We start from the raw sequence: 143,002 nt of genomic DNA on the forward strand, positions 1-143,002 counted from the left end.
ATGACCGGGGCTTTCATGTGACCAGATCACTGCTCCCTGATGATATAATCTTTTTTACGCCTGCGATCACAATGTAAACAACCGTGTTCGGTATTTGTGGGTGTTTGCTGTATTTTGCCGCAAATACCCTTCAGGTATGGAGAGCCCTCTTCAAACATTGCCAGACGGCGTGTGATGTACTAATATGTCACATGTCGTTAAATGTGGGGTTAAATGTATGTACAGTTATGCTCAGCTTTTGCTGAGATGTAGCAGTCTGTCTACACCAGAAAAAGGGTATAAATTGCACGTAAATTGCTTTGTGCAACATTTACTAAATGTTTTAGATGATTTTTGGGCCATTATCCGACTTGCCTGAAAAAGCGGACAAATTGTGCAACAGGATCATTCTGAGGACACAGAGTTTGAAAACATAGTCCAAGCTATGAAATGGTTTAAATATAAATATATTTATGTGTTAAATAGACCTAGGTCCAGACTTGGTCCAGGTCTAAATCCCATTGAAAATATATGGCTTGACTGTTGCTGTACACAGCAATCTCTAACTAACTGACTTTAGCTATTTTTCAAAGCAGAATGATAAATAATTCTGGCCTCTAAGTGTCTAAAGCTGGTAGAGACCATTGCAGCTAAAGATGTTCATACCAAGTATTGACACAGGGGTGCTGCTGAATACACATGTACAATTTTTTCATTTGCAACTGCGCATATTTTCTTTATAAAACACGGTGCTCAAACATTTAAAAATCTCTTGTAAAAAAAAAAAATGCTGAAAATGTCTTAGAAAAAAATTAAAATAGTTTAAATAAAGTAGTTTAAAAAAAACACAACATCCCTTACTAGACTGTATATGAAAGAGGGTTTCCAGGTCTTTAAAAATAATAAACAAGCAGCTAATACAGGCAATCCCCGGGTTACATACAAGATAGGGTCTGTAGGTTTGTTCTTAAGTTGAATTTGTATGTAAGTCGGAACTGTATATTTTATCATTGTAATCCCAGCGAGAACTTTTTTGGCCTCTTTGACAATTGGATTTTAAAAATGTTGGGTTGTCATAAGAAGCAATATTAACACTAAAGCTTCATTGCAGATACATTAGATAACTGTTATGGCTGTTTATTGTAGCCTAGGACTAAAGTACAATAAATTTCCAATATTCAGAGGTCCGTTTGTAACTAGGGGTCGTATGTAAGTCGAGTGTTCTTAAGTAGGGGACCGCCTGTACTCCTCTCTTTTCCTGCTCCCGTTCACTCATTGCCATCCTCAACACAGCCGTGTGCCTGCTACAGTAGTGGTTGGGACAGCAATGCCCGTCTCTTTAAACAAACAGAGATTTGGCAGTGATGGACCATGCAGCAGGAATGGGGAAAGAAGAGAGTATAAGCTGTTTATTATTTTTTAAGTCCCCACCCCCTAGCAATATAGAAAATATTTTAAATACCCTGGCAACCCCTTTAACCTACTGATACTTTTGGTATTTTAAATTTAAAGGGGTTTGCCCATGAAAGAAAATTCTGAAATTTCAATCCCCTGGTGATGTTTGCACAATAAAGATAATTTTTAAAGAAATTTTTTTTAATGTTCTGCTCCTTCTTTCTCCTGCAGTGAGCAGTCTATCTGAAGTCTTGTATACAGAATATAGATAAAATGGAGTTTAAAGGTTAACTCTTTGCCTAACTAGGAAATATTTCACTTGAAGCTTCAGCTCTGTAAGGTGATATCCAATCTGTAAAGAGTTAAGTGATTAGAGGGTATATCAGGTTCATTTATCTGAACAGTTGTCATTTTAGTTTGGGAATGTAGAAATGTATTTCTTGAAAAAAATTGTGCATTTATGAAGTTTTCTTACACTTAGAGGTCACAAGTGCCACAAGCCCTTATAGCTACACCACTGGTGGTCCTCTTTCTAAAAGAATAGAGCTTTGGGCAAGCATGAATACTGCTGCTCTGTTAATCTCTGTGGGACTACCAAAAATACCAAACATGCTTACATGCACTGTCTTTGGTACAATATTGTGTTGTTATCAGTGTTTCACATAATATTGAGTGTGGTGTTTAATAACCATTGCTCTCATCAGAAAGCAGCTCGTAGCCTTAATCTGCAGGTTATAAAGCGTTTACACCACATTCTTTAAAATATCATTCCGTTTATTAATGCTGTAAAATAAGCCTTGTAAAAATAGTCCAGTTCAGATTTGTATTGAATTTAATTGAAGCTGTAATATTGCAGCTGACATTTTCTTGTGAGAAAAAGGCACCGTCTGCTGGCTGGCACCATGTGATTTAAATCCACTGAAGTGACACTAACGTGACATAAAGGTCACTTGGCTGAGAGTCAAAATCACATATTAAAGGGATTATACACATAAACCCAATTTTAGCCTTTTAAGCACATGTAACCACAGACACTTCCAAAATATTGCACACACTCGATAGATATGCTAATTTCAAGAATTATTAAGAAATATAAATTTTTATAAAGAGTGTTATATAAGGGGTTAAACAGAGCCATGTAGTCAGACACCAAGAGTGGTGAGAATAAACAAATAACCTGAGTCTATGAGACTGACTGTCAAATCTGATGATTATAAAGTCCATTGATGCTCCATTTATGACTGTATGCCTGTTTCTAGGGGGATTTGATGGCGATGTTGTCACAGCCAGTAGTCAGAGTCTCGTTCTCTAATTGGCTAATTCGGGTGCACCGCTTATACAGCACCAGATATGGAAATCATATGTCTCACTAGATCTTTGTTGCCCATGTCACATCTACGAATACATCTGTTTTTATACAGTACGATACCTAAGAAGAGGAAAAGCCGATGATGATTTTGTCTATGACAATATGGGTTTTTTCATAGCACTTTCCATAACTATATGTAAAATACAGGTGACCAGTCCAGCTCTCCAGCACCTAGAAATAAAATCATTGGAGTCTTTGGATAGAGAAGTTACAGAGGAGTGCATAATGGGGAACTCAAATTGTAATGGGTCAAGAAGAGGGCTGACAGAGAATAAACCAGGCATTCTGGGGGTTTGGAAACATGGGGGGGGGGGGGGGGTTAGAGGCTGGTTTGTAGTTAATGGCACAGGGTAGTTCCAGGGAAGGTTATTTCTTTAGTAATTAGCAGTGTGTTTGAGAAAGAGAAGGGTGAAAAGAGAGGTTAAATATTTTAGTTAGAGGAGTAGTGATTGCTGAGGAGAGGGATTGTACATAGATGTGAGGGGAAAGGGTCATTGAAGCAAGCAGCATGTCGGGTGAGAAAGACTTTTTTATTTTTCAATGTAAAGAGCTGTGTGTCAGCTCCAAATGCAGTGAAATTGGTGAAAGCATTTATTTGCACCATATTCTTGTGAGCTTGGTTTTTACGACAAATGTATTCAGCTGTGTGGGGGGGACGGGGACATTTTTTGCAAGATGAGCTGCAGTTTTCTTTGCTACCTTTTTGGGGACTGTATGAGGTTTTAATAAAATTTTTATAGGTTGCAAAGTGGCCCCATTTTCCATTATGGGGCTCAATGCCAGGGATAAGTGTTACTATTTTTTGATGGATCAGACATTTTTGGATACGGGGATATCTAACATGTTTATGATTTTTGCTGTTTCTTTTTATAGCAGCCAAGATGTAGATACCCACATGCAGGCGACAATCAAAGAGTTAACACCCACAATCATGGGCCGAGCCCTCTTCTTATAAGCTAGGTATGTGCCGCGTATTGAAGCAAACACCCACCGGTTGTTAAACCTTTGACTGCTGCTGGCAAAGCAGCATTGCAGTTTATGGTAGAGTTAAAGTACTTTAGGTGGGGGGTCTAAAGAATATTTAAAAAAACAAATTAAAAAAATGTAAAAGTTCAAATCACCCCCCCCCCCTTTCTCTAGAATTGATATAAAATAAAGTCTTAGAGATATATAGAATCAGTTATTCCTGGAGTTGAACTGTAATGAAAAATAGAAACTACAGCCATGTGTGCTAGTTGCTGAAACAACTGCTAGGACATGTTAACTTAATAACAAACCTATAGAACCGATCTTGTACGTAACCCAGGGACTGTCTGTATATTGTTACTGTTTAAAATCACTATTGCTGATATGCTAATATTAAAAATGGATATATAACCTGTGAAAGAGGCAGAATACCTGCTGCAAGATTGTGCCTCATCTCTTTCTGTCGGAGGCATTTAAGAAAAGGAAAAAAGGAACGCTCTCCTAGTGTGATACTGTAATTTTGTGTGTTAACAATAATAAACAATTGTACAAAATGTATGAAACTGATCCTCTCCGTAGTGGAAACGGTTAAATGATCAGACGTGATGAAGGTCCATGTTCTGGACCGAAACACATTAGGGAACATATACTTACCTGTTACTGTCGCGATCCCCGATCCAGATGGTCCAACGAAGATGAAGTCCGGCGCGATTCACCAAGATCGATATCCTTCATGTGTCGCTTCCCCGCTGAGGTCCGCCGGAGTTCAGCTTCTTCTTCCTGGTGCGTGGCTTGCAACACAATTTTGGATTTTAAATCCTGCATGTTGTCTGAATCTGTCAGATCGTCCAAAGACCCGTCCCCCCTATTTGTGAGATGCGCCAAAATCCAATTGCATGCGCCAAAAAACCCTGTTTAATGCGGCGCTAACCTGAAATCGTCGGGAAACCCGACAAAAATGTGCTCCGAGGACACTTAGTAAATGAGCCCCATTGCTTTTAAAAATAAAGAACCCGAGGTATTGTTACTTGTACTGAGAGAAGCATAGAACAATTAACCGTTTCCACTACAGAGAGGATCAGTTCCATTAGTTTTGATCCTAAAAAGGCGAACCTTTGTGGCAGAGATGGTTTATTCTCGATTAAACCAACTATAACTGTAACTGCCTGGGAAATAGAGATAAGCTGATCCCCTGCTTGGACGTTATGCCTGTCTAGCTATCAAGAGTTTACAGGGAATATGTCTTCTGGATTATAGTTCTATTTCTCATGTTAATACTTAAGTACTTCTTTTTTTATGAGAGAATGTATTATACGGCTGCCTATTAACACAGACATTTCAAATGGTATTTGTAAATGTGGATGAGCACATTTTAGAGTGTCCCCATTACAGACCCCCAGCAATTTACTGAACTATGGGCAACAGATCCATTTCCCTGCAGGATGTTCTCAGAAAAACAAGGTATTGCTCACTGTCTGTTTTAGTAAATTATGGCATTTACCATGATATAATAATTCTGGAGCATCTTTCCTCATAATTATTTGGCTGATTTATCACTAGCTTTGAAGTAATTATTATACTTAGACTGATTGGCAAAGAACCTAAACTTAAAGGAGATCTACCACCAGGATGAAGGATTGTAAACCAAATACACTTACATGCTGGTGTGCGACCCTTCTGACCCTTTTAAAATTATGGTTTAATAGAGCCTGGATTTTAATTTGCATAATTATTTGTGCCTTTTATTCTTAAAAGGGCATCAGGAGCTAAAAGAAGAGCAGATCCTACCAGAGGGGGCACATACTAGTATGTCCGTGTGCTTGGTTTATAATAATTGATTCTGGTGGTAGATTTCCTTTAACAAAACGCTGTTACACCTTTTGTAGAATGTAACACACATTAAAAAATTACTCACAAAATAAGTTTTCCTAGCTTTGTGAAACGGAGTTTGTCAATCCAACTGTACAAAATAGTTTCAAAATGCCCAGCCAAAAGTGACATGATATTGCATAAAGAAATGCCTGGTTTTACAATCGAGGGTGTAGTAGGTGTTTGTAGGCTGTAATTTGCAAATCAACATTGGTAATGCTTTATAAAGGTCACCACAGAAAAACTGACCACTTTCCAAGGCACGCCTACCCTCCAAAAAGTCACACAAAACCCCTTAAAAGTTGTGTGTGTACAAGAATTTTACCTTGAAACACTCTGGGCAAATCTATTTTAAGTAAATTTACTACTGGTTGTTGGAGATTCACCTGGTAGTTTTGGTGAACATGATAAATCGAGGGGATTGGAAGAGGGTCAAGTTGAACTCTTGCACCATAGCCTATGAACCTCTTGCTACCTCCCTTAAAGCAACTTTGATGAAAGTTTTACATTTGAAAGGCGCACAGAGTCACTTGTGACTGTTTACATCCAAGGAACTACCAAACAGCACCTCATAGGAGGGGAAAGAATATGTAAAGGATGATCAGACTTATACACCACATAATAAAAGTCTCCCTTTAAACTACAAATGATGATGTTAAAACAAAAAAGTAATACAAAAGAGATTGAAAAGTTTCTGGTATGATGTCTCCATCTAGTGGCAAACTAGTCCCATTGTTTTCGAGGTGGTTATTCATGTGCCCATTCTGTTTCCATGGACGTGCTGACTGTGAGAAAAAAAAAATTGTAGAAGTCACTATTTTTTTCTCACCTACAAACCTTGGACTTCCATAGAAGTCAGTTAGTTGCAAACACTAAAACTGTACCCCAAACAATACAGGGAGGCACTACCCTTAAAACCCCATAAAGCCCATACCTCCACCAGAGTAAGCAAAGCGAAACGTGTCAGGGTTTTGCACATCTCCCACCCAATACTGGACTGTATTTTTATGGTTTTCTACTTGATGTATTTTCTTCACCTGACCTTATCTTGTCTCTATTATTTTTTGAGCTGTATAAACCTTATATTTTGGGTGATTATGGATGCATTGGGCTATGTACAATATATGTTATTGTGGTGTTTTAGGTCTCCTTATCCACAATTTGTATGTATTTTACTACATTGAATAAAGATTCCCATTTTATCTTTGTTTTTATAGATTTTACTTTGTGGGGTATCTGTCTGTTTTGTTTGGTGTAGCATTTAATTGTGTGGGATACCCACACAAAAAAAAAAACTGACAACACTGCATTAGCTTGGTGGTTAAGTATTTTTTTTAAAAGTTTTTATTTTTGCAATTTCTTCAAGAATTTAGTACAAGTACAATAAACAAGAACTAAACAACAAGACCGCCGGCTACATCTCATTTTTCACTACATCATAGTATCATAGTTTATACGGTTGAAAAGAGACACCTGTCCATCAAGTTCAACCAAGGAAGGGAAGGGATTGCATGAGGAAGGGATTTAGGAGAAACAACTCTATATAACATAACCATCAATGTTATTTAGGTGTAAAAAGGCATCTAGGCCCTTCTTGAAGCTCTCTGCCGTCCCTGCTGTGACCAGAGCCTGAGGCAGGCTATTCCACAGGTTGACAGTTCTCATAGTAAACAGCCCTGTCGCCTCTGGTGATTAAACCTTGTTTTCTCCAGACGGAGACAGTGCCCCCTCGTCTTTTGATTTGATTTAATCGGAAACAACTTAACACCATATTTTTTGTACGGACCATTCATATATTTATATAAATTAATCATGTCCCCTAGTAGTCGTCTCTTTCCAGACTAAATAAATCTAGTTGTTTTAATCTTTCCTCATAACTGAGACCCTCCATACCCCTTATCATTTTTGTGGCTCTATGTTGAACCCTCTCCAGCTCCAGGGCATCCTTTTTTTGGACCGGTGCCCAGAACTGGACAGCATATTCCAGGTGAGTAGGAAATGACATCAGGAAGCAATAGTCAGCATATTACAATTTCCATAAATAACATGTGGTATACTGTACAAGCCTCGAGAAAGAAAATCAGAATAATGTAGCCAGTCCACTTGCTGAAACACAAAGTAGCTTTGACGCTTAGACAAGCAGACACACACACACACACATACTAACACACTCATTCTCCTTTGATATAGGAATAAACAAAAACCGGAGAGATTTATGAGGCGGTATGGGGATTCACAGACTATCTGGACCAGATGTGCTCAAATTTCTGGGGGCACTTCCGGTTAACATATACCAAGCAATGAGGAATGACACTGTTGATGAGTAGTATCCAACTTTTCAGGGGGGATCCTGATCCTTCCATGACATCATCATAACTTTACTGGCGTAGTACAGGGTGAACCTACAGAAAATTTTATTGTAGTGGCCATTGATAACATCATTCATAATGCCAAGGAGACATACAGAAGGGGACATTAAGCTTGGGAACTCAAAATGTTGATTAAGGGATTCCAGAACCGCTGACCAGAAAACATGACTCTTAGGGCAGGCCCAGACACAGTGCAGGAAGGATCAAACTTCAGACTGACAGCAGAAACACAAATCATTGGGCATTACCCCCACGCAAAATAATTTTGCAGGTGTGAAATACACTTGGTGGAGAAATTTAGACTGGATCAGGAAGTCCCTTGCACTCACCACAAATGTAAAATAGGACAGCTCAACCTCCCTTCAGTCATCATCCAACAGGTCAGGGGTGTCACGCCTCCAGCATTCAAGGGACTTGACAAACGGTCTGGACTTTTGCTCTTTTAGCAGAGCATTTACCTGGGTGAATGGCTTAGGGAGGTCCAGGGTTCTCATCAGAGTCTCCAGCTTGGAAAATTTCAGGCTGAAGGAACCGAACTGGGCCCAAAAGGCATGGCGTAATTGTGTATAGTGGAAACTAGTAGTAGTAGGTACAGCAGGTCTTTCTCTTTAGTCATTAAAGCCAAGTCGCTTGGCATCTGCGGATAGAAGCTGACCAAAGAACTTCACACCTGCTGCTCCCCACATCAGCCAAGGAGGAAGCGGAAGTGGGAGAGCCAAGGATTGAACCACAGTGGAGTCTTATTCGAGAGAGGGGGGACTGTTCTCTCTCACCAAAATTTAAGCTCTGCACCAGCACACTGCTAAGTACGCAGAGGGAGTGGAACATCAGATGGGGATTTAGATCTGTAGAGCAAATTGGTAAGGGCTTCATAAGAACCCACTAAGGCCCCAGCCAGTGCAGTAGCGGCGTTGCCCCTGTCAATATCTATCCACCATTGGACATATACCATCTGGGCAGACAAGTGATATAAATACAAATCAGGAGTTGCTAACCCCGAGAGTTGGGAGCCTGGAATAGAGCTAAACTAAAGCGCAGGGCACCACCCAGCCAGTAAAAGGACCTGAGAATGCAGACTATGCATTTGAACAAACTCTTGGAAAGTAATATTGGGCAGGCACAGAAATTTGGGAAGGAAGACCATCTTTAAGATGTTTATACGTCTATACAAGGACAAAGGAAGTGTAGACCAGGCATTCAGGCGAGTCTCAATAGCAGTTATCGGGGGCTCAATATTTAACTCTGTGTAGGCCTGAATTCTGCGTGATATCTGGACCCCTAAGTATTTGAAGTTAGACACCACCAGCACCATGATGGGGAGGGTGCCTACTCCTTTGTTCAAGAGGGGAAATATGGCCGATTTGGCTCAATTAACTCAGAGACCCGAGAAACCCCCATAACAGTCAATCAAGGATAAAAGGAATACCAGAGAGGGGCCCACATCCCCAAGATAGACTAGTGTGACATCAGCATACATGGATACTTTTTCTATGATAGTGCCTCTAGTAATGCCTTGAATAGTATGAGAGGGGCAAATCGCCACATCAAGGGGTTCGATGGTGAGTGAGAAGAGGAGAGGTGATAGTGAGAACCCATGTCTAGTGCCCCTGGCCATAGGTAAGGGGGGGGGGGGGGGGGTTGTGTTGAGGTTGGTCCTAACCCTAGCTTTAGGATCATTGTATAGTAGTTTGACAAGTGCTGTGAAACGGGGCCTATACCCATTGTAGACAGGAGGGCCCATATATAGGGCCATTCGACAGAGTCAAAGGCCTTGCAATTATCTAAGGATAGTAGGAACCCAGGATCCGAGGAGCCCTCCATGATGTTCAGGTGCAATCTTTGTACGTTAATGTCAGTTCCCCTTCAAGGCATAAAGCCTGTTTGGTCCAGGTGAACCAAGGACAGCATTACCTTATTGAGTCTTGAGGATAGTATTTTTTCTAATATTTTAATATCAGAATTTAGAAGGGAAATTGGGCAGTATGAATCAGGAAGCAGAAGATCCTCGCCTGGCTTAGGTATAACTACAATGAGGGCCTCTCGCAAGGAGTCAGGGAGGGAGCCACTTTCCAGCGCAGTTTAGGAGACTGGGAACCAAGGTCTCGCAGTTATCCTTATACCATTCACCCCCCAGCCCATCAGGACCAAGTGTCTTACCAGAGGGAAGCGATTGCACAGCCAGTTCCACCTCCTCTGCCGAGATTCCGCCACTGTAAGCCTCCAGAGTGGAAGATTATCAAGGAATTGGGTCATCTCAGTGGAAGAGTTGGACAACCTGGAACTGTAAAGAGAAGAATAGAATTCATGGAACACCACGTTTATGGATTGGGGATCTTTGACCAAGGCTCCACCGCCATCAAGGATGGAAGGAACAGAGGCACAAGGTTGCTCAGCGCATGAGAGATATGCCAGCAGTTTCCCATTTTTATCTCCAAGCTCAAAAATGGATGCTTGCCTGGCTAGTAAGCGCTAACTGGTGTGTTCTTTTTCCACAGCCAGATGGATCCTCTGTGCCTGCGCCCAAGCATTTAATGTGCATTTAATGTCTTTCTATGCCCTGCAACACCTGAGATGAAAGCACCCCTAACTGAAGGCTTGTATGAGTCCCAAACCAGGAGAGGCTCAGGGCGTGCTGAGTGTGTGTCCCAGAACTCACTATGCGCTGCCTTAACTGTACTCTGAACTGCTGGGGATAGGAGCCAAGCTGGGTGCAGGCGCCACAGGCGGGAGTCGCTGGGAAGGCTTACAAGGAGACTGATGAGCAAGGCGGAATGGTCCAATGCGCTGCGGGGGCAGTGTGACGTTTGGTCAACGTGAGGCAACATATCTGAGGAGACAAACGCTAGGTCAATAAGAGAAAAACTTCTGTGTGCAGAGGAACAAAAGATGCATTCTCTCTCATGAGGGTGTTTACTGCGCCCTATGTCAGTTAGGTCCAGAGAAAGGAGCCATTCATTCAGACGGACCAAGGCAATATCTAATCCGCTAGTCTGATCCAAGGAAGGACTGTGGACCGCATTAAAGTCTCCAATGCAGATTACCGGACTTGGAGGCATAGTTGCCAGTTTACCGGATACTAGGTGAAGGGTAGCTGGGTCAAAGGGCGGGGGAACATAAATTGTGAAAGAGAAACCCCACAGGGCACAGTGCAGAACCACATACCGGCCAAAGTGGTCTGGTGCTACCTGTAGGACCTCTATAGGAAGTGCCTTGGTTATAAGTATGGATACTCCACTGGTGTGGACAGAATATGAGGAGTGATATCCTCCGGCCACCCATGCCTGCTTCAGGGAGAGGACAGACGGCCTGATGGGTTTCTTGGATACATACAATGTGGGGGCTTGATTTTGGATGTTTTCAAACAACAAGGCCCACTTAAATTGAGGCCCCTAACATTCCAGCTCATAATTTTGAGGGAAGTCATATTAGTGGAAGGGAAATGGATGCAGGGGAAGGAGATGTGAGCAACCAAACATTCATCCTCTCATACCACAGGGACATAGACAAACAGACAACAAAACACAGACAGATACAACCAGAACAAAAGTAAACAATCCCCTTGGTGGTTAAGTATACATAGACTTTATGGTCAGTTCTGGTAAATGTCATAATAACCAATAATTGACTCCCTATGACAGTGGTGGCAAACCTTTTAGCAGCCGAGTGCCCAAAAAGCAAACCAACCCCCCCCCCCCTTATTTATTGCGAGGTGCCAACCAAAAATTAAAGCAGTAACTTATTGCTCCCTGTTCTTCAACAACTTTCAATCATATTGGCCTCTAAGGACAGCAACACAGTAGAAAGATGGAAAATGTTAGCTTCTTTCTGAAAGCAGCATCTTTTAAGTTGCTTGGAACTGCAGGAAGATTCTTTGAGTCCTGTCTTATGTGCTGGGGCGAAGGCCCGGGTGCCCACAGAAAGGGCTCTAAGTGCCGCCTCTGGCACCAGTGCCATAGGTTCGACACCACTGCCCTATGACATCCTGGCAATGCCATTCAGCTCCATGAAGGTAGTGTTTGTATTTTAGACCATAGCATCTGAGTTGCTGTCACACAATTGCCACATAACACAGTCAACACTCCAATGTATGGAAAGGGCTAAGCAATGTATAATAGAAGAGAGGTCTTTGATTACAACATAAAAGTACAAGCCGATTCAATCTGTTGTGATGCATCAATGTCTATAAAGGTTGGTGTTTCGAAGAGGTTCATAGTACTAAAACTTTCAACTCAGGTCATATTCTGCCATTTCATCTAACAACAATTATACCTCAATTAGGAAGATATACATCTTAAGATGCTCAAAAGTAATTCCTTTGTACAAGGTCAAAGGAAGGAAATGTTTGATGGTTCTAGGAAAGTCAAACATAAAATGCAAGGACATAACTAGCTGATATCTTAAAGAGGATTTCCTACCCAAAATGTACATATGGCCAAATACTCCAAGTTAACACATGTTCCAACAGTATCCATAGTTTGGTAAAGATTAACTTATTAAATTAACATTTCACCATTATAGTGGCTATTTTGCAAATGTTCAAATAAGGACAAAGGCGTATTGTAAATCACAGCTGCTGTATGGACCATGTTTTAACAGCATAATACAGTTGAATGATTACAATCAACCAAAACTGCCAACCCTGTAGCAGATACTTAGTTTTTTATGTTTACTAGCCCAAAAAAAGCAAATTTGTTTTCACATTTTTTACAGTTTAAAACCTTACCTCATGGTTGTAAAAACTTAAAGGTTTCTGATATGCAAACTCAAGCTCCAAATCTTGCTGGACCCAGGAGTGATGTAGCTGAATAAAGAAGGGTGAGAGGGAGCCCTGAGGTGCTCTACTTACACCCCAAAGCACTTCAGTGTCATTTGGCATGGAAGTTGAAGCAAGAAAAATAAAGGTATAGAAAACATATGTGGCCATAGACCTATTTAAAAAGGTTAGTTCAGGTAGGCACATGCTGGGAGAGAAAGAGAGAGGGTAATTCACACCTCCTGCACAATAGATACTTCCCTCTCTCGTGTTCGAGCACCACACCTAACCACGAGTAGAGTGTGGTATCACAACTAAGTGCCATTTCTTTCCATACAACAGAGATGCAATACCTGCACAAACCATGGTCAGGTGCGGCACTGTTTGTGTAAGAAGGAAGTCATGTTTTTCGACCTTAGGAGAACCCCTTTAAAGCTCTGAGGACCAACAGTATATTTGCCAGATTTTGCACATTCATTGATAGATCATAATTATTGCCCGAAATTACCTTTTTTTTTTCTTTCCTTTTTTACATATTATTGCTCCTGTTCCACTTTTAATGTGTGCCTGCGCACCTCGGTAAGGGTTGGTACTCCGATTTCAGGTTTGCACCACTTTCAAGATAAATAGAGCATTCAAAGAATGATGAAATTCAGAAGAAATGTTTTATTTTGTCTCCAATATTCATCAATGTGATATTTCGACCACACTGGCCTTTGTCAAACAATAAAGCCAGGAGAAAACACAATTCCTTGAGTCTTATATTAACGTACCGATTTTCCTGAAGCTTCGTTACATGTCGATTCGAGCGCTCAATGATGTTCCAGACTCCCGATATAAATAGTTAATATGGGATTTTATTGATTAAAATATCACAACGCGTTGTGACGAAGGTCCGAGTACCGGACCGAAACGCGTTGTGATATTTTAATCAATAAAATCCGATATTAACTATTTGTATTGGGAGTCTGGAACATCATTGAGCGCTCGAATCGACGTGTAACGAAGCTTCAGGAAAATCGGTACGTTGAGAAACCTTCCCCGAGTGACCCTGGTACACGGAGGACGGGAAAATTATACACGCTGAGCAGCCAGATATCCGTGACTCAAACCCTATATCGCTGTATACTGATCATCGATCAGGTGAGAGTCCCATTGGACAAAGAATTTTCTTTTGTATTATTGCGTAATGCACTAGGAGAGCGCTCCTTCTGTTTTCTCTCTGTCTCTGCACTATTTACTTTGGAGGAAGTCTGCATACTGTGCATCACTCACTCCAATCCCAGGTTTCTATATATATATTGAGTCTTATATTTAGATCTTGAACGGTTCCATTTAATATTCAAATGTGAACCCTATTTCATGGTGACAGTATTTTATGTTACATGCCATGTACTGCGAAGCGAGAAAAAACCCCAAATGCAGTGAAATTGGTGAAAGAAAACAATTGGCACCATTTTATCTTGCTTGGTTTTTACAGCTTTCACTCTGTGCTCCAAATGGCCTATCTCCTTTATTAGGTACGATCGCAGGTAGCACCCACACGCCGACGATCAAATGTTAACACCCGTTATTGGTGCAAGCACGATCGCGGGTGTTAACTGAAATATGCAGGCGAGTCGTCTCCGAACACCTGCAGCAAACATATGACGTACTATTACGCCACATCAGTCTGGGGTTAATGGACGTGTGATGTTAAGGCGTTAAAAATGGGGAAAAAGGGTTGAAGAGTTCAATCTCCTTAGCAATGCCACCCAGGTATTAAAAGGACCAAAAGTAATTGGACTTTCTTCATTATATAAATTGCATTTGTTATATTTTGCGGTGAAGAAAACCTGCAGTCAAGTATTTTTATGCAGGTGATACAACCATCCTTATGCTGCGAAAACAGAAAAGCCTTTCAAAGAACTTCCTACAATATTAGGAGTGGCAAATCCAGTTTATATCCTGAGAAAGAAAGCATTATTATGAAAGAATGAAATTATTAATGCCTAAAACACTCTTGGAAGACAACGGTGGTGGAAGATCGCAAAATTATCTCCATGGTGAAGAGAAACCACTTCACAATAGTGAACAACACGCCCCAGGATGTAAGTATCAATATCCAAATGTACCATAATGGGAAGACTGCATGTAAAAAAGAATGTAAATACATTGGGTTCACTGCACGGTGAACATTCATAAGCCTCAGAAAGAAAATCACTAGATTGGACTTAACTAAAGAAAAGAAATATACCGTTTATACTCGAGTATAAGCCGAAACCCCTAATTTCAACACAAAAAAACTGGGAAAACCTATTGACTCGAGTATAAGCCGAGGGTGGGAAATGCATTGGTTACAGCCTCCCAGTATATAGTCTGCCCAGCCCCTGTAGCATATAGCCTGCCCAGCCCCTGTAGTAGGAAAAAAATAACACTGTACTCATCTTTCCGACGTCCCCCATAGGTCCTCTTCTGTCTCAGACTGTCCCAGACAGAAGAGGACCTACAGGTGATGTCAGAAAGGTGAGTTTTGACTTTATTTTTTTTAGTTGACTCGAATATAAGCCGAGTTAGTGTTTTTGAGCACAAATTTTGTGTTGAAAAACTAGGCTTATACTCGAGTATATAAGGTATGTATATTTATATATACAGGCAGTGACGTACAAGATAGGTTCTGTAGGTTTGTTCTTAAGTTGAATTTGTATGCAAGTCGGAAGTGTATATTTTATAATTGTAACCCCAGTCAAATATTTTTTGGTCTCTGTGACAACTGGATTATAAAAATGTGGGGATGTCATAAGAACCATGATTAACAATAAAGCTTAATTTCAGACATCTTTGATAACTATTATAGCGGTTTATTGTGTTCCTGGGACTAAAGTACAATAATTTAGCAACATCCAAAGGTCTATTTGTAACTAGGGGTTGTCTGCAAATTCGGATTTTCTTAAGTAGAGGACCGCCTGTACAGGAGAGAAAGGAGAGAAGCAGCTGGATTCAGAGACCTACCATGTGCTCAAATCCAGCAAAACTGATTGGTGAGTACTAATTTATTTCACTGGTTCTCATTTTGGGATGTACACAATTTAATTTTTCAATTAGATTACTTTCTAGTGTGAAAGAATGTGAAAAACAGAGCAATTCTGGTATTGTGCTTTTTTCAAATGACACAAGACATAACATTTTAATTGCTTGTACATTTCCAGATGTAGCTGTACTAAATATGTATTTATTAATTTAGTGTAGTTTTTTTTGTACAGTTGAACTTTTTCTTAAAATATTTTCTTAGAACCCAATATTACAACATTGCTAACTGGGCATCAGCATCATACAAGCCTAAAAAGCTAGAGGATTTGACAATTCATCCACATATTGTTATATTCTAAAAAAAAACATGATGCAGTTTAAGTCATGTACATAGCAGCAACAATCCATTCGTCCAAATAATCTTCCCTTTATTAATATTGAAAATAAAAATTACCATGGCCAGATGACTTTACCCAGCACTCGTCCATATTTATTTCAATTCACATAACCAATACTAATAGATTCAAAGTTGGTTTGGAACAAAAATGTGATTTCCCCGATTCCACATGGAATTGCAAATCTAATTTCAATGTTTTTCAAAAGTTTCTACAGTCCAAATATATCGTCTATATATATGTACACATTCACAAAATAATGATAGGACATGCAAAGTCTTAGACACTGCACGTTCTAGAATGGAGACAATGATGTGCATTTTACTCTTCAACTAAAATGAATGCTCTCACATGAATACACTTTTTGAAAATTCCAATTCCTTGTAAAAAAAAAAAAAAAAAAAAAATTGTGAACACTGGAACAAACGTATACAATTTGCACATGAGTTTTGATGACTTGTGTTGATTCTTAGTTTTGCGTATATGATCAGCAGATCATGACTTTTGCCATAAGGCTCTTTCTAGTAAAGGCACCTTCTATCCCCTTTAATTACTCCTATAGTTGAACTACAACAGATGGCAATGTTTTTTTTTTTCTTGCTTGAGTTTAAATAGCCATTTTATACTTACATTCAGGTTTTAATCAATTAAATGTTACAGTCAGTAAACAAGCATGCCAACTTAAGATGTATGTACATCAATTGAAACAGCTGTAAATTGTATATAGTATGTAACAGCAAAATACTCAATGTCATACCCATACCATTATCTTTGTGTACACTTAGAAGAACTCAATACAAAAAGATTAAAATGCACCCCTCGAGTCATCCCATACTCAACACATTTAATATATGTTTACAATATATATATATATATTTATATATAATATACATAGCTTTTTTTTAGAATTTCCAAATAAATCTTTGTAATTACTTAGTCTAAAAAGAAAGTAAGAAAAAAAAAATGAACAAAAAAAAAGTCAAATACACAAATAATCCACAATTTCAAAGTCTAAGTAAAAAGCCACATATATAGTTCTCTTCTTTGCTTTAAACAAACCTAAGATATTAAAATCATTGTGTTAAATCAGTGGCATCTGCGTTTGCTTTTTTTTCTTAGATTTGCAGCCATTTAAATGTATTTTTGCACAAATACCACTTTTACAAAAGGCTAACAGTTTTCCCAGGCCACTTTAAGAAAGACGTAGCAACAACCAAAGATCAGTGTATAAAGTCCAAGTGAATTATTGTCACCGGGCAACAGATACATTGTATCTGGTTCTGAAAGCATTACATCAATCTCTAAATAGTGCACGGCAGGATGCGGTTGTGGTACATACTGTAATGCAGGGATCCCGTAGGCAACACGTTTATGTAAAGATTTCACCTCTTTTTGAGCAGTGTCTCTTTCATGATCTTTGAGGGCACAATGTATTTATCTATGAAACTATTTAAGATAGAAAAGATTTTTGGAGACCGAATTAAAATAGTGTACTTAAAAAGGATTATAACAAAGTGTGTGTGTCCCAACTAAAGAAATAGAAACAACTATTTTTTATTCCCTGCTTTTGGTACTGCAGCTGAGACCTATTGGAAGGCTTGTCCCAAAATTCTGAAAGAATATCCAAAAGGGTAAAACAAAAGTAGCGTTATCGTGATATACATTGTACACTGAGCTAATGGCTCATGTCAGAATGAAACATATGTGACCACAGTAGCAGTCAACACGTTAACAATGTATCAGACATGAACCCTGGAAACAGGAGAGGCCCTTTGGGAACGGTAAGTATTTTTAAGTAAATTTTCAGAAAATTATTAAAGTCTTGGAAAATCCCTAAAAAGAGGGATCAGCTACAATACCAAATGCAGCCCATGGCAAGCATGATACTTTTTCCCAATCTTAAGCAGACAACACACATTAGATTAGTATACACAGGCATCTCTACCATAATGGGAGAGGTCAAGAGACAGGAAGGGGAATCGGTCAGATGAAAAGAGACAGCCATCTAATGTACATGGGCAGTCTTAGACAACACCTGTAAATGTCTTGGTGTAATCTTTGTCATTTCCACATTACATCATGGTAATGGTTAATGGCAGCAGCACATTTTCATGGTGTTTCTATTTGTTGCACAACTAATAACACACATACAATACAAAAGTGTCATGTGACAGATCCGTACATTTACACCACAAATTCCCAATAATGTGGATGGGGCAATTTATTTCTTATGTGCCTTTGGACACCCAGAGTTAGCAAAAATTATCTTTACATTTACTGCGTTATATTTCACTATAAGTATCATGTTAAAGAAACAAGTTAATGCTACATCTGAAATGAGATCAAATCAATTCATGGGATTCAACGCAAAGCTCCAGGGGAGTCTCTAGAATTGTACATTAAGTCATTATGTTGGGGAGAAGACTTCAATTCTAAGGTTGGCAGCTGGAACGCATTCAACACATTTTAGAAATTTATTTTGGTATTTTACCTAGAAGTACAATCAAAGAACACAATGTAACGGATACTCAATGCAGTTAAAATAGAAATTGTGTTCTTCAGTCTTGCTTTTGCACTGATATCGCTTGTTACTAGCAGCCCAGTGGGTTGGGAAATGCTTCCTTTCTCAGTCGACAGCTTCACTGTGAGAAGGATGCCCAATGAGAACTGGCAAGTAAAAGGTCCGTGGTTTCCATCAAAATACGCTTGCAGGAGCTGCAAGTGAGAAAGGGGAGTGGCAAGTGCTTTCCCGCTGTGTTTCCTATATCGTAGTTATCTGCCATTACACTGGCCTTGTTTAAATTTTTTTACATAGTCCCTTTTCCCACAACCGCAAAATACGCCGGATGTTGGAAACTAGTTTGATCCAGGCCTGCCTGGTCAAATGTGCACTCTTAAAAATAAAATGCTGCTACTGTAGCTCAGAGGTCATTTGAGAGACAAAATCCTGGCTCCGAACACAAGTCAAGTTCACAGCACCCTGAACAAACCATTAGTTTAGAAAACAGCACCCCGCAAAACTAAGCCCACATCATTGTTTTTTCTTATCTTATCCTGATTATTGAACACAAGAGGAAAAGAAGAGTCGTTAAATCAAATCTTCGGTCATTAGTAGAATTGTCTATGGATTCTTCTTGTGGCTGCTTCGGTAAATTAAAAACTACAGGTTAGCATGGTGTCATACAAAAACTTTGGCAAGTGCATCCGCGCCCGCACTGGCTATGTAGCATTTGGATGGGTGGAATGCCACATCGTGAATGGACTCATCTGATTTCTTGCGGTGGGCTGTGAATTCCTGTATGCAGGTCTTGCTTTCTAAGTTCCATAAACGTATTGAACAGTCATGACCTGTAAAAAAATTAAAATAACACATGTTAGGACTTCGTTTCAACCACCCTACCTACCGTCATGCCGCCAAGTCTTACAAACTGTAACTTTTTTTTTTTTTTTTTTTTTATTGTTCCATGTACTCTGTCAGGTCTGCCGATTTTGGCACAATATAACAAATACCTGGAGTGGTAAATCACACAGAACATACACCTGATCTCTGTGTATTCGCTGGAAAGACTTGCATCTGTTCTGCATGTTCAACCTCACCTGACTTTGGCATAATACAGCTGAAGGAAATAACCAGAGACCAAAGATAAGAACTAGCAGTTACCTTCGGGTGTGGTCACACGCACTGTGTTAAAAGCAGTGCTAGTTTACAGGGGCAGGCCCGGGTCCAATCACATATGGGTTTCTATGAAAACGCATGTAATCGGTAATCCCAATCGGGTGTTTTGCTTTGTTTTAAAGGGTTCTGGTTACCCATCGCTTGCATTTCCTTAAAAACGCATAAGCGATCGGGCCGAGGCCCAACCCCGTGAGCAAGCATTGCACAGTGCTAGCGGTTCATATGACTGCTCCCCCATTCTGCGAGGAACCTCTAGTACTATTCAGATGATAGAAATAAAACTCTATTCTTTAAAAAATCCTTAGTTTTGGCATTGCCATCTTTTTAAAATCATCAATAACTATTTTAATTTTTCCACTCACTGAGCTAGTGAAGGGCTTTTTTGTGTGATTTGCTATAATTTGCATAGGTACCCATTTAGGGGTATGACTTTTTGAAAAATTATATTTGGAAACAAGGTGACAAAACCACACAATTTCTAAGCAATTTCTTAAGTTTCTATAGCGCTCGTTGCAATGGTTAAATAATGTATTATCTTTATAGATAGGGGCATTACAAACAAATTCTGGGGGGTTTTAGTAAAACCATGTAGTAAGCTCCAGTGGGGTAAAGTTATAAATGACTGATTTCTTAGGACAGTACCCTAATTGATACAATGCACATAAGATTTGTCTGAATATATACCATTACATATACAATTTTATGTACCATACTAATTTAATGAGCTATTGGATAGTTCCGCAAGTCTGAATCGATGAATACAATACTTACTGCCAGACATCAGATACAATCCATTCGGATCAACAGCTAAACTTGTTACTGCATCTAAATGTGCAACCATTGAATGGATGAGTTTTCCTGTAGGGAAAAATATACTATAGTTAACATACATGGTTAATATTAAAGGGGTATTCCAGGAATAAGCACAATTCCTAATAAAATGGGTCATTAAAGTATAAGTGAATATACTTTAAAATAATGCCCCCTTAGAAGAAAAATGCTGTGGACATAAACTATAATGATGAATTAAAATGCTACTGGCCCCTTAATCAGTCCTTGGATTTTGTCCCTGTGGAGCAGACATAGGATAGAAGACTGCCACTGGTCTACACCACATGTCCTGTATCTGCTTGGGCAGGATGTTTGATAGTAACCATGTTTGGCTATAGTGGGTTGGTTGCAGAACATCTTGTATGCCCAGTGTGGTGGAGAGGTAATGTGCAGTGAATTATATACTCTTCCTCTTCAGTGTGCTGGGCGAGAATACGTTCAAGTGAAAGCACCCTTAAAAGGGGGTTTCCCGTTTTAGCAAATTGTTGTTTTTATGATGAAATGTTACACAATTTTCCCATATATTTTCTGTATCAACTCCTCACAGATCTCAGATTTCTGTCCACTAGTTGTAAAGACAGAAGCTTTCCATAGAATGACAGCAAGCCACACTGGAAATAGTAATAACAGTGGAAACAAAGAGGTGGCCAGAAAGTTAACAATGCAAAGGTGGCCTGCAGCTGAACGATCACTGCCCTGGCCCGCAAGAACTTCTGGAAGTAGCAGTGTGACTATGTTACACATATAATCTGCCACTCTAAGTATGAGCAGGTTACAGGTTGTAGTTATTATGTTCACACACAGCATTGTATCCATCATTTATCATTTATATCAGGTCATTTACAATGTAGCCGATGTCCCCGATAGTCTCAGACTTGGCTGGACTGTAAATGATCCCCATCTTACCCTTACCTGTATTGTTGTCATAAAACTTGATGTGCCGATCTTCATGAGCAGTGATGGTAATTGGGAGCGTCGGATGGCTAATTACTCGGTTTATCTGGCAGCTCGAAGCTACAGGGAACATGTCCAGCACATTAGTCTCCATAGATACACAGCATTTATATCCACTTTTACAAAATCTATTTAGCTTCCAATTAGAAACCTCATTTCCATCACCCTGGATGCTAGGAAGGCACATATGCAGAATAAAATCCAAAGAAAAACACATTTTTGTAATGTGACATGACTAGTATTGTAAATTTCAATAGATCTGCATTTATTGGTTTATAAGGATTGAACATTGAATCACAGGGAAGCCCCAGTCTAAAATTAGCTTTCTTCTGCCCAGTGGATGGTCTTTAAAACCTACGTACACGGCACACTCCGTAAGCAGAAACAGTACATATAGATCCGAAACATATATAGACATAAGTGACATGTGAACCAAGGCTCTACTTGGATCAGGCACACACACAAAGCCTCTACTAGCTACAGGCACACATACACAAATAAAGTATTTAAAGCCACACAATACATACCGGTTTCGATACAAGACTCTAATGTTAAAACCTTTTGCCGTGTTTCCATATTGAAAATGCTTGTGTGCCCACTATCAAAAGATGCAACCATGTGAGCTGGGTCACTGCTTACCAAGTCCACAGAGGAAGGTATTCCTAATTCTAAAGAAAATACAATGGAATTACTTTTCATCTCTAAAGATAGAAGTTTATGGTCAGTGAAAGTTGTCTAATTTTGATCACATTTTATTGCTATATGTGTAATGTGATTGTTGTGTCAGATTTTTCACAGCTCTAAGCTGCCTCTTCATTTTTCAGCATCTTATAGTAACACATGCATGAAAATCTGACCATGCTAGCATTACATCCAAGAGCTGTTTCTGGGAACACTTTCGTGGGCAAATTTCACACATGACTCTCAGCTAGAGTCAGATCAACGGACTGTGCAAACCGCAGACAATCTATCTAATGTAGACTTAATATGAGAAAATAGTTTATGGGCACAGGACCTAAAAGTCATATGTGGCTTCTGGGTAAAACATAACACATATAATTCTCGCTGCTTGTATGTGACGCTATGAATGAGCCTGATTTAACCACTTACCACATCCCTGTGTTCTCATAAGTGTTCCAAGTTTCTGGTTAGATTTGGTTCTTGTGGTGCAGTTACTGTGATATATCACATACAATTACAGTAGTATTTCTCCATTAGGGTGAACAACAATTACACTGCAGTTTGGAATATTCACTAAAAATATTAATTTCTAGGTTATTCTGATATCTTTCAAATCATGATGTTTTACACTTTGCAAAGGATTATGTAGGTTCTATGCTGACCTGTCAGGGAGATTTGGGAAACAAAACCACTCACAGGTCCTTATGGACCAGTGGTTTAGACCAGCCGGAAAAAAAAACAAACTTTATACTCCAGAGAGGAGTCAGATGAGACACATCAGACCCATCTCTTGTGCTCCCCATGCCTGCGCAGTTCTTCAATGAAGCCGAAGCAGAGAACACTACACCTTGGATTCATTGTGCAAGTGCCGTAACAATGGCGCATACTCATTGGAGCCAGGATGTAGTATGTCGGCTTTACTGTGACACTACGTGGGAAGCACTGGAACAAGGTAGGCATCAATGTTTGTTTTTTCACTTTAATAGCCCTGCCATGTTTTGTTGTTAAAGAGGATATGCTAGGGAGATTTGGGACACTAAATAAGTCCATATGGACCCATGAGTGGCTTAGAGTTCCAAATTACTCGATGAAGTCGTGGTGTAGTGCTCTGGCGATTTGGGACACTAAACCACCTGTCCATAAGGACCTGTGGGTGGTTTAGTGTCCCATATTGCCGGACAAACCATCTTTAACAACAAAGCACAGGAACACAGTAAAATTCACTGAATCTGGTTATACTAGATGAAGAATATTATGCAATATAGACATGATACACATAAATCTTAAATGGAATTAAGTGGGAAAAACTATACTAAAAATGCAAACTTTATGCCTGGATTTCACACTGTGCACATATACAAACACAAGAAATACAGAAAATGCAGATTTACCAATTTATTAATAATATGATAATTTTATTACCTTGGTTATCGTTAAATATGGTTAACGCAGGGGCAGCTTCTAATGCATTCCATAGTCTAATGGTGCCATCTGCTGAGGCAGACAACAAACGCTGGTGTGCTGTGCTGTACACCAAGCCCCATATAGAATCCGTATGGCCTTCAAACGCTCCTCGCAGAACTGAAGGATCTATATAGGGAGAGGAGAGAAAGCTTAATGCATGTTGGTATGAAATGTAGTTCTTAAAATATAGCGTACATTTAACATGTCGTGTGCCAATGCAAATCTGGTATTAATCCGCAATTACCACACCAATGAAATGACAAGTGGGAGGTCTCATTACACATTGCATGGTATTCAATACAGTTCAATGGACTGCATTATTTCTATAGGAGTTTTCCCAGGACAAATCAATTTGTGAATCGATTGCTTCAGTGAACTTGGAAGGATCTGGATTGCCATATAGAACTGTCATATAGAAATCACAATTTGCAGAGATATAATATACTAGCACTAGAGGACTGGTTACAATGTCTTATGGTGATCTGCCTTATGGGACATGTAGTATAGAAACCAGGCTCTGTATCATTAACCACTATAGAATAGAAAAACCTTGCCACACAAAGTATTACAGAGGCAACAAAGAACTCACATCGCCTCCATATTGAAATAAAATAAGAGCAGCTTTTGTATAAACCAAAACAAGAGTAAAGCTGTACCTATCCAGCACTGGTTCCCCAGTCTCCCAGGATTTTGTTTATTTTGTTAATATTGGGAAATTACCTAATCTACTGTAGTACTAACTGGCATTTGTCAGTAATTATGTCCCTTTCTACATTAAAATAATGTTCATAATTATTTTGACTGTGAGACACACCTCATTTATATATATTTGACACCAATTAAAAATTCCTTGCTGGTCACACACAATCACAGCAAACATAGTCCTGCTACAACCATTCATTCACTCACATGATCATACACCGTTGTTCTTCATTCCCAGCTCAAGTTCACTGGCCCCATCCCCTGACCAGGATCAAGGATTGTAAACCAAACACACTTACCGTACTTTTTGGACTATAAGACACACTTTTTTCCCCCCAGAAACAGTGGTAGACGGCATCTCAGCCCTCCACTGTTGGAGGGAATGGAGGACAGCACCCCGCTGCTCTCTGCTAGCTAAAGCTGGGAGGAAGCACAGCGCTTTGTAGCGCTTATATATATCGGCGTCCTCAGGGCACCAATATAAATGAGCTTTACGGCAGCACAGCAGCAGTGGAGAGAGAGAGGGAGAGGAGAAATCCCCGCTCGGCTTGTAAGTAGAAGCCGGAGGCTCAGAGTGAAGACAGAAGATGAAGGCTGCCGCACTGTGTCAGCGCTGCTGCAGTGTCTGACCTGTAACTTCTCTCCCAGCACAGGATCAGATAAGTGCCCCCTTCCCCAGCGTCTCTTCTCTAACACTCTTAACCACTTGTTGCCTGGTATGTAGTGGCTGCTGCCTTGTAAATGTGCCTTATTTTATTTTGGCAGCATTTCCTTTTGAAAACTTGTGTACTTGAGTAAAACCCACCCTGTGTACCCCTCCATAGACCCCTTAAATGCTTCTCCCCCACAGACCAGCACACACAGACAGGACCTGTGCCTTTAAGGCATTAGGACGTACATGCACACTATAATGCGTTAAGAATGAATGTAGGGGGCTCACGGCAGCCAAAATCCACCACTGGCAATGATTGTGTGTATTAACCTGGCAGCAGGTAAATTCCACCATTTTGGGTTGGATCGTCGCCCTCTGTGATGTCATTGAGGAGCTACAATCTGTTCCCTTGGCAGTTGTCATTGGGCAGGATCTATAACACTGTGCCGGAGCAAAGTGTTATAGATCAACTTTACAATCACTGTCACCTCCTGTTTCATCCCCCTCAGATTGTAAGCTCTTGTGACCATTGTACAAGAACTGTCACCTCCTGTGTCGTCGTCCTCATAGATTGTAAGCTCTTGTACCAGTGTACAAGCACTGCCACCTCCGGCGTCTCCCCCCTCCTCATAGATTGCAAGCTCTCGTGAGCATTACACGAGCATTGCCACCGCCTTTGTCCTCCTCCTCATAGATTGTAAACTCTTGTGACCATTGTCACGTATACTCATACCTATACAGTCCTGGTAACTCTTGAGACCCCCTGAGTACGTGCCAGTATAAATCTAAAGAGCCGTAATTCTCATCACTAATTCTGCCGCCAACACTAGTTGGCTGCTGCTAGCCAAGCCCTAGCCAATCAGTGTTGGGTCAAAGGAACAACACTCCACCCCCCCCCCCCACCAACCAACCACCAAATGTTCTGTATAGAGCCGAATCTGACAGAACACTTGTGTCGGCACGGGAGTCATCCTTCAGCACCAGGTTCCATAAAATGTCCCCTAATAAAGTCTCCCCATTAATTCTCCCCACACAAAGTATAATATTAAAACTTCACCAAATGTCACACAATGACCCGTAATAAAAGTATCCCCTACACAGTCCTCTTAGGCTACAATCACACAAACGTGTGCCTGCCGTACCGCCGCTTGCCCCTTCCCCTCTCCAAAGAGAAGCACGCGCACATGATTCCCAACTCTTTCTATTTAAAACCCTCACAGAGCCGGCGCGGACACGCTACACAGCGCCCCTGCCGGCTCGCAATCCTAATATTGTAAGTACTAAACCAATACAACTACCACTATCCCTTCTTGGGCCATAATACTAAATCACTTAATCTAAATAACTTTTGCTATTTCAGACCTCTTTATATTCATCGCTGACCATACCACAGGTACATCTATGTCTAAGTTCATTCATAGCAGCATAATCACCAATTTACTAATTATTCTCTCTCCTGCAAACAATACAGTGTATAAGACAGCTTTAGTATCCCTACCATATCCACCTGGGGCAGACCACCTGAAAGAGGACTATAGGGTAGGGGTCCCCCTTTTTATTTATTTATTTATTTATTCTATTTATCAATTTCCACAATCCATCTATTCCTTTATTACCTACTCATCTACTAATTTATTTATTAAGCCATTTACTTATTTATGCTATTAATGCAATTTTATCATACCTATTATACACTTATTCTTTTTGTATATGTTAAAATGTGTGTTTTTTATAAAAATCTTTATAATTATGATGATTTTATGTGGTTCTACCCATATGTGCCTAATTGGCTATTATCTATTATGTATTACTATTTATTGTCACACATCTATTGTTATTATATATCAAAAAATCTTTTGTACTTGTTTTAGAAATTATCTTTTGGACCTGATGAAGGAGGCGTTCCGCTTCCGAAACGCGTAGTCCACTCTGTTTCCGAAATTAAATGTGAAAAATTGAGCAGCGCGGCTACAGCCTGTTTTTTACTTTTCTAAACTACTCGTCCACATCCGCTACAACTACAAGTACTGGATGACAGGTTACCTGCAGCAGCTCTTACCGTCTTACCTCTGTGATTTAGTCATCATCCTATTGGTGTGCCTATAATCCATATAGTCCATATCCGTGGAGGTGGGACTTCTATCACTGAGGCGTCATTATATTATCTCTGTCACCATTGTATATATGTAAATCCATTTGTGTTTTACCCGAATTTTTCCATACCACTTGCGCTGTGTACAAATTTTACTCCCTCTTATACAAAGAGAAACATGGCTGCACTGCACCGCCCAGTTACTTTACTGTTACTCTGTTAAATATTTTAGCACACCATTTGGGGGGGAAAAAATTTCTTATTTTTCCTCCTCTAAAACCTAGGTGCGTCTTATGGTCCAGTGCGTCTTATAGTCCGAAAAATACGGTACACTGGTGAGTGCCCCCTCTGTTAGTATATTCTCTTCTTGTGGCATCTTATGCACAATGTTTTTTTTTTTTAATTAAAAAAAGGCTTTAAAATTATGCAAATTAATCCAAGGCTCGCATAATTGTTAAACTTTTTTGGTAAAAACAAGGGCATGCAAAGCTAAAAGAGCAGAACCTGCCAGTCCAAGCTACAGAAGTCAGCAGACACTTCTAGCCATGCCCACTTCTCAGCATGGCACACTGTATCACGATACAGCAATCTGTCAGTATTTCACGTATGCAAGAAGAATATTCTAATAATTCCTACCTAAAATGATTAGCATTTATCAGAGTTTAACATACCATAAGAATCATATGGATCCACATTAGGGTTTGGGGTATTCCAGCTCTGGATTAACCCATCTGTTCCTCCACTGTAACACTGTTCTCCGTTATTACTCATTACTACACATAGTACTGGGCCCCTGAGAAAAAAAAAAAGGAAAGAGTTTTACTACAGCTTAGTTTCATTTACTTGTCTGCATCAGAAATGCAATACTACATAGCTGTGGGCAGATGTGGTGCTATACATTTCTCATCCTGGAAAACCCAATGAGTCCATAGAAGTTAACTAAGATAAAACAAGGTTAATATGTAATACAGAGTATAGACATAAAACCCAGCAGTGACCGGAGTAGTTCTGTTACCTGTGTGCTCTGAATGTGTATATTGGTTCCACATCAAGAGAAGTGCTCCTAAAATGGAATAAAAAAAGATGAATGACAAACTCCTATTTATGATTGTAACAACAGATAACACAGGAAGACCAGACTATATAAGTAGGATTAATAATGCTTCATACATTTTAGTCTATTGCTGACCAGGGAAGTAACAATATTAATAATCAGCTGGCTCAGAGATAAACATAAGAGAGCCGTAGAGGGGCTGCTGGACCCAATAACCAGCTGCTATGGCAATAAGCCAATTGAAAAAAGTTTTAATCCAATATCTACAGATTTATAGTGAAAACATTAATGTTTAATAAAGGATAAAGTCCCTTTAAAGGGAATCTGTCACCAGACACCCTTTTGAGACCCCCTCAGCATATGTCCAGCCTGACAATAAACAGCAAATCCCCAAACAGCGGTTATAAAAATTCTGGCATTTTTAGGTCCATCGATAACTTCCAGGACTCTGATCCCGTGCTGCCTGACCTCCTGCCTGTCCCGGACTATGATTCTCCTATACAACTTTGTATTTTGCCTCGGCCACCACCGCAGACAAATTAGAACTTGAAAAATCTACTGCCCCAGGTGATAAACCTCAGACGTTATGTTTGCGCGGGTTGAGAGCAGAAAATATAGATATCCTATACATCCTTTTACCAAACGAGAACAGTGGCTTAGTTATTGATACCTGACCCCAATGTCTCAACCTAGCAACATGCTAACTGGGGAAAGATTGATCTATGCAAATCTGTACTAACATTTGGAAATCCTATGCTTACTAAATAACACCTATAGTGAAATAAGATGCGCCGAAGATCAGCATAATCAATGTCTGGAAGCAGTGCACAGGACTTGCTGCTTGTACTATCCATTAACATCCATTAAGACTATTTTAGTCAATTCTATTGACTTTGGAATCAAACCTAAGTGACAATGTACAGCACGCTGTCAGATACCGCCGCCAAATAGAGACGAAGCCTTTAACTTTACTATAAACTGAGGACTACCAGTAATCCATAGCTACTTAAAGTAATGACTGATAATGGATGGAGACATTATAAAGGCAGACAAAGCCCATGTCTAGGCTACGATAAATTAGCCGAATGCGATTTGTGAGACTTGCATCCTATTGTTTAAATGCTTCAGACTTTTGTTTTCTAATCATATGATAGGGCAGGAAAGTTTAATATCAGTAAATGTCAGTTGTCTTATACAAGCCAGTGCCAGCTGCCCCAAAGAGCTATGCCGTTTCTCATCCATTAGTAAAGGTTTACCTGAATATTACAGTGAACTTATTATGTTTGTTGGCCATGTGAATAGTGAATTGCCATGTACCTGGTTTCTGTTTCAGCTGCAAAATCAGTGTCTGGCTGTATATTGACTGAAACATCAGGGCCTGCCAGCACAAGACTCTATAGGAGGTTCCCCTCTGTGAGCCATATCAACCTTCATAAAGTCAGACCTCACCAGACAGGTTTCTACTTCCTGCTATTTTTGTTTAAAGGGACTTTCTATGACAGTGATGGATAACCTATGGCACTGGTGCCAGACGTGGCACTCAGAGCCCTTTCAGTGGGCACTCAGGCCATCACCAGAGATGACTCCAGGTATCTTCCTGCAATCACAGAAAGCCCAGGACTTGCTTTGCACAGAGGTATTTTAAAGTGACAGCTCTACCTGGGACTATTTTCTGCTTTATTGGTGTCCTCAGGGGGCTGGTATCAATGAAAACTGTGACAGAGAAGGGAGTATAAATCACAAATTAGATTTCTGTGTTGGCACTTTGCGATAAATAAGCGGGTCTTTGTTGTAGTTTGGGCACTCTGTCTCTAAAAGGTTCGCCATCACTGTTCTATGATGAGCTATCTTCAGACTGCAATACATATTACAACCACTAGATGTCCATCATAAAACTTCAAAACCACAAAGCTTTATATTAAGAAAGTTTTCTCCCCAGTTTGAGAGAGATTTAGCCGAAGAGTCCAGCTTTCATTTTATAAGTAGCTGTGGGAAAAATAAAAGCTGAGCTCTGATTGGTTTTCATGAGCATCTATAACAGTTCTGCTCTCAGACACTTCTGATAAAACTTCCCCAATATGTCTGGTATTCAAGATTAAAGCGTTTTGTTTTTTTTTTCATTATGAAAATATCACTAAAAAGTTGTATTAATCTGATAAATCACATATCATATATCATAATCTCCTTCGGTATGGTCTACCCTGATAGGTCTAGACAATAGTTTCCTGTATGAGAAACAGGGGACACAGTAATGTTCTCAAGTAAACAGCAAATGCAAATTAGCAAAGTAGATGCTGTGCTAGAAGACAGCTCATGACCAGAGGTGGGTTGCCCTGAGGGTCCTCAGACCCCAAAGGCAGCTTCACAGGCATCAATAGTAAAAAAGTCATCAAGCCATCAAGTTTAGTGTTAAATGAGATGCTTTAAAACATCATAGTCATACTTTTTTGCAGGAGCAGTCTTTTGTAGATTCCACATCTTTAATGTATGATCTTCTGATGCAGTTATCAAGACAGGCTCTGTTGGGTGGAATGCAAGCCCCCTTATTCCATCAAAATGACTTCGTAGAGTGAATTTAGGGTTCCATGTTTTCCTAAGGGCATCCTTGTTGTTTGCAATCTGTGAAGGTAATAGCATCAAGTAAAATGTGCAAGCAATTTTAAGGGGCATTGTAACCAACTTTTACTATTCTATAGTAAAAGCCCCCTCACATATGGTATGAAATACAGTCCTCGTGTATACCCAGTTATGTAAAAACTTGCCTATTCACCTATAAAAGTCATTTGCAAAGTCATGTAAAAATGAGGTGAGAAGAGCCACTTCAGATGCCCATATCTTGGGTATTATTGTACAAAAACATGGTACCTTCATAAAAAAAAAAAAGACTATTTCTGTAGTTCACAGAACCTCAAACAAGCCTGATGAAGATAAGGTGCATATGACAGTGGCTTTCTCATCCTCTCTCATCCATCTCTGTGGTTGGAGATATCCAATGATGGTGTCTGGGTTACATCCAATGGTCTTGTTGGCATGTGAAGCAGCGAACATCACAAACCAGGAGGCTCCTGGGAGGGGCCCATGAATGTATCTATTCTACTAACATTTCATTCTTCTGTTTCTGCATATTAATCACGAAAGCAAATCTATAGCCAATAAAACCATGTTTAGCCCCTGGAAAGACTATTCCTTCTTAAGAATAATAGATATCCTGTTGTAAGCTGAAAAATAAACTAGAGAATCTTTTCTGTGTGTCTGATTCTTCCTATGCATACATAGGTGATAACTACCTAATTTTGGGCAGATATCAATAAATTGAGTAACACAGATTTTAGTGTGCAATCCACCACTCAGGTTCTTATCTTTAAAGGGAACCTGTCATTGGGAAGGTAATTTTTACATGATAACAGGTAACCTCTCAATAGCATCTGGAATGAGGATTTTGTCATGCAACTGAATAATTCCAGTGCTTTTTATTAGCTTCTTTGACATTACCTGGTTCCCTGCCAGATTAATGGGGTAAAGTCTGCTCCTTTAAGAAAATATACAAAAAATAATATAAAAAAAAAAAAGAAAGAAAGAAGAAAAGAGGCGTTTTTGAAGAAAGCCTTTGTTTTGGACCTTTGCAATAACCAAAGGCCTAAGGGTAGCACGGTTTAACCCCTTAGCGCTCTGCGACGTAGCTGTAGTGCGCTGAGTCCCCCGAATAGCGCTCAGCGCAGTACAGCTACTGCGCAGAGACGATGCCGGTTCAGCACTGCACAGCAGCTGAACCGGCATCGGGGGTCGCGGGATTTCAGCGGTAATCTACTGCTGACATCCCGGGCTAACACCCGCGGTCGGAGTGGGCTCCGATCGCGGGTGTTTAACCCGTTAAATGCCGTGGTCAACGCGACCGCGGCATTTAACATGCCTTCCGGGGGTCTTTACCCCACGATCGGCGCCCCCACGCCGTTTTCGGAGGCGCCGATAGCTGCTATGGCACCTCTGGGGTCCGATTGGGACCCCAGAGAAGCCTGAAGGCAGTGCCTTTAAGATGGCATCTGTGACGTCATCTTAAAGGCAAAGTGGCAGCCTATGCATCTGCATAGCTGGCAATGCTAATACCCTGCAATACATGAGTATTGAATAGTATTATCATGAAAAAGCAATCAGATGATTGCTTGTTCATGTCCCATGGTGGATCAAGTAAAAAAAAATGAAAAAAAAAAATGTTTTTCAATAAAAAATTACTTTGTAAATCGCTAAAAATGCCCATAAGCCCCAAAACATATAAAGAGACATATAACGCTCAAAAAAGTCTAAATCATAACACAAACCCCACATATATAGTATCACCGCGTCCGCAACAATCCATAGAATAAAACTAAATAACTATTGAACCCATATGATGAACGCCGTAAAAAAAAAATTATGATTTTTACCTATTATATCCCACTAAAAATACAATAAAAAGTGATCAACAAAACATATGTACTCCAGACTGATACTGTTGCAAAGAACAACATGTCCCGCAAAAAAACAAGCCATCAACCAGCTCTGTAGCCAAAAACGTAACAATGTTATGCCACTTGGAAGACGGCGATGCAAAAATGATAGATTTTTCCCCACATTAGGGTTTTATTTGGCAAATTTAGTAAAACATAAGAAAAAATATTCATGTCTGGTATCCCCGTAATCGTATCGACCCATAGAATAAAGATAACATGATTATTAGGCTATACGGTGAACACGAAAAAAAAAAAGTAACGGAAAAGCGAAAATTTTATAGCCTTCAAAAGAGGGCAACGAGAAAACTAAAATCCTGTCAGCTGCAGGACGCACCTTCCCTTCTGCGCCTCGCTATCTTTTTGAAATGTGTAAATTTTAGGGCTAAATGAACGTATAACCGACAAAATATGACCATTCTAAATTTCACTGCCATTTTGATTCAATTACTATGAAGATCTCAAGGGGTTAACAATCTTCGTAAATGCGGTTTCTGATAGCTTGAGGGGTGCAGATTTGAAAATGGGTTGGTTATATAGGGGGTTTTAATGCTAAATATGTAAAATCTAATTTCAAACATTATTTATCCCCAAAATAGTCAATTCTGAAAATACGGAAAATCGCTATTCGATTTGTAAGCCGTGTAACGGCAAAATAAATTATCCAGACATTTCAAAAATTATGAAAAAGTAAAGTAGACATATGGGAAATGTTATTCGGCAAGTTATTTAGGTGGTAAACCGATCTGCCTGAAAACGCGGTGATTTCGAATTACGAAAATGGCAAATTTTTCTAAAAATTCATCATTTTTTTTTTCTTTTTTTGGTAAATAAACGCAAAACTTATCAGCCAAAATTTACCACTAAAATGAAGTACAAGATGTGGGGAAAAAACTATCGCTTTAATAAGTAACAGTGTTCAAAAGTTATAACCATATAAAGAGACGCAGGTCAGAATCCAAAAAATGGGACTGAGCCTTAAGCTACAAAATGGCTGCATCCTTAAGGGGTTAAAGAATATTAGCAGACATGTTTTGTCATCTCATACATGTAATAGATACGTAGATGAGTGATGTATCCAATATTAACATTTCATAATAAACTGCACTTTGCTCAATATAAAGAAGGACTGTACGAATATTTTAACACAAGTTATTTATCAGCAAGAACCTGAAACTTACATCATACGTCAATGAGTCTGCCTCATTGGCCACTGTGAGTCCAGCCAATTCTCCTAGTCCTAGGTCATTCTCTAATGCCTCATCCGCTCCCATGATGAAAGATTTTCCAGACGATGGTGGAAATGTTAATGCTTCAACTGCAGAAAACATACAAAGACGTTTTTTAATATACAAATACAGAACAGGCCATGTAGCTTTATAAGCATTTATTCATTTATAGTATTTCAATAAGACAATCCAAAACAGATCAATAACAATTCGGTTTCAACACAGCAGGATTATACACAAAACAACATAAAAGTCAGCGTATACACAAGACAGGTAGAATGTAAAAATAAATATGACATAATGATGTATAGAGAACCAATGCATCTTCCATTATATAATGGAAAAATATGCAAAATAGCTTGATAATAGAAATTAAATTATGGTTTATAGTAACATAACAGTATAAATGAACCTGTCACCACCGCACAAATATAGCAAAGCAAATCCATCTGTTTTGCCTTGCTATATGCAGTGTTGACTGGATCATTTATACTATTATGTTACTATCACTCGTCATTTTGTTATGTATAACAAGTATACTGCATCGTTCCCCCAGAATCCTGCAGTGTCTGAGGAAGGTCCCTAGGCTGAGAGAAACGTTATTGACCGTTTTGCCTTATCAAAATATTCCCATGAATGAATGAAAAAAATAAGCACTTTAATGATCATCTAGCAATGTTTGTGCCAAATTTTTCTTTGCTCCCAAGGAGTGGTATCCTATAAGTGTACCCTGTACCCCATGTAGTGATGTGTAAGAATAGAAAATAATGTAAAAAATCATTAAAAAAAAATTGTGGTAAAATTTAACGCAGCTAAATACTCACTTCTGCCTGAACATCAAGGAGAAACTTTTTACGACCACCACACTACTTCATATCTCTTGCACATGATTCTGGTGTGCTCTTAGACCACAAACAACGGGCCCAAGGGGAATTTGCTCAAGCTGCAAAAACAGAGGTCCCAGTTTTTGTGCCCTGTGCAGTGGAAATGCACACAGGATGTGTGCTTGAGCCTATAGAAATACTCATACTTACGCATAGATAAAGGCACTGATATTTATTATCCATGGCCTCCTTCCTTCTAAAATCAACTTTTTAAATTATACCAATGAGATTAAGGGGCTCGGTTGTGTGTTTTCAGAGCCCCTCAGTAATATCTTTTCACTTTTTAAGAGAGGAAAACAGCAATCTAAATGCTATTAGGTGTTTGTGGAACCCAAAGTTGGTGCTTGCAGCTGATGGTCCAGGTGCACAAAGCCAATACCGATACATTCAATGGAGGAAGCCACAGGACTCGTGGAATTAAAATCTTGTAGTATTTATTTCATCCAAGCCTATAAACACAACGTTTCACCAAGAATCTTCATCAAGCATAAAAACATATATATACACATCCCTTAAGTGACAAAACTTCCCATTGTGACACACTATATTTTATATGAGAAATTCATTAATGTAATATAAAATATACACACACACAGTGCATAGCATTCTCACAAGACCAATAACCCATTTAAAAAAATGTATATTTTTTTGTGAATATTCTCAAAATCCAGTAACATGTGCTACTCATTATTGCGCCTGTCTGCAAAACGCCTCCTCGGATGGCTGGTCTTCACTGCGCATGAGTAGTTGTTCATGTTGTCACAGCAACTCATGTGATCTCGGCAATGTTTGTTATAATCACATGATCGGAATGTAGATAATGTCACAATGTCTCCGGATGTATGTACCCATAATCAATATCTATTTTTCTCATGCACCAAGTAAGTGAATAGTCATCTCTCCGTCTTTCCAGCGTCTCCAATCACTCCTATTATAGTATTTTATTTATTGTGGAAAAAGGAAGACACATGTATTATATAGCTATCTGCTCAAAGTCAAGACCATTGGCCAAGTAATCACTTGCATTCTCCTACATATAAAGATGGCTATAGGTAAAGTATAAATACATAAATGTTGGAGCATGCGAGTGATTACTTGACTTTGTGCAGATAGGAATACACATATTCACAATACAGGCAGTCCCCGGGTTACATACAAGATAGGGTCTGGAGGTTTGTTCTTAAGTTGAATTTGTATGTAAGTCGAAACTGTATATTTTATAATGGAAGTTCTAGACAATTTCTTTTCTTTTGCCCCAGTGACATTTGGAGTTTCAAAATTTTTGGTGTAATTGGACCAAGAATTATCAATAAAGCTTCATTACAGACACCTTACAGCTGATTATTGCAGTCTGGGATTATAGTAACATCCAGAGAGATTCACCAGAGGTCACATGGGGCAGAGGGGTCCGTCTGTAACTATGGGTTGTCTGTAAGTCGGGTGTCCTTAAGTAGGGGACCGCCTGTAATCACTTGCATACTCCAACATTTATGTATTTATACTTTACCGATAGCCATCTTTATATCAGGTGATACCTAAATATTAGGAATGTTTTATGAAGCGGAATATATATCTCACGGTAGCGGATCTATTATGGGGACACATGCTACTGTGAGATATATATTCTGCTTCATAAAACGTTCCTTCTATTTTGTATTCCATGACATGTATTTATACTTTACCTATAGCCATCTTTATATGTAGGAGAATGCAAGTGATTACTTGGCCAATGCTCTTGACTTTAAGCAGATAGCTATATAATACAAGTGTCTTCCTTTCTACACAAATAAAATACTATAATAGGAGTGATTGGAGATGCTGGAAAGACGGAGAGATGACTATTCACTTACCTGGTACATATGGAAAAACAGATATTGATTATGGGGCACATATAACCAGAGACATTGTTATAATCACATGATCAGAATGTAGATGATGTCACAAACATTGCCGAGATCACATGGGTTGCCGTGACAACATGAACAACTACTCATGCGCAGTGAAGACCAGCCATCCGAGGAGGCGTTTTGCGGACAGGTGCACTAATGAGTAGCAAGTTTCTAAATTTTGAGAATATTTTCTATAAAAAAGTAATTTTGTTATTAAATTGGTTATTGGTCTTGTGAGAATACCATGCAGTGTGTGTGTGTGTGTGCCTACGCCATGTTTTTATGCATGTTTTTCGATGAATCAAAATGTCGTGTTAATAGGATTGGATAAAATAAATACTACAATATTTTAATTCCACAAGTGCAGTGGCTTCCTCCTTTAAATCTTTTCATTGTTACAATGAGCATAGCAGGTCTGCCCTCCTTCTGCACTTTCTGTTGCTGCTGGATAACACATGCAGGGGGAGGGAGAGACATGTTCTGCTCAATGTAACAATGAGTGAAAAGACATCACTAAGGGGCTCTGGAAACTGCCCCCACAGCCCTTCTAGCTCAGAAGCATCATTTTAAATGTTGATTTTAAAAGGAGGGAAGCCATGAATAAGAAACATAAGATTACCACAGTCACAGTGTTTGGATCTATGAGTTACGCTACATTCACACGAACGTTTGGGTGACTTGTATACGGCCGACGTACACTCACCGGCCACTTTATTAGGTACACCATGCTAGTAACGGGTTGGACCCCCTTTTGCCTTCAGAACTGCCTCAATTCTTCGTGGCATAGATTCAACAAGGTGCTGGAAGCATTCCTCAGAGATTTTGGTCCATATTGACATGATGGCATCACACAGTTGCCGCAGATTTGTCGGCTGCACATCCATGATGCGAATCTCCCGTTCCACCACATCCCAAAGATGCTCTATTGGATTGAGATCTGGTGACTGTGGAGGCCATTTGAGTACAGTGACCTCATTGTCATGTTCAAGAAACCAGTCTGAGATGATTCCAGCTTTATGACATGGCGCATTATCCTGCTGAAAGTAGCCATCAGATGTTGGGTACATTGTGGTCATAAAGGGATGGACATGGTCAGCAACAATACCCAGGTAGGCTGTGGCGTTGCAACGATGCTCAATTGGTACCAAGGGGCCCAAAGAGTGCCAAGAAAATATTCCACACACCATGACACCACCACCACCAGCCTGAACCGTTGATACAAGGCAGGATGGATCCTTGCTTTCATGTTGTTGACGCCAAATTCTGACCCTACCATCCGAATGTCGCAGCAGAAATCGACACTCATCAGACCAGGCAACATTTTTTCCAATCTTCTACTGTCCAATTTCGATGAGCTTGTGCAAATTGTAGCCTCAGTTTCCTGTTCGTAGCTGAAAGGAATGGCACCCGGTGTGGTCTTCTGCTGCTGTAGCCCATCTGCCTCAAAGTTCGACATACTGTGCGTTCAGAGATGCTCTTCTGCCTACCTTGGTTGTAACGGGTGGCGATTTGAGTCACTGTTGCCTTTCTATCAGCTCGAACCAGTCTGCCCATTCTCCTCTGACCTCTGGCATCAACAAGGCATTTCCGCCCACAGAACTGCCGCTCACTGGATGTTTTTTTCTTTTTTGGACCATTCTCTGTAAATCCTAGAGATGGTTGTGCGTGAAAATCCCAGTAGATCAGCAGTTTCTGAAATACTCAGACCAGCCCTTCTGGCACCAACAACCATGCCACGTTCAAAGGCACTCAAATCACCTTTCTTCCCCATACTGATGCTCGGTTTGAACTGCAGGAGATTGTCTTGACCAGGTCTACATGCCTAAATGCACTGAGTTGCCGCCATGTGATTGGCTGATTAGAAATTAAGTGTTAACGAGCAGTTGGACAGGTGTACCTAATAAAGTGGCCGGTGGGTGTATATACGGTGTATATACGTCCCCCATAGCCAACAATAGGCGCACAGTGCCAAGCAGGATGGGTACGGTGCACCGGAACGTAGCCGGGAGAAAGACAGGACATGTCCCATCTTTCCCTGTAATATGGGGCCGTGCGCCATGTATCGCTATGGAGAGGGGCGAGGGTGAGCAGCGCTTACCCCCCCCCCTCTCCCGGGTGCCGCCGTGTGAATGTAGCCTAAGTGTTTATCATGCTGGATATTCAGTGTAGATTTCTTTTAAAGAACATCATGTCAACAACTTTGCCAATTTTCCAAACCCTGAATTTCATGCTGTTAAAGGGCACCTACCACCACAAATCTACCTATAAAGGTAGATCGGGTGGTAGGTGGATCAATGGGACGTGAGGATAGCCCTTTTAAGGGCTAATCCTCGCGTCCCCGCACTTTTTTGGAAACTTTTATTACCCTAATATGTAAATTTTGTTATGCGGCTACTGGGGCGTGAAGTAGCCGCATCCGAGGTTACACGAGGCGGCTACTCCACGCCCCGGTAGCCACTTTACCCCTCCTACTCACCATCTTCGGCGCGCAGCTGCTCGTAGCTGCGCGCCCTCGTCCGACGATCCTGCCGTCAGCGCATGCGCAGAACAGCAGGCCCTCGCCTGTGCAGCCCTGGCTTCGGAGCAGTGACCGCGCAGGCGCGGGCCTGCTGTTCAGCGCATGCGCAGACGGCAGGATCGTCGGACGAGGGCGCGCAGCTACGAGCAGCTGCGCGCCGAAGATGGTGAGTAGGAGGGGTAAAGTGGCTACCAGGGCGTGGAGTAGCCGCCTCGTGTAACCTCAGATGCGGCTACTCCACGCCCCAGTAGCCGAATAACAAAATTTACATATTAGGGTAATAAAAGTTTCCAAAAAAGTGCAGAGACGCAAGGATTAGCCCTTAAAAGGGCTATCCTCACGTCCCATTGATTCACCTACCACCTGATATACCTTTATAGGTAGATTTGTGGTGGTAAGTTTCCTTTAAATATCAATATAAATATTTATTTTTTGCAATTCCTAATTTGAGAATTAGGAACCACGATGATGAGCAATGTTTCAGAAAATCAGAAGCAATCCTTCGTTCCAGATGAAAAGTAAAAAAAATTTAATGGACTTCAATAAAAATAAAGTAACAATATACAATTCAGATGAAATATATAAATAAAAATAAATTTACAAAAAGTAAAATAAAATTAAAGAAACATGGTGTGGAGCAAAGCTTGAGAGAGTGAAGAGTCTTTGTGTGGAGACAAAGAGACAAAAGACTGATGGTGGTGTCCAATGATGTTTCTCTCCTACTCACTCTCCCACACACAGTCTCCCACCTAGTCATTAGTATAGTATCTGAGGACCAAAGATGATCCCATTCTACTTCATAAATATGCAAACTTAACTAATTAACTTATATATGCATATGCTATTAACATATAGATGTGCTATTATAAAGGTTGACTCGCCTAGCAGATACCAGTATTCCAAGGGAACTATGAAACCATAATGTACCATGACAAGCCAAGATAAATGACAGTATTCATGGATTGTCTTATTTTTGGGAAAATGGGGTACAGGGAGCCTGAGCTTGCATAGGCTCAAATCACATCTGCATTGCAAATTCTGCAATCCCTGTACAATAACTGAAGTACAGAAGCACTTTTTCTCCTATAAGCACAAGCTTAGTCCTGACAGTAACTTAGAGGTCTGCTAAATATGAACTGCCAAAGGATACCAGAGCCCAAGCTTTCAAATGACTACAAAAGGCTACTGCCCATTTAAGGGGATACACCTTCTTTCCAGCATGTGATTGGTTTCCTCTCACAATTTCTTTTGCCAAATATATAAATAGATCAACTGCAGAACAGACTTGGAGAAGACGACTGATACAACAGGGTCATTGATGCGAGTTTCTTGTCTCTTACAACAAGCTGCCAGTGTTCTTTACAATAAGCTTGTCACAATCTGCAGTGTATCAAGCCGCTAGCAGGGTCCATATGAGCAATTTCTCCTATAATATCTCTTTTTCAAGCAGCTCCACAAAGAAGCAATATAGTGACAGCCACAACAAAATGTGACAGATGCTTAGTTTAAGATTAGGAGACAGGGAAAATGTATGGTAGGTTGTTGCTTGGAGACCGGCTTCATGCAACATATGTGGAGGAGTCTGATGAATCACAAGAGCAGATCTACCACAAGCACCAACATCTCATCCCTCCTACTATCCAAATCCTCCAAGCCCAAAGTACTCAATTCATACAGTGTAGGATTCTGATCTATCAACGGGATTTGCACTGTGTTAGGAACTTTTTTGGATCCATTTCAGAGATTCACACCTACATAAGTCATCCAGCTATAGGGCCAAGAAAGGACTCCGATACCCATGAAATGTGTGCTGCCGCCACATATTGTCCATAATGCCGTTCCTCAATTAAATAATTGCAGGGAGCTCCAATGTAACTTTTTCTTAAATGACTTATATCACTACCCATACAAACTACCGTACTATGCACCATTTGGCCCACAGATGCTGCCCATACCTTTGTTTATTTTTACTTCTTCAGTGCCTATGGAAATATGAAAATTGGGCTCAAGTACTTTGGAAGGCATTATCAGAGTCTCAGGGTTCTGGCTCCACAGCAACAACAACAACCACTGCCCCACCACCAAATGTCATTTCATGCTCCAGCCTTCAGCCATGTCCCTCCTCGGATCAGAGAAATGTACAGCTTGGGCCCTGACGTGCTCTGCCAAAGAACTTCAGCATAAATGGTATATTTCTTAAGTGAAGTTCTGGGCTAGACAATAAAAACAAAAGGTACAGGTGGCATGCGTTGACATAGCACTACATATCAAAGCAATTGTTTGGGCTTATCATTCGTGGTGATGGATTCTGTTTAAAAAGATATCAACCAGTTGTAAAAACACAAAATCCACCTAGAAATACTCACCTCCGCTCCGTTTCATCTTGATCCCAGTGGTTTTCTTCGCTAGTCTTGACACGCCAAGACTTATAATTAGTAGGCAGGAACGCGGGGACAAGATGTCCGACACTCTGGGCTCCCGATTATGCACGCCCTTGTACCTCCATCTCCCTTGCTGGGAACAATGGAGAGTGAGGTGCCATCACATGCTGCCGCCTGCTAATTATAAAAGTTTCTTTTCTAGGTGATCCTAGCAAAGAACAACACAGAGATCAAGATGAAGAAGAGCGCAGGTGAGTATTTCTAGGTGCTTTTTCAACTGGTTGATTTTCTTTCAGAAGTACTGTTACTGTTTTGTAACGACTAATAAATCATTAGTAAAATCTAACCTTCATCTGTTCGGTTAACTTCTGTTTCGCTGAGTCGGGAGCTTGCAGGTCTTGAAGAAGACACCACAGAGGGCTGTAATGATGGAAGCTCATCAACATCTCGAAGATTTGCCAACATATCCTGAAGCTTCGATCTATTTGGCCCTAATGACAAGAGAGAAAAAAAGAAAAGAAAAAGAAAAGAAAAACAGGGATCATAAAATATCTACAGCCATACACTCCTACTTCACCATTACATCAAGAAAGCTAGTGTCAAGTCAAAGCCAAGACTTTCGCTGAGCAAAATAATTCTAAGCTTGTGGAGCTTTGAAATTTAACAGAAAAAAAAGGAAAGAAAAAATGAAATGTATCCATTCCAAGGCAAAATTTTAGGGGGTCAATAATATAGAAGCGAAAGTAAACACAACTTCATGTCATACATAATGAAAAACATTAACGGCAGCCAATCAGAATGGAGGCATGTCTATCATCTAAGTCCTCGGATCCCACTGACACTTACCTGTGCTCTTCTCCAACATGCTCCCACATCCCTGTTTTGATTGTTTTATGTGGGACACAGGCTGAGACATTTCTTCTGAGGTTTTTCCTGTTATAAGTTTAGGGACAAAATGCTCTTTAAGAAATAGGAAGGTCTGACCAGCAGTCCAAGACATTTCCTGAATCAGCAAATGTGCTTTACTCTAAAGCCATTAAATACTAAATACCTCATTTAATATTATGACATCACTAGTATAGATTTATTTACAGATTTAGGAAATGTGCAAGAGGTGAGAAATAGTATTTACCTGTTTGATAAACCCATGCAGAGTTTCAGATAGATTTAGTAGACTGTTAACAGCGAACTGACTGTGCACTGCACCAAAGTTTCAGTTGTTTTTCAACCTAAACAAACTGGTCCGGTTTTAACCCCTTATCGCCGACACTAGTTTTCAGCTCAATGACCAGACTCGATTTTTCAAATCTGACAAGTCTCACGATAATTGGTTATAACTTCGGAACGCTTTAATATATCCCGGTGATTTTGAGAATGTTTTCTCGTGACACATTGTACTTCATGTTAGTTATAAAATTTAAGTGATAAGTTTTGCGTTTCGTTCTGAAAAAAAGTGAAAATTTGGCAAAAGTTTGTAAAAATTCTTCATTTTCCAAGTTTGAAATGTTCTGGTTTCCAGACAAGATGTAAAACTACCCAAAAAGTTTGATAATTAACATTTACAGAATGTCTGCTTTATGTTGGGATGATAATTTATGCTTCCGGTCATTTTTCTAGGATGTTCTGAGGCGCAGAACTTTAGGTGCAATTTTTCTTATTTTCATGAAAATTGCCAAAACTCACATTTTGAGGGACAACTCAGCTTCCAAGTGACTTTGAGAGGCCTAAATAATAGTAAAACCCCATAAATTACCCCACTATAGAAACTTCACCCCTCAACGTATGTAAAACAACTTCTATTAAGTCTATTAACCCTTTAAGTGTTTCACATGGGTTAAAAAATATGGACTTGCAATTTAGAAACTATAGAATTTTCTTGGAAAATACATACATTTAGGCCAAAACTGAAATTTTCTGAATAAATTAAATGATGAAACGCACTGCAACGCTTGATGCCCATTTCCTCCCGAGTTTACTGATACCCCATATGTGGTGGTAAACTGCTGTACGGGCGCACGGCCGAGTATAGAATGACTGGAGGAGCCATTCACAGCAGATTTGTATTGTCACATTGTACGACCTATAAATTTTAAATTTTTTTGGTAATACTAAACAAATGAGGGCTTATTTTTTATGGGATGAGATACAATGTATAGATAATTTATTTTGGGAGTCTAAAGCTTATTCATGAGATTATATTAACCATTTCACGGGGGACAAAAACAAAATCATCAATTTTTATTTTGGATTGTTAGCATTTTTTCCCCCCGCTCACCGTAATGTAAAAATAATATTTTATCTTTATTCTCTGGTTCACTACGATTGCGGTGATACCTCATTTATATAGTTTTTCTTATTTTTGCTTAATTTTCCTGAGCAAAACCAATATTGGAGAAAATCGCATTGTTTTTACTATTGACAACTTTTCAGGGCCATAACTTCTGTATTTTTCTGTTGTCAGATCCGGTTGAGGGCTTATTTTTTGCGAAAACAGTTCTTTTCAGTCGTATCATATTAGGGAACGTAACTTTTTTTGATCACTTTTTAGAACATTTTTTGTGATGGTGTTTGATGAAAAATTGTATATTATGGGAAGTTTTCCGAGTTTTTTTTTACGTAGTTCACCGAGCGGGTTCAATATTGGTTTAGATTTATTGTACAGATTGATACAGACGCGGTGATACCAAATATGTATGTTTTTGTGTTTTATTTACTGTATTTGCATTTTATGTGTTACTGGGGAGATTATGGGACTTTTATTTTATTTAATTATATTATAAAAAGATTTTTTTTTTTTTTTTTTTAACTTTTTTACATTTTCTACTTCTTGGCTTGAATAAGCGATCATCCGATCGCTTATTCAAGCCTTTACACTGCAATACACTTGCATGCTCAGTTACTTACAGCCGGGTCCTGCCAGGAGGCGGAACCCGGCACAGAGAGGAGCCGACAGCCCCGGGTGGGGGGTGGGGGGGTGCATCGCGGCGTGTAAGGGGTTAAACACCCGGGATCCGAGTTTTTCCAATCCCGGGTGTTAGTGCCGGGTCTGGGCTGTGATATCAACGCCCGACATCGGCACTATACTGACCCGATGTCCCGAAATCTTCTTCTGACACGGCGCCGTAGAAAGGCGTACGCGTCAGAAGAAGTACCCTTAATGACCGCCGTAAAAACCCGATAGGGCGGTCATTAAGGGGTTAAACAAACCAGAACCAATAATGGGCCCCCAAAATAAAACTATTTTATCAACAGTCAAATTCAGTAGGAGGCTTCCTTTAGCCCTGCACAATAATAAAACTTTGTAGTTTACAAACAGTAGTATAGTAAGGCAACCTGTAATATGGGACTGCAGGAGAATTTTATAGGAGATAGATAGGTGATAGGTAGATTGAAGATGAATCTGAAAGATAGTATAGATTTATAAATAGTTGATAGATTTATAGATGCAGAAATGTAAGGTAGATAATGTATAGATAGCACCTGAGTGAAGTTGGCCCTCCCACCTTGTGTCAAACATTAGTGCTACGTTTGTGCCACTATCATTTTTAATATATTCACTTTTTTGCAGAGGTCAGAAGAGTTAATTTCTTCCAAAGTACAATGTGTTTGCTAGCTCCCCCTGGTGATCAAGCCAGGGAAGTGTCACTAGGTTTGTTTTTTACCAGTTCATCCTAAACACCTGAACATACCTTAAAAGTGATAGCGGCACAAACGAAAATTTTTGCTGCACAAACCAGCACAAACGTAGCACTAACGTTTGACACCAGTTTTGTTTGATTCGGTTAATGTGGGGGGGGAGGGCAGGTTGAACTTTTGAACTTTAATTTTTTTGTTCATATATTCAAAACATAACCAGCACAAACGTAGCAGAATTGTTTAGTCCCAGTTTTGTTTGAAAATTTTGGGAAATGTGGGAGGCGGGGGGGGGGCTGGTTGACCTCTGGAAACTTTCATTAAAATCTTAAAAACTATAGCGGCACAAACAAAAATTTCTGCTACACAAACCAGCACAAACGTGTGATACCAATTTTGTTTGATTTGAACAAGGCGGGGGGGGGGGGCAACTTCACTGAGGTATAGATAGCTAGGTAGATGATAAAAGATATATAGATAATATACAACAGAAGAGTGATAGAAGATTGCTCAATTGATAGATAGCTAAATAGTAGATAGATATGGCGGATAATAGATCGGAGATAGGTAACTAGACAAAAAGCTAGATATAGATATAGCTAGATATATATAGGAAATAGATAAATGATAGGAGATTGATAACTAGATGGACAGATGATAGATATATAGACAGGAGATAAATCATAAGTATTTTAACCGGGGCATTCAAGGAACAATACATCCTCTGCGAACAAAAGTTCAAAGGCAGTGGGGTCCCTTTAAGACAGGGGGCCCTAGGCAAATGCCCAGTTTACCACCCCCGAACGCCGGCCCTGACTATGGATAACCTGTAGCCTGCTTATAAAAGCCAGGCAACATAACATGTATTTATTTTTCTATCCCTAGTGAACATTTAGGCCACATTAAACCGTATTTTATAGCATATGACACAATGTAAAGACTGACATATACTGCAGAAGGAGTGCAAATGTTCACTCCCACTTCTGAGGGAAGGAAACTGGACCATGTATCCCACTGCAAGTGATTCAGTTTTCAACTCGTACGCTCCAGCTCGGGCCCCTCCTACTCGTACGCTCCAGCTCGGGCCCCTCCTACTCGTACGCTCCAGCTCGGGCCCCTCCTACTCGTACGCTCCAGCTCGGGCCCCTCCTACTCGTACGCTCCAGCTCGGGCCCCTCCTACTCGTACGCTCCAGCTCGGGCCCCTCCTACTCGTACGCTCCAGCTCGGGCCCCTCCTACTCGTACGCTCCAGCTCGGGCCCCTCCTTCTCGTACGCTCCAGCTCGGGCCCCTCCTTCTCGTACGCTCCAGCTCGGGCCCCTCCTACTCGTACGCTCCAGCTCGGGCCCCTCCTACTCGTACGCTCCAGCTCGGGCCCCTCCTACTCGTACGCTCCAGCTCGGGCCCCTCCTACTCGTACGCTCCAGCTCGGGCCCCTCCTACTCGTACGCTCCAGCTCGGGCCCCTCCTACTCGTACGCTCCAGCTCGGGCCCCTCCTACTCGTACGCTCCAGCTCGGGCCCCTCCTTCTCGTACGCTCCAGCTCGGGCCCCTCCTACTCGTACGCTCCAGCTCGGGCCCCTCCTACTCGTACGCTCCAGCTCGGGCCCCTCCTACTCGTACGCTCCAGCTCGGGCCCCTCCTACTCGTACGCTCCAGCTCGGGCCCCTCCTACTCGTACGCTTTGATTCGGTTAATGTGGGGGGGGAGGGCAGGTTGAACTTTTGAACTTTAATTTTTTTGTTCATATATTCAAAACATAACCAGCACAAACGTAGCAGAATTGTTTAGTCCCAGTTTTGTTTGAAAATTTTGGGAAATGTGGGAGGCGGGGGGGGGGCTGGTTGACCTCTGGAAACTTTCATTAAAATCTTAAAAACTATAGCGGCACAAACAAAAATTTCTGCTACACAAACCAGCACAAACGTGTGATACCAATTTTGTTTGATTTGAACAAGGCGGGGGGGGGGGGCAACTTCACTGAGGTATAGATAGCTAGGTAGATGATAAAAGATATATAGATAATATACAACAGAAGAGTGATAGAAGATTGCTCAATTGATAGATAGCTAAATAGTAGATAGATATGGCGGATAATAGATCGGAGATAGGTAACTAGACAAAAAGCTAGATATAGATATAGCTAGATATATATAGGAAATAGATAAATGATAGGAGATTGATAACTAGATGGACAGATGATAGATATATAGACAGGAGATAAATCATAAGTATTTTAACCGGGGCATTCAAGGAACAATACATCCTCTGCGAACAAAAGTTCAAAGGCAGTGGGGTCCCTTTAAGACAGGGGGCCCTAGGCAAATGCCCAGTTTACCACCCCCGAACGCCGGCCCTGACTATGGATAACCTGTAGCCTGCTTATAAAAGCCAGGCAACATAACATGTATTTATTTTTCTATCCCTAGTGAACATTTAGGCCACATTAAACCGTATTTTATAGCATATGACACAATGTAAAGACTGACATATACTGCAGAAGGAGTGCAAATGTTCACTCCCACTTCTGAGGGAAGGAAACTGGACCATGTATCCCACTGCAAGTGATTCAGTTTTCAACTCGTACGCTCCAGCTCGGGCCCCTCCTACTCGTACGCTCCAGCTCGGGCCCCTCCTACTCGTACGCTCCAGCTCGGGCCCCTCCTACTCGTACGCTCCAGCTCGGGCCCCTCCTACTCGTACGCTCCAGCTCGGGCCCCTCCTACTCGTACGCTCCAGCTCGGGCCCCTCCTACTCGTACGCTCCAGCTCGGGCCCCTCCTACTCGTACGCTCCAGCTCGGGCCCCTCCTTCTCGTACGCTCCAGCTCGGGCCCCTCCTTCTCGTACGCTCCAGCTCGGGCCCCTCCTACTCGTACGCTCCAGCTCGGGCCCCTCCTACTCGTACGCTCCAGCTCGGGCCCCTCCTACTCGTACGCTCCAGCTCGGGCCCCTCCTACTCGTACGCTCCAGCTCGGGCCCCTCCTACTCGTACGCTCCAGCTCGGGCCCCTCCTACTCGTACGCTCCAGCTCGGGCCCCTCCTTCTCGTACGCTCCAGCTCGGGCCCCTCCTACTCGTACGCTCCAGCTCGGGCCCCTCCTACTCGTACGCTCCAGCTCGGGCCCCTCCTACTCGTACGCTCCAGCTCGGGCCCCTCCTACTCGTACGCTCCAGCTCGGGCCCCTCCTACTCGTACGCTCCAGCTCGGGCCCCTCCTACTCGTACGCTCCAGCTCGGGCCCCTCCTACTCGTACGCTCCAGCTCGGGCCCCTCCTACTCGTACGCTCCAGCTCGGGCCCCTCCTACTCGTACGCTCCAGCTCGGGCCCCTCCTACTCGTACGCTCCAGCTCGGGCCCCTCCTACTCGTACGCTCCAGCTCGGGCCCCTCCTACTCGTACGCTCCAGCTCGGGCCCCTCCTACTCGTACGCTCCAGCTCGGGCCCCTCCTACTCGTACGCTCCAGCTCGGGCCCCTCCTACTCGTACGCTCCAGCTCGGGCCCCTCCTACTCGTACGCTCCAGCTCGGGCCCCTCCTACTCGTACGCTCCAGCTCGGGCCCCTCCTACTCGTACGCTCCAGCTCGGGCCCCTCCTACTCGTACGCTCCAGCTCGGGCCCCTCCTACTCGTACGCTCCAGCTCGGGCCCCTCCTACTCGTACGCTCCAGCTCGGGCCCCTCCTACTCGTACGCTCCAGCTCGGGCCCCTCCTACTCGTACGCTCCAGCTCGGGCCCCTCCTACTCGTACGCTCCAGCTCGGGCCCCTCCTACTCGTACGCTCCAGCTCGGGCCCCTCCTACTCGTACGCTCCAGCTCGGGCCCCTCCTACTCGTACGCTCCAGCTCGGGCCCCTCCTACTCGTACGCTCCAGCTCGGGCCCCTCCTACTCGTACGCTCCAGCTCGGGCCCCTCCTACTCGTACGCTCCAGCTCGGGCCCCTCCTACTCGTACGCTCCAGCTCGGGCCCCTCCTACTCGTACGCTCCAGCTCGGGCCCCTCCTACTCGTACGCTCCAGCTCGGGCCCCTCCTACTCGTACGCTCCAGCTCGGGCCCCTCCTACTCGTACGCTCCAGCTCGGGCCCCTCCTACTCGTACGCTCCAGCTCGGGCCCCTCCTACTCGTACGCTCCAGCTCGGGCCCCTCCTACTCGTACGCTCCAGCTCGGGCCCCTCCTACTCGTACGCTCCAGCTCGGGCCCCTCCTACTCGTACGCTCCAGCTCGGGCCCCTCCTACTCGTACGCTCCAGCTCGGGCCCCTCCTACTCGTACGCTCCAGCTCGGGCCCCTCCTACTCGTACGCTCCAGCTCGGGCCCCTCCTACTCGTACGCTCCAGCTCGGGCCCCTCCTACTCGTACGCTCCAGCTCGGGCCCCTCCTACTCGTACGCTCCAGCTCGGGCCCCTCCTACTCGTACGCTCCAGCTCGGGCCCCTCCTACTCGTACGCTCCAGCTCGGGCCCCTCCTACTCGTACGCTCCAGCTCGGGCCCCTCCTACTCGTACGCTCCAGCTCGGGCCCCTCCTACTCGTACGCTCCAGCTCGGGCCCCTCCTACTCGTACGCTCCAGCTCGGGCCCCTCCTACTCGTACGCTCCAGCTCGGGCCCCTCCTACTCGTACGCTCCAGCTCGGGCCCCTCCTACTCGTACGCTCCAGCTCGGGCCCCTCCTACTCGTACGCTCCAGCTCGGGCCCCTCCTACTCGTACGCTCCAGCTCGGGCCCCTCCTACTCGTACGCTCCAGCTCGGGCCCCTCCTACTCGTACGCTCCAGCTCGGGCCCCTCCTACTCGTACGCTCCAGCTCGGGCCCCTCCTACTCGTACGCTCCAGCTCGGGCCCCTCCTACTCGTACGCTTCAGCTCGGGCCCCTCCTACTCGTACGCTTCAGCTCGGGCCCCTCCTACTCGTACGCTTCAGCTCGGGCCCCTCCTACTCGTACGCTTCAGCTCGGGCCCCTCCTACTCGTACGCTTCAGCTCGGGCCCCTCCTACTCGTACGCTTCAGCTCGGGCCCCTCCTACTCGTACGCTTCAGCTCGGGCCCCTCCTACTCGTACGCTTCAGCTCGGGCCCCTCCTACTCGTACGCTTCAGCTCGGGCCCCTCCTACTCGTACGCTTCAGCTCGGGCCCCTCCTACTCGTACGCTTCAGCTCGGGCCCCTCCTACTCGTACGCTTCAGCTCGGGCCCCTCCTACTCGTACGCTTCAGCTCGAGCCCCTCCTACTCGTACGCTTCAGCTCGGGCCCCTCCTACTCGTACGCTTCAGCTCGGGCCCCTCCTACTCGTACGCTTCAGCTAGGGCCCCTCCTACTCGTACGCTTCAGCTAGGGCCCCTCCTACTCGTACGTTTCAGCTAGGGCCCCTCCTACTCGTACGTTTCAGCTAGGGCCCCTCCTACTCGTACAATTCAAAAAACAAAACTTTCAATTTTCTAAAAGAAAAAATACATCCCTGAACTGTTTTACAGTATGTCAGATGTCCAGCTGACAGAGGCCACTACAGTTGGGAATTCATTACTAAAAAGAGGAGACCATGGTCTAGAACAGTGGTGGCGAACCTATGGCACGCGGGCCATCACCCCATCATGAAGTTCACCAGGCAGAACTCAAAGAATCTTCCTGCAGAACCTTCCTACAATGATAGGCGAATGTGTCCTCCTCCTTTCAGCTGCGTTGGTGTCCTTGGGAGGCTGAACGTTTGAAAGTTGCCAAAGAACAAGGAGAAATACATTACTGCTTACACTGCTGCGCTGGCACTTTGCAATAAACAAGTGGATTTTGGTTGTAGTTTGGGCACTCAGGCTCTAAAAGGTTCGCCATCACTGGTCTAGAAGAATGTTATGAAAATCAGGAAAAGGTTTTCCAGAGCAGCACACAGTCATTGATATTCTCATAGTGAATCGTGGGGCCATCTGTCAGATGAAAACGGCACATGTAACCGCTCATACTTTCTAAATGTGATCAAACAGGCCAGGGCACCTTCAGTCATTGTTTAGGGGCCACTTCTGAAAACATGCCCACTGAAGCCACTATTTTGTGTTCTACAGTGGTCAGGAAAGAAAGTCTGAGTGGTCTCCAGCTAGACATTACTCTGTCCTACCCAGTGTGCTCTGAAAGTCTTTTATTAGTAGAGAGCATTAGAATGGAAGCCCACAACCATGGGGGATCCATACAGCAGATTTTCTTTGGACCGACCAGAGTGCTGAGGAGGGGACTCATCGCATCCTCCCCACTGTGGGACAGCAGTGCTGAATAGTTATCATGATTTTCTGTTTGACACAGTTTTTTATGGGGAATCAGTGACTCATTACATCTTATTACTACAATAACGTTCTTGGCACCGTGGTTACTCTGTGAAATTAGATCAGTGCGCAGTCTGTCATTCACAACCAATGGTCATGCGTCTCTATCTGTACATCGCAGCTCTTCTGCATCATTGGACCAGATGGTCTAGCTTTGCTTCTAATGAGTCTTCCACATCCATAACAAGGGTTGCCCTTTCCTGGACCACTAGGGTAAGTGGCAACCAGTGCTACGGGCAACGACCCACTCTAAACCATAATATAGCTATAAAAATGTCACCCATTCGCGTATGGCGGAGGTCCTTATGACTGCCCATAATGAGGTCTCAAATGCATTAACATGAAAAACATACTGTTCTCTGTTGCTGCTTAATATTTAGCACACATTGTCACAAGTCATTGTCAAAAAATAATTTAGGACAGTACCTTTAGTGACATTAATGATGCTATAGCTTACCCTGTGTTTTAACAGACCCTGTAAAGCTCAGCAGGCTTCCAGTTCCTGTAACTGAAGCTCTTGTAGATGCCTATTGTGTATTCCCACAAACACACGATTCTTTCTTAAATATAGTCAGGATAACAAAACAACACATTCTCTAATTCAATGTTAACAAAGATACAGCATTTCACAAATATAATTCCAACAATATCAGTCCTGGTGTAGACAATTTTGGTTGTCCCTGGACCGGACCCCGAATCTTTAGGGTCAGTTAGACAGTTCTCCTGTCCGACACTGCACTGAGCTCCTCTCTGCCACTAGCCCCCATCCTTACATTCCAGGATGAGGTCACACAGACTCCCTGCCAGCGAGTAACACATCGTGAGGAGAGTATAACTACAAGATGATAAGGTCTTTATCCAGGGGAGGGAGGCATATAGCAGTTATGGCTGTAAGAGCGAAGAATGTTGTGTGTTATATTCATCTCATGGATCTTATCTCTGATCCGTCTCATATCACTTTTCTGTGTGTCAGATACTAATGAGTGTTCAGAAGCTAAATGAAAGTGTATATAAACCTGGACCCTCATAATCTAAAATTGTCAGCACACAGCATCACAACGCACTAGAAGGATTATAATGTGTCTGCTTAGAGAGTCCCCGCCCACACTCTGGAATTTTGCACTGACCATCACTGAGTGATAGGCGCTAAAACAGCAATAAAACTTAAATTGTAAGTTAAGGGGTTAAAAATTAACTTTACTGTGTAAACATCACTTGAGGATTAAAATTTGAGAATTTTCTTTCATGGGAAACCCCTTTATGCTACTGTGGAAAACTGCAAAATAAAAATAGATTAACAGAAAAAGTCCCCCAATGCATAGTACTAATTACTATGAACTGAAAATATTTATTTACGGTGAATGTTACACAACTCAAAAATCCTGGATAAAATAAGTAAATATCACTTATAGGAAAAGAAAAACAAACATTTTTTGGTAGCCAATCAAATACAAATAGTTAGGTCCATTAAATTATAACATCCACAAAAACATTAAAAAGTGTTTAACCCCTTAAAGCTCTGCGCCGTAGTTCTACGGCACAGAGGTATAAGGAGTGTATGAAGAGGGCTCACGGGCTGAGTCCTCTTCATACAAAGGTGGGAGTTTTTGCATTTTGCAGAAACCCCCCACCGCTAATAACTATTAGCTATTAATAACTAATAGAAATTAACCCTCTAAACGCCGCCGGCAAAGTCTCCGGCGGCGTTTAAAAGGCGGCGGCGCGCGATGGGTTGCCATGGTAGCCTCGGGTCTTCTTTTGACACGAGGCTACATGGCTTCTGCAGATTCGTTACAATGAGCCAGTGGCTCATTGTAATGAATGACCTGCAAAAATGCCATATATTGCAATACTGTAGTATTGCAGTATATGGTAGGAGCGATCTGACTATCTAGGGTTAATGTACCCTAGATGGTCTAAGAAATAGTGGGGGGGAAGAAAAAAAAAAAAAAAAAAAGGTTAAAAAATAAAAAAAAAATTAATAAAATATTAAAAACACCCCCCTTTCCCTAGAACTGATATAAAACATAATAAACAGTAAAAATCACAAACATATTAGGTACCACCACGTCCCAAAATGCCCGATCAAAATATAAAAACGGTTACGGCCGGCGGTGACTTCCGAGAATGGCGCCCAAATGTCAGAAATGCGACTTTTACACCTTTTTACATCACATAAAAAATGAAATTAAAAAAATGATCAAAATGTCGCACAGACCTGAAAATGGTAGCAATGAAAACGTCGGCTCATTTCGCAAAAAATTACCCCTCACACATCTCTGTGCGCCAAAGTATGAAAAAGTTATTAGCTTCAGAAAATGACAACAAATTTTTTTCTTTTTTGTACACATTCGTTTAATTTTTGAAAATGTATTAAAACACAATAAAACCTATATAAATTTGGTATCACCACGATCGCACCGAACCAAAGAATAAAGTAGGTGTGTTATTTGGAGCGAAGAGTGAGTCGTAAAAACTGAGCCCACAAGAATTTTTCCACATTTGGAATTTTTTTTCAGCTTCGCAGTACACGGCATGTTAAAATAAATAACATTACGGGAAAGTTAATTTTGTTACGCACAAAATAAGCCCTCACACAGGTCTGTACACGTAAAAATGAAAAAGTTATGGATTTTTGAAGTTGGAGAGCGAGAAATGAGCCGAAAAACCCTGCGTCCTTAAGGGGTTAAAGTCATTGAGGCCATTACAGGGATAAAACAAAGTATATGTCAATTAAGACAGGTACATAGAGTGTGCTCAGCTTTGGAAATATGATTGAATGTTTTAATAAAGCAGAAAAACATTATTTTAAGTAAAGGGGGACTTTCCCTAGCAATAGGCTCTGCAGATTATCCCAGAGTACAGATCAGATACCGCAGCCAATACAGTTTACAGTTCTAGGCCAATGGCATATACTACCTGTGGAGGACAAAGATGTTCACATAACATATCAAAGTACTGTACAATAGGTACACTCTGTAGTATCGTTTTATGATGCAATGTAATGCTTGTGGCTGGATGATAATACAAATTCATTGGGCATGGTAAACTAGGTCTCTGTGCAGCATGAAGACTGCAATGGTCTTAATCAATGCACAATGCAAAATTCACTCGTCTTTTCCCGGGCAGAAAGAGCTCTAAAGCTGAGAGCAGAAACTAAATTCCTGGCAGCATTTGGGAATCTGTGAGCACTTTTGACCAGATAAAACGTCAGATTGTGTTAGACAGTGGTTTCTTCATACCTTTGGGAGTCTTCAAAATGCTGTGATGTGCCATTTCTATTGCACCATAGCAACTCACCGAGCTTCTGGTTAGATAATACAGCAATCACCACCAGAGCAGAGGGGAGGAGCTGTGAAGCAGCTTAGTAGAGAGATCTTACAGTAAGCCCAAATACAACCTTTGATATAAATGCACCTTTCACAATTCAGTTGCTACTCCCGTTACACAAAAGGTATGAGGAGACATATCCCCATGGCTACTATCTAAGGCCCCATGCAGAAGAGCATATGCGATGCCCAGACTGGGACCAAAGGGTCGGCTGTAGAAGTGGTGAATCGCTTCTGACCACTCTACGTTCCTTAGGGAGCTGTGCCGCTCCAGCTTATTCCCAGCAATGACATGTTGACACACATGTGCCACTGTATAGGTTTGTGTGCATGGGGCCTAACAATGTCTGAAGCTTTGTATGGTCAAAACTGCTGAAAGACTCCCTTTTATGCATCCTTTATTATAGATTTATTAGAAATACATTGAACATTGGTTCAAAAACAAAACCTATAAAACCCTATATATTATGGTTGACCGAGTATAAGTTCAACAAGGTTCACACCTATAAGCTAAGCAGGACCATGTGGCTCTTAGAGTGGAACTAAACTCACTAAAAGCACATGGCAGAAACCATGCTCACACAGCAATGCAGTTTCTTTAATGTAGCTATTCCGAGACTAAAGAGATCTATTTTTTTTTTTATAAAAACCACCAATACTCTGCAACCCTCAGCAACATCCATTCTGCTGAATCACGAGTCCACAGCCACTATTCTCCCCTCTGATCACACAGTAAATGACAGCATCCAGCGACCTTTATCTGCCAATGGCTAGTTATACGTCATTTCTTATAGGTTGAGATGTGGCATCGTGGTGACCTTAAATTAAGCAATTGCCTAAACCACTAGTAGCCCATGTTCCCAGGAATGATGTAGGCAGCATTAGACCCACCAATTACACTTAATATTTGTTACCCCATTCTAAGAGAAGAATACTCATTAGGTAAAAAAGGGAGTTTAGTTCCACTTCAAAAGAGACAGATGGCACACCAATAACTATGTAACTACCATATAGGTCTGACTCGCCTTATAGACGACAGAGCTCTAATGCCCGTTAAAAGGTGAACAGAAGAAAAAAGAGGAGGAGCAGCAAAGTAAAAGAGTAAGTGGTTCAGGAAAACATTGAAAAGAAAAATAATGAAAAATAGCTTTGGAGGGAAGGGAAGATATGAAAGAGGTGGGATTGATGATTTGGAAGTGCAATGTTTTCCACTTACTCTTCACCCCTTTTTTCCCCTTGCGTTCCTTTTTGTATTGTTCCTTGAGTTTGGTTATAACTCCCTGATCGATATTCCAGGATTCCGGTATGGGACACTGGTCTTCCTTTTCTAAACAGTGAAAGAAATCAAACACATTCCTCTTCAATAAAAACGTCTAAAATTTGTGACTGAAGGATACTCCTGCAATATTCTTTTTGCCAGATAAAAAGGGGCAAGAACTTACTATATTATTACAAACATTAGATATGTGCACTGTACTTTTCTCAGGCTACTACATTTACACATTTACATTTAAAGCTGAGTAAGAAATCTATTCTGTGTGTTCAAGGCACTCAGCCATGCCCCCTTCTATTCTCGGTGCAAGACAACTGGCTGGTACAGGCGAATCAAGCCGGAACTAGACAGAACTAAATGAGGACAGATAAACCCAAGTTCTTTGCAAGAGTTCAACAGGACTTGTAATGTTCATGTATAAAAAAAAAAGTTTTGGCTTATTATAACCACTAATTTATAGGTTTAGCGTCTTGTCTAATTGACAAAATAATGGGTAAGAATTACCAATTGTCGGGGACTAAATTTTGTCACAATTTGCGTCAAAGTCTGAAATTCCTAACACCAAAAAAGTTTTAAACCATTTCAAATACTTTGACAAATGGGGTGTGACCTCAGTATGGGGGCATGGCCAAGCAAAATCAGTGTCCAAAAATTAGGTAAACGTGCCAACTAAAAGATGGTGCAATTGGATTTAATAGTCAAACTTTGCTATTTTTCATCCAACACCAGAGTGGTAAATCTGTTGCGACACTTTAGATAAACCTTTCCATTTATAAGCAAGAGTATAACTGTATTACAAACATAAGGTTTTCATATTCATATTCTGTATGGCTTGTTAAGGGGAATATGGCTGTGAAACAAACTGTGCTTCTCCTGGTCTGTGCCTACAGCACAGAGATCTGTGATGAGTATAGATCTTATAAAATCTCAACTTATTCCCTAATGAACACAGCTTACACTGCCAGTGGCTGAATGTCTGCTGCTTACCAATGTTAGTAATCATGCAAAATCTAAACAGGTTTAGGTAGATTCAGTAAGGTGACCTTCATACACCAAGGCAGTCACAAGTACCGGGTCATAAAAGCTTGCCATTAAGAGAGATTTTAGAGGCTTTGCAACCTCATTGGTTAGCACTATCCAACACAAATTTAACACTTCATGTTTCTTTTTATAATATTTAAAATATAAAATTATTTGATGGTTAAAAAAAACAAAACAAAAAAAAAAAAAAAAACCTGTGGTATAAATGTGGCTTCTGCTTGTTAAAAAAACTTGAAAAAAATTCAGCAAGAAGAATGCTGTAGCTACACTGATGCAGAATCATATCCCTGTGCTGAGTGGTTTTGCTGAAAAAACAATTATAAATTACGATAATGAAGCTCTGTTGCTTCTATGCCTGGCTCCGCGCTTACAACAAGCATGCACTGCTCCAGAGAATGATGTAATCACTGTGTTGTGCTTGACAGGCAGAATTACTCAATCGCTCCATCATCCCCCAGCTGCTATTTATGAGCGATCCAGCTCAGGTTTATTAGTCTTGTCTTGACAGTTCAGGAAGCTCCATGTGTAATGTGTTTATGTAAAGCAGTCAGCAAAACCACTCAGCACAGGGATTAAACAAGAAATATGCCTGCATCAGTGTAGCTACAGCATTCTCAAGGTATGTTTGGATCATAATGCTTGAAATCAAATGGTAAATTTCCTTTAAATGGGTTGGCCACTTTACATCATGTTTTTTGTAAAGTTTGTAAGTGTGGGGGAAGGAATATTAGGCAATTTAACAATATACACTGCTTTCTTGCTATGTGAAACAAAGCTCCTGGTTCAGAAATGTCTTACCTCATCTGCCATTATTGTACATAAAGTGGCAGCAAATAGAGGGCCATGAGATCAGAACTGTCCATGACCAACCTGGAAGATAAACATAGATCTGCCTTCCAGGACCTTATGACCGTATTCATGAAACCAAGCTTAAGGGTCTAGAAGGTCAATAGGTCATTGACAGTCCTGATCATATGACCCTGCTTCTGCTGCCACTTTATGGACAGGAATGGCAGCTGGTAAAAGAAACTACAGCGGGAGCTTTACATTACATATTAAGAAAGCAGTGCAGGACATTTTATAGATGTATTGGTAAGGGGTATGGGTAAATTACCTTATTTTATACCCTTCAAATCCATTTCAAAATACATGAAGCGACCAACCTCTCTATAACTGAAAGCCGTTCTTTACAACACGGTTGTGGTTCCATTAAGGCAGCGTTCATATGAAAGAGTTAAAATGCACTTGAAATACGTTTCAAGCTAATCGGGTTTACAGAGCGGCAAATACCGCTTTTGTTTATTACATATTAAGATATTTTAAAATGGTCATATTTTAAAATCTTATGGCTTCCATAAAATGGAAATGCATGGAAGCAATGTTAGCTGGGAATTAACATTTAGAGAATGTGGACAAAATAAACCCAAGGTTCAATCGGTAATGCATTTTTTCTGCCAATATCCGCATTCCAAGTAAAGCATTCTGCAGAAAAAGTATCAAAGTGCATGAGGGCATTCTATAAATGACTTTTACTGTGTTCTGTGATTTGATTGTAAAAACAATTGCTAAATAGCAGACGTGTCTCATGCAAGTCACAGATACGTTAAACAGCCATTGAAGTCTGTGTAACTTGCTCTCAAAAAAGACCTCTCTAACTGGGATGTGGCTGACACAGCAGGGGATGGCCACATTGGAACAGATGCAATATTCCAATGTGACCATCCCCTGCTGTGTCAGCCACATCAGTCAGCAAAATGTCACTTCTCAACTGGGAGTAGGTGCACTATTTATTATGGGACAGTATAAGTGATGCTACCGGGCAGACCAAAGAGGATAGAATATATATGGGTACAGAGACACTAAGCAGCACACATACTACCAGGAGAAAAGGCAAATATGAAAATGTCAAAATGTTCATTCATTCATTCATTTTTGCTTCTCTGCCTTCTGGTGGTCTGAACACCACGGCTGTATTCTGTAGTCCATGTAGGTTCTTCTTTGATAAAATATAATACTAAATGAACATGTTATTAAAAAAATTGCAACACACCATTCATGCTATGATGATGCTATAAATTGAATGTACAGTTGTGACACGGCCAAATATATCTGTGCAGCTTCATATTTTGGAATCTAAATGAAGTTTTGGTTTCTGCATTTTACTTCTTTCCCAACTATATTTTTCATTACTTTCTTCATTTCCCTTTTTATATATTTTTAAATATAATTATTAAACTGTATAGCATTAACTTACTGCAGGTGTGATGTAACAACTGTGGACAGGTGTGGGACAGTATTGAGTGTTTAAAAGTACCCAGTTTTGTCTGTTCAAGTAAAAAGACAGTAAAAAGAATCTTTGAACTTTGGAGGCAATGTGAAGAATATATATACAAGCATTGGACTAGGTCCTTTAAAATTTAACTTTTACTCAATCACTCTAAAAACAACAACAAACACTAAATGGAATAAACAAATATTAAAAATCGAGCATTCTTACCAGGTGGAGTATCGGGCTGCAGGATAGGTATCCTTGAGAGACCTAAAGGGGAATCGTTTCTCTCCCTATATACTTAGTTGTCCCTATTGCCCCAATTGCTCCCGTCCTGACAAGGACAGTACCCAAGTCGTCCCTAGACCGGTGTACTATTATGCCCTAAAGGTATAGCCAAACAAGTGTGCTCCCCGTCCCCGTCCAAGGTATACCACTTAATGAAGGTGGACCCGACCCCTCTTCTGGGGAATTTTCCAGGAAGGCCTGTGTGTGACCTATATCCAGGATTCCTGGAATCCCAGATTTGATTGTTATCTTCTCCCCCTCCTGGACTTTTTTGTCAGTCCTCAGCAATCCCCCTGATGATTCACCGCGAACGGTGATGAAACGCGTAGGGTAGGGAGGGACGGGGAGCACACTTGTTTGGCTATACCTTTAGGGCATAATAGTACACCGGTCTAGGGACGACTTGGGTACTGTCCTTGTCAGGACGGGAGCAATTGGGGCAATAGGGACAACTAAGTATATAGGGAGAGAAACGATTCCCCTTTAGGTCTCTCAAGGATACCTATCCTGCAGCCCGATACTCCACCTGGTAAGAATGCTCGATTTTTAATATTTGTTTATTCCATTTAGTGTTTGTTGTTGTTTTTAGAGTGATTGAGTAAAAGTTAAATTTTAAAGGACCTAGTCCAATGCTTGTATATATATGTTACTGTGGTCCGGACAGCATTAGTGCATAGTGCCAGAGGGATTTGGCTTTTTTGTGGCAATGTGAAGAACCAAACTGGCTCATAAAGAAATATAACATACCACAATGAGCCAGAAAGCATGTTCACAACCTTACCCCATTCAGTGCCATCACCAGCACTCCTGGATTCTCCACCATCAGTATCATCAGACACCAAGAAGTCAAACTCTTTCAGCGCCTCCTCTGTGTCCCGGTCTTCATTGGGATCAGGCACAACTCGTCTTCTCACAATCTTTACATCATAGAAGGAAATTTAAATACAAAAGATTAAGATGGCACAGGTATTGAATGTGAAAAACACACACAAACCCTTCAAAGTAGAAAGTGTATGTGTGCCAGAGGGGGGGGGGGAGGGGGGGGGCACAATATTCATGTTCACAAAAATGTAACACAACAAACATAGGAAAAACTATAAGAGGTGCTCAACATGATGTGGGTGAGCCGTATAACCAGTTATTGGCTGAGCAGCCCCCAGGTGCTTCCCAGATATTTACCAGAGAACTGGCCTTATTCTTGTAATGAAAGCCATAACATTACCATAATGTTCTATGGAAAAAATGGATTTGGTAAGCAGTTTTTGCAGTAAACAAAACTTGCTGAACTGGCTACTCGATAGAACTACATAGACTGTAGCTAAGAAAGAAGCTTGAACCCGTCAGTAAAACAGCCCAGTGTGGTGGCATTATCTAGAAAATTAACTTTGAATTGAGATACAAATTGCTTGTTCTCCTCACCTAAGAACACCTACGTGCTGTAAATGACAGTCCTGTATTCAAGAACATAACAGGCTCTGGTCTGGTAAATGATGAAAATTATAACAGAGGGGAGAGCTTGACTGATATTGCCACCTCAAAAACTTTATAAAAACAATTGACATCTCACTTCAATTTCTAGATTCCACCAGAATTTGTGTTGACAGGCGTTTTTAAAAGGAAAATCCAATAAATGCCGACATGTAGGTCCATTTACACAAGAAGATTATTGCTCCATGAGAACATGTCCAGTGATAGAATCTTGAATTACATTCAACAAGTGTCACATCATATTGTTTCCATCTAAGGCACTTATTAGCATTCAGGTGCCTTTAGTTTATTACCAAAGTGTTATTTTATTTAACATGTTCCTCAGATTCTGAAGATTTACCGTTGCAGCATCTATAATGGTCTTGTCTCTGCCATCATTGTCGTCATCATCCTCTTCATCACTGAACTCCGCTGCAGCATTTTCCAGAAATTTAAAGGTTTCCAGAACAGAGGCAGAGTCCGTCATATCTGGTTTCCTATAGTCAAATGAAGAATACACAGATCATCTATTTAAGCCGATTATATGAAAAGCAATAGACAGGACACTGACAGATACTGCAAATAAAAACACAAATCTTCTGGAATTTTTACAGGAGAGGGATGTCACAGTGCTGAAATGGTTTGTTGGAAAAATGAAATCCTGTAAAATGGGAATTTCTAGAGTGGGTTTCAAGCCTAAAAAGGCAGATGTCATTCCCACACTAGTAATTAGATCTTGTCACGTCTCCTACACAAAACACAGTGTGTGTCCCTTCTACAATACATCAACAGGGATGAAGATTTCACAAACTACACTAAGCAGCGTAAGTCCACGCACCACACAATAAAAAACAGAAAGCAACAGCAACATAAAGGAGATCTAGCACACTGGCGTTGTTTTCCATGTCCATGGTTCAGTGATTTTCATTGGTTCCATTAGTGAGCAGTTATTTTCTCTAGGTGTTTATACATCGGCCGGTCCTATTTTTCACAGATGCGGATCACAGAAGGCAATAGAAGTCTATGGGTCCAAAAAAAAAATAAAATGCAACACACATGCCAATGTGAATCTGCCCTTACTCCTAGATTCAGACACAGACTGTGGATATTTGTTATCCATCGCCTCCTTCCTTAAAAACAACTTTTAATTATGATAATTAAACATAAGGGCTCTGGAATAGCTACCAGAGCCCCTCTATGCTGTAGCTTCACAGTCTGTTACACTGTGTAGGAGCACTTCTCCTGTGCAAGATTACAGTAGGCAGAGGAGGGAGTGCCGACCGAGTGAGAGCCTGTAAAGCTGCAGCACAGAGGGGCTTTGGCAACACCACCTACAGCCCTTGGGGATCATTAGCATAGTAGTAAAGATGATTTCAGAAAGGAGGAGGCCACGGATAAACAATATCACAGGATTATGAGTTACAGTGCTTGGAACTATGACTGAGTGCACCTGGTTTATCATGATGGATTTTGATGATAGATTTCCTTAAAACGCGGTGCATTATTCTGACAATTGTTTGAGTGGTTTCCAAAAAAATTAAATGGATGTTATCTGCTACAAAGCCCTCAATGCATATATGAGCAAAACTTTAACTTGTACACCGAGCAAGGGCCAGAAAACGCATCATCCAGCATCCAAAATAGGAGTCATATTTTGCTTGAAATCCGATAAATGTTTTTGATTGCCTAGATCTCCAGTTTTGTAGATAACAAAAGAATAAACCAAATCATAATTTGGAAGATGATATTGTTATCTTTAATGTGACAGCAAAAGCATGGTTATAGGTGCAACAGAACGAAGATAGGGGTATCTGATTGGATTCTCCCGGAAGCCCCAAAACTTTATTTTTTTTTCTATTATTTAACAGGGCAAGATTCCACATAAAGGAGGGAATTCTAGAAAGGGCATTTCATTTTCACCTGTGGGTGAAAGTTTTGTGGGGTAATATGTACCCGTTATATTATTAAAAATATTATTGTATAAAGTATAATGCTATTAAAACACCGGTCAAGGATATATTGAAATAGGATGTAATAAACAGCCACTCGAGGTTAAAATATTAGAAAAAACTACATTGCATTGCTAAATTCTTATAACAATTAAGGGCAGCCCAAATTTTACTTTTTTTTTTTTACACTTTCACTGTGGTGAAACTCTCAGGGCACTGTGGTCAGGGACGTACCACGTTTCTTATCCTCACAGTGCAAAGGACAGGATTCCATGCATCATAATGTTGTATTGTGAAGAAGGGATTTCATGCATTATGTATCACTATGATGCACAGTGTTCCATCTTCTGCACTGTGGTCACTGATTCATGGTCCGGCCAGGCTCCTCTGTTTTACCCTATAGTTGACTGCACAGGCAAAACCGCTGCAAAATAGGGCAGGATTTTTTTTTTTTTTTTTATCTACACACATAATTAAGAGTCTATTTCAAACTTGCATTGAAAATAGGTGACAGATTTGAGGAGCATTTTTAGGTTCCCTTACTATGTCTAAAAGAAGCTCGTTATGGAAAATACATATTATTCATCTCAATAAAAATATTACTCACAGTCCAACCGGGGGTTTAAATAAACCTCGGAGAGACGCTCTGTTCTCTTTTTACAGGTTAGATTTCAGTGTGAAGAGAGCAACCTGGACTGGTGCTTTATCGCCACTGTTGCAGCAGAGAGGAATTGTCTGCAGTCACACTGACACTAGTCACCAAGACAACCATCGAGGTCTCAGAAGAGGCTAAAAGCAGCTTCTATGATCCTATTCAGAAAAGAGTTCAGCACTTCAAGAAGCGATTCAATTTCCATATCAGAAGAGACACCTTATTTAAATGAATGTTTGTTATAAAATATACACATTATTTTGAACACCTGACTACTTGCTTGTACTCAAAAATGTTTGAGTAGTTACATAGTAGTTACTAGTTACATGTGTCTGCCACAATAGCGCTGCATTAGCCTGTACATTTTTGCAATGGAAATTTTTGTAGCTATGCCTTTTTTTGCCGTATTAATGATACTTAGTTGTCCCTTCGGTGATTTGTGTAATGGTGCATGTCATCTACCACCCACTGCCACATTTCAATTCTCCCAAGAATACCATATTCATCACTAGAGTACAGATGTTGTCTGACATAACACTTAACCAAAAGTTGATAATTTTGACGGAGAAGGAAATGGGTCAGAGCTAATTGTGCCAATATTCAGATCTAAACAGCACATTTGCCAAATTTATAAAGTAGGCAAACGGCTACGATAAATTGGATGTGCAGAAGAGATCCAAAGACAGACTTTAAAGGACACCTGTCATCAAGTCTGTGTCACTAGTCACCTCTACCTGTTGGAGCAGCTCACAAGGATCCATCCCAGCCTTTATCTAGTTATTTCATACATTATTCATTGTAAAATCATCTATTTTTTATCATGTAAATGAGGCTGGTCACATGGTCAGAGGCAGTGATGTCACCCCTGTTACCACTCCCCTCTCCTCCCCCTGCTCATGTCTGTGTGTAATGTATAGTAAAGTATTGCTGGTATCTGTGCTGAATCTGCTGACATGCTGCATCCTCCTAATATACAGGTGAGAGACACAGACATCAGCTACACATGAATCTGACATGTTCTGCTGTAACATGGCTGCAGCCTGGAGCTGCTGTATCTCTCCTATACACACACACATGCACACACAGGCTGCAGGGGGTGTGGCCACCAGCACCAGGAAACACATCATTATACAGCCTCACATCATTATACAGGCTGTCAGACATGCACTGGGGGTGTTTCTGTGCCTCCCACTCATGAATAGAGTGGACAGCTTGAATATGCTAATGCTTCATTGGACATTTCACAGGTCATTTGCATACAGCTTTAGGACCTCATTGCTTAGGTTTACAGGCATGTAGAGGGACAATGCAGGGATAGAGGCAATGCTCTCTAATGGCAGTTTATGAAAATATATTTAGTTTAGGGGGGTTATTTTGCATGACGGGTTCTCTTTAAAGTGGCGCAGAAATCCTGCCTCATGATAAATTACCCTGCCAGTGGCTGAGGCAAGGTAAAAATTCTGCCACAGAAGAAACCAGCAATTAAGCAATTTCCAATAATTGCCAATTCCAAATACCTACAACTTAAATTGCATCAGGGTAATCCACTGACAATACAATAAGCTGCTAAACGGTGCACAAGTCACAAGCAGTTATCAGCTTTCAGAACAAATGGAAGAACATAAGAGGATAATCATGTGGACTAACTAGTTTGTCTGAGGAGTCATGTACTGTGTAACCACATTTTCTACGTCTGATTCAATACTATATAGACAGTGGAAGCCCAATGGGTTGCATTCAGATACAAGGACAATGATTAGCCATATAGAGGGTTAAAGAATAGCTGCCCAGGATCAGGGTATTTTAGAGTGTTCAAAGAACAAACTAATACTACTAGTACTCAGTCACCCTCTATGGTCATCCCAAGATTTTGTTTGTATATGCGCTTTACAGATGTAGTGGGAGAGTGCAGTCAATGCCGTCACCATACAAAGAATCCCTGATCCTGGAGAACCCCCTTTAGTAATGCTGAGTGAATTCAGATCAGAGTAAGTAGTCCGTGATCTTCTTGGTAGGCCACAGAACTGGATGATGGACTAGCCTATGAGGAAAACGTGGAGTATATATACTAGAATTGTTATGAAACTGAAGTTGAGGAAGAAGTGCATACTTCAAAACATTTGTTTTGCCATTCAGTGAGTGAGTGACGTTGGCCCCCCACCTTGTTCAAATCAAACAAAATTGGTGTCAAACGTTTGTGCAACAAAAATTTTCGTTTGTGCCGCTATCGTTTTTAAGATTTTAATGAAAGCTTCCAGAGGTCAACCAGCCCCCCACATTGCCCAAACCAAACAAAGCTGGTGCCAATCAATTCTGCTACGTTTGTGCTGCTCAAATTTTTGTTTGTGCTACTTTTGTTTTTAATATGTGAACAAAAAATGAAAGGTCAAAAGTTCAAGCAGCCCCCCCACATTAAGCGAATTGAACGTTAGTGCTACGTTTGTGCCGCTATCATTTTTGTATGCAGCGTTTAAGATTATTCCAGAGCCAGGAGAAAGAAAACAAAAGTGTTTCATGTGTCCATAGAGAGGAAAACTGGGTGATATTGTTCCACTTGTAAGGAAACAGTTTGCAAAGAACACTCTTCTGAAAAAATAGCATGTCAGAATTGTTTGGAAGACTAATATAATAGAAAAGAAAGTTAGAATAAAAATGTAGCTGCAGCTAGTTTGCTATACATTCTATGCATTTTTGTGTGTTTTCATGACTTTGCGTAAAATGTTGACCACTATTCATATTTTACTGAGCAATTTTGAAATAAACTTGTGAAAGTTATTTAAGTGTGTTTTTCTACATTATGTGCATGGGGGCCTAAAATGTATATTTTTAACGTCATGCGTTCTAGGATTAATTCACTCAGCAATAAGTAGCCAGTGATCTTATTGGTAGCAAGTGAAGAGGTGCTCAGGGAGTTATGAACATGTGCACGTCTTTCCATTATACCTTACACCTCTGAGAAGTCTCCATATCTGGCTTGATCAAGTGTGAATTAGCCCAATTACGATCATGAACTTTCACATCATATTCAAATGCAGGACACATTGTAGCACTTTTACAATAATTGGTAAATCAAATTATGTATTAGAGTATTCAGAAATGAAAAAAAGCCAAAACCTACCCGATGACCAGAGGGTTGGGAAGTTCAGTCTCTGTGCCATTTACCATGGAGTCCTGATTTGTGTCTGTGAGTCGATCTGAAGAATCTGCAGAAAGCCCCAACAATGCTCGCACCCGCTTTGACTTCACTTCTAATATGGTGTCTGTGTAGCCGACCTCTTGCAAATACCTAAAAGAAAAGTCACAGCATTATCAGAAAGAAAAATAAACAAACATGAGCATATACCCCCACAGGGCTTTTATACAATGGCACACAGTGCAGGACTAGGCTTCTAAATCATCTGGTACCAGCTGCAAGGGTCGTCTCCACCAGCCTCTGCAGTCACACGGGCACAATGCTCCATTCATTACACGGCAGAAATAGAATGGAACTACAGTAAATGGAAGCAGGGCAAAATGATCATAGAAAACCCAGGTTTTAGTAAAAGAACTCTGCATCTAACCTCTCCTGCCTCCAAAAACCACCTCAGACAAATTAACCCTTCATTGTAGCTTATAATAGGAACACTGATGCGTCACTTACTGCCTTAGTAGCTGCCGGCTCTGTTTCCATATAAACTGGCTATTCTGTGGTTGTGGCTGGATGTCCGTCTCGTTTGTTTCATCTAATGGGAAAAAGAACATGAATTATAAATGTTGAAAGCAGATAAAGAGTAAATAAATACAATTTAACAAGCCTATAGACTGCAAAATGCATAAAATCCAGCTAGATAATGGGCAGGCAATGGCAGAGCTATGCGCAGTTCATGCTTGCTACACTATGCTCCATCACCCAACAGAAGCACTTTTGCCCTCCATCATGCTTGTCTGCACCTGCAAGCCTTTTTTTACTTTAATAGTTTTTTTGCAGAAGACATTCTTTATATAGCAGTATACAAGGCTTTTTTTATATGGATAACACATTAAAATCAAACACACAACGTGCCTCTCTTTTACCCAAATGAATGTGAAATGTATACATAAATGTGAATGTGTAAAGTATACATAAAAAAAACTAAATTATATATTTTTACTGTCGCATATGATGAATTGATAGAAAGGAAGTGAATTATGAACAGAATATAAGGAAGTCATTGTGGGTCAAAATTAACCAGGACCTTACCAGAATCATAATTTGGCGGTTTCATATCTCCCTGATTTAACTCCGTGCCATATTTCAGCTTGTGATATTTTGCTCTAGTGGTCAAGAAGAGAACATCATGAGATATTTTTGGCATACACCACACCCACACACAGACATTATGATATGCTGTCATTACTACGGAGATGTCAGGAAAGGCTACCATTGTCCCCACAGGCACATTATAGCAGTGCGGATAACAATTGCATTGTCAGGTTGGAGGTCTTATCTCCATATACAGCCTGCAATCCAGCAGCAAATCGTCCCCACAAGGGAATAAAGACTTTTTTTTACCTCATTGATTTCCAAAGTAACCTGCACCATTTTAGAGCCAGGCAAGTATTATAAGGGTGATCCTATTAAATTGTTATACTTCCCCTTTTAAGTTTGCTTTAAGTGGCCAACACCTTTAAAGAAGAACAGTTGTACTTCTCATATTCTTTTTAAATACTTGCATCTGTGAAATTATTCTCGATTCCCTAGAATTCAGCAAGGTGTTCTGTTATTCCTACTGGAAACTCATTCATTAGAAGAAGTTGGTGGTGTGTACCAATAGTCTATCTCTATCTAATTAACGCTGCATCAGACACTTTATACAAACAACTGGTAATACCCAGGTGGAAGTTTTTCAATTCTTTAGGAAGGAAAATAGTTCCAACATTTCATAGGGGAAATGGATGTACCAAAAGTGGCGCATCAGGACACTGACATAAGGATGAGATGGAATTAATACAGGATTCTAACTAGTCCCTGCATCCCAAACTGTATCCTGCAATGATGCCACTGTAAACCAATAACTGTGCAGGTCTGCAAAAAAAATAAAACAAAATACTTACCTCTGTCAGAAGCTCTGGGCATCTTTCTGCACAATAGCTGAGCTAAGCAGGTGTAGTGCATCACAGTTTCAGTTCACTGCTTGCACTTCCAGATATGAAGAAAAACTAATTCAAACCAGCCAAACAGATGGCAAACATGCAAAATCTCCTGTGTTTTGTAAAAACGCACCGTGTGACCGCACCCATAGCACTCTTCTCTAGTATAAATGGTTTTTATAGCAGTCTCGGAAATATAAGACACAGAGCAATTAGAGAGACTAAACCACAGGTCCATAAAAAAGGCCTGTAGTTAGTTTATTGCCCCCATATTAACCCTTTAAATTGTAAAACATTAAATAGAAGTCACCATTGTCTTCTGATACTACAAATATGTCAGCTTTTTAAATTGCCCCTTTAACCCCTTAACGCTCTGCGCCGTAGCTCTACGGCGCAGAGGTATAAGGGATGTATGAAGAGGGCTCACGGGCTGTGTCCTCTTCATACAAAGGTGGGGGTTTTTGCATATTGCACAAAACCCCCACCGCTAATAACCGCGGTCGGTGCTTGCACCGATCGCGGCTATTAACCCCTTCAACGCCGCCGGCAAAGTCGCCGGCGGCGTTTAAAAGACGGCGGCGCGCGGGCGCCGCCATCTTTTTTCCGATCGCCACGCCCCCGAACGTCATCGGGGGGCGGCGATCGGTTGCCATGGTAGCCTCGTGTCTTCTTTTGACACGAGGCTATCTGGCAGCTGCAGATTCGTTACAATGAGCCAGTGGCTCATTGTAATGAATGTGCTGCAAAAATGCCATATATTGCAATACAGAAGTATTGCAGTATATGGTAGGAGCGATCTGACCATCTAGGGTTAATGTACCCTAGATGGTCTAAAAGATAGTGAAAAAAAAAAAGAAAAAAAAAAGTTTAAAAAATAAAAAAAATTAATAAAATATTAAAAGTTCAAATCACCCCCCTTTCCCTAGAACGGATATAAAACATAATAAACAGTAAAAATCACAAACATATTAGGTATCGCCGCGTCCCAAAATGCCCGATCTATCAAAATATAAAAACGGTTACAGGCGGCGGTGACCTCCGAGGCGGGAAATGGCGCCCAAATGTCCGAAATGCGACTTTTACACCTTTTTACATAACATAAAAAATGAAATAAAAAATGATCAAAATGTCGCACAGACCTCAAAATTGTAGCAATGAAAACGTCGCCTCATTTCGCAAAAAATGACCCCTCACACATCTCTGTGCGCCAAAGTATGAAAAAGTTATTAGCGTCAGAAGATGGCAAAATTTTTTTTTTCTTTTTTGTACACATTCGTTTAATTTTTGAAAATGTATTAAAACACAATAAAACCTATATAAATTTGGTATCACCGCGATCGCACCGAACCAAAGAATAAAGTAGGCATATTATTTGGAGCGAAGAGTGAAAGTCGTAAAAACTGAGCCCACAAGAACGTGACGCACGTGCGTTTTTTTTTCAATTTTTCCACATTTGGAATTTTTTTTCAGCTTCGCAGTACAAGGCATGTTAAAATAAATACCCTTACGGGAAAGTAAAATTTGTTACGCACAAAATAAGCCCTCACACAGGTCTGTACACGGAAAAATGAAAAAGTTATGGATTTTTGAAGTTGGAGAGCGAGAAATGAGCCGGAAAACCCTCCGTCCTTAAGGGGTACACCATTACAATGACAGCAATTCGTTGGCTATGTTCACAAGTATGCAATTAGCCTATAGCAAATGTGATATACATTTCAAAGACCATTTGCTGTAGAAATTCTGGGGTCCACACTCCGATTTTTGCGGTTGATGTTCAGGCAGATCTGCCACAGCCACAGAGAATTATCCACAAACTACTAACCTGCAACAATGACTCCCACAAGAACAGTGATTGGTGAACATATATAGGAGTCTGATTCATGAAAATGGGTATAAAAATAACCAACTCGCATCCTAGCCATGTTAACAGACTCTACAGCTCCACCCCAGTTACCATATCTAAGGGAATCACAGGTGAAAGAGGTAGCGTTTTGTTGTCTACAATAAACCAGTTGTTCAAGACAAAGACAAGTTTGACAACCACTGGCCTGATGATCACTGTACCAATGTCATGTATTCTGGAGCTACACCCAAGGATGGAGCATACCTTTCTTGCTTTAAAGCATATTCCAACATCTTTATTCTTCGGACTAGATCTTTCTTTAAATTCTCTTGCCCTTTTCTTTCACCCTGAAGGAAAGCTACTTGAGCCTGTAAGACATAAGAAATTTGGACATTAGAAAAGTTTAAAGTATACTGGTAAAATATACATTGAATTACTTTATTAATTCATTTAATTGAATTCACCCTTGAAGAGAGGTTATATACAGGAGAGAACTGATACCTACTCTCCCGGATCAGGGTAAGTACCAGGCCCTAATAGGGTCACCCATACTGTACTTTCCCAAGTGCGGGTCATGTGACTCTCAGACACCAGGATTCCGAGCTTCCTGTGTTGACAGGTGTCCTGCGGGTGCTTACAGCAACAGATAAACTTCACAGGTATAAGTACAATATGGATGACCCTATTGGGGTCCTATACTTACCCTAGTAAAGCTTCTTATTAGTCAACCCCTTAAATAAAATTTATGTTTTGTAATTTTCGAATATGCACGCAAAGCCATGAAACCAAATTTTAGGAGCACAGATGTACATACAATACAAGCTATGTTAAGTTGGGCACCCTCCAAAATACCCCCACGTGCAAGCAGTCATATTAAGAACACAATATATCAAAGATACAGATTAAGATCCACAATAAACTAAAGATACAGTTTATTAAAGGGAACCCGTGATCAAAAAATGGACTATTATACCATTACCAGTATGTGGTCAAGTACCAGAAAACTTTGAATTAGATGTAAACTGGTTGCATACAGTCAAGGAGGTGGAGACTTTAACACTAAAGTCAAACTTTCCCCACCTTTCCCAACTCTTTCCCTGTGAATATGATTTGTCAGACTTCAGGAGGAGATCTGATTAGTGATGTCCCTGGATGCCAGAACATTAGTTACACTGTAGGGGGTGTTCTGAGGAGAGGAGAGCTTGACTTCAGTGTTAAACTCTCCGCCTCCTTGACTTTTAATAACCAAATCTGCATCTCACTTCAAAGTCGATTTTCTGGATGATGCCATTACACGGGACCATGCAAGATGTAAAGAGACATCTAGAAGGTGTTTAGCTGCTTCATAACATACATGTAGTGGTTTATTAGACTAATATCTGATAACAGGTTCCCTTTAATGTATGTAGAGCATATGGCAGAAACACGTGCTATGTCCTGGGTTGTACTACAAAAAAAAAAATCTCATCTCTTGCCATCACAAACACCTTGCAATTTATTTAAAAAATGTAAATTGCAACACTAAAATCTTAGGCAAGGAACATCATCCAACTATGATTCACACGTAAGAAGGGCATTCTGCCAGGAAAATAATATAGCATGTGAAATTCATGGCATTACCTTATACACCTGAGCACTTATAGCACATCCTTCAGTTACACATTAAGACCACACCATAACAGAAACATTACCCTATGCACAACTCTAGCGACACACCCTGTTGTCAACATGTACATACAAATGCAAGAGGAATAGAAAGGGACTTTAAAGAGAATGTGTCAGCCATATTAACCATAAAACCTAAATATATTTTCATAAACTGTCATTAGAAAGCATTGCCCCCTATCCCTACAATATCCCTCTACATGCCTGTAAACTTAAATAATCAGGTCCTAAAGCTGTATGCAAATGACCTTAGATGTGTCCAATGAGTCATTATAATACTCAGCTGTCCAGCTTATTCATAAGAGTCAAGCACTGCCACACCCCCAGTGCTTGACTAACAGCCTGTATAATGATGTGACTCTCGTGATGCTGGCAGCCTCTGCAGCCTGTGTATAGGAGGTACTCCAATACACATGACTGACAGCCTGTACAATGATTTGTATAAGATAAGAGAGCATATCAGGTACTTGTATAGCTGATGTCTGTGTCTCTCACAGGCAGCAGATAAAGCAAACACTAGCAATGCTTTACTATACATTACACACATACATGAGCAGGGGGAGGAGAGAGGCTGTGCTCAGCCTCGTTTACATTGTAAGGAAAAAATGATTCTAGAATGATTAAGGCTGGGATGGACATCACTGTGAGCTGCTCCAACAGGTAGTGGTTACAGAATTAGTGAGAGACCTGATGACAGGTGTCCTTTAAGTAAAGATAATCCAGAAGGTGACAAGTCCCCTATACTTGTCACGACTACAGACACCGCTTTTTATAAATCACTGTATTCACCACAAAATAATTGCAAAACTTTAAGTACAGTACATTTCTTTTTATAAATCTGTATAATGTAGAGCCATTCCTCTTACAAATCAATTTAAAAAAAAAAAAAAAACTGGGTTTTATCATCTGGAAGTGTGTCCCAACATAGTACAATCAGTGCCGTCTGTGTAGGGCAACACCCCATTGACAAGAATGTAAACAAACAGTCAATTTCTAGGAACAGAGAATCCCCATAACACAGATCTTACATCGCCAATAATATTTGTGTTATCACTTAAAGAGGACCTGTCACCCTCAAAAACGGCACTATAAGCGGTTACTAAAGAAAGCAGCTCCTAGTGCTATAACAAATGCAGCAGTGTTATAGGAAACCTCTGATAACGCTAACAAACACTGCAGCGCTGTACACTAGAAACTCCGGACCTACCAGCACACGGCCACAATAACTGTAGTGTGCATGAAACCTAATATGAAAACATATCCGCTCAAGCACAAATAAAAGTCACCGAAAAGTGGCATGCCAACAGAAGAGGAAAAAGGGCACAAACTACACCAAACATGACTGAGCTGCTGATAAATGTGCTATTCACATACGCTAGAAAGGTCCTTCAGAAGTATTCAGTCCATAAATGACCACTCCCAGCTATATCAGTATTCCCTACATTCCTCACATAGCTTCACCCTCTAAAGGCTTATTACATGTTCGCACTTCACAGGCAAAAAAAAAAAAAAACCAAAACCTACAAGAGAGAACGGACAATTCCACAAACGTTACCAAAGACCTGCCCAGCAGGAAGTGCATGGCTGGCGAATGTGTGAACCTCATTACACTCATGTATCTGGCAAGAATAGAAAGCGTGATCTCATTTCCAGCGTGGATGCAAGACGCTTTGTGTGTTTACACAGGCCCCATTCAGGCCACATTCCTGGAATGGTTTGCCAAAGCAGTAGATAACTAATGAGATAGCGCTGAGGATGTGAGCAAAGCTACAGATCCTGAAGGGGATCCAATCACTATACAGAACACTAACAGTTCATTTACATTAAATAGGTTTTCCCCTTCAATTAAAGGGACTTGCCCACAAAAGAAAGTTCTCAAATATTAAACCCTGAGTGATGTTTGCACAACAAACATTTTTCACCGCCTTACATTACAATTTTACTCAGTTTTTATTCCAGAGTGTAGGGGTGGGGACTGTCTAAGCAGACACTACATGATCCTTGTGCGCTGACAGAGTACAGGTTTATATATACTTTAATTTACCTTCTTAACATTGTACTAGGATCTGACACCTAGAGAGAGATGAGACAGATCAGAGATGAGATGCATATAACACACAATGAAACTTTCCAGCTCTGCTACATTCGAGCTATAATAAACACGGTCAGCTCTGCTAACTTAGCTATATCACATACACAGTCAGCTCTGCTGTACCTCCTTACCCTGATATAAAGATCTTATCTTGCTTGTAGATTTACTCTCCTCACACTGTCGGAAGTGTGAGAGTCTTTGTGGGCCCGTCTTGGAAAGAGTTGGAGACGGCCAGGTGACTGGACACTTATTCCAAGCTCACTATGAAGTCTTGCCAATGGTGTTCTGCACCAAATGTTTGTGTGGGTTTCCTCCAGTTTCCTCCCACACTCCAAAACATACTGGTAGGTTGATTAGATTGTGAGCCCCAATTGGGACAGGCACCGATTTGCCAAACTCTGTGCAGCGCTGCGTAATCTGTTTGCGCTATATAAATTAGGCCACTTCTACACTCGCGAGTGTGATGCGACGAACTTGCATCACACTCGCAACGCGTGCTGCCCGGATCGTGCAGCCTGAACGCTGCAAACCAGAACTGAACCGACATGCTGAGTTCAGCTCCGGTTTGCAGCATCAGGGCCGTACGATTCAGGTAGCACGCGTTGCAAGTTCATTGCATCACACTCGCGAGTGTAGAAGGGGCCTAAAGGAATTGTTATTATTAAAACGGATGTCAATGTTAACTGCAGCAAGAGACATCACTTCTGACTACAGTGGTTGTCTCTAGAGACAGCGGAGAGGATACATAAAAGAACACATTTCATTTTTATTATTTTAATAAATGCCTCTCCTACAGCTCCCTGTTCCGACAAACACGTTGCACTTGTTAGCCAGATTAACCGATCTGAACCCAAAACAATTGAAGAGACTTCAGGTCTTAGGTTCTTACAGTGCCATGTCCTTTTTCACACAACCCTTTACCATACAAATTGCTTAAAACTGTAAAATCCTTAAAGGGGTTATCCGACTGAAATAAAAAAAATTAGGTGCTGGGGAGACATACAAATAACAGACACAGAGCGCCAGGGCAGGTGAGTACACACTTATTTTCTCCTCACTGACGTCTACGGTGTCTGGTCACTATGCAGTGATCACACGCTGCCTGAACGCACTGTGACTGTGCATGGCAAAATATAGGACATGGTCTACACTCACCGGCCACTTTATTAGGTACACCTGTCCAACTGCTCGTTAACACTTAATTTCTAATCAGCCAATCACATGGCGGCATTTAGGCATGTAGACATGGTCAAGACAATCTCCTGCAGTTCAAACCGAGCATCAGTATGGGGAAGAAAGGCGATTTGAGTGCCTTTGAACGTGGCATGGTTGTTGGTGCCAGAAGGGCTGGTCTGAGTATTTCAGAAACTGCTGATCTACTGGGATTTTCACGCACAACCATCTCTAGGGTTTACAGAGAATGGTCCGAAAAAGAAAAAACATCCAGTGAGCGGCAGTTCTGTGGGCGGAAATGCTTTGTTGATGCCAGAGGTCAGAGGAGAATGGGCAGACTGGTTCGAGCTGATAGAAAGGCAACAGTGACTCAAATCGCCACCCGTTACAACCAAGGTAGGCAGAAGAGCATCTCTGAACGCACAGTACGTCAAACTTTGAGGCAGATGGGCTACAGCAGCAGCAGACCACACCGGGTGCCACTCCTTTCAGCTAAGAACAGGAAACTGAGGCTACAATTTGCACAAGCTACTGGACAGTAGAAGATTGGAAAAACGTTGCCTGGTCTGATGAGTCTCGATTTCTGCTGCGACATTCGGATGGTAGGGTCAGAATTTGGCGTCAACAACATGAAAGCATGGATCCATCCTGCCTTGTATCAACGGTTCAGGCTGGTGGTGGTGGTGTCATGGTGTGGGGAATATTTTCTTGGCCCCTTGGTACCAATTTAGCATCGTTGCAACGCCACAGCCTACCTGAGTATTGTTGCTGACCATGTCCATCCCTTTATGACCACAATGTACCCAACATCTGATGGCTACTTTCAGCAGGATAATGCGCAATGTCATAAAGCTGGAATCATCTCAGACTGGTTTCTTGAACATGACAATGAGGTGACTGTACTCAAATGGCCTCCACAGTCACCAGATCTCAATCTAATAGAGCATCTTTGGGATGTGGTGGAACGAGAGATTCGCATCATGGATGTGCAGCCGACAAATCTGCGGCAACTGTGTGATGCCATCATGTCAATATGGACCAAAATCTCTGAGGAATGCTTGCAGCACCTTGTTGAATCTATGCCACGAAGAATTGAGGCAGTTCTGAAGGCAAAAGGGGGTCCAACCCGTTACTAGCATGGTGTACCTAATAAAGTGGCCGGTGAGTGTATATCTCACCATGTTACAGCGACAACTGCTCGCAGGTCGTCCTCTCCAGCATGTGGTTTTACGTCCCCCGGACGCACCTATGTTGTACCCCAACTCAACGTTGGATGGTTTGAGTGATGAAACCCAAATGGAGAGCCAAGGTGAGCCTAATTGTCAATAGTCTGTTCTGTTCTGTCACTGCTTAGTATCCAAGTATATTGAGAAAAACTGAGTTTTAATTTCATGATATGAAATGACACTTAGGCTACATTCACACTGCCACAAAGGGGACGTATATACGACCGATATACGTCCCCCATAGACTGCAATGGGCGCACGGCGTTCACAGGAAAAAGATAGGACATGTCCTATCTTTTCCCGTATTACGGCGCCATACATCCCTGTGGAGGGGGGCGGGGGTGAGCAGCGCTCCTCCTCCTCTCCCCGCACGCTGCCGTTGCCCAGTGTGAATGTAGCCTAAGAGATTAAAAAAAATAATAATAATGACAGAGGCAGACAGCACTAAAAGAACACTGCAGAGCCCTGGGGTCCAGAACATTGATCTGAATGATAATTCAGAATGAAAATTAAATAATTACAGTTCATTCTCTCTATGACAAGGTTAATAATGCGACGAGCTACAGCTTCAAAAAGGTCTTCACATGTCTCAACACATAAAATATTCGGAAAACTTGATAGCATTAACAGTAATAGAGCAGGAAATGGTAATGAAACAGTAAAACAAGTCTGTGCACATGTAACAAATGACAATATCACATTCATGTTTTTTATTCAATAATTTTTCAATTCCGTTCCATCAGTATTATGGCATGTATGGCCTATATCCTCAATGCTTGAATAGAGCAAATCTGGAAAAATAATCAAGCATTTATGGACAGGACATTCAACATAGTGAACGTGGTGCACTTAGATTTGATCATCTAAAGATACACCCTATTTGTCCTCCACTGTTGTCCATAGATATTAGGGAGGATGTGTATGCACAGTATAGACCATTATAGTCTATAGGAAACTGATGCAAATGTATTGTATCCATACCCGGCCTCCACTGAGTGCACATTCAGAGTGTTCCTCAGTAATGTGAATATTCATGTAAGGGGAAACACCCTGAACAACCAGTGATTGGCTGCTGCCGATGTTCACTCTTCCTCCCGCTTTACATCATAAGCTGTGTTAAAGATCTGTTGACAACTAATAATTACATGAGCCCTTAATCAGGACTTCTCTTAGAAGGCGCTTTTAGGAGCTTGATCCTTATGGGTTTCCCAAGAAGACAGTCACTGAAGGGAACAAATATATTCTCAAAAAATTAAGAAGGGCTACCTTTGATTTAGGTATAAATTGCTCTCTTTTTCAAGAAGAATCAGATTCACAAAATTATCCTAAATTCCAATCAATTATTTTCAGGAACAAAGGAAAAAAGTGGAGGAACTTAATGCTTTGTTTATACAATATATTATAATATATTTAGAATAGATAGTATGCCGTGCACTGTTAGGGATACTCCGCTACTTTTGTTGGTTTCATAGATAGTGAATAGAACATTAACAAACATTCTTCACCTGCCATTCCATTCATTTGGAGGTGTAACCCCCCCCCCATTCCCACCACTGACGAGTTGTCCCCTATTTTGTACTTAGTGGTTAGAAACTGCGGGCTCCTCCGATCTCAACAATGAGAGAACAATGTGCAGAGTTGTTCCATACCACCACATGGGACATATTTTTCATGGAGAATGAGGCACTATTACTCCTTAGTATTTTGTGAAAAATTGATTAACTGTTCTTTATATTGGATTGTAAAATGCTGTATTTTGGTACAAACAGCTCTTTTACATATTTACACTTTCAAAATCGCTCACATCCCCTAAACACATTGTAAAAATAAATCAATTAGTCAATGCAGACTTTACATGTGCAAAAAAAGGTCAGGAGTATAATTTTAGGAGATTTGCAGAATAGATGCAGAGTACGGCACGTGTCAGCTTTTGGGCATTAAAAAGGGAAATTCCTCTCTGTAGTTAAACTACTTCATACTGCAGAAGATGACAGGTTGTGCATGAAAAAAGGGAAATAAATGCACATATTTCCATATAAACTTTCCTGGATGTTACATAGGCTGCCTATCCTTAAGAATAGACAGTCTTATCACTGCACCACCATATACCAGGCAGTATCTGGAATATATATAACATTTGTATACGAGTTCCTGGTGGATCAGCCGTGCATTAGTGCAAACATAACACGGATGGTATTTGTTTATCACTACATGCCCAACGTGTTACTGAACCCTAGTTGTGGCCTTCAGCTCATTTGCTAAAATTGAAAAACAAATCCATAGAACTGAAAAGAAAAATTAAAAACCTGGAAGCACAGACCACTCACCGCAGTAAAGGGGTTTACAAACGCTCTTTACCACATCACCATCATCCCGCTTTCCAACTCAGCCATTGTAACAACAAGGCCTAAGGATTTCTCCGTCCACTTACTTTACCCTAAGAAAACAAAAATATCCAACGCTCCATGAAACAAAGGCTAGGTTCAGACCGCGTTTTTATCCCTCCGTTGTAAAAATACGCCAGGAGGATTGCCAACATATCCTTTAAAGGAGGGCTAAGGGTTGTGGCACACGTGGCGTTTTGAACCCGTTTTTGCGCCGTTTTTAAGTCCGTTTAAAAACGCATTCGGTTTTTTGAAAACGCATCCGTTTTTGACAGGTTTTACCAATTATCTTAATTAAAACTTGTCAAAAACGCATGCGGTTTTTAACGGACTGCTTAAAAACGGCCCAAAAACGGGTTCAAAACGCCACTTGTGCCTCGGGCCTAAGACGCAAAGTGTGAGGCTGCTAAAGCAAATTTTTACGGCACAAACATGGCAAAACTGAGTAATAAATACACAACTGTCAGGGAAGTACAGCCAAGGGAGCAATCATACAGGCTGTATGAAGATTCATGCAGCTGCTTGCGTCCATGTTTACACAGGGAGACGTCCTGCAGACATTTAAACTCAATTAAAACTCAACGAGCTGATGAGTGAGAATATGTCCACGATGGCCTTTTCCCCTGATAACGATCAGGAACATAAGATCCTGCGAACAGTAAAGAAAATGACCCTTACATTTTGTGATTCTCATGAACAACTAGGAGTTAACCTTTGGTTCACCTGCAGGAAATCAGTAAACTGAACTGAGATAGACAAGCGCATACTTGTGGCCATATTAACACCCTAACCATGAGAAAGCTTCAGATGATCCATTTACAACCCTGAATGTTACACAACAGACTCCCACCCCACTGAATCACAGCTTGCTTATTGTGGTAACGTTGGTGAGATTAGGCTTTATGTCACAGGACATTTCACATCATTTTTTTTTATCTTCTATAGAAGTCAAAATTTCTGTTGTTTCAGTTGAATTAAACCTGAACCCAATATTGGCCTTGCACAGAACCATATGTAAATGGAGGGGTCAGAGGGAGGTTGAGTCTTGCAGAGGTAACACAGAATGCTAAACCAGACGGCTGCCTAAAACTGGTGACAGGAATATATAGGTTCCCATACAGACCTAATAATGAATAACATGGACTTACTACTCATATCTACAGAGGTCTTCCCTCTGATTAGGTCTATAATCCCAATTATGAAAAGAAGGGTTAATTAAAATAATAATACAAATAGGAGAGGGAGATCACAAATGATACGGTTGAATAAAAACTGAGGATCATAAGGGCAAAGCTATAATTCTACAGTCTGGTTCCAGAGGAAGGTGAGTAACCCCCATAAGCCAGAACCAATGACCCCATAGTAGGGAAAAAACTTCAAAAAAGGCATTCAGAATAAATAAATCAAGATGTCATCTTGCTAATCTACTTCCCCTTGATATCTGGGTTTTCAGAAAGACATCCATGCCCTTCTTGAACTTGTCCCATGTCTCAGAATTGCCATCAACGACCCAAAATAAGAGTATGTCCCTTCTTATTACAAACCTAGATATAAGATCTTTACAAAAATCTATGCATTATACATTCTATGTAATGTGAACATTGCAATTACATCTTACTATAAATGTCTTTCTCCCTAATCCAAAAAAAGGAAGAAAAGACGGTAGTCACCAACATAGGCTTCAGCATTCACTTTGTTGTAGGGAAGTTCACAAAGCAGAATGATGCACACCACGGATAGGCGATGGGCCGTTTCGCACTGTATGCGCTTTCTCAAACCTTCTTTACCCTAAACTGAAAATCCTTTGAACTTGAAGAGCACACATTCCCCTTATAGCCTTGGTTGCCCTCCATTGCACCACTCTAAAACAGTGTTCTTATGGCCTTTGCTGATGCCCAAAACTGGACACAATATTCCATGTGTGGTCTCACTTGAGATATATAAGAGCAAAACTTTGCCCTCCCCATAAGAATCTATTCCTGTTTTTCTTTGGCCTAGCAGCAGCTGCCAGGCTGCAAAATTAACTAAAATTAAGTTGACCATTAAGTTTTCCTAGTTAAGACAGAAGTACCTTTAGTTTCCTCAAGCCAAGAGCATTTATCTACATTTGACATCATTAGCCTTTCTCTTTGCAAAAGCGTCCAGCTTCCACAAATCCCTCAAATATTGTACTATCCACCACTCTATTAATTACTTATCAGAGCTTAGTAACATCTAAAAATATTCAAATACTGTGTAAACCCTTAGGCTACATTCACATTACAGTTACATGCCGTACCATAGCACAGCGGGCACACGGCAGTGCCGGGGAGAGGAGGAGGGGGAGAGCGCCTCTCACCCCCGACCTTCTCCATAGGAATATATGGAGCACGGCGCCATATTCCAGAGAAAGATAGGACATGTCCTATCTTTCTACGGGGTACAGAGCGATATGTTGCCGCATGTGTGCTGCACCGTGCGCTCATTGCCGACTATGATGGACATATTGGCCGTATATACGTCCCCCATACCGAAGTTTGAATGTAGCCTTAATGCGGACATTATTAAACAGTAGTTGGCCCCTGTAGCACCACACTGGCAACTGTGATCCAATGTGCCATTAAGGAACACCGTGATTTTCATTTCTAAACCATTTACAATTAATACTGAAGGGCAGACTATTTAAAATCAATCATAGTGAAACACATGAAAATAATCATCTGCAATCAGCTTAAGGCTACATTCAGACAATGTATGCCCGCCGTACCGTAGTACGGCGGGCATACATCGGCGCTGTGGAGAGGAGCAGCACACGGCGCCATATTACATAGAGAGATGAGAGATGTGAATGTAGCCTAAGATATACAAAAGTGGTTTCTTTGGATGACAATGGCAAAAGTCGAAATGACAAACCACCTGAAAAAGCCCCAATGGATAGAAGAATAACGTGTTAAAGAGGTCTTTTACCACTCGTGATCATCCAGCTTTAGTCCAGATTTTCCCATGCATATTTTTTTAAATTTAATTTATCCCCCCTCAACAACCATTGCCCAACTCTAAGGGGAAAAAACAGCAACCCAACTCTCTCTCTCTCTCTCACACCACTGTTCCCCACTAGGTCTTTCCCTTATTTCCCTTCTCTTAATCATCAATAAAGTCTGTCTCCTCTGCTGAAAAGTTATTTTCTATCCATTTATAAAGCTTACTTGAAACAGTCTTCAAATTGTACCATTCTCCTTGTAGAGACAGATTAGATATTCTAATCCACATATTGGTGGTTAAAGGACTTTTTGCAATCCATTTCTTAATAATGCAAAATCTTGCATATAGCAATAGTATAGTAATAGTGAGTCTGTATTGATGCATCATCCACCAACCCTAAAATACACACTTAAAATGAGTATAGCCCATGCGTACCTGTCAGTTTTTCTATTTTCCTAGTAACTTTAATCCAAAAAGCTGGGACAGTACCATAACAAGTGTATATCGTCTGCCTCCATCCCATTACACTTATAACCTTTCACATGCATACTTAGCAAGACAGTTATACTCCGATACCAAACTGATCATGGGGTCACGTACAGATATTAGTGCGGCATTGAGCACACAGATTTTTTCCATTCAATGGGACCTATGGACAAACTTTCTGGGTGTAATCTATAGGAATGAGTAGCAGGCTACCAGATTTATTTCAGTGCCGAAAACGGCCATTCAATGTGAATGAAGTTCCAGAAACCGAATTTCTGCATGGAATCCCATTTGTTTTAAATAACTGATGTAAAATACTCCAAAAACTCCAAATGTCACTAAAACTCCTAAAACACAAATCTTCTGCAAAAGCAAGGCAGCAGGCTTCTAAATACAGATGACTTAGTAATAAGCAGCATGCTTACAGTAGCCAGCAGGAAGCCCTACAGTGACACCAGGCGCTCCATAAACATTCAGAAACCAGAGAAAAGAAAATCCATCTAGAGTGACACAATAAATAGACAGGAAGGATCACAGGGGAGATGCAGCTGCCGCTCAGTACAGAGGCATGATGGCAAGACAATAGGGGTGACACAAGATTGACTAAGTATGTAGCCATTACATCAAGGGGAAAAAAAATGACAGTAACCAGGAGAGAAAAAAAAAAAATATGGAAAACATACAGGTTATACGCATTTCTGGTTACATAATTATTGTAAATTAAGTATCCTAAAAAACAAACATCTTTGAGGCTACTTTCCACATACTTTCCCGAACATGGGAACAAAGCCTAAAGCCCCATTCGCACGGACACAGGCTACGCAAGGGCCAGGACCCAGGTAACATACGGCAGGATGGGGAAAGGGAGAGGGGTACGCTACTCGCCCCTCCCCTCTCCGTAGGTGGGAGTCTAGCCATGCTATATTCTTAGCAAAAGATATAGAGCATGCTTTATCTTTATTCCAGCGGCACATCGTATGCTCACTGTACTGTGTTGTGCACAATGCACTTCTATGGAGCCCGTATGTTAGCAGCCGTTTTGTAGCCTTCCGGCGTTGCCATCCGTTGTGTTTTTGGACCGTTTAAAAACACATGCATTTTAGTATGTCTACCATGTGTTTGGCTTGTTTTAACCTGTTTAATAGGTGCCTAGACTTCGGACTGAAAACATGTTTTAAAACGGAACGTGTGGCATCGCCCTAATGCACCCTCAAGATTTCAGCCAGAAATGATAATTGTTGGCCTGTTAGGACCTTACACACCAACTAGCAGGTAATAAAATAATATTCAAAAAAGTAGTTGGCACTGAAATCCCTTTACGGGTAGAAAGATTAAAGTACAGGTAGTTCCTGTTCACTTTTATGGCTAACCACTTCAAAAGGCAGTATTGCAAAAATGTGCATGCATCCCTAAGAAATATATCGCTGCACTTTACATTCATATTAAAGAGAACCTGTCACCCATAATTTCGGCACTAGGAGCTGCTTACTAAGGTACAGTGTAATCGACGTACCGCTCGCAAAGCGGTCCGATGTATTCATGAGGAGGTGGTCCGAGGCGCTGCCTCTTCCCCCAGACCGCCCTACTCGCTCCATAGGCTGGAGGTGACTGCCGCGCGTCATGCAGCAGTCACCACCCCTAACCACGCCCAATCCCGCCCCTCAGGATTACATTGTACCGTACCCCGCCGCAGTGTTAGATGGCGTCATCGGAGCTTTACGGTAACGCTATCCTGCGGCATTTGTTCAAGCACTAGGAGCTGCTTACTTTAGTGTTGAAATTATGAGTGACAGGTCCTCTTTAAATTTCTTTTGTCAAGTGGCACAACTCAGCTAAGGGCTAAGAAATTTTGCAGAAAATTGTAAATCTTGATTTATTTTTACAAACTAATAGATTGATTTTAAACCAGATTGTATTTTTTTTTTTTTTGTACTTTAAAAGGAACAGTGCTCAGGTAATCCCAGCCCCCTCATTGACACGGGTGCGGTCACGGGTACGGTTTTCAACACAAGCCTTCCCTTTTGCGACTGCACTGCGTTTCAAAACAAATTGCGGACAGAACGGGTGACCGCAACCTAATACTTCCATACTGTGGGAGCTGCCGCACCCATTCTCTGCATTGCTGAGGGTAACATTCTCGTTATATGGGAGGGGGAGGTTGATACAGAGCCAACCCAAGATCTTTTTACTTTAGGGTCGGGGGAGACTATCTTGCTCTTCTGCATGTCTCAGACAAATAACATTTTTATTGGGGGAGGCACAGCAGATCTGACAGTATGTGTTATAAGAGAGATATAGCAGAGCGGTGTGTTATATGTGTATGTGATAGTAGTCATGTGTAATATGCATCTCATGGATCTCATCTCTGATCTGTCTTTTCCTGTATGAGAGCTACTAGTGTACGTTCAGAAGCTAAAGTGTATATAAACCTGCACCCTGATAATCTAACCACATAGCTCACAGAACTACAGGGATCATAATGTGTTTGCATAGAGAGTACACACCCACACTAGGGAATTTTGCACTGACCATCACTGAGTTACAGGAGAAAAAACAGCAATAAAATAGTAAAGTAAGGTGTTAAAAATTAATCTTAATTGTGTAAACATCTCTAGTGGATTAAAATTTGAGAATTTTCTTTCATGGACAAATCCCTTTAAGAGAAAACTGATGTGCTCTAACACTAGCATACAAAACCTCAGCTACATTGTATCTTTATTTTTTTTGAATAACAATTTTGAAACTATTTTCCTGCAGGTCATACATTATTAAAAATATAATTAAACGTGGAATGAAAAATGAGCAATATAATGTGAAGATTATTTATTTCCAGGGATGCCTGTATAACACATTGAGCCTCCAGGATTGCATTTGTTTCCATACTTAACAGGATTTCAATAGTTTGAGGTTATTGAGTAAATCATTCAAACATATAAAATCCAGAGAAATGACCGAGAAAACTTGAAATTTACAGTATTGGCCATTAGTGGATCTTTCCTACTGCACTATCCATGCTACTGTTGTTTTGAATAGTTTGAGGGGGGAAGTTAATAGAACGGGGTGATATGTAGGGGGTTTCTATTAACAGAACTTCCAAAACCGCTGAAATTTAATGGTCCCTAAAATAATTGATTCTAAAATTTCTTAAAAATATTGGAGAATGCTGTTCGATTTGTGATCTTTCTAGCATCATAATAAAATAAAAGGACACTTCTAAAATGACGCCAACACAAAGCTGAGATATGGTAAATGTTAGTTAGTAGCTAATTTGGGTAGTGAGACTTTCACTTTGAAAAAGTTTGAAAAAAGCAAAATTTTTCAAAATGTAAATGTTAAATATAATCAACCAAACATTCCCACTATATTGAAGTGCAAAATGTAACAGAAAAGACACTTGGGTCAGTTAAAGCCAAAAGTATAACCGGATAAAGTGACACATGGTGGTTTTTGAAAAATAGGCCTTAGTCATCAAAGCGCAAATGAGCTTTGGATTGTATTGGAAAGGATTGGAAGGTGGGGGACAGTATGATATGCTTTGGTAGGGAGTTACAGAATCTGGGGGATACACAGGAGAACATCGGAGAGTGACGTGGAAGGTCTTGTGAGTAACAGGGATTACACACAACATATATTTGTGGATAGCCTTCTAAAATTAAGGTCTTATTTTTCTTTATGGCAAGTACTTAACACTTTGTAGTAATATTTTCTGTACAATACAGCACAGGCAATGTCAACCATCCTGTCAGCCAAAAATAAGGATTGGGGGGGGGGGGGCGCAAATTAGAGGAAATAAATAGACAGTTTCTGTTCTTTGAAACAGCACAAGCTTTGTACTTATGTAAATGAGAGAACTACAGTCTAGCGGGATATGTGAACCATAATGAGGAAGGCTTTTACCATCTTAGACTTTGTTATAAGGCTCGGTCACAAGTTCTGCTTAAAATCAAACCATGAAAAAGTTCTGCATAAAGAGCATTCGCCCATTCCACCACCAGAAGCTATACTATCTACCACCAAGAGAGCTGTACTTCAGCTCATGACATGCTCGGAAGCAGGTGCCTTTCTCTTTAAACTTTGGTTTAATTACAGCAAATCCCAAAATAGCATATTTTTTTGTAGCCAACAGACAAAGCAGCCATTAGACAGTTATGCACACATACCATGGGCTACAAACTATGGACCTGTAGATTGTTGTTTGTGGCACGTGTCATTGCCGTGTGATTTGCACCCTGGATAATAGAAGGAAAGGACTGCCCTAGGCATAAACTCAACACAGACAAATAAAACCCTCTCAAGTGATTCCTTGTTTGCGCCCGGCTTTATCTTTAGTGGGCCGCACATTCGGTTGATGCTCAAGGTCGTGCAAACCATGGACATAAGCATGAGCTCAAGATGGCTTTTCTCAGGTCACGAACAATGCATCCACCTTCCCTTGTTTGTGGCATGTGTGTCATGCTGCTCCCATATAGCAGGTCCGATTAGAAGGCAGTGAGTTTTGCGACTCATGCAGTCAGTTCACACATGAGGTTGTGGAAACTAATACCATAGAAATGCAATTGTTTGTGTGTTATCTGCTGAACGAGAGGATAGCACACAGGCAACAGTAACATTTGTGTCCGGGAGCCTTAGACTAACATATAGAGTAACGGTAATGTAGAGACCATGAATCATTTTTAAGTGCTGTGTTGTGGGGAATATTGTGAACATTCTGCTTAGTTTGTTAAAAACAGGCTCAAGTCCCTCCTTAGTTACTCATTAAGAAAAGGGCAGATTGCATTATTTATACAGGGTATACACTGCTTTATAAACAGGAAGACTGAAAAAAAAAATTGGTACGCAGGCTGTATAGCATGTGTCTACGCAGGCTGTATAGCATGTGTCTACGCAGGCTGTATAGCATGTGTCTACGCAGGCTGTATAGCATGTGTCTACGCAGGCTGTATAGCATGTGTCTACGCAGGCTGTATGACAGTTTAGAGATAGACAGAATGTGTAACTAGCTGCTTTTTTAAATAAACAACTACAGTATAACGGTGCACTTGGATCAGCTACTTAAGAGTAACACGAAAAGAAAAGATCCCGACACTCTTAATATACCTTGGTTGCTTGAATCTTGTTTATTTCCACACAGCAGACATGGAAAATAGGATATGCTTTGGCTGGCAATGTTTGCCATGTGCAAATAAATCAAAATTCTAGCAACAAAATCTAAAATGAGTTGCAGATATAGTTGCGATTCTTTTTTATATCCAGGCTTCCTTCATGAAGGTCCTCTATCCTTCTCCAATACTTTTCCCAATGAAAATTAAATAGGTCTTGAAAGTACCTATCCCCACCCTGATTCTCAAAGCAAGCAGGATTGGCATTGTGAAAGGTAAGATATTTCCTCTATTTATTATGTTTCTATAGTAACATCAGATCCAGCTTAGCTATTCTTAGTTGTGAGACATTTTCACTCATTTCAATAACATATGGCCACATAAAGAGCAATATTGGAAATGAGAACAAATTAAGGAAATATGAACAAAAAAATAATGGACTACTTTCTGTAAAATTTCTCTTTTAATTTCTTAAAAAAAAAAAAAAAAAAACATTTAGCGCCTTTCACTATTTTCATATACATGTATTTATTGCAATCTCGAGGCAGAAATCAGGGAACACATTTCAGTTGATATGGCTAGCATCAAGTACATGGGGTGGGAGCAAGAAATAGACAAGCAGGTACCATGGCAAAAGGCTGCTGCAGATAGGTCTTCTATATCACCACAAGTGCTTTATTCACATTAATTCACCTAAATGAGACGATGCTGCAACACCTTTGACAGCCACTACTAGGACGCAATGTAAGCAATGAAGAGCTCCCTGTGCTGGCGAACATTTCAGTTCCCTTAAACGGCTTATGGAGCGGAGTGCTAGGAGCTGCACCTCCAATTAGATACCAATGGGTTTCATTTTTAAAGGCAATAATGTAATGAATTTTTAAAGGCTATATTTTAATTCCATTCCAATTTTTTTGAGAAGCTAAAAGCTGGGAAACATTTCATTCAGTTTCTACAAAATACTAATACTAAGTTCACACTACCGTGGGCATATCTGTTCTTTATCTCCGTCTAAAAAAAAAAAAAAGAAAAAAAACTGATGATAAAGAAAGGTAGATAAACTGGCAGTAACTGATGACATAGTGTCTGTTTATTTAACTGATACCCTGACGTTTCCTGGTTGAAAAACAAAAAAAAAAAAACTCATTAAGTGGCAGTATCTGTTTTTTTTTTTTTTTAAAGAATCAGTTATTTTATTAAACCTTTTCACTTTCAATATATCAATCTATAGCTACTATATCTGTCCATTTATCTCTCATAATAGTTGCCATGTATGATGTCTAAAATTTTACCTACCTATCGATCTTGATACCTTTTCTATCTACCTAAACATCTATCTAGCTTTTCTATTTATCTACCTATTCACCTGTTGCTCTCTCATTTCTAATTACCCATCTACCTATTGATCTCTTATTTCTATTTGCCTACCTATCTTTCTATAGCTCACATTTATCCATAATCTATCCATCTTTTTTTTTTATTTATAAAAGGTGGTTTCCTACTTAAGGACACCCAACTTACAGAGGACCCTTAGTTAAAGACGGACCCCTCTTCTTCTATAATGAAGCTTTACTGATAATCCTTGGTCCCATTACAGCAAAAAATTTTGAAACTCCAATTGTTTCTGGGGTAAAAAAACTTTTTGCCTGGAACTACAACTATAAAATATATAGTTTCGAGTTACATACCAATTCAACTTAAGAACAAACCAACTGAACCTATCTTGTACTGAAGCCGGGGAATGCCTGTATATCTAATATTAACTATCAATTAACTATTTCTGTCCATCTAAAAAGAAATTTAAAAACTGACTTTATATGTCCCATTGACTTTAATGTGAACTTGGTGCCAAACTGACCACACCGGATGACATTATCAGTTTTCAACAAGTTTTTTTTTACTGCAAGCACAGTCTTTTGTTCTGTGAAAAAAAACTGAAGAATAATGGATCACTGCACAACTGATGACAAAAATTTACATTGATTTCAATGGGATTTGAAACTGATCCGTTCTCTTACAGTTTTTTACTTTTCTAGACTGATACTAGAAGCGGAAAGCACAAATGTAGTGTGAACTGAGCCCAAGAGTGTCGAAAATGAGAAACACAGGCAAAGACACAATGTCACAGAAAGAAGATTTTCCTTTCAAGTCTTCACCTTATATAACAGCAAAGCATGGGAGAAATGGAAATGTACACAAAAACAGAGGAATAAAAACAAAAAAAACTATGAAAAACACCAAGATCTTATATTCAAGCAAATACAGTGTAGAGGTCGGACATGAGCGGAATTAGATGACTAAGGATAGCGGAGGAATTAGATGATGTTTTCATTTCTACCATTTTGGGGACTGTATGACCAATAGATTAATTAAAATTTGCATGTTTTGCAAAATGTGCTAAAAAATGTGTTTTGCCCATTTGGGTGCTATTTTCCATTATGAACCACTGTGAATATTAGTTTATAGATTTTAATAGATCTGGACTTTTGGGACACTGCAATAACCAACATGTTTATGACTTGAATGGTTTAGGTTAAAAAGCATTACAAAAAAAATAAATAAATAAATAAACACACAAGCCTAGACAAACAATTCTCACAAAGGAGTAGAAAAAAATGCAAGTAAAGAAAATTAAAAATGTTTGCCGTTTCATCAGTAGTTCTATCAGTTACATGAAGCCACAAACGAGGGTAGTTAAAAATATAGAATAGATGCTAATATTTCCATTAAACCATCGCTTTTGGCAGCGATGACCGATGCAAAAACAAAAAAAAAAATCAATCAACTGGTGATGAGTGAACTGACCCCATTATGAATTTTGTTACTTAAGACAGCAAATTTAACTTAATGTTTAAAAAAAAAAAAATAAAATCACCATCCCAATTCCTGACAGCGCAGAGAGCGATTATTGCTGAGCCCTGAACTTACTTCTACCTCGCTCAGAGGGCAAGTAAAACAATAGACTGCATGCTTTTCACCAATGCAGACAATAGACGGTGATGTAATATCTTGGAAGGGAAATATTTACAGAGAGTTCACCTAATAATGACTCTTTTCTATGTGCATTTTAGCTTTGTGTTGTAGTCTCAGATGAAAACTGCACATGCAGAGTGGATTGGTGGGGGATAAGACACGGTAGATTTAAGGGATCCATGAGGTTATACTGGACATATTACACAGTATATACTACCATATAATAATAATTCTTTATATAGCCCACACAGATATGGCAACAAGTATCGAGCAAGCACCAAGATTCCCAAACAGTTTTACACATAACCTGTACAGTAAATTACAGGTGTAAATCTGGGCTTATAGTCCAGAGGTCAGTCACAATAAAAGACTGAGGGCCTCCCTTATATGAGCGGGAGCGCTTTGAGACTACTTAAAATGATCAAGGTAGTAAGACAGACGTGTTTTGATTCAGTATAGAGTGCATACAGTAAGCCTTTACAATGAGGTACTCCGGATGGTTGATAAGATCGCTGGTATATCCTGCCAAACTAGACCCTAAAATATAATATGTAAAAATACAATATACGAAATGAGGCAGAAATATTATCCACTGACGCATATTTACATTTTCTGAACATTTGTAATAAATCGTAGTAAATTGTAATAGACTTCATGATCTGTAAAGCACTGCAGAATATTATAAAGGTGCATTGTCAGACACCATGAAGAAGACCGCCACTACACAGGAAGGAAGTGGGGACCTTCCTTTCTTATAATGAAGCCGGAATTCCCAAAAATATGACAGCAACAATGATCCCATGTACAAATGAGGATGGAAAGGTATCCCTATGATAGATAGTAAAGAACACCACCTCATTGACATTTAAAGGGAACCTGTCATCAGAAATTGGCTTAATAAACCACTAGCAGTATGTTATCAAGCAGCTTCTAGATGAGGTTTCCTTCATGGCCTGGTGTGGTTGCATCATCCAGAAAATCCACTTTGAATTGAGATGCAAATTGGTATTATGAAGTCAAGGAGGCAGTGTGTGACACTAGCCAAGCTTTCCTTGTCTTGGAACATCCCCATTAACTGTAATTATGGTGCTGCATCCAGGGACATCATCAACCAGATCTCCTGAAGTCCAGCACATAATGTCAATCACATGGGAGGAGGTGTTCAGAGGCAGGGAAGCTTGACTTCAGTGTTAAACTTCAAAGTTGATTTCCTGGATGATGCCATCAAACTGGGCCATGACAGAATCATGATCTAGAAGCGGTTCTGCTGCTTGACAATCTATTGTTAAAGGGGTTATCCGGGTTTAAAAATCTTTTTATGGCAGGGCTGGGGAGGGATAGTTAAACATAATAAACATGGACTTACCTCCTCCGCCGCCGCCGATGTCCCGCGCCGCGGTCACTTCGATCCGTGCCCCTGTAAAAAACAGGGGCACGGAAGCCGCGCACAGGGAGCTTCCGGTCCGCGTTGTGGACGGCTCCTCCCATCCGTCCCTATCTCTCAGCGTTGTAAGCGCTGGGAGATGGTGCTCATGGGAGCATCCGGCCGGCCGGAAGCTCCCTGTGCGCCGGTGTAATGAAACCGGCGCACGGAGAAGACGGGCCGCGGCGCGGGACATCGGCAGCACCGGATGAGGTAAGTACATGTTTATTATGTTTAAATAGCCCTTCCCAGCCCGGCCATAAAAAAATGTTTAAACCCGGATAACCCCTTTAATGGTTTATTAGGCCAATTTTTGATGATGGATTCCCTTTATGATAAATACAGAAGTATCCTAGACTATGGAGGCAGACACTCGCTGTAGCCAATATATTATGACCACATATTATACATGCCTGTATGTGGCACATCAACAGCTTTTCTATGCATTATTTGTGTATGATCTGTAACATATTCTACAGTGAAATCTCCCTTCTGTTTTGTTGCCACAAAATTCCTGACAAGCAGCACAGTCTTGTCATCTCATGAATAAATTATGACCTCAAAAGGAAGGCGAAAACCCTAAGTAAAAATGAGCAGCTACAGAAAGCAATGGAGAATTCTACAGCGTGTGTACCCTGTGCCTGAAGCTACACCCGCCACGCCACATGCAAACAGGTGGTAGTATGACAGGACAGCATAGCTTCCTCTACCAAGCCAGCATACTGGATTCAAAATCTAACCAGCAAGGAAACAGACCCCAGACCTATGCCACTCCACAGGACACCCAGTTGGCACAGATGTATGAAACGTGTACTGCCACTGTCTATCAGCATGAACACTCATAAAAGATATCACAGATTGTACACAAAGTGAGAAGGCGGGGAGGGATACATGTAAATACAGGCAGTCCCCTACTTAGGAACACTCGACTTACACACAACCCCTAGTTACAAACGGACCTCTAGATATTGGTAATTTATTGTACTTTAGTCCTAGGCTACAATGATCAGCTGTAACAGTTATCACAGGTGTCTGTAATGAAGCTTTAGTGTTAATCCTGGTTCTTATGACAAACCAACATTTTTAAAATCCAATTGTCACAGAGACCAAAAAAGTTCTGGCTGGAGCTACAATGATAAAATACACAGTTCCGACTTGTATGTAACCTGCTTGTATACATATGGAACATAATATAGAACATATATTGATATGTTTGGTGTGCTGTAACCTACAATATCCTTGACCCTAGCGTGACTTATAAGGTTCAAGGGAGCAGAATATACAAGCACGGAAATACAAAGATTCTGCTTATATTCTGTTTTAACTCAACTTACTTTAAGACAGTACTAATGATAGGTTCCTTCTCTGAGCTCACATCATTAATACAGCTCCATACACGGCCAGATGTGTAGCACAGAGAATGGGATCTGATTGGTTACCGGGACATCAGGAAAACTTTGCCCAAACTGGCTTTGACAAAGGCTTTCCCAATTTCCTGATGGACATAATGCTAACTTGAGCAATAATGTGCACAAACTGTGCATTACATAAGGGAATATGGGATCAAAGTTTAGTCCTACACCAGAAGACAGCGGTATCATTAGATCATTGCTTAAAAGGAAACCTCCCATCAGTAATACACTAACAGAGGTATTCCTGATGGTAGCCTCCTTTCTGCCCTACACTGCCTTTACCTACTCTAACCTAAGGATAAATGTAGGACCAATTTGCACCTGGAAAACTGCAGTCATGATACCAAAACTGTTCTTCTAGTGTAGATGTACACTGCATCTTACATGACTAAAAGAAAGCTTAGTGCAGGAGTTATGCACCTGGTACATTTGGCTAAACCACAATGGTAGGATTTATGAACAGGATCAGCATTCTCCCTATGGCATAACTATGGATAACTATGGCAGTAATTCTATGAAAAACTGCTAGCTAATGCAAACTAATTCTATCACTTATTCCTCTGGAAATGGATCAAGGGGTTTGCGTTCACATCTTCCTTTGCATTTCTACTGGGTTGACTATTTCAGCACAATATTCCAAGGGAAAGAACCCTTGGATCAATTAACCAATGAATATTCCAACCGTGGCATTAGGTCATTATTCCAACTTGTCACTATGTTAAAAAAAAAAAAAAAAGTTAAAAGAGGCTGGCCTGGACTTTACATGGCCTAACATGCACATTTAATATGTGATTCAGGCGACAATTGTCAGCACCACACCACATCAGCCATTTAAGCCCTGTAAGCCCTGGGACTCAGAGCAGAAAACAATTGGATGGATATCCCTATGTTTACAGGGTGGTGAAAAAGCCAAGTAGGGGCTAAATAGTGATAGCCTAAAGCCAGCAAATACAAAAATTGTGTATCTTGGGTTTAAAAGGGGTTGTCCCATGAAAATCACTAAAAAGAATTAACAACGCAGGTGCGCCAACTGCATTATTACCTTACGGAATAAATGAGGAACCTATCAAAACCCACATTATGGACAAACATATCAAAGACAAAGCAGATTCACAGTGAATTTCTCTATAACATGCAGCTAGGAGATTGCAATGCTTGGAGGAAATGGTAGATCCTGTTTCCCAAAAAAACACAGTTTCACAAAAAATAAGAGTCTTATCAATTTTTCCTCCCGTGTCTAAATCTTATTTTCAGGAAATGTCTTATTAGAATTAACAAGAATTCTACAATCCTTACAGGCATGTGGAGACTTACAGCCATTGATGCTCCACTAGGAGATTCTGAGAAATATGCAAATATGTTTTACAGGATGGGAAAAGGAAGACATTGCCTCTTTTTGATACCATGAAATGCAGCCCCTTCACACTAAAGATTAAAAGTTCTCCCTACAGAATCTTTGCCAATTAAGGCTGCCTTGTAGGCATGTGGAGACTTCTAGCCATAGATGCTCCACTAGGGGATTGTGGGAAATATGCAAATACATTTTCCAGGATGGGACAAGGTGGCTTTAACAGGAAAAATGTCCGCAAGTATAATGATTTAGATATTCTGGTTTGGATTTAATCCCATAACAGATCACTAAGTTTTTTGAAAGTCCTGCTTCTTGTTTAGGGAACTGCCTTACAATGTAGCAAAAAGAGGCACGGTTTTCCTTGTTCCAGCTGGAAAATACATTTGCATATTTCCCACTACTTGTCCAGGTAGACTACTTGTAGCACATTTGCAGTTATTTTATTACATAAATGAACTACTAATACATGGTCTCGGGAGCTGTAGCAATGACTGTTGTTAGGTCTTAATTTCAGGGGAGGCCTTATTTTTAAACGTAAAAAAAAAAAAAAAACAGTAAAGCCTGTCACACAGAAGGATCATGGACAAAACCCATCAATACCCTAACAGCATGGTTTCTATGCCTTCTACGTTGTGATAGTATGACCTATTTAATTGGTCGATAAAATATATAGATAATGATCTGTGCAAACCTGTATAACACAATGAGCAGTAGCTAAAAAGGACCAAGCCCCCTGCAGGCTTATGAATATGGATCTGGAACATCATATGCCAGGCACTACTCACCAGGTAGATCAGGTTTACATGAATGGTGGAGGTTATGCCATAGGCCAGTGGTGGCGAACCTATGGCACAGGTGCCAGAGGCGGCACTCAGAGGCCTTTCTGTGGGCACCCGGGCCATCGCCCCAGCGCACCAGACAGGACTCAAAGAATCTTCCTGCAGTTCCAAGCAACTTAAATGATCCTGTTTCAGTCATATTTTGATACTTACTTCACTACTTGGGACTGTAGGAAGAGGGAGAATGAATAGACAGGGCCAAATTATCTTTAGAGGAACTGCTGCTGCCCCACAATTCTCTGTGTACAGAGGGACACTGGAAAGAAGATAAAATGATGTAAATTTTCCATCTTCCTACTGTGTTGCTGTCCTTAGAGGCCAATATGATTGAAAGTTGTTGAACAGGGAGCAATAAGTTATTGCTATAATTTTTGATTGGCACCTCGCGATAAATAAAGGGGGTTTAGGGTTGCAGTCTGGGCACTCGGCTGCTAAAAGGTTCGCCATCACTGCCATAGGCTGTAGTCAAAGAAAACCACAGTGAGGCATTTCTACTAAAATGATGTACACCCTGAGGGACCAAACCCTTTAATATAAATCTATAACCAAACCTGAGTCGACCCTAAGGAATATCAGACAATCTATAGTGAATATGTCAAGAACACTTCTGTTTTGCTTCAGTACAGGACCTGTTTTTACTGTACTTTTGTATACTTTAAGCTGTCTGGGCTACACTGCTCCTGTTTTGTGGTTCTGAGACAGCCATATCCCTGAAAGGGTTGTCTCATGGTAAGAAAAACGGGGATAGAACAGCACCACATTCGTCATGGGGGTTGTATTGCAGCTCAGTTCCTATGAAATTAATGTGGTTGAGCTGTAGTACAACCCACTACCTACTTACAAGTACAGTATTAACCAACTAAAACAATGTAATAGACCTAACAGAAACACTTATTATAAAGGAGGTGTTAAAGGATAAAGGATATGTTAACACATATCATGACTTTTGTGGCTGATATGCCTGCTGGGATATGAAAATTCAGATGAAAACTAGAATTCCGAAAGCCTCCAGTGGAAATCAAGCTTTAACACTGTCCTCTACAGAAATGGCTATGTACAGTGCCCCATCAATTCAGAGAAATGACTGTAGCTCAAATGCTTATAGCGACTCCATTCAGCCAGCAGACAGCAATAGCTGCTAAGCTATTGATAGAAGAAAAGTCTTGTTAGGGACCAAATCCTGCACAGGAGACAATGGAAGGCAAGTGGGTTTAAAACATAGTTGTGTGTTGCAAGAAACCAAAACTCTGCAGTGACTAGGAAACAAGCAGCCAGTATCTGACATAGCCACATGATCAGGGATGGACCACACAACACAAACATTGGCATAATCCAAAGAGGTCCCTGTACATGTTGTATGGCCTACAACCTTTACAACCATAGGCATCACTAGGAGTTGAGACAAAAATGTTGGCACCAGCAGAAAATGTCTACGTGACCTGGTTCATCGCTTTACGCCAGGAGGGAATAATTTTACTGAAGGAAAAAGTACCGGCTCATTCCAATACAAAAGCTGCGAGAGATGAGTGATGGATTCCTGTTCTACAGGACACCGGGATAACCATTCACAAATAGAAAATGTACAGAGAAGAGAAGGGGCTCCAAGAGCTGAGCAAGCCTTGACCCTAATCATATCATTAAAGGGGAGGTTCAACTATGACCAGTTTTGCCCTGTAAAGGTATTCAGCAATGTAGATGGAAACACACCTGTAGTTATATGCACTGCAGAGGGAATTACTGCTCTGGAAATACAGATACATACACCTTACATGTGCAAAGTAGTATGATGAACGGTGACAGTGTATACATAGGAGTTATGTCACTGTGCACTATGTAAGATGAGCAGTGAGTGTATATATGAGTGATGTCATTGTACACTATGTATGATGAGCAGGGACAGTATGTATGAGTGATGTCATTGTACACTATGTATGATGAGCAGTGACAGTGTATGTATGAGTGATGTCATTGTACACTATGTATGATGAGCAGGGACAGTATGTATGAGTGTTGTCATTGTGCACTAAGTATGATGAGCAGTAACAGTGTATGTATGAGTGATGTCATTGTACACTATGTATGATGAGCAGGGACAGTATGTATGAGTGATGTCATTGTACACTATGCATAACGAGCAGTGAGTGTATGTATGAGTGTTGTCATTGTACACTATGCATAACGAGCAGTAACAGTGTATGTATGAGTGATGTCATTGTACACTATGCATGACGAGCAGTGAGTGTATGTATGAGTGTTGTCATTGTACACTATGTATGATGAGCAGGGACAGTCTATGTATGAGTGATGTCATTTTGCTCTAAGTATGATGAGCAGTGATAGTGTATGTATGAGTGATGTCATTGTACACTATGCATAACGAGCAGTAACAGTGTATGTATGAGTGTTGTCATTGTACACTATGTATGATGAGCAGGGACAGTCTATGTATGAGTGATGTCATTGCACACCGTGTATGATAAGCAGTGACAGTGTATGTATGATTGATGTAATTGTACAGCATGTATGATGAGCAGTGACAGTGTATATGAGCGATGTCATTGTGCACTAAGTATGATGAGCAGTGACAGTGTGTATATGAGCGATGCCATGTACACTATGTATGATGAGCAGTGACACTGTATATATGAGTGATGTCACTGTACACTATATATGATGAGCAGTGACACTGTATATATGAGTGATGTCACTGTACACTATGTATGATGAGCAGTGACAGTGTATATATGAGTGATGTCACTGTACACTATGTATGATGAGCAGTGACAGTGTATATATGAGTGATGTCACTGTACACTATGTATGATGAGCAGTGACAGTGTATATATGAGTGATGTCACTGTACACTATGTATGATGAGCAGTGACAGTGTATATATGAGTGATGTCACTGTACACTATGTATGATGAGCAGTGACAGTGTATGTATGAGTAGTCTCCCTCCCCTCTCCTGCAATGACAGATCCCAGTTGTTACCTGCAGCTCTGCCCGCTCCACCTCCCATTGCGCTCTCTCCACTTCGAAGCGGGCCCACTCATGCTGTAAGAAATGCAGGATGCCCGGGATGCTGTACTGGGCCCGGCCTGCCGCCCCGGTGCCTCCTCCCGCACTGCCAGCCGCCGAGGCCGAGTCCCCAGGCCCGGCCTCAAAGCCTTTGGCGGCTCCTGGAACCCCCGCACCAGCGGCGGACAGCAGCGAATTGTTATTATTGTTGAAGAAAACGCCGGGCCCCGCCTGCTCGTCCATGGCCGCCCTCGCAGCAGGGGCCGCGGTTACCACCGAGCAACCGCCACCGATCCCTACACAAGAGAATGAGTAGGAAGGGCCGGGGGAAGGGAGGCGTTCACACGGGCGTTAATGCTGCGACTCCGCTACGGCCGCGAAACGTAACATAGGTCCCGTCCACTGCCGCTGTGCAGCCGACAACCCGGGCTCCGCTGCCGCCCACACTCGAAGGAAGAGAAGCTGCTGCCTGGGCGGGTCTCCTGCCTCTCTGACAGCGGCGCCGTGACGTCACGTACGACCACAAGCCGTAAGGTTCGGCACCGCCCTTACCGCCGCTTCTTCCTGGTTAGGGTTTTTTTTTTTTCGCAAAAGCTTTATTAACAAGAACTTTTGTAACAAATTAAACTTTCACGGTCACGCTGTAAACGCCTCGTCTTGTAGGGAAAACGCTGATCAGACGTCCACTGTTAGTACGAGCTATTAGCGGCGCTGTAGGATGATAGGTAGATGTGAGTGACAGACGAAAAAGCTGTGAACTCTGGTCTCAGAGATACGTTGCCGAGAATGTCAATTTTTTCCCAAACTTTTGAATGCAGTGCCCATTGCAGCAGATCACGTGACCCTTATTTGTTCATTATACCTTGTTCACACATTTTGTAAAACACTCCATGAATTTCGACCGATATTTTGTAGTTGTATTTGTTACATGCCTTAGCTGCAATGTACAGTATCATAAAGGAATGTCAGAAGACCAGAATTGTATTCATCCCATAGGGAAACTGATTTGTCACATTACCAAATAATACATAAAATACAATACAATACAATAGTAATACAATGCATCATACTCTAATAATAATACCTATATTTATATAGCGCATATCCCTGGAGGGATCTATGCTGCACCCTCGGCATCGTCTTTGTTCACTTGATAAAGGGGTACCTTTCCACGAAACGCGTTGTGTTTTTAAGACCTCTAATAAACCAGTTCTAAATATCCAACTCTGAGTGCGCCACCTAATTGGACCACAAACATAGACCACTTTCCACGTATCCTGAGTAGTGTGGCGACGTTACACAGGAGATCTCCTTCTGGAGGCAGCACCGGACAAATTCTACAATAGTGTTGTGCCTATCCATAGCATAATCTTCACCATTACAGCTAAATCTATCCGAAAAGAAGTCACACTATTAGTGCTCTCTCCCTGTCCTTCCTTGCTACTCTCCGCTATATCTAATATCTGTCTCAAGGACCGCAAGACATCTTTTCTATGTACACCCACCTTCTTTCTAGCACAGCTTCTAGAGAATATTTTATTCTTTGAGCAATGTACTTACTACCTTATTATTCACCATGTGCCAGAAATTTTCCTGCATGAGCAGCTAGTCTGAGTAGAAATAGAGCTAATTACTGCAGTCCAACAACTGTACACCACTACACAATATTTTGGCTGTTGTGCATATTGACAGCTTTACACAGCTTTAACAACTTTGCACATGTTACTCTTCTGTATGGAGCCGAGATTGATATTGATAGTTCTTGCGCACATTGACAGCGTCACTCATGGGGATATCATCTTACATATGATGGTAGATTCTGGTATTTACATAGTTGCCTGCATAGGTTACTCTATTCAGAGATTGATAACATATTTTGGGAGCCATTCCCTCTTTTCATTTTCCATGGCCAAACACTGGAATGGTTTAGGTTTCTTGGTACATTGTAAAGACATTAGAGCCAGGTACACTTATTTATCCATGTACTTATAAAAATTTTGGGGGGTATAAGCAATGTGAGAGTTGTGGGAGCATGTGATAAGCCTTGATAAAGCTGCAGTAACAAGGACACATGTGCGTCTGCCTTCCCTACATTACTCCATATTTAATTCTAATACAGTCATGTATAACTTTCTTGTTTTTGGATTATGATTTTTTTAGTCTTTGGCTACTTTCTTACAGCCGATGGTGGTACGGGAAAAGATAGAGCGTATTTACGTCCGGGTGCCATGCCTCGCTGCTGTATGCTCGCCTGGGCTACGGCTGGGCATGCATACGGCAGTGTGAAGCTAGCCTAATTATGGATTCAAAATTCTTCTTTTATGTGTTCTATGTGTTCAGTTTTTGACAGATGTTGCTTATGCCTCTCTTAATGGAGGTTATACACTCACCGTCCACTTTATTAGGTACACCTGTCCAACTGCTCGTTAACACTTAATTTCTAATCAGCCAATCACATGGCGGCAACTCAGTGCATTTAGGCATGTAGACATGGTCAAGACAATCTCCTGCAGTTCAAACCGAGCATCAGTATGGGGAAGAAAGGTGATTTGAGTGCCTTTGAACGTGGCATGGTTGTTGGTGCCAGAAGGGCTGGTCTGAATATTTCAGAAACTGCTGATCTACTGGGATTTTCACGCACAACCATCTCTAGGGTTTACAGAGAATGGTCCGAAAAAGAAAAAACATCCAGTGAGCGGCAGTTCTGTGTCGGCGGAAATGCCTTGTTGATGCCAGAGGTCAGAGGAGAATGGGCAGACTGGTTCGAGCTGATAGAAAGGCAACAGTGACTCAAATTGCCACCCGTTACAACCAAGGGAGGCAGAAGAGCATCTCTGAACGCACAGTACGTTGAACTTTAAGGCAGATGGGCTACAGCAACAGAAGACCACACCGGGTGCCACTCCTTTCAGCTAAGAACAGGAAACTGAGGATACAATTTGCACAAGCTCATCGAAATTGGACAGTAGAAGATTGGAAAAACGTTGCCTGGTCTGATGAGTCTTGATTTCTGCTGCGACATTCGGATGGTAGGGTCAGAATTTGGCGTCAACAACATGAAAGCATGGATCCATCCTGCCTTGTATCAATGGTTCAGGCTGGTGGTAGTGGTGTCATGGTGTGGGGAATATTTTCTTGGCACTCTTTGGGCCCCTTGGTACCAATTGAGCATCGTTGCAACACCACAGCCTACCTGAGTATTGTTGCTGACCATGTCCATCCCTTTATGACCACAATGTACCCAACATCTGATGGCTACTTTTAGCAGGATGTCATAAAGCTGGAATTATCTCAGACTGGTTTCTTGAACATGACAATGAGTTCACTGTACTCAAATGGCCTCCACAGTCACCAGATCTCAATCCAATAGAGCATCTTTGGGATGTGGTGGAACGGGAGATTCGCATCATGGATGTGCAGCCGACAAATCTGCGGCAACTATGTGATGCCATCATGTCAATATGGACCAAAATCTCTGAGGAATGCTTCCAGCACCTTGTTGAATCTATGCCACGAAGAATTGAGGCAGTTCTGAAGGCAAAAGGGGGTCCAACCCGTTACTAGCATGGTGTACCTAATAATGTGGCCGGTGAGTGTACATCGGATATTGATAATTTACATGTCTTACTTGTCATGTTCTATAAACTATTACATGTGTAGAAACTGTGGTTGTTACAAATAGGTAATAGGAGGAGATTTACTTTGCAAAATGAACAGTTTTGTTCTGGATATGCTAGATTTGTCCTATCTTTTGTTCCACAAATGTTTTGTCATTGAGTTCTAGTTTGGTTTGTAGTAATTTAGTGTTCTTTTTTGAAGATATTGTATTTTGTTTAATGCTTCCAATTTATGATGGGGACAGTGTTAGCAGATTGGGATTTCAATTAGGGGTATGTTCATAAACAGTGGGAGTAAGTGATTATTGATATAATAGTCAGAAATAAGGAAATGATCTAAGGAAATATTCAAGGTTAGCTAGAAATAGGTTTATTTATCATCATCCAAGCACCATCATCTGACTATCATCACCATGATCAGTTATTCAAAAGAATTCGGATGGTAGGAAGCAGGAGTTTTCAGAAATGGATCCAAATATAGAGCTTATGGCAATAGGCAGATTAAGACTGGGTAGGGGGCCTTGATTAAGTTATATTAGGTTTTTATTTTTTTTTCCTCCCAGTGGAGGGACGTGGGAGACAGTTTACACTGCACTGCCATACATTAGTATTGTAGAACAATGTTTTGGACTTGAACCAGCAATCAGAGCATTGCTGGTTCAAGTCCAAGGCTATATAAAGTAAAATAGGTAAAAAAATAAGCGTGAAACATTATTAAAATAAATAAATAAAAAAAATAAAATAGAGGCCCTTCAAATTACAACCCCCACATATTTGGTATTGCTGCATCAACGTAAAAAAGAGCTTTTTTCTCTTAATAAAATGTTAGGTGCTCTAAAGACCACTAAAAAGAACAATTCTTCTTGCAAAAAATAAGCCCTTAACCAGATTTGTCAGCCAAAAATTAAAAAAAAGTTATGCCTCTGAAAAGATGGTGATGCTAAAATGAACAAGACTTTCGCTAAATTAGTTTTTATTAAGTAAAATTAGGAAAAGCCATATAAATGAGGTAATGTCATAATCATGGGGACCCATGGAATAAAAATAACATATTAATTTTATGGTATGGTGAATGGGCAAAAAAAAAAAATGCTAAAAAAAATCTTACCAAAAATTAATGATTTTCATTTCCTTCACCAATACAGAGTTAATAAAATATCATCAATTAGCTATAGATGCCCCAAAGTGCATCTCATCTGTCAAAAAAATAAGCCCCTATAGTTCCCCTTAAAAAAAATAGAAAAAATTATAGCCTGTACAATGTGACAATACACAACCGCGCTAGATGGCAACTCCTTCCATTCTATGCCGTGTGCCAATACAGCAGGTTACCACCACATATGGGGTATCGTTACACTCGGGAGAAATTGGGTATCAAACTTGATGGAGCTTTTTGTAATTTAATTAATTGCAAATGTTTAATTTTTCCACCCAAAATGAATGTATTGTCCAAAAATATTACAATTTGTAGACTGCACCTCCATTTTGTTTAAACCTCTATAAAACATCTAAAGGATTAACAAACTTCTTAACAGTGCTTTTTCATACATTGAGAGGTGTAGTTTCCATAATGGGGTAATTTACGAGTCTTGATTTTCTATAGGCCTCTCACAGTTAACCCCATTGCACACCAGAAAGTTCTATAACTGCTCAAGGGCTGAGCTCTCTCCATATCGGCTGTATAATATGCCTGTGCTAGCACCAATCGTGGCAGTTAGGTTACCATTCCATGGGCGCCGCCATCTTGGATCCATTGCCATGGCAGCCTACAGTCTCATTTCAACTTGTAGGCTTGCCATGTGTAATCATCTCTAATAGCCAGCAGATGGTATCAGCAGTAAAATTGTTATATACTGCAATACAGTAGCATTGCGCTATACATGCAGTGCCCCGGTTACATACAAGGTAGGTTCTGAAGGTTTGTTCTTAAGTTGAATTTGTATGTAAGTCGGAACTATATATTTTATCATTGCAATCCCAGATAGAATTTTTTGGTCTCTCTGACAAATGGATTTTAAAAAAGTTGGGTTGTCATAAGAACCAGGATTAACAATACAACTCAATTGCAGACACCTTTGATAACTGTTACAGCTGATCTTTGTAGCCTAAAGCTAAAGCACACTAAATTACATCCAGAGGTCCGTTTGTAACTAGGGGTCATCTGTAAGTCGGGTGTTCTTAAGTAGGGGACCGCCTGTATAGTATTAGTAATCAGACCCTGCAAATTTAGACCCTGGAGGGTCTGAAATAATGTAAAAAAAAAATGAAAAAAAAATTCTAAAGAATTGCAAAAATAGGTAAGGTTTAAATCACCCCCCGCTTCCCTAGAACACATATAAAAATAAATTAACATTAAAAATCATAAACATGATAGGTATTGCAACGTCCCAAAATGCCCGTTCTATCAAAATATTAAAATTATTATTCCTAGCTGTGTATACTTTTACAGAAAATAGTGGCCAAATCACCACTTTTTCCAAATTTTTCCATCCATAAAAAAATTATCAAACAGTCATAGAGGGTCCAAATTGATTGAGGGTCTAAATTAATAGGCCACTACATACCGCAAAAATGACACCTTATATACCGTATATAAAAGTTTGAAAAAGTTATTGACTTCAGAATTTGGCAAAAAGGAAAATATTTTTTATATACAAAAGATTTACATTTTTTAAAATCTATTAAAACCTACTAAAACCTATAGAACTTTGGTATCCCTGTGATCGTAGCGACCCAAAGAATAAAGAGAAAGTGTTAGGTGGAGCACAGAATAAAACCTGTTAAAACAGAGCCCACAAGAAAACGCCACTAAAAAGTACAATTTGTTCCGCAGAGCAGTTCCCCCCCACCCTTGGGAAACATGTGACCTTTTCAAATATATGAATAACTTCCCACACTCGGGATTGGCTGTAGAGGAGCAGGGGGCGTTGTTAAGACCAGTGATGGGTGTTTTCATATATTTGAAAAGGTCACATGGAGTAGCTGTTCCTCAAGGGTTGGGGGGACTGCTCCTTTCCAGACCCTCCCAATTGGCAACTGCTTAGTCACACAGCAGATGCTAATGAAAGGTACAATATAACATATCTTTATTTCTTTAAAACCTATTTTTTTATACAAAAACACTTTGGCAGCGTATGTACTATTCTCTGTGGGAACTGGGGGAGCGCTAAAAATGGGTCTCCTGGTGACAGGTTCCCTCTAATGTTAACATGTATATGTTCCATCTAGAAGTGTACCTGAAAAATTAATACTGTGTGAAGGCATCTGGCGGTCAAGCAAAGATTCATGTAATTTAGATTTCTTCACTACTATTTTAAAGGATTCTAAATTTTCAGTATTTTTTTTTCACACCTGCCTAAAACTTTTGCACAGTACAGTGTGTAAGGTGGTTGTCCCTCAGACCTTAAACAATCTGTTATGAAATGGCTCACCCTAACAAAAAGGTTAGCAATATAAAAGTTTCAGAAAACTCCCTTACATTATTGTTTTTGTATATATTATATTTTCAACCCGCTTTGTGACAAATAGACTAATATAAGAAATGTTATTTGACTCTAAAAAATCTTTGTTTATATCCACAACATTCATGAATAGTTTGCATGCTTGCCATACTGTTCTTTGTTATGCTATATGGAAAATATAAATATGCATTTCTGGAATGTGTTGTTCACATGTCAGATAAAATTGAAGTAAGCATATAGAAACCGGGTGTCAGAAAGATCACAGATAAAACCCAGCTGGAATATTGTACATGTTGAGATTAATCCAGGGGCATAACTACAGGGGTAGTAGCTATAGCAGTGCAAGGGGCCAGGCCACCCGACCTGCCCCACTAAAGAATGTAGGAGGTGCACTTAAATGTCCACAGCAGAGCACCCTTTAATGAAATGTCCACAGCAGATGTCCCCTTTTAATGAAATGTCCACCCCAGATACCTCCTTTTAATAAAATTTCCACATCAGATTCCCCCCTTTATTGAAATGTCCACCCCAGATGCCCCCTTTAATGAAATGTTACCCCAGATGCCACCGCAGAAGCTCTAGCCTCTTGATGTATTCGGTGGGGGCCTGGCGTAGAAATAAACACAGGCAGCAAATTTTCATGTATAAGAATTTGACAGCTGCAGCAAGTGCGCAGGCGTGGAGACAGGAACACCCCACACTGGTCCTCTACCGGTGGCTGCACACACCCTCTGGCTGCCCACGCCCCCTCCTTCAAGTCTCTCCACGTCCTCCTGGCATGGAGGTGGCAAAAAAGGGGAAAACAATCTAAAATGCTAGCAATAAGGCATGGCACAGAAGCCATGTGTACATACCAGGGCAGATTTGCTATTTACCTTCTTTCATGTGTAAACTGCATGTAAATGTATTTAAGAAGTTTCCACGCCACATATGTACCGCACCCGGCCCTTTTGTGCCATGGCTGCACTATTCCTGATGCAAATTAAGTAATTGAAATGGGCATTTCAGTGCACAGATTTAACATGCAAAGTCCGACAGAAGTTTTTTACACGGTTAAAGGTGCACCAAAAAAGTTTGTGCACTCTGTTGGGACAGTGCAGAGCGAGCACCCCAATTCAGTAATCTGTCTCCCTCTGCATACTAGTGCAGTTTGCACTGTTTTTAGTAAATATCCCCCACTGTGTGTTTATATAAAAGTATTTTTATATACTATTAGAGTGTGCATAAATGTATATATGAGTGCATAAATGTGTGCATATGAGTGGATATGTGTGTATTTGTGAAAAGTGTAGTACTTTATGTATGTATTTAAAGGGCATCTACCACAGGGATCAAGGATTGTAAACCAAGCACACTTTAATCATGGTGTGTGCCCCTTGGCAGGATCTGCTCTTCTTTAAGCTGCTAATGCAAATGAGCCTGAGGGGCTCTGGGCTCTATAAGTGTTAATGGAGCCTGTCAGACTCATTTGCATAATTTTTAAGCCCTTGTTTCTTAAAAAGGGCATAGGAAGCTTAAAGAAGAGTGGATCCTGTCAGAGGGGTTACATATAGAATTTAAGTACAGTATCCTTGATTCTGGTGGTAGATTTTCTATAAGTATATAAATGTGTATATATGAGTGTAGAACTTTATGTGTGTGATTGCATAAACAAATACATATACACATAGGGGGATCTTTATCAGCGTATGATAGCCCGCCGCTGCTTCTTCGCAGCGTGATACATCAAGAGGCTGAAGCGTTGATGTATCCGGTGGGGTGCTGCGCAGTGCTCCCCTGCCTGGCGTAGAAATAAATGCTGCCGGCGACTTACCACAAGTGAAAAGTCACCGGCAGCATTTATTTCTACGACAGGCAATAAGCTAGCATTTGCGATTATTTCAGGGGTTTCAGGCCTTGATAAATATGCCCCATACAAAGTGAGAAATTGATGACAAGATTACAATTTACAAGTCAGGTAGAAAATGATATGTAACCACCACTATCATATATCTTGCAGAGGGCTAGATTCAACCAGCATTTATACATTTAAATATAGTTTTCTTACAATGGAAGTGCACAAAAACTTGATGATCTTCTGAATGTGCTTCCGAAGCTCCATAAGAGTTGGATCACACAACAGCAATACAAAAAAACAAGAAAGAATTTTGTTTACCTTAAACAATCTGTACCATCATGAATGCTCTCTACTGTCCTGGGCTCAGTAGACAGCCTGGAACCATTGGATCGACACCTATAAAAGGATACTGTCTGTGTCATACATAGGAAATAATTAATTATTTTCATATAGCTCACTAAAAGATTATTAGTCATTTTAATATTTTTTTTTCTTATTCACCATATATTTATATGATGAATAAATGTATTGATATTGTTATTATCAATGCATTTATTATTTTTTATTGATACATTGGGGCATTATATTATTTGGGGCATTATTTTATTTTATTGGGGCATTATATAATTTTTAGTGTGCTGTATATTTTAAATAGTTGGATTTTCAAATGTACGAGGCCGGTTCAATAAGTACCCGTGTTTGACAACAGAGGGCATTCCTGAGGGAAGTTGGTGTTATCATAATCGTGTGCTGCCATCTATCAAACAACGGCAAAACAAATTGCAGACTGATTGATTGGTTAGTTTAGATTTGGCAGCCATTTGAGTAAGACGTGTTTCGGTAGTTCGCTTTTTGTTTTTGGATGGGAAAAAATGCGAGGAGATAAAAGCAAAGTTGGATGCTGTTTATGGGGACACTTGTCATCTATGACCATCTATGATATTGGTTCGACGAATTTCAACGTGGGGGAACATCCGTTTTTGATGAGGAGTGACCAGTATGCCCGGCAGACGTGGTTACCGAGGAAATCATTCAAAAAGTCCATGAGATGATACTCGCTGATCAACGAACGAAAGTGCGCTAAGTAGCAGAGGCTGTAGGTGTGTCGACCGGAATGGCAATTAATATTTTACATGATAAGTTAGCGATGAAAATATTGTTGGCCCTATGGGTGCCGCGATTGCTCACGGTGGACAACATGTAGATGCGGCTGTTAACTTCAAAGCAGTATTTGGAGCAATTTAAGAGAGATCCGAAGGAGTTTTTGCGTAGAATTGTCACCGTTGATAAAAAACCTGGATTCATCATTACACACCAGAAACTAAGCAACAACAAAACAATGGATTTCTTCCGGTGAATCTGATCCACAGAAGGCGAAGACGGTCCCATCGGCCAGAAAGGTCATGGCAACAATTTTTTGCGATGCAAACGGTATCATTCACATGGATTTTTTAGAAAAAGGAAGAACGATCATTGGACAATACTATAGTGAGTTATTGGACCACTTTGACAAAAAATTGAAGGAGACACGTCCGCATTTGGTGAAAAAAAAGGTTCTGTTTCACCACGATAACGCACCAGCACATTCATCCGGAGTTATTGCCGCCAAACTGCATGAATTGCGTTATGAATTGCTTCCGCACCCCCCGATCTGGGTCCCTGCAACTTTTTCTTGTTCCCTAACATGAAGAAATGGCTTGCAGGAAAAAAAATTAGGAGAGTTCGAAAAATCCTATTTTTTGTAGGGGATAAAAAAATGGCAGGAACATTGGGAGAAGTGTATCTTTCTAAAAGGGGACTATGTTGAAAAATAAAAAAAAAAAATGTGGAAAAATGGGGTCTTCATTTCTAAATGAAAATAATTAAAACCACTTGATCCTGGCTGAAATAACCTACTCTCACCACCCTCTCGGCCCTTTACCACTGACCCCAGGACATATTTTGTTTAGGGACACAAACCAATAGTTTAGGCAAAAAAAGTATTTTATAATGTATAGAAATGTGGCTTCGGCGCTTCACTTACGTCACACTAGCAATTCCATGCACCTCCGATATTTTATTATGCATGTCCCATTATTTGCAGCTGTGCGAGATTCACTGGGTGTATGCGCGAGTAGTGCCGAGAGTAGTATGCCGGCTCATATTATACCAGCAGCGACACCTATGCCATACCATTTATTCACATAGACCCCAAACTTTGCGCCAACGTCCCCCCTCTGTTCAATATACTTAGACAGTTCATAATTCTTCTTGAAAATACAGTATATTTGGGGGCACTTTTCCATTGGTTTTATAGACATCCTCTGTTGTATCTTGTTGGATGAAAATATATGTCAAACAGGAAGACTTCTTGTTCCTCTAAAGCAGGGGTCAGGAACCTTTTTGGCTGAGAAAGCCATGATCGCCACACAGTTTAAAATGTTATTCCATAAGAGCCGTACAATATGCACATGCCCCCCAGTAGATAGGTAGCCCCAGCACATATTCCCAGTATATAGGTAGTCACAGCAAAAATAAAAAAAAAATGAATATTCACTTACCAGCGCTCCCTGCAGCCAGCTCCCCAACTTCAAAAATCTATAGCTTTTTCCGCTTACAGAGCTGCGTGAGTACTTATTTTCTGCTTAACAAATTTTACTTCTCAGTGACGTTATTTATTATTCCATGCAGTGCACTGGGTAACTGGAAAAATTCTAAATGTGCTGAAATTGGCAGAGAAATGCATTTGCTTCACTTTCTTTGTGGACTTTTACGACTTTCACTGTGTGCTCCAAATGATAAGTCTACTTTATTCTTTGGTTCGGTAGCATCACTGTGATACCAAATTTATATTGGTTTTATTGTTTTAATACATTTTCAAAAATTTAAACACCGTGTACAAATTTTTCTTTTTTTTGCCATCTTCTGACGCTAATAACTTTGTCAGGATTTGGGATGTGTGGATCCTCTGGACCACAGCTGGTGGTGGTACTAGTCGACACCTGGGACCGGAACCTAAGTGGAACCTGGTCTTCACATGAGCCTGCCGCAAAGCGGGATGGTCTTGCTGCGGAAGGGTACCACAAGGTCGTTCCTTCCGCAGGCGACTAGTCTGGTGGTCAGGTCCAGGCACAGGGTCAGGGCTAGTGGCAGAGATGCAAGGTCAAGTCCAATCCGGGGTCAGCAATGGGAGGTCCAGGCAGGCGGGAACGGGAACACAGGCACACTGGATACAGGACATCGGAAACACAGGAGCAGGAACACACAGGTACGCAGGAACACGGAAACTTAGGAACACCCAGGAACGCAGGAATATCGCTGGGGAGCTTTCTCTAAGGCATCGGCACAAAGATCTGGCAGATTGTAATGGCAGATTTAAGTAGCCTTCTGAGAAAAATGGCCAGCGCCAATTAATGGTGCGCTGGCCCTTTAAATTTCCTCAAGCCTACACACGCGCTCCCTAGTACACAGCAAGGACGAGAATCAGGAGCGAGTACAAGTGAGTGGTGCTTGCGATGAGCGAACGTTTTCAATGCTACGATGTGGACTGTGCAACCTTTTGATAATTTTTAATACAATTTTTTATGTGATATAAAATGCCATAAAAGTGGTGTTTTGGACATTTGGTCACAATTTATGGTTTTTAATATTTTTTTTACAAATTTTTTTAGACTCTCTAGGGAACTTTAGGTCATGCTTTTACAATTGATTCATTACAATGTGCTACTGACGCATTGTAACGGATCTGCAGAAACCATACAGCCTCAGGTCTTACAAAGACCCAAGGCTGTCATGGCAACTGATCGCCGCTCCCCGATGACATCACAGGGAGCAGCGATCGCAAACAAGATTGCGCCACCGTTCATTAAATGCCGTCAAATGCAATTAAAGAGTTCACATCTGCAATTTTTATAATGCAACAAACCCCACGTCTGTATGATGAGGGTAAGCCCATAAACCCTCTTCATACGACATTAGAAGCTCCACGCTGTACTATTATAGCACTAAGCTGTTAACTAGCAAAGTAGCAGTGGCTGGTGGTCTCTTAAAGTGGTCGTGTCCTTGAGACCAATAGCGTAACACAACTCCAATGGACCCCGATGCAAACTTGGGATGGGGGCCCATATACTAAAATCCTCATTGCCACCCATATCCTGCACAATCCACTTTACAAAAAGTGGCATGGCTTAGGCCTCTTTCACACTTGCGTTTTTCACGCGCGCCTTCCCAGAAGGCTATTTAAATCTGCCTCCCCCATCACACCCTGCCAGATCTTCGTGCCTTGTGCCTTAGAGAAAGCTTTGTCTGATGCCCTGCGCTATTATTGTGCTTTCCCGTTGTGACCATGGTTCTGTTCCTGACTACGCTCCTCCGCTGCCTTGACCTGTTGCTATGTTCCCGACTTTGATACCGTGCTGTCCGTCCTGACTTCCTGCCTGTCCCTGACTACCGTTCCTGTACCTCAACCTTGGCTGCCACAGCAGACAAGTCACACCTGTGGAACGACCTGGTGGTACACCGCAGCAGCAAGACCACCCTGCTTTGCGGCGGGCTCTGGTGAAGACCGGGTGCCACTTAGACTCCGGACCTAGGTGTTTGCTTGTGTCATCATCCACGGTGGTTCAGAGTATCCACTACCTCCGATCCTGACAAGACCCCTTGAAATTTTTCACTCTTTGTTTCATTGCAGCCAATTGGCAAGATTAAAATTGGGTCGGGTGGTGGGCTCTAAGGACATCCTAAACTCTGCCACTGTGGGCATTCCTGCACTGCATATGACCGATATAATCCCGTAGGGAGGGATAACATATTTTCATGCCAACCCAATTTGGCTAACAGGGAAGCAAGGGCAGAGGACCCAGGACCCAGAAGTGGAATAAGTTCTAAACTTGTAAGTACAATGTTCAGAAACTAAATGAAAGTGCATACAAACCTGAAACCTGATAATCTAACCACATAGTCAGCTCACAGAACTAGATGGATCAAAATGTGCCTGCTCAGAGAGTCCCAGCACACACCCTGGAATTCTGCACTGACCATCACTGAGTGATATGAGCTAAAACAGCAATTAAAATTGTGAAGAAAATGGTTACAAATTATCTTTATTGTGTTAACATCACTAAGGTATGGAAATTTAAGAATTTTCTTTGATGGGAAAACCCCTTTAAGGCGTGGACTATCAATTCCCATTAGGCCCACACAAGGTAACTAACCTACTGCATACTGATACTTGTAGTTCTACTTGTGTATTTTGCACTCCGCTAACTGATATATGAGAATTAGATGAGCAGGGCTTTATAATACTATATAAATGTTCTAATGCCTATAGCTTTTTAATAATTAGCTGCAAAGAGCTGTGTAAGGTGTAATTTTGCAAGGCATGCTGACATTTTTATTGATTGCATTTTGGAACATTTTACAACCTTTTGATCACTTTCCTTTATTTATGGATGAAAAAAAGCATTGATTTGAATGACTGTTTTTGTTACAGCATTCAAATGAATAGGAAAATAATTTTTTTGCATTTTGATTGATTGGGCATTTTGGGACACAGGGTTACCAAACATTTGTGATTATGCCAGTTCGTTAATATATCTCTTCTGCGGATTATTTTTAAAGTTTTTCAGGTCCCCAGGGAGTCTAATCTCTCATACAATATACTGCAATGTTAGGATCATGTAGCATATTCAAGTCGTCCATGCATATCACTGTAGCGTGTGAAAACTGATAGCACCCCACTATTAATGAATGCAGAGATCAGCGCCCCATCTTAATTAATGGAGGGTTCAGCAGCGATCTCATCCAACTGATTATTACGTAATGAAGCATTTAACAACTTCCCCCAATTATTAATTAATAAAGCGTTCCGCAGCTCCTCCATTACCCTTATATTAAAAAAACTACGTTTTTACTCACCTGCCTCTATTAGCCAGGATAGATGCTATTAAATTGCCAGTTCTACGCTCCCCATACTTATACGGATTTTAATCTTGCAATTGATCCAGTTCATGGTGTTAGACTTCCTTTAAATAAATCTTTTTTAGCAGTGGGTCCCACCCAGGTTGGCCCAGACCTGTGGACACCCTAGCTTCTGACCTGTTTGCTCAAATGTCTTTCACCAGAGATGTGTGGTGGACATACCATTTGTGTTTTGATCTGACTTTCACTAGTCCCTTCTATAAATCCATTCCCTTTTATCTCACATCTCTTCCAAAGTACCTCAACCCCAATCACTAAATGCTTTCTACATTAACCCCTTAAGGACGCAGCCATTTTGTAGCTTAAAGGAAACCTACCACATGAAATGGTAGGTGTAAGCTTCAAAAGCCAAGCACCAGTTCAGGGTGAGCTGGTGCCGGAGCATATTTTCGTTATCCTCCTAAACCGCTGTATTGCGGTTTAAACACTTTAGTATCTTTATATGTTAAGCCAGTTCGCCGCTCGAACCGGTGCTCGGTTTTTGAAGCTTACACCTACCATTTCATGTGGTAGGTTTCCTTTAAAGCTCAGTCCCATTTTTTGGATTCGGACTTAGGTCCCCCACATGTTGCGGTTCATTTTAGTGGTAAATGTTGGATGATAAGTTTTGCGTTTATTTACCAAAAAAATCGAAAATTAATGAATGCACTTTTAAAAAAAATTTGCCATTTTCGAAATTCTAAATCACTGTGTTTTCAGGCTAATAGATTTACCACCTAAATAAGTAGCTGAATAACATTTTCCATATGTCTACTTTACATTTTCATAATTTTTGAAATGTCTGGATAATTTATTTTGATGTCACGCGGCTTACAAATATCGATTTTCAGAAATGACCATTTTGGGGATAAATACCGTTTTAAATGAAATTTTACATATTTAGCATCAAAACCCCACTATATAACCAACCCATTTTCAAATCTGCACCCCTCAAACTATCAGAAACAGATTGGTAACCCCTTGAGATCTTCATTGTAATTGAATCAAAATGGAGGTGAAATTTAGAATGGTCAAATTGTGCTGGTTATACTTTCATTTAGCCCTAAAATTTACACATTTCCAAAAGTTAAAAAGAGAAAACCCACCATACAATTTGTTCTGCAATTTCTCACAAGTACAGAGACCCCCCCACATGTGGCCGTGACTTGTTTTATGGGCGCATGGCGAGGCGCAGAAGGGAAGAAGCGGCTGCAGCTGCCAGGATTTAAGTTTTCTCATTGCCTCCTTTTGTAGGCTATAAAGTTTTTGCTTTTTCGTTATTGGGGTCATGTGACGGCATTTTTTTTGCGGGATGAGATGCTTTTTCCAGTGTTGCTGTTTTGGGGTTGGTATCACCTATTGTTGAAAATTTAGGAACTCGTTTTTGACTTTTTTTTTTCTTGTTCACCATATAGCCTAATAATCATGTTATCTTTATTCTATGTGTCAATACGATTACGAGGATACCAGACTTGAATATATTTTCTTATGTTTTACTAAATTTGTCAAATAAAACTGTAATGTGGGGAAAAATCGATCATTTTTGCATTGACATCTTCCAAGTGGCATAACATTTTTCCTTTTTTGGCTACAGAGCTGGATGTTGGCTTTTTTGCGGGACAAGTTTTGTTGTACTTTGCACCAGTATCATTCTGGAGTACATATGTTTTTTTGATCACTTTTTATTGCATTTTTTGTAAGATTGAATAGGTAAAAATTTTAATTTTTGGAGGGTTTTTAACAGTTTTTTTAACGGCGTTCATCATACGGGTGCAATAATGATTTCCTTTTATTCTACAGGTTGTTACGGACACGGTGATACTATGTGTGGGGTTTTTTGTTATGATTTAGACTTTTTTTGGGTTATATATGTCTCTTTATATGTTATGGGGCTTATGGGCATTTTTATTGATTTATTACTGGGCATTTTTATTGATTTATAAATGGGCTGGCACTGTGCCAGTAAGATGACGTCATAGACGCCATCTTACTGGCAGTGCCTGCAGGCATCTCTGGGGTCCCGATCGGACCTCAGAGATGCCACAACAATGATCGGTACCCCCTAAAAACGGTTGGGGGGACGATCGTGGGGGAAAGACCCCCCAGAGGCATGTTATATGTCGCGCCGACCGCGGCATTTAACGGGTTATACAGCCGCGATCGGAGCCCACTCTGATCGCGGGTGTTACACTGGGGTGCTCAACGGTGGATATATCCGCCGCTGAGCGCTAAGTCACTGCGGGACACGGGAAGGGGTTAAGGACCTAACACATCCCACCACTAAATGGCTTAAGTACTGTGAGTGGATCCTGGACTGCTCATCTGTGCCACATCTTACAGCATTTGAACATATATGATACGACACATCTAAAGGGCTTATATTTGACATTTATAGTCTTCTCCTACACTGCTAAAGGCCTCTTTCTACTAAACATATGTATGTGACTAGATGGAAGTGTTGGATTGGTATGGGAATTCCAGCCTCTATTTGGCAAATTTTCTGTGATAAAGTTCCCAAGGGCTTTTTCTGCACTTTATACAAAGTCAAAATACAAAATCCTGATGACTTTCCAGAACTCCAGAACTATTGGTGCCTCTGTATTTTCTGTAATTACCTTTTTCTACAGCACCCTATTATTAATTTAAACTAATTCATTTCCTTATAAACCATATGAACACCCATAATTATTGAACTTATGTACAGGACCCCTCTTATCAAATTTTGCTCAATACCCCCACAGTAAATTCTGCTACATAGAGCACAAATCACTTAGCTTTTTCTTCTAGGACTCTTCTACCTAAGATCCTTTAGTTCAGTGATGGCGAGTGCCCAAAATGCAACCCAAACCCTACTGACTTATAACGAAGTGCCAACACAAAAATTTAACTAGAATAACAAGGTTTTAATTGAGAAAAAATAGCTCAAATGTTACAATCTTTTGTATTACAATAAAAACACTATCAACAGAGCTCAAAGGTTTGCATTTTCTGTGCTTGGTTGCAATTGGTTCTGCTCAGACATTTCTGATAAATCTCCCCCAAGTGTTTTTTTACACGTAACTCCAAAACAAACTGGTAGGATTATTAGATTGTGAGCCCCAATGGGGCCAATTTGACAAGTTTTGTGCAGCGCTGCGTAATCTGTGTGCGACATATAAATAAAGAATTATTATTATTATTACACTCACCGGCCACTTTATTAGGTACACCATGCTAGTAACGGGTTGGACCCCCTTTTGCCTTCAGAACGGCCTCAATTCTTCGTGGCATAGATTCAACAAGGTGCTGGAAGCATTCCTCAGAGATTTTGGTCCATATTGACATGATGGCATCACACAGTTGCCGCAGATTTGTCGGCTGCACATCCATGATGCGAATCTCCTGTTCCACCACATCCCAAAGATGCTCTATTGGATTGAGATCTGGTGACTGTGGGGGCCATTTGAGTACAGTGAACTCATTGTCATGATCAAGAAACCAGTCTGAGATGATTCCAGCTTTATGACATGGCGCATTATGCTGCTGAAAGTAGCCATCAGATGTTGGATACATTGTGGTCATAAAGGGATGGACATGGTCAGCAACAATACTCAGGTAGGCTGTGGCGTTGCAACGATGCTCAATTGGTACCAAGGGGCCCAAAGAGTGCCAAGAAAATATTCCCCACACCATGACACCACCACCACCAGCCTGAACCATTGATACAAGGCAGGATGGATCCATGCTTTATTGTTGTTGACGCCAAATTCTGACCCTACCATCTGAATGTCGCAGCAGAAATCGAGACTCATCAGACCAGGCAACGTTTTTCCAATCTTCTACTGTCCAATTTCGATGAGCTTGTGCAAATTGTAGCCTCAGTTTCCTGTTCTTAGCTGAAATGAGTGGCACCCGGTGTGGTCTTCTTCTGCTGTAGCCCATCTGCCTCAAAGTTCGACATACTGTGCGTTCAGAGATGCTCTTCTGCCTACCTTGGTTGTAACGGGTGGTGATTTGAGTCACTGTTGCCTTTCTATCAGCTCGAACCAGTCTGCCCATTCTCCTCTGACCTCTGGCATCAACAAGGCATTTCCACCCACAGAACTGCCGCTCACTGGATGTTTTTTCTTTTTCGCACCATTCTCTGTAAACCCTAGAGATGGTTGTGCGTGAAAATCCCAGTAGATGAGCAGTTTCTGAAATACTCAGACCAGCCCTTCTGGCACCAACAACCATGCTACATTCAAAAGGCACTCAAATCACCTTTCTTCCCCATACTGATGCTCGGTTTGAACTGCAGGAGATTGTCTTGACCATGTCTACATGCCTAAATGCACTGAATTGCCGCCATGTGATTGGCTGATTAGAAATTAAGTGTTAACGAGCAGTTGGACAGGTGTACCTAATAAAGTGGCCGGTGAGTGTACAGTAATAAACACACCAAATACGCACATACTGCACACACATACATATAGCATATGCACACATACGTATATACACACACCATGCATCTTATACACACATACAGTATATACACATCATACAAACATACATATAGAGTCTTACTTACCAAGATCCAGTGGCCGCATTTCTTGCGGGTTTTCCAAAGTTTTCGGGGATCACGCCGGGAATTGCGTCACACCCGAATGTTTTGTGTCATAATTGCGCCGGGTTTCGAGGGGCGGGCCGTTGGGCGATCCGATGGATTCGGACTATGCGTGGGATTTAACAAATCAATTTGTGTCGCAAACCAAGCACTTACATGCCACCTGAGGCGAGTTTCTCAACTCGCCTCATGGTTGATGCACCCATGCTCCCAGGTGTCGGCTTACATGATCGCTTGCAGTGGTACATAGGATCCACTACCTCAGGTCCTGACAAGGTGTAGCAGGGCCCAGTTGGTAAGGCGTAGCAGGGCCCAGTTGGTCAGGCGTAGCAGGGCCCAGTTGGTCAGACGTAGCAGGGCCCAGTTGGTAAGGCGTAGCAGGGCCCAGTTGGTAAGGAGTAGCAGGGCCCAGTTGGTAAGGCGTAGCAGGGCCCAGTTGGTAAGGCGTAGCAGGGCCCAGTTGGTAAGGCGTAGCAGGGCCCAGTTGGTAAGGCGTAGCAGGGCCCAGTTGGTCAGGCGTAGCAGGGCCCAGTTGGTCAGGCGTAGCAGGGCCCAGTTGGTAAGGCGTAGCAGGGCCCAGTTGGTAAGGCGTAGCAGGGCCCAGTTGGTAAGGCGTAGCAGGGCCCAGTTGGTAAGGCGTAGCAGGGCCCAGTTGGTAAGGCGTAGCAGGGCCGCGTTGGTCAGGCGTAGCAGGGCCCAGTTGGTCAGGCGTAGCAGGGCCCAGTTGGTCAGGCGTAGCAGGGCCCAGTTGGTAAGGCGTAGCAGGGCCCAGTTGGTAAGGCGTAGCAGGGCCCAGTTGGTAAGGCGTAGCAGGGCCCAGTTGGTAAGGCGTAGCAGGGCCCAGTTGGTAAGGCGTAGCAGGGCCCAGTTGGTAAGGCGTAGCAGGGCCCAGTTGGTAAGGCGGAGCAGGGCCCAGTTGGTAAGGCGTAGCAGGGCCCAGTTGGTAAGGCGTAGCAGGGCCCAGTTGGTCAGGCGTAGCAGGGCCCAGTTGGTAAGGCGTAGCAGGGCCGTGTTGGTAAGGCGTAGCAGGGCCGTGTTGGTAAGGCGTAGCAGGGCCGTGTTGGTCAGGCGTAGCAGGGCCCAGTTGGTCAGGCGTAGCAGGGCCGTGTTGGTCAGGCGTAGCAGGGCCGTGTTGGTCAGGCGTAGCAGGGCCGTGTTGGTCAGGCGGAGCAGGGCCGTGTTGGTCAGGCGGAGCAGGGCCGTGTTGGTCAGGCGGAGCAGGGCCGTGTTGGTCAGGCGGAGCAGGGCCGTGTTGGTCAGGCGGAGCAGGGCCGTGTTGGTCAGGCGGAGCAGGGCCGTGTTGGTCAGGCGGAGCAGGGCCGTGTTGGTCAGGCGGAGCAGGGCCGTGTTGGTCAGGCGGAGCAGGGCCGTGTTGGTCAGGCGGAGCAGGGCCGTGTTGGTCAGGTTGGTCAGGCGGAGCAGGGCCGTGTTGGTCAGGTTGGTCAGGCGTAGCAGGGCCGTGTTGGTCAGGTTGGTCAGGCGTAGCAAGGCCGCGTTGGTCAGGCGTAGCAGGGCCGCGTTGGTCAGGCGTAGCAGGGCCGCGTTGGTCAGGCGTAGCAGGGCCGCGTTGGTCAGGCGTAGCAGGGCCGCGTTGGTCAGGCGTAGCAGGGCCGCGTTGGTCAGGCGTAGCAGGGCCGCGTTGGTCAGGCGTAGCAGGGCCGCGTTGGTCAGGCGTAGCAGGGCCGCGTTGGTCAGGCGTAGCAGGGCCGCGTTGGTCAGGCGTAGCAGGGCCGCGTTGGTCAGGCGTAGCAGGGCCGCGTTGGTCAGGCGTAGCAGGGCCGCGTTGGTCAGGCGTAGCAGGGCCGCGTTGGTCAGGCGTAGCAGGGCCGCGTTGGTCAGGCGTAGCAGGGCCGCGTTGGTCAGGCGTAGCAGGGCCGCGTTGGTCAGGCGTAGCAGAGGTGATGTGGGACTTATAAGGGACTTCCATGCTATGCTCCTTTCCTCCAGCCTTCTCCTTCTGTCCCTGGCCTCTACCTGTCCTCCAGCATCCTCCTCCTGTTCCCCAGCCTGCTCCAGCCTTCTCCTGTCCCCCCAGCCTCCGCCTCCTGTCCCCCAGCCTCCTCCTCCTGTCCCCCAGCCCACTCCTCCAGCATCCTCCTGTCCCCAGCCTCCAAATGTCCTTCAGCCTCCTCATCCTCCTCCTGTCCCCCAGCCTGCTCCAGCATCCTTCTGTCTTTCAACCTCCTTCTCCTATCCTCCTGCCTCCTCCTTCTGTCCCCAGCCTCCTCCTCCTGTCCTCCAACGGCCTCCAGCATCCTCCTATCCCCAGCCTCTTCCTGTCTTCCAGCCTCCTGCCCTTCAGTCTCCTCCTCCACCTGTCCTCCAGCCTCCTGTCCCTCAGCCTCCTCCTGTCCTCCAGCATTTTCCCCCTGTCCTCCAGCATATTCCTGTCCCACAGCCTCTTCCTGTCCTCTATCCTCCTCCTGTCCCCCAGCCTCCACCTGTCCTCTAGCAGCCTCCTTCTGTAGCCTGCACCCCCTCCTGTCCTCTATCCTCCTCCTATGCCCCAGCTTCCGCTGTCCTCTATCCTCCTCCTGGTCTCCTCTTCCTGTGGACCCCTGTCCCCTGGTAGTAAACAAAAAAACTCAGTTTCTTACCTTACCTCGTTCCCCCCGTAGTGATTCTGTCTTCTCCTGGACTCGAGTCCAACTGACTCGCTACCTCCTCACATGATTCATGCATATATCATGGGAGGAGGTAGCAGGGGCTAGTCCTGCCTCCTCCTGGGCCCCAATGCCTCGGCTGCTCTGCAGCTCTAATTTTCTGGGTCTGGAGGAGGTGGCGTAGGTGGAACCCGGGACATACTCCCAGCAGCCCATGACAGCGGGATACAGCCCAAAAAAATGGGACTGTCCTGCTAAAACCGGGACGGTTGGGAGGTATGCCTCCTGGCTGCCTAACATTCAGACCTAAAAGGCCGCCTCCACAACCTCCATTTCACTATAGAGCCAGAAAATAAGAGTTCTCCTAATGGAGACTTTGCCAATTAAGACCACCTTGTAGGGGTAAGGAGACTCATAGCCTTTGATTCTCCACTAGTATCAAAGCATAGCAAACGAGTTTAGAGTGAGAGGCTATGGCCTCCTTTCCAGACCTCTCCTCCTGCAGTCACAGGCAGATTTTACAGTGACACGTCTTGGCTGCCTAACATTCAGGCCTAAAAGGCTACATCCATAACCTTTATTTCACTATAAATAGAGTCAGGAAGTAAAAGTTATCCTTACAGAGACTTTGCAAATAAAGGCCGCCTTGTAGGTGTGTGGAGACTTATAGCAATTGATGCTCCACTAGGGTATTCTGGGGAATATGCAAATATGAATAAGAATTCTATAAAGTCGGCACTCAGATATGGCACTACATACAACAAGAGTGTACTCTTTATAAGCCGCGTGTCACTGGGCAAAGATATGTGTAATCTCAATAAAAATAAATACAGTATAAAACCACAGGTTTATTGTAAATGCTAATATCCACTAATCCACAAATCAATATTGCCCATAAAAATCTATAAAATTACAGAAATATATACACATTATATCACCTATATTTGAAAAACGGTGATAGGGTATAAATTGCCCTTGAACTACTCACTATATGAATATGAATTCAGTTGCATACCATAATACGTGGCCTACCCTTCCTTAATTTCCAATCAAGGCAAAGCTTCAGGAAATTGGGGAACATTTACTTACCAGGTCACCAGAGTTCACAAAAAGGTCATTGTTCGTTTATAACGCAGACTGCAACGATTCACTAGTATGGTGCTCCAGAAATCATGAATGTGTCACTTCCTTGCATAGGTCTGACAGAGTTCACCATCTTTTTTGTGGGGAATCTATAACATGCGACACAATTTGAAAGTTAAATAAGGCGCTCTGTTCGAATCAGTCGGACTGTCCAACGGCACACCCCCTAATTTTTGTCCCATGGAAGCTAGCGCAGCTGCTCCACAAAAGGGTCTCGTGTGCCACAATCGCAGCACAGACACTTCTTAAATACCCGTTCAAGCTGTTTTAGCCATGAAGAGCAAGAACAGTCCGACTAGTAAATGTGCCCCATTATGTTTTGTTTTAGATATAGCAATGTCAAAATGTTAGCAGTGTCACCCTCACTGGCGGAGGAGGATGGCTTGACTGTTTATTCTTCTTCAACCAGAGAGTTTATCATCCAGGCCAGAGATATGCGAACACGCTTTAGAACGAGAGGTTACCCAGATGCTGTCCTACGCACAGCCTATCAGAGGGCTCTGAAACAGAATAGAACAACCCTGTTAGTCCCTACGATAGCTCAGCCTCAACAATACGAGATATACTTACCAAACATTGGTCGATTTTACAAATGGACCCAGATTTGTCAGCTGTCATCGCAAATTACCCTAATATAACCTATAGAAGGGGGCAAAACATCCGTGACCGTGTCATACGAAGCCACTATACTAGACCTAAGGCTGCAGGCACTTGGCTTGATAACAAAACCCATGGATGTTTTAGATGCAGTGGCTGTGTAGCCTGTAATGTTATTTTGAGTAGGAAGGATTTCACAAGTCATGTTACTGGAATAACATATACTATCAGAAATTTTATCAACTCCCGCTCCAAGGGCGTCATCTATCTGGCAACTTGTGTGTGCCAGAAACAATATGTAGGTAAAACGTTCCAGGAATTTCGTAGGAGAGTAGGGGATCATCTTGGGGACATTTGCAATAATCGTGACAAGACCTTAGCAAAACACATATACAACGAACATAACGGTGATATGAGAGGGTTATCCTTCATTGGTATTGACCTTGTAAAACCCCCTCTAAGAAGAGGAGGCTGGGACCGTATTCTGAGACAGAGGGAAACAAAATGGTTTTTTAGGCTCAAGACAACAACACCACAGGGGTTAAATGAACAACTGAGCTTTGCCTGTTTCCTCTGAACTTTGCTTTCTCGGAATACTGTTCACCATGGTCCCTCAGGTTATTACCCCCACATTTTATGTCTTCTGTCATTCAGCACAAGCAGGGATTCCTACATTATGTTGCCTCTACCACACTTTGAGAAATGACAAGTCACCAGCCTTAAATCTCTCTCTTTTTTATGGTTCCAGTACACATAAGCCTTAATTTTATTATTCACGGCAGGTACATGGATTCCATTCGCACATTCTAAATGTGCAAATTTATGTGCAAGGTGCGGGATGATACATTCCCGACCCGCCGGTTAGTCCCTCCCCCTATTGCTATTACACTGCTTCATCTAGTTCTAGCAGTAACACTGTTTTGATCGAGCCTGTGTCCACACATTCTAGGCACGCCCCTTGATCAAACATAAGCAGTTTCTAGGGGTATCTTTAAACAAAAGACACACCTCCCCACATATACCTGACACTGCCCGCTTTACTCCGTCATGCATTAGACGCATGCGTGATCGGTTATCGCATCCCGATCAAACTATCGCAAGATCTCGCTCACAGGCGAAATCTCTCTATGACATGCGCAGTAAACATGCCGGGACACCGATACTTCCAGCGTGCTATGTCTCCTATGGGGACCTAATGAGAGGGCGAGTACTTCCGGCGCAGCACCATTAGGCACTCCTTTATAAAGACCTCACCAGGTAACCACCGTTATGGACCCACTAGTTCACATAACCGACGGAAGCTCTTTATCACGAGCTCCCGACACAGGAAATCACTTGCACAGGTCACTTATATGCCTGATACGAATTAACCTGCACCCATTCCAACACCTCGGTCATCAATTACAAAGGTAAGGGATACATTGATTATTTGATATTTCCCCTAATGCCCCTTTCAGTAGATACTAATTTTTGCTCCATATTACTTTTGTTTGTTTTGTTAGGTGACTATGGTATTTGTGAAATGTCCCCTGATGAGCCTAAGCAGGGCGAAACATGGCATGTAGGGACATGCTCTACCTGACATCACTACTTTAAAGCAATTTTATATACCTTCCCTGGACTTAGTAGGTCTTTAACAGGGCCAGTGTTTATAGGGAAAGGTTCCAGTCGGGGTGGCAGCCATTTAGGGCTGCGGCTCCGAGGTTAGTAAACTTAGGGATTAACAGTCATCTGTCTGGTTAGGGGTTAATAGGGTTAGTACTTTTACCCAATCCCCTGTTTTTTTTGACAGTTTGACCATATCCTGTTGGACACACGCCTCCACACACCGCCCCTATTGTGTATGCACTATCCGCAGAATGGTTTTCTGAGACACGGGATCCAGTTTCCTCATCAGAATCCAGGTACACATCAAGACGGGTGAACAGGAGACGCTGCTTCCTGTATATATTTTTTCAACCAAAGACCATCTCAGTGGTGAGTCCTTTTATATCATTTTTAGTTTGTAGAACATTGAACTACATACAAATATGGCATATCTTTGAAGGACTCCTTTGCCTATGGTAGAACTAGACATTTGGTCTATTCCTTTTAGACAGTCGAATTGCTTATGAGTGCTCTCATTTTCTCAACACTTATTATTTTTTATCAATAATTATTAATATTAAAAGTTACATTTTATTCACTCTTTATACTGTTCCCACACTTTAAGTGAATTTAAGCATCATTATCAGCTACTATAGTCTTTTCATATTATAAGGTATATCATGTATACAGTCTGACTGTTTCTATTATTTAATGTGGATAGGTTGTCATAAGATTAATTTACACTCTATTTAGTCTACTAGACTGTTATTCAATATGTCCATATTAGAGATGAGCGAACATGCTCGTCCGAGCTTGATGCTCGGTCGAGCATTAGGGTACTCGAAACTGCTCGTTGCTCGGACGAATACTTCGCCCGCTCGAGAAAATGGCAGCTCCCGCCGTTTTGCTTTTTGGCGGCCAGAAACAGAGCCAATCACAAGCCAGGAGACTCTGCACTCCACCCAGCATGACGTGGTACCCTTACACGTCGATAGCAGTGGTTGGCTGGCCAGATCAGGTGACCCTGGGATAGACTAGCCGCTGCCCGCGCTGCTCGGATCATTCTGTGTCTGGATGCCGCTAGGGAGAGAGCTGCTGCTGGTCAGGGAAAGCGTTAGGGTGTTCTATTAGCTTACTGTTAGGCAGGAGTGATTCTCAAAGAACCCAACAGCCCTTCTTAGGGCTACAATAACGTTCTACTTTTTTTATTTTAATTTGCATCTAGTACCATTTTGTGAGGAATTAGCAGGGGGACTTGCTACCGTTGTGTTTAGCTCTTAGTGGCACACATATCCATAGCAAAGACCGAAGTGGGAAAATTTAGTAGGGGTTGGATTTCAATTAGGCACTAACTCAGTGTCATCTCATCTGGCATAGTAGTGTGCTTTGATACTTGGCTAGAAAATAGCCATAGGAGAATACAAAGAGCTTACTTACGCATACAGTAGCGTTCTATATATTTGATTTCTGGTTGATCTGCTGGTGGCTGTACTTTCTGCAGAGCATGTACTAGCCAATTCTGAGCAATTTGTAGTGAGACTTGCGACCGCTGTGTTCTGCGCTTAGTGACGCACATATCCATAGCAAAGACCGAAGTGGGAAAATTTAGTAGGGGTTGGATTTCAATTAGGCACTAACTCAGTGTCATCTCATCTGGCATAGTAGTGTGCTTTGATACTTGGCTAGAAAATAGCCATAGGAGAATACAAAGAGCTTACTTACGCATACAGTAGCGTTCTATATATTTGATTTCTGGTTGATCTGCTGGTGGCTGTACTTTCTGCAGTGCATGTACTAGCCAATTCTGAGCAATTTGTAGTGAGACTTGCGACCGCTGTGTTCTGCGCTTAGTGACGCACATATCCATAGCAAAGACCGAAGTGGGAAAATTTAGTAGGGGTTGGATTTCAATTAGGCACTAACTCAGTGTCATCTCATCTGGCATAGTAGTGTGCTTTGATACTTGGCTAGAAAATAGCCATAGGAGAATACAAAGAGCTTACTTACGCATACAGTAGCGTTCTATATATTTGATTTCTGGTTGATCTGCTGGTGGCTGTACTTTCTGCAGTGCATGTACTAGCCAATTCTGAGCAATTTGTAGTGAGACTTGCGACCGCTGTGTTCTGCGCTTAGTGACGCACATATCCATAGCAAAGACCGAAGTGGGAAAATTTAGTAGGGGTTGGATTTCAATTAGGCACTAACTCAGTGTCATCTCATCTGGCATAGTAGTGTGCTTTGATACTTGGCTAGAAAATAGCCATAGGAGAATACAAAGAGCTTACTTACGCATACAGTAGCGTTCTATATATTTGATTTCTGGTTGATCTGCTGGTGGCTGTACTTTCTGCAGTGCATGTACTAGCCAATTCTGAGCAATTTGTAGTGAGACTTGCGACCGCTGTGTTCTGCGCTTAGTGACGCACATATCCATAGCAAAGACCGAAGTGGGAAAATTTAGTAGGGGTTGGATTTCAATTAGGCACTAACTCAGTGTCATCTCATCTGGCATAGTAGTGTGCTTTGATACTTGGCTAGAAAATAGCCATAGCAATAGGATAGCATTGTTTGGTTTTAAAAACTAAAAAAAAAACAAAAAACACAAAAAAAAAAAAAAAAAAACACAAAAAAAAAAAAAAAAAAGTAAAAAAAAAAATAAAGTTATAACTCTCATTTTAAAAATGTTTAACCCGAGGGCTAGGGGTAGAGGACGAGGGCGGGGACGTGGGCGTCCAACTACTGCAGGGGTCAGAGGCCGTGGTCCTGGGCGGGGTGAGACACCACCTGCTGATGAGGGAGCAGGGGAACGCCGCAGAGCTACACTCCCTAGGTTCATGTCTGAAGTTACTGGGACTCGTGGTAGAGCACTGTTGAGGCCAGAACAGTGCGAACAGGTGATGTCGTGGATTGCTGACAATGCTTCGAGCAATTTGTCCACCACCAGTCAGTCTTCCACGCAGTCCACCCATGTCACCGAAATCGCCACTCCTCCAGCTCCTGCACCTCAGCCTCCTCCCCCCCAGTCTGCCCCCTCCCAGGAAAATTTGGCATTTGAACCGGCATACTCTGAGGAACTGTTTTCTGGACCCTTCCCACAGTCACAAACCACTTGTCCGGTTGCTGCTGAGCAATTTTCCGATGCCCAGGTTTTCCAACAGTCACAGTCTGTGGGTGATGATGACCTTCTTGACGTAGTGGAAGTGTGTAAAGAGGTGTCCGACGATGAGGAGACACGGTTGTCAGACAGTGGGGAAGTTGTTGTCAGGGCAGGAAGTCCGAGGGGGGAGCAGACTGAGGGATCGGAGGATGATGAGGTGACAGACCCAAGCTGGGTTGAGAGGCCGGGTGAACACAGTGCTTCTGAGACGGAGGAGAGTCCTCGACCAGAACAGGTTGGAAGAGGCAGTGGTGGGGCCAGACGGAGAGGCAGGGCCAGAGCTGGTGCATCAGCGCCAAATGTGTCAACTAGTGAAGCTCCCGTGGCGAGGGCTCCTGCGGCGAGGGCTAGATCTTCAGAAGTCTGGAGGTTCTTTAAGGAAACACCGGATGACCGACGGACTGTGGTGTGCAACATTTGCCAAACCAGGCTCAGCAGGGGTTCCACCACTACTAGCTTAACTACCACCAGTATGCGCAGGCATATGAATGCTAAACACCCCACTCAGTGGCAACAAGCCCGTTCACCTCCGGCCGTGCACACCACTGCTCCTTCCCCTGTGTCAGCTGCTAGTCAGCCCCCTGCCCAGGACCCTGCCACAAAAACCCCATCGTCGCCTCCACGATCCTCCACAGCATCCACCAGCGTTCAGCTCTCCATACCCCAGACGCTGGAGCGGAAACGCAAATATAGTGCAACCCACCCGCACGCCCAAGCCCTTAATGTGCACATCTCCAGATTGCTTAGCCTGGAGATGCTGCCCTATAGGCTAGTAGAGACCGAGGCCTTTCGCAACCTCATGGCGGCGGCCGCCCCTCGGTATTCGGTCCCCAGCCGCCACTACTTTTCCCGATGTGCCGTCCCAGCCCTGCACCAGCACGTGTCAGACAACATCATCCGTGCCCTGACCAACGCCGTTTCTGACAAGGTCCACCTGACCACGGACACGTGGACGAGTGCTGCCGGGCAGGGCCACTATATATCGCTGACGGCACATTGGGTTAACTTGGTGGAGGCTGGGACCGAGTCTGACACTGGGGCTGCTCATATACTGCCGACGCCGAGGATTGCGGGGCCTACCTCGGTCCAGGTGTTTCAGGCCTACTATGCCTCCTCCTCCTCCCACCCCTCCTCCACCTCCTCCTCCGAACTACCATCCGTGGGCACGGCGCCATCAGTCGGTAGCTCTAGGCACAGCAGCAGTGCCGTCGCTAAGCGACAGCAGGCGGTGCTCAAACTGCTGAGCCTAGGCGACAAAAGGCACACCGCCCAAGAGCTATTACAGGGCATCACGGCGCAGACTGATCTGTGGCTGGCACCGCTGAACCTCAAGCCGGGAATGGTTGTGTGTGACAACGGCCGTAACCTGGTGGCGGCTCTGCAACTCGGCAGACTGACACATGTGCCATGCCTGGCCCATGTGTTAAATCTGATAGTTCAGCGTTTCCTCAAGACATACCCCAATCTGTCTGATTTGCTCACGAAGGTGCTCCGCATCTGTGCGCATTTCAGGAAGTCCAGCCCAGATGCTGCCACTCTCAGGGCAGCGCAGCGCCGCCTCCAACTGCCCGCTCACCGACTGTTGTGCGACGTGCCCACGAGGTGGAATTCAACACTGACCATGTTATCCAGAGTTTACCAGCAGCGCAGAGCGATTGTAGACTGCCAGATGTCAACTTCCACCAGAACTGGTAGTCAGGTCAGTCAGCTTCCTCAAGTCTACAATGAGGAGTGGACGTGGATGTCTGATATCTGTCAGGTGCTGAGTAACTTTGAGGAGTCAACACAGATGGTCAGTGGCGATGCCGCCATCATCAGCCTCACCATCCCGCTGCTTGGCCTGTTGAAAAACTCTCTGGTCAGCATGAAGTCGGAAGCTTTGCGCTCGTCACAAGAGACAGGGGAAGAATATTCCCTTGTTGATAGCCAAAGCACCCTCAGGTCTGTTTCTCAGCGCATATCGGAGGAGTTGGAGGTGGAGGAGGATGAGGAGGAAGAGGAGGAGAATGTTGGTGAGACACAAGAGGGGACCATTGTTGAGTCCTTTACTGTTCAGCGTGTATGGGCAGAAGAAGAGGAGTTGGAGGAGTTGGAGGAGGAGGAAATGGACAGTCAGGCCAGTGAGGGGAGTGAATTCTTACGCGTTGGTACTCTGGCGCATATGGCAGATTTCATGCTAGGCTGCCTATCCCGTGACCCTCGCGTTCAAAGAATTTATTCCAGCACCGATTACTGGGTGTTCACTCTCCTGGACCCACGGTACAAGCAAAATCTTTCCACTCTCATCCCTGCAGAGGAAAGGAGTGTGAGAATGCATGAATACCAGCAGGCCCTGGTGCACAAGCTGAAACAGTATTTCCCTTCTGACAGCGCTAGCGGCAGAGTGCGTAGTTCTGCGGGACAAGTAGCGAGGGAGAGTAGGCGAGCAGGCAGCTTGTCCAGCACTGGCAAGGGTACGCTTTACAAGGCTTTTGCCAGCTTTATGTCACCCCAGCAAGACACTGTCACCTGTCCCCAGTCTCGGCAGAGTAGGGCTGATCTTTACAGAAAGATGGTGAGGGAGTACGTAGCTGACCATACCATCGTCCTAAATGATCACACAGCTCCCTACAACTACTGGGTTTCAAAGCTGGACATGTGGCACGAACTGGCGCTGTACGCCTTGGAGGTTCTTGCCTGCCCTGCCGCTAGCGTCTTGTCCGAGCGGGTTTTCAGTGCAGCTGGTGGCATCATCACCGATAAGCGTACACGCCTGTCGACTGACAGCGCTGACAGGCTGACGCTTATTAAAATGAATAAAGGCTGGATTTCTCAGAATTTCCAATCTCCACCAGGTGAAGGAAGCTCAACCTGAATAATTGATCCACTCCTCCTCCTCCTCATTTTCCTCCTTCTCCTCCTCTTTGTACAGTAAAGCAGAGGAAAATGGCTATTTTTTGACAGGGCCCACTGGCTCTTGCTATAGTACTTCATGCATTTAATTTTTCTGGAGGGCCACCTACCCGGTCCTCTGTTTGAAACAATTTTTGTGAGTGCCACATACAGGCACTCAATCTATTCCATTTTACTGCAGGGCCACCTACCTGCTCCTCTGGTTTGAAACATTTTTGGGACTGCCACATACAGGCACTCAATCTATTCCATTTTACTGGAGGGCCACCTACCTGCTCCTCTGGTTTGAAAAATTTTTGGGACTGCCACATACAGGCACTCAATCTATTCCATTTTACTGCAGGGCCACCTACCTGCTCCTCTGGTTTGAAACATTTTTGGGACTGCCACATACAGGCACTCAATCTATTCCATTTTACTGGAGGGCCACCTACCTGCTCCTCTGGTTTGAAAAATGTTTGGGACTGCCACATACAGGCACTATCCAAATTAAATTGTCTCCATAGCAGCCTCCACACGTTGTCTCCATTGCTACCTCCAAAAGTCGTCCATATAGCTGCCTCCATACATCGTCCCTTTATCAAACGAGGTGTGTCAGGCAGAAATTTGGGTTGTTTTCATGGATTCCACATCAAAGTTGTTAACTTTGTCGCCACCCTGCTGTGTTATCCACAAAATATACTGGCAAACTTTTACCATTTAGGGATATTATTTCAGCGCTTCTTGCGCATCTGTTTACATTCCCCTCACCCGGCATATCCTAAACTTATAAGAACGCTACTACACTTGATCTTATACAAAAGGTTCTTAGAAGTGCTGTTTGGGGAGTAGCCTAGAGACAGGGGCTTGAATTGGCGAAAGCTCGCCTGGCAGCGGAGCGCCAGCTCCATGCGCATCATGCGCTTCTTGCGCATCTGTTTACATTCCCCTCACCCGGCATATCCTAAACTTATAAGAACGCTACTACACTTGATCTTATACAAAAGGTTCTTAGAAGTGCTGTTTGGGGAGTAGCCTAGAGACAGGGGCTTGAATTGGCGAAAGCTCGCCTGGCAGCGGAGCGCCAGCTCCATGCGCATCATGCGCTTCTTGCGCATCTGTTTACATTCCCCTCACCCGGCATATCCTAAACTTATAAGAACGCTACTACACTTGATCTTATACAAAAGGTTCTTAGAAGTGCTGTTTGGGGAGTAGCCTAGAGACAGGGGCTTGAATTGGCGAAAGCTCGCCTGGCAGCGGAGCGCCAGCTCCATGCGCATCATGCGCTTCTTGCGCATCTGTTTACATTCCCCTCACCCGCCATATCCCAAACTTATAAGAACGCTACTACACTTAACTTGGTGCAGGCTGGGACCGAGTCTGACCCTGGGGCTGGTCATATACTGCCGACGCAGAGAATTGCGGGGCCTACCTCGGTCCAGGTCTCAAAGGCCTACTATACCTCCTCCCACCCCTCCTCCACCTCCTCCTCCTCCGAATTACCATCCGTGGGCATGGCGCCATCAGTCGGTAGCTCTAGGCACAGCAGCAGTGCCGTCGCTAAGCGACAGCAGGCGGTGCTGAAACTGCTGAGCCTAGGCGATAAAAGGCACACCGCCCAAGAGCTATTACAGGGCATTCCACATCAAAGTTGGTAACTTTGTCGCCACCCTGCTGTGTAATCCACAAAATATACTTGCAAACTTTTACCATTTAGGGATATTATTTCAGCGCTTCTTGCGCATCTGTTTACATTCCCCTCACCCGCCATATCCTAAACTTATAAGAACGCTACTACACTTGATCTTATACAAAAGGTTCTTAGAAGTGCTGTTTGGGGAGTAGCCTAGAGACAGGGGCTTGGATTGGCAAAAGCTCGCCTGGCTGCAGAGCGCCAGCTCCATCCCAAGATCCAACTAACATAGTTGCAGCACCTTTAATCTACTACTAGTTCACTGCCTCCATAATAATAATAATAATAATCTTTATTTATATAGCGTCATCATATTCTGTAGCGCTTTACAAATCATAGGAAACAAATACAAATGTAATGTAACAGAGCACAACATTTGTATGGAACAACAGGAGTGAGGTCCCTGCTCGCCAGAGCTTACGGTTTATGAAGATGATGGGGTAACACGAGGTAAAAGAATATTTAATGGTCAAGCCATTCTTCTTAGGGAATAGAAAAAAATATAATAAATGGAATTGCTGTCGCTTGAACCACTCAGCCGTCATCTTATATACCAGGTCCAGGGTGAATGGGACTGCAGAGAAGTCTGGTGCCTGTTGGTTGCTGGATAACAGATGGGAGGACGACACAGGACGGGTTAGTAGAAGAGTTAAAACTTCATGCAGTTAATGAGTGTTATAGGCTTGCCTAAAGAAATGGGTTTTAAGAGCACGTTTGAAACTTTGGAGGTTAGGTATTAGTCTGATAGTCCAGGGCAGAGCATTCCATAGAATTGGTGCAGCTCTAGAGAAGTCTTGGAGACGCGAGTGGGAGGTCCGCACTAGGGTAGAGGTTAATCTAAGATCACTGGCGGATCTAAGAGCACGGGTTGGGCGATAGACTGAGATAAGAGAGGAGAGGTAGGGGGGTGCAGCATTATACAGAGCTTTATGGATGAGGGTTATTATTATTTTAAACTGTATTCGAAAGGAGACTGGCAGTCAGTGCAGCGACTGGCATGAACTGTAAGCATACATGGTCCCCTTATCAAACGAGCTGTGTCAGGCAGAATTTTGGGTTGTTTTCATGGCTTCCATGTTAACTTTGTCGCCACCCTGCTGTGTAATCCACAAAATATACTGGCAAACTTTTATCATGTACCGATATTATTTGAGCGCTTCTTGCTCACCTCCTTTGGTTCCTCTCTGACACCCATTGGTTTGAAGCCTGAGTCCAATTAGGGTATGTCGCCATGCCACTCTCTAGCCTGCTGCCGCTGCCTCTGCCTCTGCATGCCGTCCCCTATAGTGTCAGGGTCAATTATTGGATGTTTTACATGCTATCTAGCTTCATTCTGTCACTCTGTCATGGCCATGCTGTTGCCCATAATTTCGGCATAATGGTGCGATTAAGCAGCCTCAGAGGCATCCATGCATGCTGCCCCTGCTGTTTCCTGTCCATTTCCGTGGTGTTTCCATCCTTTTCTGAGGTTCCCAGGTGTTTGGCCAAGCTTCCCTGTGCAGAGCCTTGGTCCCCTTGAAAAATGCTCGAGTCTCCCATTGACTTCAATGGGGTTCGTTATTCGAGACGAGCACTCGAGCATCGGGAAAAGTTCGTCTCGAATAACGAGTACCCGAGCATTTTAGTGTTCGCTCATCTCTAGTCCATATGTAATGTAACAGCCACTAGATAGCAGTGTTACAACAAATAAAGTAAGATACATGTATGTAATTGCAGTTTGCAGAATGCAACATATTAATGCTATACTGTTTTAATTATATATATTCCGCATGCCAATAATATAATATTCTATTGACATAATTGTGAGATATATTTTCATAGCCAGGGATTTACCAAAAGACAAATGAAGAGGATAATTTCTATAAAAATGCACATATGATCACTGTAAATTCACTGGATACAGAGGCATGAAAGAGAGCAAAAAGAGAATCCAATGTGGAAGTTATTGTTAAGTATGAGTGGTCCACAGGAGGGTGTTGGTCTGTGGATGCTGTCCTTTTACCTGTCTTAGCAGGCACTGGCAGGGCCGAATTAAGGTTGGTGGGGACCCATCGAATGTAGTCCAGACAGGGAACAGCAATCGCTATTTACTGCTCCCCAGAAATAACTATATCCAGCTCCCCCAGCAACCACTATATACAGCCCCCCCCCCAGAAATCACTATACAGTCCCCTTATAACTATATATAGCCCCCCAATAATAACTATATACAGCCCCTGCTAACTATATACAGTCCCTCTATAATCATTATATACAGTCCCCCTTTAATAACTGTATACAGCCCCCCTATAACTATATACATCCCCTTTATAACTATATACATCACCTATAATAACTATCTAGATACTCCTATTATAACTATATACAGCCCCCCATAATAAGTATATACAGTCCTAGGTAAAATAATAAAATTGTACTCACCTTCCATCGTTCCCCCGTTGCGCACCATCCTCATCTTCCCTCAGGTTGTCAGGGTAGATATATCAAAGGTTCAACAAGATGGCGGTCGTGGTGCTGTGACGTCACGTGCTGGGATGCCAGTGGCAGGGTTCCGCCACAAGATGGCGGAACCCTGCCACTGGCATCCCAGCACGTGACGTCACAGCACCACGACCGCCATCTTGTTGAACCTCGGACCTTATTGTTCCCTTACTCTGCTATAAACAGTATTCGGGCAGGTCTATTGTGTATGGCTAAGACCCAAATATACTGTGAGACCGGGAGCCTGGACCCAAATATACTGGGTGATCCGAGTCGCCCACATTTGGTGGGGGCCCCTTTAAGGGCAAAGTGGTGGGGGCCGGGGCGTGCGTCCCGGGTGCCCCCCCTATGATCATGCTATGGGCACTGGTGGCACTATGCGACTTCTTTATTCTTATTCTTTATTTTTTGGGTCGGTATGATAACAGGGATACCAAATTTATATAGGTTTAATTGTGTTTTAATCCATATTAAAAAATTAAATCCTTCTGTATAAATTTTTTTAAAATTTTTGTTATCTTCTGATTTCCATACTTTATTGTCCGGAGCCGAGAGTGAACAAGCTGATGTTTTTTATGCTACCATTCGGGGATTGTATGAAATTTTTATTATTACATTTTTTATATGTTGGAAAATGGCGAAAAAGTGGCTTTTTGAAAGTTTGGGAGCTATTTTCTGTCACAGGGATTAACTGTTACATATATTGATAGACAGGACTTTTGAGACGTGGCGATACCTAACCTTTTTTTGATTTTATTTGTTTATTTATAGCAGTTTTTTACAAGATTTAACTAGATTTTTTAGAGCGCTTGGGTACTATAACCCTAGGTTGTCTGATAGATCCTACCATATACTTGTACACTTCTATCGTATTGCGTATATGGTGGATACAGTGTGGTCAGTTGCAATGTGAGGGTTATATATAATATATGTGGTGCTACTGTGTAGTCAGTTGTGGTGTGAGGGGTTTATATAATAAATGTGGGGTAGGGATATAGAAAACAAACAAACAAACAGAGGATGGTGCCTCGGGTAATAACATCGGGTGTTGGAAAAATAGAAGTTTGGAGGGTGCTCAACTGATCAATTCTTTGTGAAGTGCGTATTGCCGTTTACGGCTATAGGTAGGGTAGACATTGTTTCCTGGCTGTAACGCAAAACAGTGGTATTTCTGCAGGCTCCAAAAGTAAAAAACACCTAAAATGGGCTGGTAATATGTAGTATTAGGGTAATGGAAAAGGAAAAAGGGGGAGCTATAATGTAATTCCAGATTTTATTCACCAAATTGTGAATAAATAAAGGAATAATTTTATGAAGTAAAGAGGAATTGATTTATTAGTGAAAATGCTGGGTTTACTACCCCTGAATCCTGACAGTAAGATCTAGCCATGGATCCCGCCAAGGTTCTGCTACCGGAACTGGCTGATCTTACCACCATCGTGGCCCATCAGGCCCAGAAAATTGCTGTGCAGGGCCAGCAACTTGGACAGAACCCAGACTGTGATTATCCATGCCGTCCATATCCCTGTTCTGCTCAGCTCTGGAACAAGTAGCCAGTACCAGCCTTCTTAGTTCCAGATCTTGCTGTGGTCCGTCTCGAGAAGCCACTGGTCATCTCCTCCGTTAGTGGGCAGATCCTCTGTGGTACTGTCCGGTACAACACCAAGCCTCTATTTCTGCAAGTCGAGTTTTATCTGCTGCCCTGGGCCATGTCTTCTGTGGGTCTTCCGTGGTTGGAGTGCCAAGCACCCATGCTCCACTGGCAGACGGGGGAGGTTCTTCGCTGGGGATCAAAATACCAGTCACGCTGTTTCGTGGTTTCTCATCCTGTATCCACTACGGCTTCTCCGGTGTCCTCCAAGCCTCGGCGTCTCCCCGCTCCACATACAGACTTTGTGGATGTCCTTTCAAGGAAGCAAGAGGAGTCACCACAAAGTCCCTATGACTACCCCATTGACCTGAGGCCGGGCATGTCTCCGTCATGGGGTCGGGTGTATCCACTATCTGTGCCTGAGTATGCGGCTATGTCGGAGTATATCAAGGAGAATCTACAGAAGGATTCAATTCACAAGTCCTCCTGCTGATGCTGGATTCTTCTTCATGGCCAAGAAGGATGGCTCTGTTCGACCTTGTATTGACTATTGGAACTCTTTGATCGCATGTTGCCATGGTTTTCACCAAGTTGGACCTGCGGGGGCGTATAATCTCATCTGCATCTGTGAAGGTGATGAATGGAAGACTGCCTTCAGTACTCGAGATGGGCACTTTGAGTACCTTGTCATGCCATTTGCACCAGGAGTTTGTCAACAACATTTTCAGAGGCTAACTTTATACCTGTGTCATGGTCTATCTAGATGATATCCTGGTGTTCTCCATGGACCTTGAGTCCCATCGGGCCCATGAACAGCAAGTTGTCAGGCGCCTAATGGCCAATCGCCTATATGCCAAGCTCGAGAAGTGCCTATTTCACCAAAAGAGTCCTTCTTTCATAGTATCATAGTATATGAGGCTGGAAAAAGTCCATTAAGTCCAACATTTAAGAATTAAATACCTGTCCGTTCATGTATTTGTACATTGTAATCAGGTCTCCCCTCAGTCGTCTTTTTTCTAAACTGAATAATACCAAATTTTGAAATCTGTCATTGTATTCTAATCCCCCCATTCCCCTAATAATCTTGGTTGCTCTACTCTGCACCCGTTCCAGCTCTACTATGTCCTTTTTATACACTGTTGCCCAAAACTGTACACAATATTCCATGTGTGGCCTGACCAGTGATTTGTTTCCTATTCCTCTCTTGATACATCTCATAACTTTATTTGCTTTAGCAGCAGCCGCCTGGCTCTGGTCACTAAAATTAAGTTTACCATCCACCAATACCCCCAAGTCCTTTTCAGCTCCAGTTTTACCAAGTAATTGACTGTTTAGAACATAATTATACTTTTTGTTTCCATGGCCCAAGTGCATAACTTTACATTTATCTACATTAAACCTCATCAACCATTTCTCTGCCCACTCCTCAAGCTTCCATAGATCCCTCTGTAATGCTAAACTATCAACCTCAGTATTTATTACTTTACACAGCTTAGTATCATCTGCAAATGTTGAAACTTGACTGTGTAAACCCACTACAAGGTCATTAATAAAAATATTAAAAAGAAGTGGCCCAATACTGACCTCTGTGGCACTCCACTGGTAACGTCAACCCAATCTGAGAATGTGCCATTAATGATGACCCTCTGTTTTCTATCACTAAGCCAATTACCTACCCAAATACACAGATTTCCCCCTAGTCCCAGCAGTCTCATTTTATATACCAACTTTTTATGTGGCACAGTCTCAAAAGCCTTTGAAAAGTCCAGATATACAACATCCACAGCATCCCCTAGGTCCAGTCTGGAACTTACCTCCTCGTAGAAACTAATCAGATTAGTCTGACAGGACCAATCTCTCATAAACCCATGCTGACGCTGGGTTATAAGGTTATGCACAGTGAGATACTCCAGGATAGCATCTCTAACAAACCCCTCAAATATGCACAGTGAGATACTCCAGGATATCATCTCTAACAAACCCCTCAAATATTTTCCCCACCACAGAAGTTAGACTCACAGGTCTGTAGTTTCACTTTTTGATCCTTTTTTGTATACTGGTACCACATTTGCTATGCGCCAGTCCTGTGGAACATAACCAGTCCTCATTACCTCTTTCTGCGTTAAACTGTTGACCTTGCAAATAGAATTTACATTAGTATACAGCCAATGGATGAAGCAGCACTCCAAGGAAAGTGAAGTGAAAAAACTTTTTATTCCACAATAGATGCGATGTTTCATCTTTTCTATAAAGACATTTTCAAGCATAGTGAGTCAGCGATCAGCTGACTTAAATAGGCGTTGATGCAATCACCAACATGTGTGATAATAGATACAAAGGAGTTAATACAATATAAAACATAAAACATTCCATCTTAATAGTGCACAATACATATCGATATTCGCCCTGACATAGTTCCACTCAAGAAAGAAAGAATATACAACTATATAATCTGGACATGTAACCCACGCGTCACCATAGATACCAGCGTGACGTCCAATATTTGAAGAAAAAAGAGACGAAATCATCCGTCCTAATGTGCATATTAATAAAGTGTCAAAGTGCAATGTGAATGGTACATACACTACAATATATCATCTACTCAAGAGGTGCAGCCAAAAATAGTTGAAATAGTCTGTATAACTTTAACGAGTATCGTATGGGACATGCGCATATGTTGAGTGCACACACCGCGGCGGCCCTGGTAGGGCAATACATTGAAAAAGTACAGTCTTTAGATCGTACAGCATTACTTTCAAAATAAGCATCTCAAAAAGTCACCTCCCGAATTCCTATGGTTTCCACTTATACCACACACAGTTTAAATATTGCTTCTATTATTCGTAGAAATTGGTGCATTTTGAGCACATATTACAAGGAAGTACAGGACTTCCAATTCCCTCCACTGTACTTGACATTTTTTAGGTTGGTTAAACTTAAAACATGGTTTTTGGATAAAGATCCTGTACAGAGGGAAGTTACTGCTGCTAAAAATGCACCTTGTAATTTTAATTTAAAGGAATGTGGTCTTTCTGTGAAAAGTAATTTTTGTCCCCCAACTACCTCACCAGCGGTTGAATCCTTCATTTCCACTGTGTTAAAGGATATTAATATGTACAAAGAGGGCTTATCAGGCTTTACAGTAAAGAACAACTTATCAATTGCTGAAAGAAAGGCGCTGGAGGGTTTGGTCCATAACGGCGATCTCATCATCAAGCCCGCGGATAAGGGTGGTGTCATTGTCGTTATGGACCGCCCTAAATATATGAATGAAATCTATAGCCAATTGAATGACCCCCTGGTATATAGAAAAGTTGACAATGACCCCTCAAAATTTTTTACCAAAAGACTCGTTGACCATGCTTTAGCTATGGCCATTATTGACCAGGCCTACATTATTTCCTTATTCCCAAAAATTCCCTTACTATACTGCTTACCCAAAATACATAAGTGCAAAGATTCCCCACCGGGTAGGCCGATCGTGTCGGGACGAGACTCACTATTCAGCCCTGCTGCCATCTTTTTGGACAAGATCTTGCGGTCCTTTGCTACTAATTCAAAATCCTACATTAAGGATACGACGGACTTTCTAAACAAAATTTCTACTGTGTTTGTTCCTACGGGAGCCTACGCCAACATTGTAATGGCAGATTTAGAGGAGGCATGCGTCTATGTGTTCCACCACTTCAGTTCTGTACTGAGGTGGTGGAGATACATTGACAATGTCTTCTCTATTTGGACTGGGGACCGATCATCCCTTGACCTCTTTCTTGAATTTTTGAATGATGTAGATCCCGACATTAAATTCAAGATGGTGGTCTCTGATACATACTTACAGTTCCTTGACACCAAGGTATATGTAGTGGACAACAAGTTAAAAACGACTTTACATGTCAAACCAACTGACTGCAATACCCTTCTCAGATAATAGTCATCATCCTAGAAACAAGGTCCGATCATTACCACATAGCCAACTCTTGAGGGTCCAAAGAATAGTTGACGATAAGGACTTAAGGTCAGTTGAACTCCAAATGATGGGGAAGAAGTTTATTGATAGAGGCTACCCTAAATCCCTGGTGGGGCAATACATTGAAAAAGTACAGTCTTTAGATCATACAGCATTACTTTCAAAATCAGCATCTCAAAAAGTCACCTCCCGAATTCCTATGGTTTCCACTTATACCACACACAGTTTAAATATTGCTTCTATTATTTGTAGGTGCATTGGTGCATTTTGAGCACATATTACAATCCCCTCCTCTGTTTTCGTACAAAAGGGGTAAGAACTTAAAGGACATGCTTGTTAAAACTGATGTATCAATGCATAAGAGGGATAAAACTGTCCGCAGAGGTTGTTTCCCTTGTATGTCATGCGACAATTGCACATTGATGCTAAAAAGTGAAACATTCACCCATCCACTTCTGGACAAAACGTTTAAAATCAATTCTTTTTTTACTTGTAGAAGTGATAACGTTATCTATGTGCTTCAGTGTCCGTGTAATCTCCTCTATGTTGGAGAAACCACGACTGAGTGTAGACTACGCCTGAATAATCATAAATCGAGTATCTGCACTAAAAAAAAATGACCTCCCAGTTCCACACCACTTTAATGAAGCCGGACAAAAGGTCGAGGACCTTCAATTTTTTATCATTGACAGGATCCCCCCACCGAAGAGAGGTGGGAATAGGGAGTTATTGTTGAAACGTAGGGAAGTACAGTGGATCCATAGACTTAGATCTCTAAGTCCATATGGTCTTAACAGAGAACTTCCACTTAATGTTTTCTTATAAAATCAATGTGATCCAAGAATGTGTATACCTGAGGGCCTGGCCCTGATTGTATCTCTCTCCCTGTGAGAATTAACATACATATATCTCTTTGCTATACAACACACAATATTCATAGTTGTTTGTCACACCGGCCTGTGTTACTTACCTTGTTTCTTCTTTTTGCTTCTCCATAGCAACCTCTGGACATAGATGTGGACACAGTCGATGGCTCAACAAGCGGTGACGTTTGGGTGATCGGGACTTGTTGGAACCAGTGGACCTACAAGAGGTGGCAGCGACCCCGGACGGGGCACAGCCTGCTGGCGAGATCTCTTTAACCGCATGGTTTTATTGGATGTCTGAATCCAGCAGCACCTGTTTTCCTATGGATCACTCGTTATCCTCCCAGTGATCCCCATTACATGTCCCGTCTAGAGCATCCAAGTCCCATCACCAGAGTATGGTTGCACGGAATGTCACCTTTTCCCTTAAAACAGATGGCCGCCGCAGTGTGTGCACTCAACATATGCGCATGTCCCATACGATACTCGTTAAAGTTATACGGACTATTTCAACTATTTTTGGCTGCGCCTCTTGAGTAGATGATATATTGTAGTGTATGTACCGTTCACATTGCACTTTGACACTTTATTAATATGCACATTAGGATGGATGATTTTGTCTCTTATTTCTTCACATATTTGACGTCACGCTGGTATCTATGGTGACGCGTGGGTTACATGTCCTGATTATATAGTTGTATATTCTTTCTTTCTTGAGTGGAACTATGTCAGGGCGAATATTGATATGTATTGTGCACTATTAAGATGGAATGTTTTATGTTTTATATTGTATTAACTCCTTTGTATCTATTATCACACATGTTGGTGATTGCATCACCGCCTATTTAAGTCAGCTGATCGCTGACTCACTATGCTTGAAAATTCACTTCACTTTCCTTGGAGTGAGGCTTCATCCATTGGCTGTATACTAATACTGGAGCGGTTTGTCTGACCCCGACGAAGACCTGCACCCTATAATTTTTTTCACGGTGCCGCTCCACCACTTTGCTTTTTCTAGAATTTACATAATTCCTCAATGGGGCTCATTTACTAAGGCTCTGAATGCCGCACTTATGTCGGGTTTTCCGAATATTTCCGTTTTGCGACGAATTGCCCTGGGATTTTGGCACACGCGGTCGGATTGTGGTGCATCAGCGCTGGCTTTCACGCGACAGAAATTGGGGGGCGTGGCTGTCGGAAAACCCGATGGATTCGGAAAAAAACGTGGAATTTAAAAAAAAATTGTGTCGCAAAAATAGCACTCACATACACCGGAATGAAGGCGGTGAATCCCAGTGAACTCCGGCGGACTTGCAGCAGCGACACCTAGTGGACATCGGGCGCACCTTAGTGAATCCCGGCAGAACCCGAATCAGCGTCGGAGAACGCTCAGCTGGATCGTGAATGGACCGGGTAAGTAAATCTGCCCCATTGTGTCTTCCACCAGGGGATTTTCCTGGGTAAAGACAGTCGAGAAGGCGACATTCAGTAGATTGGCCCTTTCCTCATCTCCTTGCACCATGACCCCCATGTTATTCCTAAGAGGGCCCACACTCTCTGTTTTTAGTTTCTTATCATTTATATACTTGAAAAATAATTTGGGATTATTTTTGCGGCCTTCATCTGCTTTTTACAGGATTTATTTTTCTCTGTATAATCCTGTAATGCCTCATAGCTATCATCAAGTTTTAGCACCTTAAACGCTTTATCTTTCTCGCTTATTGCTTTCCTTACAAGACTAGTTAGCCACATTGGCTTTTTCTCGTTCCTCTTATGCTTTTTCCCATATGGTATGTGTTTCTCACAGGACTTTTTTAGAATATATAAGAAATAGTCCCATTTTTGGGGGGGCTTTTGTCTTTGAGAACATTGTCCCAGGCTATGGCTTTAAGGTCTTCCCTTAGTTGATGAAAATTTGCCCTCCTAATTTTAGAGTGTTCGTTGCCCCTCCACTAATGCTCCTAGTAAAGAATAATACAAAATCAATGATATTATGATCACTATTACCCAGGTTCCGCCTAACCTGTAGTTTTGATACCCTATCAGGTCTGTTGGTTAAGATAAGGCCAAGCAGTGACCCCCCTCTTGTTGGCGCCAAGACAACAGGTAATTGTCTTTTGTTGTTGACAAGAACCTGCTGCCTTTGAATGACCT

General features: G+C 42.0%; 1 protein-coding gene across 3 annotated transcripts; it reads right to left on the minus strand.

Moving 5' to 3' along the window:
* Window positions 1–16,120: 16,120 nt before the first annotated feature.
* Window positions 16,121–99,396, minus strand: STRN (striatin). 3 transcript variants are annotated; one of them, XM_072140909.1, is made up of 19 exons: window positions 98,823–99,396; window positions 71,010–71,113; window positions 68,013–68,086; window positions 67,434–67,515; window positions 66,912–67,079; window positions 61,554–61,689; window positions 60,507–60,642; window positions 56,071–56,181; window positions 42,442–42,528; window positions 41,943–42,086; window positions 33,876–34,012; window positions 30,654–30,829; window positions 28,172–28,219; window positions 27,828–27,949; window positions 23,669–23,836; window positions 22,093–22,233; window positions 21,524–21,625; window positions 20,552–20,638; window positions 16,121–19,452 (listed from the first exon to the last, which is right to left on the minus strand). In XM_072140909.1, the coding sequence occupies exons 1-19, from the start codon at window positions 99,090–99,092 to the stop codon at window positions 19,283–19,285; spliced, it is 2,463 nt and encodes an 820-aa protein (XP_071997010.1). In that variant the 5' UTR covers window positions 99,093–99,396; the 3' UTR covers window positions 16,121–19,282. The 3 variants fall into 3 exon arrangements, with proteins under 3 accessions (XP_071997010.1, XP_071997011.1, XP_071997012.1); XM_072140910.1 differs by lacking the exon at window positions 42,442–42,528 and having other exon boundaries at window positions 98,823–99,394; XM_072140911.1 differs by lacking the exons at window positions 42,442–42,528; window positions 56,071–56,181 and having other exon boundaries at window positions 98,823–99,395.
* Between the last annotated feature and the right edge of the window lie 43,606 nt (window positions 99,397–143,002).

This window comes from Engystomops pustulosus, chromosome 3, assembly GCF_040894005.1.
Source record: "Engystomops pustulosus chromosome 3, aEngPut4.maternal, whole genome shotgun sequence".
Taxonomy (NCBI): Eukaryota; Metazoa; Chordata; class Amphibia; order Anura; family Leptodactylidae; genus Engystomops; species Engystomops pustulosus.

What these genes read in the sequence shown, in the direction of transcription:
- STRN (XM_072140909.1), bottom strand. Translation starts at nt 99,092, where the DNA reads ATGGACGAGCAGGCGGGGCCCGGCGTTTTCTTCAACAATAATAACAAT. An exon ending in CCATTATAGATGCTGCAACG is followed by an intron (nt 60,643 to 61,553) that starts GTAAATCTTCAG and finishes TATGATGTAAAG; the next exon opens with ATTGTGAGAAGACGAGTTGT. An exon ending in GGGGAAAAAAGGGGTGAAGA is followed by an intron (nt 42,529 to 56,070) that starts GTAAGTGGAAAA and finishes AACTTATAACAG; the next exon opens with GAAAAACCTCAGAAGAAATG.